Source organism: Megascapheus bottae, chromosome 4 (genome assembly GCF_031878675.1).
Source record: "Megascapheus bottae isolate mThoBot1 chromosome 4, mThoBot2.hap1, whole genome shotgun sequence".
Lineage (NCBI taxonomy): Eukaryota > Metazoa > Chordata > Mammalia > Rodentia > Geomyidae > Megascapheus > Megascapheus bottae.
The window spans coordinates 15,030,395-15,174,573 of record NC_143512.1 but is presented as its reverse complement, the minus strand read 5'-3'; the positions used below and the strand labels follow the sequence as shown (position 1 = coordinate 15,174,573).

General features: G+C 37.7%; 1 protein-coding gene and 1 non-coding gene across 10 annotated transcripts; both read left to right on the top strand.

Moving 5' to 3' along the window:
- The first annotated feature begins 26,211 nt into the window (after window positions 1–26,211).
- On the top strand, window positions 26,212–26,315 carry LOC150064088 (U6 spliceosomal RNA). Its single transcript, XR_016535360.1, has one exon. It is a non-coding gene; the product is annotated as a U6 spliceosomal RNA (small nuclear RNA).
- A 24,485-nt stretch (window positions 26,316–50,800) lies between these two features.
- Apc (APC regulator of Wnt signaling pathway) lies at window positions 50,801–142,675 on the top strand. 9 transcript variants are annotated; one of them, XM_090331488.1, is made up of 17 exons: window positions 51,106–51,181; window positions 84,249–84,401; window positions 90,053–90,137; window positions 91,085–91,286; window positions 91,928–92,036; window positions 96,221–96,334; window positions 101,471–101,554; window positions 108,186–108,290; window positions 112,439–112,537; window positions 116,497–116,875; window positions 119,456–119,551; window positions 120,998–121,051; window positions 125,451–125,590; window positions 126,711–126,788; window positions 127,895–128,011; window positions 131,980–132,194; window positions 135,282–142,675. In XM_090331488.1, exons 2-17 carry the CDS (start codon window positions 84,267–84,269, stop codon window positions 141,853–141,855), a joined length of 8,586 nt encoding a protein of 2,861 aa, XP_090187614.1. In that variant the 5' UTR covers window positions 51,106–51,181; window positions 84,249–84,266; the 3' UTR covers window positions 141,856–142,675. The 9 variants fall into 9 exon arrangements, with proteins under 9 accessions (XP_090187618.1, XP_090187612.1, XP_090187620.1 ...); XM_090331493.1 differs by lacking the exon at window positions 51,106–51,181 and adding an exon at window positions 67,655–67,689 and having other exon boundaries at window positions 116,800–116,875; XM_090331487.1 differs by lacking the exon at window positions 51,106–51,181 and adding an exon at window positions 67,655–67,689.
- The last annotated feature ends 1,504 nt before the right edge of the window (window positions 142,676–144,179 follow it).

Sequence of the window (144,179 nt, the reverse complement as noted above, 5' to 3'; positions counted from 1 at the left end):
ACAGGATGTTGAGTTCAAGATCCACAACTGGCCCCAAAAGATAAACAAAAATAAACATTACAGCAACCGCATTTTCCAGTTTTTCAAAACACTTTTTGTCACATCATTATTTTCTCAGACAGACAAGGCAAGCACAATTTGTTTTTTTGTTTTTGTTTTTCCTTTTTTTTTTTTGTGGGTCATGGGGCTTGAACTCTGGGATTGGGCATTGTCCCTGAGCTCTTCAGCTCAAGGCTGCTTCCTTACCCCTGGACCGGCCCCACTTCCCTGTTTTATTGTTTTTTTTTTTTTTTGACTTTTTTTTATTGTAATTAATAAAAGGGTTACATGATATTTGCCAGATAGAAGGTGCATTAATTCACATACATTGATACCCTTTCACATGTCTTGGTAAATTATTTCTTGAAAAATACACTGATTCATATGATAACAAACTTAAGCAGAAGAATGCAAATTGAAATTTAACCTTTAAACTTTATAAAAATTTCTATGTAGCATTTCCAGACATTAGCACAAATCTAGGTATTCATTCTTCCTTTCTTCCTTCCTTTCTTCCTTCCTTTCTTCCTTTCTTTCTTCCTTTCTTCCTTTCTTTCTTTCTTATTTTTGCTAGTCCTGGCCTTGGGCTCAGGGCCTGAGCTTTGTCCTTGAGTTTTCTCAAGGCTAGAGCTCTACCACTTGAGCCACAGCACCACTTCCAGCTTTTTTCTATGTATGGTACCGAGGAATCAAACCCAGGTCTTCGTGCATGCTAGGCAAGCACTCTACCACTAAGCCAAACTCTCGGCTCTCTTTCTCTTTTTAAAATATTCTTTCTCTTGTTGTGTTTCCCAGGATAATCTTAAACTTATGTATTTCAGCAGTTCTTCTACCTCAGCATCCTGTATGCTGGTACTATAGGTGTTCGCACCATATCACTTATTTATACCATTTAAAATGAATTCATAAACATTTCCTGTGTTTTGGGTTTCCTAACTATGTATTTAAAGATTTTTAAAAAGAACCTATATTGCGTGTATGTACGAAAATATCAAATGAAACCCTCTTTACAATTCAAATATGATAATAAAAATGCAAAAATAAAAGAAAGAAAGTAGCTGTAGAATTCTTTTACTGATTGTTTATTTAGCTGGTCTCTTAGTAACAGGTATTTAGGTCTCTTTCCCACTGTTCTTTTATGAACAATACTGAAATAGCTTTTTTAGTAAGTATTAGAAAAAGCTTACATGAATACCTCTGGTATTTTTATGTATATAAAGTCATTTAATCTTTACAAATATCGCACAAGGTAGAAACTACTATTATTTTACATCTATTTTACAGATGAGAAAATACACGGAGTTTAAGTAATTTGCCCGAGTTCACAGCCAGTATGTGACAGACCACAGTTATGAATTCAGTCTATACTTAGACCCAAGTTTTTCACAAACACACTACTGGTTCTTTGTGTTTTCTCTGGGTGGTTAGCCAAGGAGCACTTTGCAGCTAAAGATCTGGGACCACAGGCATTCATACCCATGATTATATATCTGGGTAGTGTGGCTGAGCACAACTGAAAACCAAGTCTCCTAATCCTCAGACCATGATTAGTCTGCTGGCCCTTGGGGATATGTCAGTGTTGCAGGATGTCTCTGAATTCCTAGGAAGTTCTTTGTATTTCAGGCATGAGAGTATACACGGAGAGCTGGTTTCGGGGAGTCTTTCAGAGACCTGGAACAATACATAAACTTATTTCTCAGGGTCTTTCAAACCTTCAGATCATGCTTTAGTAGGTAATGTTGTTAAAGCAGATGTTATCACAAAGTATCTTTAACATAAATACATACTTTTGAGATGCAAGTTTAGAGACAAATTGAACCAAATTGTATTCAGTGTTATTTAATTTTGTCAATTACCCCTAAAGAAAGATATGTCAGTCATGAGTTGGTCTCCCAATTCCTAACCATTTGTGATCTTCTAATCAGCTTAGCACTTGTAAGTTTCATTGGCTCATATGAGAGTAGGCACTGTCCTCATAGTTTGGTTGTTTGTTTTGTTTGTTTGATATTCTCTTCACCAAGGTAGAATAGAAATTCCATATGTTTGTTAAATTTCCCCTGTTCACTTCCTAGGAAACTGGAACTTTTCTACCATTGAATCAATTAGGCCTAAAGGAGAACCAAGCCTCCTGTCTTTCCTGTCAAAAAAGGACTTGAGGCAAATTCTGGGCTGTGTATTTAGGCTTGTAGATCTTTCTTTCAGTGGGTGTCTATTGTGTTCTGGGCATAATACCAGGCACTGGGTACATAGAAATGCACAGATAAACAGAGAATTATGGTCCGATGTGAATGATGGAAATATCATGGAACAGACAAAAATTATAATCAAGCATACTGAAGGTAACAGAGACTACCACAAGAGATGTAATTTAGGTTAGCAGATCAGAGATGGCATCTCTAAGGAAATAATATTTAACTTGAGATCTAAAGGATAGAAAGGATCCATCTGGAGTGGGGAAGAAGAAAAATGAGACTGAGGGAACGCATGTACACAGTCACCAAGACAAGAAAGTATTTAGAAACACTTCTGGTGTCCTTGTTACATCCCCACCCCTCCTCTGTGATTTCAATACGGCTCTGATGAATCGTTCCCTGAAAGTTCAAATATACCTGAGCACCTGAGCATTGTTCTACCTTTCATAATAATACCAACCCCAGCCTGAAAAGGTATGTAAATGTCTTCCAAGCAATCCTTAATTGTGGAAGACAAGCCAGATGCCAATGGCTTATGCCTGTAATCCTAGCCACTTCACAAGACTGAGATCTGAGGATTATGGTTTGAAGCCAGCCTGGACAAAAAAAAGTCCATGAGACTCTTATCTCCAATGAACCACCAAAAAGCCAGAAGTGGAGCAGTGGCTCAAGTGGTAGAGTGCTACCCTCGAGCACAAAAACTCAGAGACAACTCAGGTTCAAGACCCAAGATCGGGTGGGGCGAGCAGGGAAGAATTGTGGGAGACAAGGACTGAAAGATAAATGCCTCAGACTCCCATCCCTTAAATTACCATCTTGGAAGGACATTCTGTATATTTCTTCTGAGATCTCAGCAGAATAGAGCCTTCTCCAGAACAGCGACCTTAAAACTTCTCGAAAACATCTCATTCCTCCTGGCTCTCTCCCCAACTTGCACCTATAACATTCAAGAGATTTTATCTAAGATGCACGTAGAGCAAAGAAGAAAAGATCTGAAAGACAAGAGCATAAAGCAACTTGAAGTCGGAATTTCAGAATAGGGGCAGACCAATAGAGAGCGACAGAGCATAATGAGAATGTCATACTCTTTTCCTCCTAGGTGCAAACTGAGCTGGAATACACAGTAGGTGGGTGGCTCAATCTATCACTGGTCCAGGCAACATCGGATGGAGGCTCATACTATGAGGTTGGCAGAAATGTTTAAAAATAAATAGACAGACAGGTTGGGGTATATTCTAAAAGAACAAGTCTGCACTTGCTTATGGAATGTGTGAATTCCATGAATTTGTGAAACAGGGATTCAGGGTGATTTTGATTGGACAACTGATTGGAAGGTGGTAACATTTTAAGTGAGGGTAGATGGAGCAACATTAGGCATGAAAGTCAAGTGCAATTTTACCTTCATAAAATCTAAAATATCTAGATGATATCTAAACAGAAACATCAAGATCTACATGTGTGAGTAAACTCAAGGGAATGCCTACAACTGTAAATTTGGGAATCATCTGTGACTATTTGAGATTTAAATTAAAGGCTGCTAGATGAGTTTACTTGATGAGATCAGATAGCTAATGCAGAGGTGAGGTGAGGACTCGTGATGGAGATCTGAGGAATTCCAATATTTGGAAGTCAGGATTGAAGCAGAGGAATGAAATTACATTAAAAAGAAGACCCCTGGAAATATAGGAAAGACCAGACAATTTTGGAGGGAGGTGAGAAGGAAGAACATTTCCAGAAGGAAGGAGTACTTGAGTATTTTGGGGTTTTGTTTTTGTCAGTCCTGGAGCTTGAACTCCAGGCTTAGGCACTGTCCTTGTGCTTCTTTTGCTCAAGGGTAGCGCTCCACCACTTGAGCTACCACACTACTTCTGGCTTTTTCTGTTTATGTGGTACTGAGGAATTGAACCTAGGGATTTCCTAGCCGTGCTTGAGTATTTTGAACACTGTTCAGAAATAGGATAATCTGAGTTGTCATTTCTCATATTTTTATTTAGCATTTAAATAAAAAAGGCATTTATTTATCCTCTAGTCAGACATCCTGAATAAAACAAAACAACTCTTAAAACCATACAGATGACTGAGGCAGTCACTAAACACTGGTCTGGCTTTGGCAATCTCTTCCACAGAGATCCTTACATCTGTGTTCCTCCTCTGTGAGGGTCTTGCTCCCTATCTCTCTAATAAGTCCATGTTCTTCTTTCTATTTCACTGTACTTCTAGGTCTAGTCCAAGGCTTGAGCATTAGAAGTCTTGAGAAAGTATTTAAAGTGGAGAGAATACTTTTCCCCTCTCAGGCCATAGCCATACCACTATCGTAGTCTTACCTTTCCTGAATTTCCAGAGATTTCCAGAGACACTCAATTTCTTAATGCTTCATCTCAACTGCCTTTCTTTTCCTCAGTGCTTCTCCCATGTACCCTTTAGGTTTTCTTTGTTTCACTTTTGAGCCATGTAAGACTCAGCATGATCACAGTGGGCAAAAGTTGCCACACTGTTGGCCTCTGCACACTTGCAAGGCATAAGAAATACTCACGCTGGTCCCAGGAAAATTCATTACAAGATACAGGACCTTTCTTCATGGATATTGAGAAAGGTATCCATTGCAAAACATCCCATTGCCCTAAAGCTGTGAGAAGGTTGTTTTCTAGAAGCAATCATTCTTTCAGCAACATTACACTTTAGATTAGTCAGTGATAGCAAATACTCTTCAATTGCATCTAAGTAGTTGGGAAATTTTATGTATACACTCCTATCCTCTGGAAAGATAGGATTGTGTAACTGAGGAAACTTGAAAGGTTTCACATTTTATAGCCAGATTTTCAGGATAATAAAAAAACATTCCCCACTAAAAAAAAAAAAAAAAAACAGGCCAGAAGTTTGGCCTAGTGGTAGAGTGCTTGCCTAACATGCACAAAGACCTGGATTTGATTCCTCAGTGCCACATACATAGAAAAAAGCTGGAAGTGATGCTGTGGCTCAAGTGGTAGAGCTCTAGCTTGAGAAAGTCTAAGGACAGGGCTCAGGCCCTGAGTTCAAGCCCCACAACTGGCAAAAAAAACCCCACAACCAACCCTTAAATCTGTACAACTAACCAAAGCACCTTGAATCCTTTCATGTTGTGAACAGAACTTGATATTTTGTTCAAAACTTTTTTCATATATCTTCCTTGTTTTATCTAGTCTAGCTCTTTATCATTTTCCATAAACCTATCTTCCATGTCACCAGGTAAGTCCTCAACTGACCTTTTCCACACAGTCCAGGAAGCAGGCCTTACCTCTTTCCACAAGCCCAGTAGTTCCTATGGAGAATGCATTACTCACACCAGCCACATCCCTTCCTGGGACCTTGCTAGGCACCATCCTCTTGCCTTTACATTTTTCTCTCTCTTAAAAGTCCCTGGGTACCCATCTATAATTTAACCTTTGACCTTACTTTGAATTTTAATCCCACTCTGCATTAGTCTGAACTCTCAACTTAAATAATAAAATCCTTTGTAGTCTCACTGCCTTCCACCTACTAGAATGACTTTAATAGTACTTAATCTGTCTAATAAAGTCCCTTTCCTACTTAGAAACTCTATGAAAGCTTCCAGGCTGAAGTTCATCCACTAAACTAGCACAAGGGCACAAGTAGCTTCTCACAGTGCAGCCCACTGACCTTTCTGGTTTCATAATCCCACCTTTTCTCTCCCCATTATGTCCCACTCTTTCTCCTCCATCTGCCACTAAATACTTCTTCATATATATATATATATATATATATATATTACATATACAATTTTTTTGCCAGTTCTGGGGCTTGAATTCAGGGCCTGAGTTTGTCCTTGGGTTTTCCTCAATGTTAGTGCTCTACCACATGAGACACAGCACCACCTCTGCCTTTTTCTATGTGTGTATACCAAGGAATCGAACCCAGGTCTTCGTGCATCCTGAGCAAGCACTCTAACACTAGGCCAAACTCCCAGCCCCTATACTGTTTTATTTTTATTGTCATGTTTTGTTTGGCTGGCTGGTTGGTTAACTGGCTGGTTCCATTTGTATACTAGAGATGCACTCCAGGACCTAGGATATGCTAAACAAGTATTCTACTTTCTCCCGGCAGCGCCCTTTTTTTTTTTTTTTTTTTTTGTCAGTCCTGGGGGCTTGAACTCAGGGCCTGAGCACTGTCCTTGGGCTTTCTTAATGCTAGCACTCTACCACTTGAGCCACAGCACCACTTCTGGCCTTTTCTATTTATGTGGTACTGAGGAATCAAATCCGGGTCTCTATGAATGCTAGGCAAGCACTCTACCACTAGCCCAAACTCCCAGTCCTCAACCCCCAGCTTTGATTTCAATGTCACAAAGCTCTTTGTTCTCTTAACCTGACATGGTAGTTCAATCTTCTCATTGTCATTTAGGAATGTACTTCTGGGCTTTTTCTTTTTCTTTTTTTTTCTTTTCTTTTCTTTTCTTTTTTTCTTTTTTTTTCTTTTTTTTTTTTTTTTTGCCAGTCCTGGCTTGAGCTCAGGGCCTGAGCACTGTCCTTGGACTTTCTCAAGGCTAGAGCTCTACCACTTAAGCCTCAGCACCATTTCCAGCTTTTTTCTATGTATGTGGTACCGAGGAATCGTACCCTGGTCTTCGTGCATGCTAGGCAAGCACTTTAACCACTAGGCCAAACTCCCAGCCTGGGCTTTTTTTTTTTTTTAATCTAGCCAATTCCTATTCACTTTTTACACTTAAATAGGGTGAAACTTCTTCTAAGAAATTTTCCCTAGTTTGTGTTCAAAGCATTTTATTCTAACCTTTTCCTAGCCTGTTTGATAAGCATTTGTTTAGCTTCAGGTGTAGGGGTTATATCTATTTTGCAATGGCATTCCCAGAGCCCTACACTACTACTGGTACATAATAATAGCAAAATATTCCACAAATATCTTGTTAAGTGATTAGATGAATTAATGAATTACTTTTTGGTTTCCAACTTGCTGTCTCTCCTTCTAACTTGGTGTCATAGTAACCTTATTAGAACAGGTATCTATATCTATCCTGCTCAAAAGCCATTGATAGCTCCTTCTAGCCTTTTCAATTCAGAATGCAATATCCTTGGCAATCTGAACAAGATTTAGTGACTGACACTAGAACACTCAGCCTGAGGTTACTTGGCTTAGTTCCTACTCTCACTCCTGGGATGTACCCATTCCTCAAGTCTCAGCTCTGATCCTATCCGTTGTATAAATTTATGCTTGCCTGTGTCATAATGTCACACTCCTCTGCTTTTATAACATTTTAAAATTTCATTATAGATATTTGCTTTATATTAATAGAATGTGTATAAATGTGTGTATGTGGGAGAGAGAGAGAGAGAGAGAGAGAGAGAGAGAGAGAGAGAGAGAGAGAGAGAGAGAGAGAGAGACACGCTACCTTAGATTATGAGCACCTAGATGATAAGACTCCCAGCAGCACATTTGCTATATTTCATGTTTGATAAATGCATTAAACTGAGAACTTTTGTTAGATAAAGCTTTAAGTTCCAGATTGGCTTTTATGCCAGGCTTGTCTACTTATAACCTTGGTCAAGTCCCTTAACTTTTATTGGCCTCCCTGGCTCTTTAAAATAACATTACTCATATTAGGAATGCTTGAAAATAAATTATTTATTCTTTCGAAAGTACTTTAAGATCCTTAGAGAGCGGCATTTTTATTTTTGTGGCATCTTTCTTGCTAGAGTTTGCAGTTTAGAGTTTTTTGTTTGTTTTTAAAAGAAACTTGCAAAAGAAAGGCTCAGTTTGTTCAAAGAAAATTTCCTCTCAGAACCTGAAATAATTACATCCTGTATTTCAGACAAGGTCATCTTTTACCCTTTATAGCAAATGGTGGAGTCTTAAAGAAACCTAGTTTCCTTACTAGTGTGTTTAAGGTGATTACAGCATTTATGTTGAATTATAAAGATGAGCAAGAATTCTATCATGCACAGAGCAGGGATTTCCCTAAGGGAAAAAAACAAATGAAGAGTATGCTTGAAGCATATCTAAATATAAACGACCTTTTCAGAAGCACATCTCCTATTTGTAAGTCCTAGTCAAGGCTAATGGTGGAGATGTTGAAATGAGTGATGAATTCATTTCAAAACACCCAAGATACATCCAAAGTCAAGAGCAAAGGGAGCAATAATAACTGACAATAATAACTGATGTCTCATGCACATTAATTTACTCGGTCCTCACAGTCATCCCATGAGTAGTAAAGGCAGATATTACCAAACCTGTTTTATGGTTGAGGAAATTGCAATCCAGTATAGTTAAGCAATGTATTCAAGGCCATTCTGTAAGTAGTTCTGCCAGGATTCAAACTCATCTGACTCAAATCCAGGGTCCTTTATTCACCTTGCCACCTCTCAGCCCAAGTTCCCTGGGGTACTATGAGCAGGACATCAATGCTGACTGAGAAAGTTAGGAAGAGAGGACAAAGATGTCAGAACCTCCGAGAACTTTTATGCAGCTCTGCGTAGGGATCCCTGATACCTTGCTCTTCCCTGGCACTAAGACTCTCTCAGGTTCTAGGAGAGCACCTTCCCTATACCACCTCCTTCGCTCAAGGCTCCTATCCAGGGATAGAAGGCATGATAGTAACTTGAAGTACTGGGCAGGGTGAATGTTAATGGTATCAGAACTAAAACACAAACAAAAAACAACCTCTAAAGGCAATTTAAATCTATATCCAAAGCACCTTCCCTATCACTCTCTGAAGACTGAACATTTACAGATTTCAACTCCTATAGTCAGAGAAGATGCTCCTAAAATGATCAGTGTTCCAGATTTAAAAAAAAAAAAAAAAAGCTTTCCTCTGAATTTCCTCTGCCCAATTTCCTTCTCTCTCTCTCTGCTGGGTTCCCTAGAACCTTACCTTGGGTAAGGTTCCCAACGTCCCTTCCCTTGGGCCTTGTGTTATATGGACAGGTCAGATGATTCCTATCTCTGCTATTGGATCATGAACTTACTGAGGACAGGGGGACTGTTCACTGCGGTGGTAATAACAATAGGAAGCAGTTTTTATTGGCAGTTTTTAGGCACTTTAATCCTCACATTAGCCTTATAAGGCAGAGATCATGATGTTTACACAAATATCATAACTGAGGAAATGGAGAAGTAAAGAAATTATTTGTCCAAGTTTTCACATCTGCATCAAAGTTAGGGCAAGAATGAGATCTGTCCATTAATTTTCTCTGTAATCCTTGCCTGACCTAGGAGGGACAACATAATGCTCTATAACTTAATATGTAATAATACATATAATATAATAAATTAATATAGTAAGACTTGGAAGTGTATCTGGTGGGATGTCAAGAACACTTTGGTTTAAGTAAATGTTAGATACTTTAAGTTGGAAGGCAAATGTAATATTGATAGCTGCCATTTTTCTGCCATATCCTTTGCTAAATGTATTGTATATTCCTTACTCTCTTATTTATTCTCCCCCTCTTCCAGGAAAAAAAAATCTTCATTTCCCTTCTAATTTAGTCATTGAAGAAACTGGGCATTCTTCTTGTAGAATTTCCTTCCGTCTGGATTTTGTAGATAACACAATCTTCCTAACATCCCTGTAATTACTGTTACTACCTCCATTTCATAAGTTAGAACAATGTGACTCAGAATGGTAAGAATTTTGCTTAAGGTGATAAAGGAAGTGCCAAGTGAGGACACAAACACAGCTATTGATGGTGATGCTAAGGCCCATGTTCCTTTAACCATCAGAGCAGGTAGCTTCCAGGGACATAGCCAACACACATCTACTACATTACAGCCTTGCTGTAATTCATTTAATCATGTACCACATGGAGAGCAAGTTTTCTGAAGAGCATAACTAATTGGACCAAAGAAGTATAATATACATAGTTCTTGAAACTAAAGACTATTGCTAATAATAAACCCCTAATTATTTTCAAGTCAAGGGTCTCTATCATAAATATATATAACAAATATGCAACAACTTTTTCTTTATTGAACATTTGAAAAAAATCAGAATAAAAGGAAAATAAAAACCACCTACTGTACTTTTACCCTTAAATCCCACATCTTTTGAGATTGTATGTGAAAAACATTCAGTCTCTTCCATCATAAGTGACCACAGGGCTAAAGTTGGTTCTGTCAGTAGCAAAGATGGACGTAATGTAGAATCTCTAGAAAATTTTTCAGAAGTGGTAGAAAAGCCCACACACGTTGCAGAGGGTAGAATTTGAGATAAGAAACTGCATTTACTGGCAATTGTGTAATAGTCATAAAACCCAGATTTTACAGCTATGAAAGACGCATACACATATACATGCACACATACACACACATATAAATGCAGATTCTTTTTTTTAATAAATGCAGATTCTTGTAGGAAAGAATAAATCAAAGAGTAAAAGAAAGAATGAAAAAATAAAACAAAAGATAAAACAAGATTTTTTTATATTTTATATAAAATAGATGTGTTTATATTTGGGGGAGGTCTAGAAATTTTCACAATAAAATCACTTCAGGAAATCACATGCATTTTAATGATATAAGTTTGATGGATTGTTGTGACTTGAGTGTCCTCTCCAAAACTCACATTAAAACTAATTATAGTTGCGATGGTAACAATATATAAGAAGTGGGATCTTTAAGAGATTGTTAGTAACCGGAAGCTAGTAGTTTATTCCTGCAATTCTAGCTACTCAAGAAGCTAAGACTTGAGGATCACAGTTCCAAGCCTAGGCAGGAAAGTCCATGTGACTCTTATCTCCAATTAGTCACCAAAAGACAGGAAGTAGAGCGGTGGCTCAAATTGTAGTGTCAGCCTTGAATAAAAAATTGCTAAGGGACTGTGCCTAGGCCCTGATTTCAAGCTGTAGGAAGGAAGGAAAGAAGGAAAGAAAGAAAGAAGGAAGGAAGGGAGGGAAGGAAGTAAAAAGGTCATTAGATTCTGAAGGCATCACTCTTGTGAGAGTGGATTGTCACAAGAGTGGGCTCCCAATAACAGGATTAGTTCCGCCAATCCCGTGGGTCCCTTCTAACTTTATAAGGCTCTCCATGTTATGATGTGGCTGTACAGCAGTGCCCCACTCTTGATATTAACTTAGTGTCTTGAACATAACAATAATAGGTTAACTTTATATTCTACACAAACATAAGAAATCAATTTCTGTACATTAGAAATTATGCAATCTCATCAATCCTGTCAGATAACAGATTAAACACTCATGTTGTATGAGGTCAAAGCAAAGGATTCCAAACCTGCCAAGCCAAGGATGGCCAATGCCTGTGCACTGCACACTGAGCTTGCCATTACTGATGCAAGACATCCCCCTGCACCCGTCTCCACACTCATCTCATTACAGAGAATGCAGGGCCTTCTTCAAGGTCACCTCTGCTAAAGAGCTCTCTGTGTAGAGATCCACTGCCTTGGCCTGAAATGTACCACGAATCACCACTTTGCTTGCCAAACAAGGAAGAAGACCTTTCTGATCCGGCTGCTGAGACTGGCATAAATGATCAGCCTGCCATAGGGCAGATGGAAACAGTTTGACATTGCAATGCAACTGGCCCTATGCCAAGAACAATTCCTTCTGGAGATGCCATATATTTTAAAGTTAACCACAAGCACATATGAAATGTAACCTGTGGTGCTTATTATGTTATTTAATGAATGAAGCATAACCCATCATAAATTGTTTTATAGAGAGACCTAACATGCAGCCCTACTTATTTTTCCAGTTCTAGGACTGCAGCACAGCCTTCTTTGCTATTCTCCCTCAAACCACAAACCTGGGCAACTGAGGCAGGCAGATTATTCTTGGGAGCCAAAGAAAGTAGTAGGCTCAGTTTCTGAGATACCACCTTATGATTTTAAAATTAGAAAATGCCACCTTTCCATCTATAGTAAATTTATTTATTTTATTTTATTTATTGTCATTAATTTTTGCTCTGGAAAAATAATCAATCATTAGCTAATTTGGAAACTTTCTATCAAGAGAGAAAACATGTGGAATAGAGTAAACTGGAACAGGAAAAGGAGAGAAGCCCAGGAGAGCTTTTCAACCACTTACCAAAGCCTCATGCTTCAGCCAGAAGAAAAAATACTCCCTTTCTCTTCTTCAAAACTTAGTCCAATTTACTTTAAAAAAAATAAAAAGAACAAAACAAAAACAAAGCTCCAAAGGTCAGACAAAGGCAGCAGTGGTACTCACTAGACACTAGGTTGAAAATGAACAATACAGTGGGTGGGTGGGGCAGGAGAGAAACACTGGGAGACAGCAAGCAAAGGGGTGACACTGTTCTAAAGGTAATCTTCTCTTTGCCTGACTTATGTAACTGTGACCCCTCTGTACATCACCTTTATAATAACAATTCTTAAAAATTCACATAACAAATTTTCCAGGTTGTTATATTTATAGAAATTCACCCAGGCTTATTGTAGTGATGCTTCATTCTTCCTGAAATGCTTTGCATTTATGGTTGCAAAAAAATGTACCTAGAATGTTTAGCCCTCAATGATATTACTATGTACAATCATCAGTTCTCCTAATCTTTAGCCACATATGCACACTTTTTTTGCATGATTCTTATCACAGAGGATGTGAGATTTTATGTTCTGCTTTTTTTAATTTTGTTTTGTTTTTTGCCAGTCCTGGGCCTTGAACTCAGGGCCTGAGCACTGTCCTTGGGCTTTTCTCAAGGCTAGAGCTCTACCACTTGAGCCACAGCACCACTTCCAGCTTTTCTCTATGCATGTGGTACCGAGGAATTAAACCCAGGTCTTTGTGCCTGCTAGGCAAGCACTCTACCACTCGGCCAAACTCCCAGCCCCATGTTCTGCTCTTTTTGTTGTTTTGTGTTCTTTTTTTCTTTTGCCAGGCCCAGGTCTTGAACTCAGGGTCTTGGCCCTGTCTCAGAGATTTTTTTTCTTTCTCTCTCAGGACTAGCACTTGAGCCACAACTCCACTTCCTGCTTTTTAGCAGAATTTTAGATAAGAATCTCACAGACTTCCCTGCCCTGGTTGGCTTCAAACTGTAATCCTCAGATCTCAGCCCACTGAGTGGCTAGATTTACACTCATGAGCCAACCATGATAGGTTTACAGTCTACATTTTTTTTTTTTGCCAGTCCTGGGCTTGAGTGCAGGGCCTGAGCACTGTCCTTGGACTTTCTCAAGGCTAGAGCTCTACCACTTGAGTCACAGCACCATTTCTGGCTTTTATTTCGATGTATGTGGTGCCAGGTCTTCCTGCATGCTAGGCAAACACTCTACCACAAGGCCAAACTCCCAGTCCCTACAGTCTACATTTTAAACTGTGTTTCTACCAGGGAGGGAGGACGGGATCATCTAAGATGGAGAGGCTGTTGGAGGCAACATCAAAGTGTTGTTTTGTCTAGATTTGTTCATCTCCATCAAGTAAAAGCACTCTCACCTATGAGGGGGGAGGACATTTTCAATGAATTACTTCTTCAATATTGTCAAGAAATAAAATGCAAGAAGATTCTCCTCATTCCCAGTGACTAGTTATGACAGACAAGAGAATGGTGTAAAATCCAAAGGATAACATTTTCCGTATTCAAGATAAAGATTTAGTGGTGAGGGTGATCAGGCTGCACCATCTCTCACCTTATTGCTCACAAAGGCTGATTCTTCTGGCCTGGCTGGCTAAGCAGATGTCTCCTTCCTTTCACTGTGTGTGCATCCCTCCCACAGCTGCACTCTCCCACAGCTGCACTCTCCCACAGCTGCACTCTCCCACAGCTGCACTCTCCCACAGCTGCACTCTCAGTAGAAGAGGACCGTTTTCCTCTGCTACAATCTCCAAACAAGCTCCCAAGAGTTACTCTTAAAGTTCTCATTTAATATGGAAATTCAAATTACATAGTTTCTTTTAGATAAGAAATCAAAATATAATTTCAAATCATAGTTTCAGAGGTCAAACTCATTGTCATTTTGGTTTCCTTGCACCTGGGCCTGAGACAAAGATCATTCATAGCTGGAAGGCATGTTGGCAGACAGGAAGGAGGCCAGGAGGAAAGAGGAGGGAGCGTGAAGGAGGGAGAGACCTAACATCTCTGCAAGGATATATGCCCAATGACCTACTTCATCCAACTACAGTGCACCTACTGAAGATTGTACCAGCTTTCCAAAGCCACAAGCTGGTAGTGAAACTTAGCGCCTGGCCTTTGAGGGACATTTCCACTCCAGTGATACTAACGTGTGCTGGAAATGGATGTTGGAGGGGAAGAGATAATCCAGAGGAGTGAGTGATGACCCTCTGTAAGATGTAAAAGGCTCCAGGATTTCAGGCTGACAAGGGAAACAATTCAAAGGCCAGGGATGTGCCACTACTCTTGGCCTCTGACCATACCCCTCAACAGTCATCACTACCACACCTGCTTTTTGGGTTTTCAGTTGCAGCCAGCTTTTTTAGAGTAGACTGGAAAATGTGTTAATTCTCCTTCCCAGCAAGGTTTACCAGATGACTGACCAGGTCGATTAAGTGTCCAATTCTTCCACTTTTAGATATGGTGATTCCAAACCAATCATGTTTTTAGGCTGTTCCCCAGAGTTCTCTGGTGGGATCAAGCTCCCAGTGCCCACAAAGTTAGTCTACTGAGGGGGTGCCTTGTAGTTTAAGCCTATAATCTTAGCTCCTCTGGAGCCTGAGACCTATGGATCAGGGCTTAAAAACAGCTTGAACAGAAAAATTCAAGAAACTCTTATTTATCTCTAGCAAAAAAGGCCAGACTTGAGGTACAACTCCAAGTGATAGAGCACCAGGAGTGAGTGGGGAGATCCAAGTAAAATGCAAGGCCCTGAGTTCCAACTCCTGTGCTGCCACACTGGGGTACACAACAAGTAACTTACTCATTACAAACCCATAGCAGCTTTCTTTCCCTTCCTCACTTTTCTACCTCTTCACCACTTATAGCTGGACTTATCTCCCAAATAAACTCCTTCCATTCATGTTCATCTCTCCTCCTCACCCCCTCTATTATTCTTTGTTATTTCTCCTTCTCAATATGACATTTTCAGATATCCATACAATCACTTCAATCATAGTCCTCCATTTACCATGTCTCTCTCTCCCTCCCACCTCCTGCTAGTTCTTCTCCCAAATAGTTTCCCATTCGTGTTCAAATCCATTTTTTTAGAGGAGATCTTAAATATTTTTCTTCACAGAAAAGGTAGGTAGCTATGTGAAGTGATGCACATTTAATTTGCTTGATTATGGCAATTATTTCATATGTACACATGCGTCAAGTCATCACAAGGTATATTTTGAATACATACCATTCCGCCAATTATTCTTCAATAAAGCAGAAAAATAAACAAGCGAATAAAAAACACAAGACACAACTATGCCAAAAGGTAAATAAGTAATTTATTCTACATGCTGTGAGTATAGATAACTATGTTTTTTATTATGGTATTTTACTGGATAATTATTTTCTGTCTCACTTCTATCAAGTCATTAATGATTTTTTTTAATTGGCAGTACATATTTATTAATGAAAGACATTAAAAATAAACCATTTTACAGGATTATATGATGGAGAGGACAATACTGACAAACCCTTTCAGGAAAGTAAATTAAAATATAAATTAGAGGTCTTTGAAATCTCTATGCTTCTCACCAGTAATTCTGTGGAGGTAGCCTAAGGCATGTTTCAAAAAGCTCCATCTTGGCTCTGGAATCACCAGGGCCTCTCGAAAGATATCTGAATCAATATTTCAGGGTTAAGATGTAGGAATTGTGAATTAACAAGTTCTCCTGATAATTCTTTTGTACACTAAGGTTAAACTCTACAGCCTGGGGAAATTAGATGCAATCATTAATGTTTCTTCCCTAACAAGGGCCTCTTCCTACACTGAGGACACAGCCATAAACAACACCCAAAAAGATTTGGGAGTTATAAACCACTCTTTTTTTTATGTAAGTAAACTCATTATCATATCAACTGTGACAAAATGAAGCAGAATGGAAAATATCAATGATTTTTAAAAAATGACAGGGAAAATTACTACTTCTGTGTATTGTCAGATGAACATAACTAGGATCTTTTTCTTAAAAACATATGCACTGAGCCAGGCGTTGGTGGCTCACACCTGAAATCCTAGCTACTCAGGAGGCTGAGATCTGAGGATCGCAATTCAAAGCCAGCCCGGGCACTAAAGTCTGTGAGAGTCTTATCTCCATTTAACCACTAGAAAACCTAAAGTGGCGCTGTGGCTCAAGGGGTCTGGAAGCAGCCTTGAGCTGAAGAGCTCAGGGGCAGTGCCAGGCCCAGAGTTCAAGCCTTATAACAACAATAATAATAATATTAATACTACTACTACTAATAATAATGATATGTACTGGTTTAAAACAGCTAAAAGAAAATATGTACATATACAAAAGCATTAATTTTTGTTATCTCTACCAACTCTGAGTATAGATTGTTTCTGTTGGCATATTCTAAATTCCTGGAATAAATATGAATTGCTAATAGGAGAAAATACAATATTTTAAAAGGTTGATTTTACTCAGGTGATGGTGGTTTATACCTGTAATCCTCACTACCCAGGAGGCTAAAATCTGAGGATTGTGGTTTGAAGCCACAAGGCAGGAAAGTCCTTGAGATTATGAACACCAACAGACAACTCCAGAGGTAGAGCACTACCCTTGAGCAAAAGAAGCTCAGGGACAGCACACAGACACTGAGTTCAAGATTGGGGCAAGGGTGGGTGGGTGAGTTGATTTTAAACATCAGAGGAAATGAGAAAATTCCATTATATTTATACCTTGGAAAGTATGTTTTAGGGGCTGGGAGCATAGCCTAGTGCTCACCTAGCATGCACAAAATCTTGGTAAAGCATACTCAGAAAACGCTGGAAGTGGCACTGAAGCTCAAGTGACAGAGTGCTAGCCTTGAGCAAAAAGTGTCCAAGGACAGATCCCACACCCTGAATTCAAGCCCTAGAACTGGCTCAGAAATAAAAGTAACCATGTGCTAATATTGTCATTTTTTTGCCCTGATATTTAAAATCAACTTTTTTTTGGCATTTTCTGTAGCTTTATTATTTTTTTTATTTTCAGTCTGAAGGAAGAGAGATTTTATTGTTTGTTTGTTTGTTTAGGGTTAAAGCACCTGGTTTTTAGTTCCATGCTTTTTCTTTTAAAAATATTTTATTTATTCACTTAATTGTTATTATAGGAGAGGTGTACAGAGGGATTACAATTGTAAGAGTTAGGTAATAAGTACATTTCCTTTCGTGCAGTGTCTTTCCTCATACTCTCCCAGGCCCTTCCTCCCATCTTCACTAATGAGTTATATAGTTCACTTTCATCAGTGTCCAGTGAATTCCACTGCTGTATTTTTCCATCCTTTTTCTTTGAGTTCTGTACTCTCCCTCAGCCCCTTTGAAGATGTACTGTTGGATATACCATACATAAGCTATAGAAGACAGAATCATCAAAAACTAGAATGTTAGGGCCTGGAGTTTGGCCTAGAGGTAGAGTGCTTACCTAGCATGCATGAAGACCTGGGTTCAATTCCTCGGTACCACATACATAGAAAAAAGTCGGAAGTGGTGCTGAGGCTCAAGTGGTAGAGCTCTAGCCTTGAGAAAATCCAAGGACAGTGCTCAGGCCCTGAGCTTAAGCCCAGGACTGGTAAAAAAAAAAAAAAAAAGCCTAAAAACTTTTTTTAAAAAATGGGGGAGGAAGGAGAAGTATCTTGTTTCCATACCTTGGCATTCATTTCAGTATGTATATTATTTTATATAAATATAAAGAGGCACTTAGGCATTGCACCTTTGTGTTGCTTTCCTAAAAAAAGTATCCTCTTTTGGTCTCACTGTGTATATCTGGAATCCTATATAATTTATCATATCCCAGTACATTTTAGATCTAATTTCCACATATCAAAGAGAACATGTACCCTTTTCTCTGAGCTTTACTTATCTCACTTAACATGATCTGTTCTAGCTCCATCCACTTGAAGGAAGTGAGTTTTTAAGTCTTTTTGAAGAGAGTTCAAGAAGATTCCTTGTCATTATTGCTTTTTGTGGTTTTCAATCATAAAATATAATTGTCATACAGAAATATTAAAGAAATACAAACTACATAAAGAGAAAAGATACCATAATTCAGCTCCTCTCCTTCTTAAGAAAACCATGTCAAGGTATTTGATATGTGGGTACATAATTTTACTTGCTTTTATGTTTTATATGCTGTTGTGGAACTTGCTATTTCCTCTTACCATAAAAACCAGATCATCTTATACAGACCCACTGCATCTGTGCAGTGATTGTATATATTCCTTGATTTGTTTAAAGAATTTCTCTCATTCACATAACTATTGCTGATATGTAAGAAACTTACGATTTTTGGCCTGTTTGCAATTACTCCCAACTTCCCTACTCATGCCTCTTATTTGACATCACTCGTCTTTGTCATACATTTTCTAGGATAACAATCTTCTCATTTAGAGATAATGACAACTCTTACTCTTATCAGTATATCTCTTCCTGTTTCCTCAGGTTGACAGAAGCTTTGGCCTAAGACCTCCGGAAAAGCCAACCATGAATGTTACCAACCATGGCTATTTGTTATAGTTAAAATCTAAAAGTAATACTCCTGTGTTAAGTACTTGCCAGTGAATGGGCTTTTGAGAGGCAATTGAATCATGAAGTACCTATTTCATCAATGGATTAATCCCTTGGTGAATTCATAGTTGAATGAGCTATTCCCAAGTAGGAGCCAGTTGGAGGATGTAGGTCAGTAAGTTCTTTTTTTTTTTTTTTTTTTTTTTTGCCAGTCCTGGGCTTGAGCTCAGGGCCTGAGCACTGTCCTTGGACTTTCTCAAGGCTAGAGCTCTACCACTTAAGCCTCAGCACCACTTCTGGCTTTTTTCTATGTATGTGGTACCGAGGAATCGAACCCGGGTCTTCATGCATGCTAGGCAAGCACTTTAACCACTAGGCCAAACTCCCGGCCCCCAGTAAGTTCTTTTTAATGGTGTACTTCTGCTTCCTGGATCCCATGAAGAGAATAACTGTTCTACCATACCTTCCTACCATGGTGTATAATTTAGGTAAATGTTGATCTTTGGGGTTCTAGAAGGATTAAGAGAGCTGTTATCTAGTTAGTATGTGCCACCCTGGCCTGAGTAACTAGTCTTACAATATACTCCACAGGTGAAGTATATTCTATCACAAGCATAAGCCTATTCTGTCTCCAGTTTCCTGTTTCTGCCGCTTTCTATCAAAGGAAAAGAAAAAGAATTGAAAACTTTCAGTCTTCTAATTTCTGCTGTTTTTATGACTGTCCTATCTTCATGTAGTCCTGCTTCTGGACTGCTTCCCGGTAAACAGTGGTAACTGAAAAAGGAAGAGCCCACATTTTCCTGATATGAATCCAAAACTTGGGTTTAATGTGAAGCGTGCGTGTGAGCACACACACACACACACACACACACACACACACACACACACCTGGGTTTAATCTGAAACATACAGGGGGGAGGGAGAGGGAGAGAGAGAGAGAGAGAAAAATTAAACATCTTTTTAAAAAAGTTAATAGATTAAGTAGCAAAGGACTTATTGGATAGCTAATATCTCATCAGATTTTGATGACATAGATTATATTAAACAGAAGGAAACATAGGCCTTTAGTAGAGTTGGTCACCAGTGGCTCATGCCTGTCACCCTGGCTATTCAAGAAGGCTGAGACCTGAGGGTTGATGTTCAAAACCATCCTAGGCAGTAAAGTCCCTGAGGTACTTACCTCCAATTAACCAGCGAAAAAGCCAGAAGTGGAAGGGTGGCTCAGGTGGTACAGAGCCAGCTTTGAGTGAAAGAGCTAAGCGAGAGTAAGTGGTTCTGAGTTCAAGCTCCAGTACTGAAACACACACACACACACACACACACACACGCGCGCGCGCGCAACTTTGGTTGAGCTATTTATATTAGTATGCCAATCTAGAAGTCATTTTAAGTTGAGAAGATATTAACTTAGAAAGAAAGTTATTTCTACTTCATCTATAAAGAAAGAAAGTATTGGATTATTATTGGGGAGGAAAAAAGCAGCTACTTGAGATCAGCACAATATTGTCAATACCCAAGTTGGAAAAGTTGGAAAGTTATGCTGTTTTTACTTAGGCTCATCTTGTTCTTGATAATTGCTTCCTTTCAACCAAAACGTTGTTTAGTGTAGGAGAGATATTCCAAGGCTTCTCTTTATACTCACTGCTGCAAGATCCTGTTTTAGCATAATTACAGTCTTAGAGCTGAAGAGACAGGCTCACTCTGACTCTGCAGCTGGCTTTCGACAATAGGATGCTCAGTCCTAGGCTGTCAGCCAGGGTGAGGCCCTCAGGCTGAAATTTTGCCCTTGCTTTGTCTGTCTTTCCTGCTTGAAAATGGAGGAAATGGTTTAGAATTAAAAGAAAAACTAAAAAAAAAAAAAAAAAAAAAACAAACAACAACAAAAAAAACATGTTTGTATTCTCTTCAGGCTTTTTAAAGGGATTTGCTAAGCTCCAAATGCAGATTTCAGAATCTCAAATCAGAGATCACTATCTTTACCCCTCAAAATGATGTTACTAACCAAAAGCAACAAAAGAGAGAGGAGGAGGGGGAAGAATAAAGAAAGTTTATATTTCCTTGCTTGATTTATCTACAAGTGATTCCATGTTCAACCCGATGTCTTGCTATACAAATTCTTTTCATGATTTGAAATGACTCTTCAGCTCAGTCCCCAGTTATCTACTAAGAGACAAATGAAGCAGGGCTTGGGGGCTCAAGCCTGTAATCCTAGCTACTCAGGAGGCTGAGATCTGAGGATCGCAGTTCAAAGCCAGCCTGGGCACTAAAGTTCATGAGACTCTTATCTCCAATTAACCACTAGAAAACTGGAAGTGGCACTGAGGCTCAGGGAGTAGGGTGGTAGCCTTGAGCCTTCAGGTGAAGAGCTCAGGGACAAAACCCAGGCCCAAAGTCCAAGCTCCACAATCGACACAAAAAAAAAAGTCAAATGTGTATGTCCACACTGATTTCTCTGGTCCAGAGGTGCTGCTTCCTGCTCCAAGTTCTCTTTACTTTTCCTCCACACAAATCCATACATCTGTTCTCTTTCTATTCCATATATTATTATCTCAGCTTAGTTCTTTATATCTTTTTTTAGTGAATTAATGCAAAGGTCCATAAATGGTCTATGTACTTCTGTGATCTGCCCATCATGTACTTTTACAAGTTGCAGATCTCATAGTAGCATTTAAAATAAAGCCAACAAACAAACAAAATCCTCATGTGACAGGTGCCAAAACTGGCACTTACAGTACACTGGTGGAAGACACTTTTGTGAGTTGATTTTCTGCTCTGGTCAAATTCAAATCTTCCCAGAGACAGAACGCATGTGTCTGTGATTTTCAGATGGGATAGTAATGCTATTTTACCTGCCAGGAAACATTTTTCCAATTGAAGCCATCTATGCATTAAACACTAACTCCTCATTTCCCCTTCTCAGCATCTGGCAGTCTTCATCCTACTTTGTCACTATGAGTTTCACCATCTAGGAAGCTTATTATGAAAACCAGAGTATCTGCCTTTTCATTACCTACTTGTACCTCACGTTGCATGTCTTCAAGGTTCATTGATGTTGTCTATGTTAGAATCTCCTTTCTTTTAAGACAGTATATTCCATTGTATTAGTGTGTGTATGTGTATACATCTATGTCACATATTTTGAATCCATTCATCTGTTAATGGAAATTCAAGTTGATTTGACCTTCTGGCTATTGTGGAAATGCCACTATAAACATAATGTATAAATATCTGCTTTAATTCCTACTTTTACTTCTTCCTTTTTTTTCCTTTTTCTTTTTTGTAGTGCCAAGGATCAAACCCATGTACTTACTTCTTTGGGGTATATATCTAAAAGTGTAATTACTGAATCATATAGTAATTCTATTTTTAATTTTCAAGAAATCATGCTGTCATTTTCTGTAACAGCTGTACCACTTTATATTCCCACCAACAACATAGAAGGGTCTTGATTTTTCCACATCCTCATCAACATTTGTTATTTTCTGTTTTTAAAAATTATAACTATCTTAATGCGTATGAAATGGCTTTGATTTGCATTTCTCTAATGATTAACGATGCTGTAGATCTTTTGATGTGTTTTTTGGCCACTTACAAGTGGGTATACAAATCTTCAAAGAAGATATTCTTATGTTTCTTCTTTGAAGAAATATCTATCCTCTCTTTCTTGCCATTTTGGCTAAGATCAGTTGTAGAAAAATGTCTATTCAAGGACTGGGAGTGAGGCTTAGTGAGTGGATGCCTAGCATGCATGAAGCCCTGAGCTCGATTTCTCAGTGTCACATACACAGGAAAAGCCGGATGTGGCGCTGTGGCTCAAGGACTGTGGCTCAAGTGGTACAGAGCTAGCCTTGAGCTAAAGAAGATCAGGGACAGTGCCCAGGACCATTAGTTCAAGCCCCAGGACTGGCAAAAAAAAAATGTCTATTCAAGTATTTTGTCTATTTTTAGCCAGTTTTTTTGTTTTCTTTTCTTGTTCTTGACTTATAGAAGTTTCTTATATTATGTATATCAATCCCTTATCAGATATAAGATTTGCAAATATATTCTCTCATAATCTTTGTTTTTTTACTTGTTGACAATGTCCAATATTTACTTTTTTCAATTAATCCCTACCAATTTCAATGCCATAAAACAATCCTTTCTCCAGTACTTTCCTGTACAAGTTTTTGTTTGTTGGGTTTTTTTTTTGCCAGTCCAATCATTTGATAATATACAAGAGGGTTAATTTCTGAGCAATCTATTAATCTATACTATTCTTTGATATATATGTTGGCCTATAGTCCTTAGACCATGATCCTCTAGATCTGGGTTTTCTGAGTAGTAATGATTATAGACATAAGCCCCCATATTGTTTGCAATAAATACTATTCTTTTAAAAAGGATGTTAGTGGACTTGTGCACTAAAATCTATAAACATGTGAAAGAAACAACAAAGACACAATAAATGGAAAGATACCCAGTGTTCAAGGATCATAAGTCTCATTATTTTCCAACATTAATACTATATACTGTAAACATTGCATTTCAACCAATCATTTAACTTTATTTTCCCATGTGGAGGTGTGTGTGTGTGTGTGTGTGTGTGTGTGTGTGTGTGGCACACACTTATAGTTTTTAACATTACTACATTCTTTCGTGAACAAAATTTTGAACCTGGGGTTCTTTTTACTTATTATTTTATCCTACTCACTTTTTTCATGTTGTCACATAGTCACTTTAATGGACTTTAAATGTGCTTTTCCAATAATGTACCCTCTGTGAATGGAAAGGGCACCTTAGTCTACACTTTTGGTGGGGGAAAAGATGGAAATCTTTGCTCCTTTCCCTCCAAGAAATAAATACTTCCTAAGGAAAAAAGAAAACTAGAGATGTAAACACTACCCTTGGGAATCTGGGTGATTAAATGATAATACTCACAAGTCAAGAAAACATTGACTGGCAACTTATACCTTCCTTGAATCTTCTCTTATCAATTCTAACTGTAAAATGTAGCATTTAATGTTTGGAATCCATTTTGAAAGACAAAAATCCCAAAGCATCAAATACATTTATTTGCTATGTTTTTCACAGTGAATGCCCAAAATATTTATATCAAGCTATAACTTTCAGTTACTTAGTTTCCAATATTGGTTCAAAAATTCTGTGAGACTTGATCAAATAGAAATATTTTTATTAAAGAATTTATTAACATTGATTTTTACATCGTATTTCAAATGTCATGTTTAACAAACATGTATTCAAGAAGGGAATGTCTATATACAATCACTGGCACTTAGGTTTTAGACCATAATTAAAATTAAGCTGAGAGTTTATATGCCATAGATATATACTAATTTATATAATAAAACATTATGTCTATAGAGTATATAGCCCATCATAGATTTTTATGTTTATGTAGTTATGTTTATATCTCCAAGACCATTTCTATAACCTTGGATGCCCAAATATTGAGTCATCGCTTTTCTACTGTTTGGATCTAATATCCACATGTTAAGGATACCATGCACCTTTTGTTCCTTTGATCTTGACTTATCTCACTCAAATAGAAATATTTTTTAACATAAAGAATCATCTTTGTAATATTTGATTTTGTCACCTGTCTTGGAATGAAAAACAAATCTGATAGTGCTGGCTGTTAAACTGGGAGACATGAATTGGTAAAGACAGGACTGAGAAGCTTTGCCATGCTGACGTTTATAATCAGAAGAATGAATGTGCCTCTACAGTGGAAGCAGTCTGTCTTCTAGAATTATCTCTCCTCTGGTTGTTAAAAGGAGCTTGTACATACCTGCCTGCACCAACAGAAATCCACAGCTTCACCTTTTCTTTAGCTGTGTGCCATTTCTTGGATGAATTTGAGGATGGCAATAATGATTTTGGGTTCATTCTTTCTGCTTGTTGCTCACTGCCCTTCCCTTTTTTCTCCTTAACTTGAAGGCCATATTTTTCTAATCAGATAATTAAGATATTATGGACAAAATAAGTCCCAATAACTCTCCTCCCTCCTCCTTTTTTCTCTCCCTCCTTCCTTGTCACATCGACTTTAGAGCTTCTTCCAGTTTTAAAATGTTTATAAAATTGTCTAAATAAGCCATGTTTTCTTACTGTTATCCCTTTCCCGAGTGAGGTTCAGGTATTGAAGCTTTGGGTAAAGCACTCAGAATATTCCTTTTAATTAACTTTTATTTGCTTTCTCAGTCTGTTTAAAATTGAACAGTTTTAAACCAGAATATATTTGACAGAACTGATTAAAACTTTGAAAACATACCAGAATCCAGTCCTATAAAGATCTAAGGCCATACTCAGATCTTAGGAGTTAAGAGCACAAACACCAGCACTAAACAGCTACTGGAATACTCATTAATTTAATTTTTTAGGCTGGGTGCTTATGGTAGGCTGTTTCCATGGTGGGTAGGGCACCCACACAGATTTTTAGCTAAGTCACTTTCAACATGCTCCAGGGAAGTAGATAGATCCATTAGGCAATGTCAGAGAAGATAAATGCATCTAAATTACTTTCCAAAAATGCTTAGTGAGCATCAGAGAGATGCATTTTACTTTCCAAATTATTAAGCAGACTATTCAGAAGTACTTAAACATTGAAGATTGCTGACCAAAAGCCAGGGAACAGCTGTCTTCCTCAGATACCCTATGGTGATGCTCACAGGAACTTTCTTCAGTGTTCAAGCCACTAAGAGGCATGAGAGGATGTGCATCATTTAGCACATCCTGACATCTAGGAGTTGACTGAAGGATTTTTAATGCAAGAAACTCATGGATCCTAGAAAGGCACTTTAGATGCACTTTTCTCAATAATATCAACGTGTCTGGCTTTCTCTGAATAAATACACTGAAATAAATGACCACTATCTGTCTCTGTCTGTCTCTCTTCCTCCCTCTCTCCCTCCCTCTCTCTCCCCCTCTCTCTCCCTCCCTTCCTCTCTCTCTCTCTCTCTCTCTCTCTATATATATATATATATATATATATATGCAACTATATCATCATCATTACAGTGTATGCACCTTTCTAGAAAGCACGACCTAAATTTAAGTTGTGATGTATTTTAAATGTGCCATTTTGCTTGATATATATAAATGCTTTGGAGGAGTTAGACATCTCTAAGGGTTGTTTTTGAAAGTAAGGTCCTAGGATTATCTGCATCAGAATTATCTCACTTAAAAAACAAAAACACTTGGGGTTTCAGGATCTTCTCCCAGGCATGTTCTGGGAACCTATTTTCTAGCAAGCATCTCCAGGGACTGACCCCTTCTTAGACATCGTTAGTCTGAGAAAAACCTGTTGAAGAATTCCTTAGGGAAAATGAGTCTCCTCCTTGGTAGAAGGAAGAAAATGAGCATTACTTTGCTAAATTGTTTTAATGGAACTACTCAATTTAAAAAATGGAGGTGCTTTCTTCAGCAGCACATATACTAAAGTTGGAATTATACAAAGATTAGCAAGGCCCTTGTACAAGGCTGACATGGAAATTTGTGAAGTGTTCCATATTAAAGGAAAAAAAAAAAACTAAGGAAAGGATTTAGGTTGGAAGAAATGGTGGAAAATGATGAGAACAGTCACATCAATTGTGAAACACCATAAACAAGTTTATTGAATGGTAACTGCTTTGTATAACTTAAAGATAATGTATTTTTTTTGCCAGTCCTGGGCTTGGGCTCAGGGCCTGAGCACTGTCCTTCTCAAGGCTAGAGCTCTACCACTTGAGCCTCAGCACCACTTCTGGCCTTTTGCTATGTGTATGGTACTGAGGAATCGAACCTGGGTCTTCGTGCATGCTAGGCAGGCACTCTACCATTGGCCAAACTCCCGGCCGATAATGTATTTTAAAAAAAAAAAACAGGAGCAGTTAGTAGCATTGTTGAGTGATCTTCTTATCTCAGTTTTTCTTCAATTTCTCTCTACAATAAAATGAACCCTTGTGCTTTTCTGTGAGTGCTCATTTATCCTCATGGTGGTTTTTTGTTTTGTTTTGTTTTTGTTTTTGTATTTGGCCAAGGAGGGTACTGTTTGTGTCTGGTAGAACTGGAATTTGAACTCAAGGTCTCAAGCTTGCTTGGCTGGAGCTCTACCACTTGAGCCATACCTCCAGATCAGCTTTATTGCTAGTTATTCTAGAGAGGAAGCCTCATAGACACAACCTGGGCTGACTTCAAACTTGATTCTCAGTATCTTGGTACCCTGCGTAGCTATCATTATATCTTCATGGATATTCTTATACATTTTTACCCAGTTCATTAAGCAGGACTATTCACCACAGCCACTATATTTAGGGAGCGGTTATTCATGACTGAAAATTATTTCATTAGTAACTAATAGTGATTAGAATTCTAGCTAGAATTTTTTTTCACCTGACCAGTGGATTGCTTGTACTACTATAACAAAAATGCTATAGAATGAATGGCTTACACTGTAGAAATTTATTTTCACACAATTCTGGGGGCCAAAGTCAAAGTTTAAGTCACTGACCAATTCAGTTTCTGACAAAGTGCCTCTTCCTGGATTGTAGACAGCTGCTTCTTGCAATATGGTCACTTAGCTATTGCTTGGTGAGAAGTCAGAAAACTCTTCCTTTTTTTCATAAGAGCACCAGCTATATTATAACATTAGGGTTTCAGTATGTGAACTTATAAGATACACAATTTAGTCCATGACAGTCTCTTATTAGCTTCTACAAATAAGAAAACTAGGAGATGAATAGAATACTCTATATTGGCATAGTTAAAAAGGATAAACTACAGATATACAAAATGACATGAATGAATCTCAACTGTATTATTCTTAGTGATTAAAAAAATCAGGTTAAGTTGGGCACTGATTGTTGGCACCTGTAATCGTAGCTATTCAGGAGGCTGAGACCCAAGGATCATGGTTCAAAGCCAGCCCAGGCAGGAAAATCTGTGAGATCCTTATCTCCAACTAACCACCAAAAAGCCAGAAGTAGAGCTGTGGAACACATAAGTTCAGGGATAGTGCCCAGGCCCTGAGTTCAAACTTCGGTACTTACACACAAAAGGGTCAGGTTAAAAGAGCATGAAGCCTTTTCTAGTATGTTTCCTAGAAAAGGCAACCCTGTGAGAAGAGAATGTAGATCAGTGTTTTCTGGGGTCCAGAAAAGATAAAGAGATAGAGATAAAGAGAATCCAACAGAGGAATTTCATCGTATGATAGAGCTACTCAGTATCTTGATTATAATGCCTAAGTTACATTTGCATTTGCATTATTTTTCTTTCTCACCCACCCCCCCCCAGGTTTTAACTCAGAGCCTGGGCACTGTCCCTGAGATTTTTCCACTCAAAGCTAATGTTCTACCACTTTGAGCCACAGCTTTTTAAGTGGTTAATTGGAGATCAGAGTCTCATGGACTTTCCAGGCTGGCTTTGAGCCACAATCCTCAGATCTCAGCCTCACGAGTAGGTAGGATTACAGGAGTGTGGCACCAATGTCTCTATACATTTAATTTTAAAAGTTAAAAAAATTCTATTCTGGCTGGGAGTGGTGGCTCACATCTGTATTCCTAACTACTCAGGAGGCTGCGATCTGAGGATCAAGGTTCAAAGCCAGCCTCAACACAAAAGGACCTGAGAGTCTTATCTACATTCAACCTCTAGAAAATGGGAAGTGGGGCTTGGCCCAAGGGTAGGGCGGTAGCCTTGAGCTGAAGAGCTTAAGGACAGCACCCAGGCCAAGTTCAAGCCCCATGACCCACCAAAAAAAAAATTCTATTCTGTGTTCTATATCTTTATCAGTTAGTCACTGCATTTAATTTGTCTAGTAATGATGTCATACTTCTCTACTCAGGGTATTTTTTTTCTTTTTAAATTTACATCATCTTCCAGGAAAAGACAATAATAGAGCATTGAATCACAATGACAGTTGAGACAAATACTTTCTCCCCTTGAGTTGGGGTGTCCTTTATATAATCCTGTTACTGACTCCAAGGCCTCCAAGGCCACAAATCAATAGTGCTGCTAGCAAGGATAGAAATTTGTGGAAACACAACCTGACTGGTAGCCAGCTTTTTAAAAGCATGGACAGAGGCATCAAAAGGGCCCAGAGAACGTGAATCCAACCTGCTGTGCTGTATAGCAACACACCTGCTTAGGGAAGGAGAGCCAGGGTTTCCATTCTTCAAAGAATAGTCCCCTCTTTATCTGTTCTCTCCACTTTCCTGCCACCTGTCCAGGACTCACACAGCAATCAGATATCATTTCTACCAGTTTTGCCATCAAACAGAAGAAAAATAAACTGGTGAGCAAAGTCTTTCATTGTAATGACATCAGAAAAATAAGTTTAAACCCTAGTAAGCCTCATTTAACAGATAAAAGTCACAATCTCTAATGGAACCTCTCAGAGAAAACAAATAACATGGTATAAATAGACTAGCATGGAGAGATGTGGCATATGTGCAGGCAAATTTCCCACATACTATTCTCCACAGACTTTCTCCCTTGACTTGATAAGCAATGGACTCTTAAAATATTTTCAGTTCGATGATCCTAAAAAGTTCTGAGAGGTCCTAGCTTGTCCAGGATGAAAACAAAACAACTTTTTTTCCAAAATAAATGAATCCACCCATTGCTCACCACTTAGATCCCACCGCTTGCCCGTGAGAGTGTGTGCTGTGCAACAATGGGTGGAAATCTGTTCATCCAACATTGCCCATGCTGGGAACTTATTCTGAAAAATAGTTGGAGTGAGAGTAAACATATATAAAAATTAGCACATTTGCTGGAGATACTGAGGACCCATATTTTACCTGAGCCTTTACTGTGAGTCTGAGGACTCTATGTTGGAGTTGGCCTGCACTGAAAGCTAGGAGATTGTCAAGAATAACTCTGTAAGATGGCTGTGATTAAGAGTCAGCGGCTCAAGCTTATTTCTTCCTCTGAAGCTACAAGTGCTGCCTTGTCTTTGTCAGTTCTGGATTGTCCAAGGAAACCCTCAAAACCATACACTAGTCTTGCCCTCTCCTTCATTCATGTTCTATTTTTAGGAGTCCTTAGCAACAGAGCTGTCTGTTATTCCAAACTAATTTTTTACATTCCTGATTGCATTGCTACACTCACCAATCTATCCCACCCTCAAATGTATGCCATATCTTCATCTCTGTCCTCCAGGGACAGAAAAGCACATTCAGCAGGACCTGCCCTGTGCCTGATGCAGTAGAATCCCATTCCTAGCTTTTCCTCTCTGCTAGAGATGGGAGTAAATTAAGCAACATTCTTTTTATAATAAATTTTTATTTCCCTTTATTGAAAATAAGACTATATAATTTTTTAAATCAATTATCTGCTTTTGAAAAAGCCCCAGTTTTAGAAAGTTGCATCTACCCCATTATCATTCTGTAGTATAGAAGGTAAGGGGAGACTTTATATTTTCAGGCCCCAGACTTAGGGAATTTTACTTTTTCTGGGTAAATCACAAAAGCATTTGTGTTACTGTTGTACAATGCTGTAACATATGCAGGTGGGGGGAAATCTCTGCTTTTTTCAACTCAGAATCATTTTTAATCATTTGGTCTTGGCAGGTCTGCTTCTCACCCATTACTCTTCTCACTAACAGCTTATTCCTATTCTTAGCCTGGTGGGAATTTTTGACTCTGTGATGTATTTTGGGAACATCAACTAGCATTGAATGTACAAATCAAGACGTTCATTTTACATATATAAGTTAATTGAACATAATTATTCCTTAAAAGTCTGTTTTCCACAAAAAAGATAAGATCCAATTTTTAAAAGTATCATATTCAGTATGAACATTTTTTTCTGACAAAAAGGAAGTTCCATTTTTCTTTTACCAAAAGAACTTGATCAGAGCTAGTTCTGAGGAGATGTCAAAAAATATCTATGTAATTCCAAGTAGCTATACACTCCCTGACATGGGCACTCTGCTGTCTGTTTTCCTGTGCCAGCTGATATGCTCCATTGAAGAGTTTATCCTTAGAGGAGCCTGAAACAAGACATCTTTTGCCAACTATTTAAAGGCTTGGCTGTCCCGTGAGAAGTGCCTATCACTCTAGTACTTAATGGAACGCTAAGAAATGAATGTAATTTGCATTAGCATGCAGTCATGGGTAGAGACTGTTGTGAAATAGATTAAAATATAACCTAAATCTAATGTCTAAGATGCCTCTCAATAGATGTAAGAGGTTGGTTCTAGCAGTCCCCACTTATAACATATACACTTCTCATATATACTTTTTTTTTTGCCAGTCCTGGAGCTTGAACTCAGGGCCTGGACACTGTCCTTGGACACTTTTTGCTCAAGACTAGTGCTCTGCCACTTGAACCACAACACTACTACTGTCCTTTTCTGTTTATGTGGTACTGAAGAATCGAACCCAGGGCTTCACGCATGTGAGGTAAGTACTCTACCACACTAGGCTACAATCCTGGCCCTTCTCCGATATATTTTAAATCACCTCTAGATTACCAACAATACCAATAATACAAAGTCAGAGCTACATGGTTAGTTCTTATACTAACAGGAACTAACAGGTTAATAGAGTCAGTACATATTCGGTATAATTTTCCCAAATATTTTCAATTTGCAATTAGATATAGAGGGCTGGTTATTATCTTAATTTATCGCAGTTCAGCTATATAAGCCAAGAAAGAAAAGATTGTGGGATTCTGTGAAGGTTAAGGTCACTGATGCAAAGAACACTCTATCCAGTTGTAGAATAGATCACTCTTATGATAATTAACACTGAGGTTAAGGTATGCATAGATTTCACACTTGATTTGACAATTTAAGTACTATCATCTTTTAAATATTGTCATCTGATCTTAGAAAATGCTACCAGTAAATGTATCCTTGTACCCTTATCTGTTTATGATAAATAAAAATGGTAATTCCATTTATTTGTTTTGGGAGGAATATAATTCAGAACTACCATTTTTGTATTAGCCATGTGTGTTTGAATAAAATTACACTTAGGTAAAATTATTTAAAACATTTGCTTCAGTTTTCAGAACTGAGGAAATTATAGTCAAATACTGTTCTGAATGACTACCACTGTGGGTTTCTACATAAGTGATTCTCTGAGGATCTTAAGGAACCAAAGGTTCTTTAACTCCAGAATCTAAGATTTGGGACCAGGAGTGAAGAGTAGAACTAAGAGAGTAAACCACTCAACACTGTAGTCTTTTGTGTCTCCTCTCCACAAGCTTTTCAGTGCAGAACAGGAGTCCATCCAAGAACCAGCTTCTGTCTTTGTTTAAAAACAAAAACAAAGGCCAGGAGTGTAGTCTACTGGTAGAGTACTTGTCTAACATGCCTAAAGCCCTGTGTTCAATTCCATGATACCACATACACAGAAAAAGCTGGAAGTAGAGTGATAGCTCAAGTGGCAGAGTGCTAGCCTTGAGCAAAAAGTGTCCCAAGTACAGTGCCCAAGCCCTGAGTTCAAGCCCCAGGACCGGCAAAAGAAATCCCCTCCCCCCCAAACCAAGAACAAGCAATTCTATACTCTGTGTGGTTGTAGTTCCTAAATTCCTATTATCCAAATTTTTCTGTTTCTTCATCCCCTTCAGTTGTCTTTTCTGCTTCCTGCCATCAGGAGCAAATGTTGGGTACCACTTGTCTCCAGTGACAACCATAAACATATCAAATTCTGCCATCTCAAAAGGTCATTCTGTTCTCTTAAAAGCAAACCCAGCATTGCCTTTGTTTAGCACCTGAAGACAGATCTATAATCAGGATTGTTGGTGTTTTATTTTATTGTCAAAGTGATGTACAGAGGGGTTACGGTTACATTCAGTACATTCTTTCTTGAACATTGATACCTCTTCCCATGTTTTTCTCCTATTCTTCCCTCCCCACCCCCTCCCAAGCTGTAAAGTTCCTTTCCGACATACTGTCTTGTGAATATCACTGTTCCATTGTTTCACCCTTTGTCCCTTGTCCCATCATCTTGTTTTTCCCCTTTTCCTTCCCTAATTCAAATAAACAAATGTATATACAATACACCAGGTACCAGAGTCAGATACAGCAACAACAGGGGATAAACTGTAAGGGTAAAAAAAAAACACAAAAAAGTTAAGAAATAACTTCACCTCGTACATTACAAACAACACCCACAAAGACAAACCCCTTGTTTCCATTACCTGGAGTTCATTTCACTTAGCCTCATCTTGTGTGGTCATGCACTAGCTTCTAACTTATTATGATCTTCTGCAAGGAAAATCCTAGATGTGTACTAATTATTACAAATGAGGGAACCATGGAGCCTGTGTTTCTTTGGTCTGGCTTACTTCACTTAATATTATTTTTTCTGAGTTTTCCCATTTCCTTACGAATGGGGCGATGTCATTCTTTCTGATGGCAGCACAGAATCCCATTGGGTATATATACCACATTTTGATCCATTCATCTCCTGAGGGGCATCTGGGTTGGTTCCATATCTTAGCCATGGGGAAAAAAAAGGGTGCCATGAACATGTTGTGCTTGTAGGTTTAGTACGGCTTTGTTCATGGACATTTGGGTAAATGCTCTATAATCAAGATTCTAGCTAATTTGTGTAATAAAAATTTGGCACTAATCACAGTTTTATATGTCAATAAGAAGAAATTTGTAATAGTATGCAGATTGCTTTGAAACCACTATTCTGTATTCCTTTTACTATTCGTTTTAATAACAGTTTTTAAAATATCGTATTTTGAAGAGAGCTTTTTCTTGTTTCTTTCTCCCATCTGCTGCATTTTGTAATAAAGCCATAATCTAATATTAGGACATTAGTTACTGTGGAAATTAAGGCTTTGCAGTCTATGCTTTACTTAGCATGGGTCGGTAAAGAAATTTAAACATGAGTAGTAAGCTACAGTAAACAATCTGAGAAAGCAAAATTCTTGGAACTATAATCAATTTTAGAATGAATACATGTTTATCTTTAAATTTGCATATTGCTTAGTTGCTGGCTTGTTTAACAAATTAAAACAAAGCATATTCTATTGAAAACACCTATTATTTATAAAATGAAATTGTCAATTAATGGTTTGGACAATGGTATTTTAAAGTTACCCAGTACTGAATTTCCAGTATAAAATATTTTTATGAAGAAAATTAATGTGTCTTCTTTCTTATGACATTAGACTAGTAGCACAAGTTGTGAGTGTGTGTGTGTGTGTGTGTGTGTGTGTGTGTGTGTGTGTGTGTATGCATTGGGTTCAGGGAAGCAATATAAAAGAAAGACAACCCCCTGAAATAGGACACTCCTCAATCCTAAATAGTAATTTTCTTAAAACCTGCTATTTCTGCCATCTCCCTGACTTCCCCATCCCTCGGCCTCCCCAGATCCCACTGGCATGTCAGCATCACCCTGTTACACCAGCAGACCCACCGTCTCTAGTCATGACCACAGTGCTTTCACCCAGTGGTACTTTCCCACAGATCAAATGAGAAAGTGTTGGATCAGAAAAGGAGACTTCTCACTGGCCATAATATGACCTTTGGCTAAAAATAAAGAAGGAAATTGGACTGAGTGGGAAAGCCTTAAACAACAAGCCTTCCCTAGCCAATAAGCTATGTTGGAACATCTTTTCTATCATTCATATTATGCCATTCCTGCTTTGATATCTCCAACCTCATTCATTGCTTTATTCTTGCTCCAGACATTTGCATACTACCTCCTCACTTCCCTTTGTCATTTTGCCCTTTCAGTCATCAAAGGAGAAGGAAATGCAGCCTATTATTTGAGAGATTTGACCTGGATTGTAGCAAATGATTTTCTTCAGAGGTATTTATCAGTCTAGTGTCTTATCTCCTTCTCTCCCTCAGCAAGCTCCTTGAAGTTAGCTTCTGACGTATTATTTACAGGCTAGCACTTAGCCTACCATACTTGCTTAATAAATGTTTTTTTGGTCATATAAAGATAATTAATGGCATGTGTAATGTGACAGCTTCTGAAAAACCTGTATCATCTGGGAGAGCTACTGTCAGCTGGGAGAAGTTGAAAAGTGCTGCTGTCTCTGAGCCAGATGCTCAAGCCTGAGGAAATCTGCCCAGGGTTCTAGGTGTGGGCCCCAGACCTCCCCCCAAACACTGCTGATGCTGCAGCATGAAGCTCACTCCCATCTGAGTCATGCTGTGTCCACATCATGCAAACAATGTAATACCACAAAGGGAACATCAGGTAACATAATCTAAACAATTACAACCTGCAACTGAAGAAGGAAGGGGAGTATATTAGTTTATTTCGCTATAATAAATTTCAATTTAACTCTGAAGTTCCCATTTTCATTAAGAAGAAATCTCAATCTTGTCATCCTCAAGGTATCCATGTCTTTGCAATTTTCAAAGTCTCTTAAATATTTGACCAAATTAAAGATTTAATGTCAGCTGGAGTTCAGATTCAATACAAGAGCTTATTTCCATTCTTTTTTAAAAATATTTTTATTGTAATTAATGAAAGGGTTACATGATATTTGCCAGATAGAAAGTGCATTAATTCACATACATTGATACCCTTTCACATGTCTTGGTCCCCATTACTCTCCCCCCCACCTCCCATCTTGTTTTCCCCCCTTCCCTATCCAATTTCAAATAACCAAATACAAATATATCCAATATATCAGATAACAAACTGAGATACTGTAACAATATGAGATAACCAAGGGACAGCAAAAGAGATGAGAGATAACATAGTACATTAAGGACAACAATCACTCATTATATGGCTTTTGTTTCTATATCCTAGAGGTCCTTTCAATTAGCGTCATACTATATGGCCTTATGTATCAAGGTTTTGCTCTATTGCAAATCTCTGCTAGGAGAGCCCAAGGTTTCTACTGATTATGACAAATGAGGGAAACCATTGAGCCTAAGTTCCTTTGAGTCTGGCTTACTTCACTTAATATGATTTTTTCTAAGTCTTTCCATTTCCTAACAAATGGGGTGATGTTGTTCTTTCTGACAGCAGCATAGAATTCCATTGTGTACAAATACCACATCTTGCTGATCCGTTCATCAACTGAGGGACATCTAGGTTGGTTCCATATCTTTGCTATGGTAAATAGTGCTGCAATGAACATTATTGTGCTAGTGGATTTAGTGTGTCCTTGTTTCTGGATGATTGGGTAAATGCCAAGTAGTGGAATTGCTGGGTCATAGGGGAGCTCTATGTTTAGCCTTTTGAGGCACTGCCATACTGCTTTCCATAGTGGTTGAACCTTATTTCCATTCTTAAGCATTCTCGTCTTCCTCCTCGGCATGTATATGGGCATAAATGAAGAACAGAATGGGTACATCTGATCATGCCTCCAAATGTCTTTGTCTTCCCTACAGCTGAATGTTGGACAGTGGCATAACTTATCTCCTGTTATCTCAGCCTTTATTGTTCAACACCTTCACCCTCATTCAGCCCTTCCCGGATCAAACAAAGTTTGGAGACATCCTCAGATGGTTCCTTCCCAGTGCATACCTGAAGCCTGGGTTACAGTCACTGTGCCCCAAGACAAAACTGTTCTTGTCACACACAGTACTGGACCTGTTGAAAAACTGGGTGCCCTTCCTCCACATTCAGGGTAAGAGCACATCTGCAGACTTCTCTCTATTTTTCTATTCAGTGATGATGAAGAACAATCTAAATTTGGCTTATTCCAAAACAAAGGTCTTTCCAAGCTGAGCTAGGAGAATCTGTTGCTACAGAGAAAAGGGAGAATTTAGCTGGGCACTGGTGGCTCATGCCTGTAATCCTAGCTACTCAGGAGGCTGATATCTGAAGATTGTGGTTCAAAGCCAGCCTGGGCACTAAAGTCTGTAATTATCTCCAATTAACCACCAGAAAGCTGGGAAGTGATGCTGTAGCTCAAGGGGTAGGGTGGTAGCCTTGAGCTAAAGAGCTCAGGGACAGTGACCAGTTCAAATCCCAAGAGGGACAGAAAAAAGAAAGAAAGAAAGAAAGAAAGAAAGAAAGAAAGAAAGAAAGAAAGAAAGAAAGAAAGAAAGAAAAGGGAGAATTTGATGCTGCACTGGAAGATGTGACAGAGAGCAACGTAATTATATTCAGCAAAACTTTTGCTTTTCTTGTTCTCTTGCAGGCTTCTTCTCTCTTTCCATTTCTGCTCTTATCTCCTGTTTAGGATTTGGAGGGATTTTTAAAAATACATTAGTACTCTATTTCAAAACCAAGTAATTTTGCAACTTCCTCTTCAATATACATAACTGATAAGATTTAGAGGACTCATGGGAAGAAAATAAACATGTAAGTGTGGTCAGGTGCCTTATTTTAAAAGTGTTCTCCTCAGAAATAATTGCTGAATCCTAGATTTTAACATTATCCCTAGCAAAATTTGTTATTTCACAGTTGAATTTATAGATTACTTTGAAACTTCAAAGTTTTTTGTGTTTTTTTTTTAATCAGCATCTAACAATTTGTGCAGTTCTTTCCCTGCTGGCTTTCTTTCTTTCCTAGGCACAAAGAAGCAGCACCATTATTTCAACATTTGCTATGCAAATGACTACATGTTCTCTGTCTCTTGATTGGACTCAGATTAATACATATGTCCAAACACAAACATTCATACCGGTGCTCCTAATCTCTTTCAATGCATAGATGATCACACACACAATTTTGCACAGGACAGAAAAGATAGAATAGGGCAGAGAAGATTGTAGGACCTGTGTTGACTCAACTTTACTGCAAAATCCCAGTAAGACCACAATAAATACATAAAATAAATGAAAGGAACGGGTTTGGGTAATTGTTAGTTTTGTTTTGAATATAATTTATTGCAATATAATTTTATAGCATTAGAATTTTATTATGGCTGTGTTTAATAGCCAGCTCATAAAAATCTCTGAAATTTCTTTGAGCTGGCCCACTAATGATCTCGGTGCACATCTACAGACACCTCCCTTATACTATTCTAGTGTGGCTGTGCAGCATAAAGTGAGATAGGCACAAACATAGGTGGTTACTTTAGAACTCTACTCCCAGTGAGCTGCTGGTGCTACTTTGGTCTTGTGGTCACCCTGAGAAGTATCCAGACTGAGTGTAAGGGCTGAATTACTGATGTTCTAAGTCAAGCCATAAACCACAGGAGGAAATGCATGTAAATTTCAGTGAAATTATTAGTTGTGTTTTTTATTAAAATATTCTGTTAAAAATACTTATATAGGGGCTGGGAGTTTGGCCTAGTGGTAGAGTGCTTGCCTAGCAATGCACAAATACCCAGGTTCGATTCCTCCGTACCACATACATAGGGAAAAAAAAAAGCCAGAAGTGGTGCTGAGGCTCAAGTGGTAGAGCTCTAGCCTTGTGAAAGTCCAAGGACAGTGCTCAGGCTCTGAGCTCAAGCCCAGGACTAGTAAGAAAAAAAAAAGAAGAAAAAAAATACTTACGTATTTGAAACTTGCTATTCTGAAATTTTTCTAAAGTAAATCTGGACAAATATTTATCAAAATGTGAACCATCATCATAGGTAGTTTTTTTTTCATTCTTCTGGATGGTTTTCTAGTTTCCAGTTTTTTTAAAAAATGTTAAACTGTGGCAACAAATAAAAATTGAGACAAATCTCTAGTTAATTGATACTCAAACTTCATTGGTTTTATCCCTTTAAAGACTGTGAGGATAAGTCACATTTTCATTAAAAGAAAGCCAAGAAAATAAGCATTACTATGCTGTTTCATTTAAAAGCCAGATATCTAGGAATTGGATATGCCTAATTATCAATTTCTATCCAGATGGAGTGTTTTCCTTTTCTCCTGTCATTAGATGGAAAATCATGGCATCTCTACCTGCTTTAATACATGCAGTTGCTTTAGTTGGAAAAGATTCAGACATTAGTGGAGGTTAGAAGAGTGATTTATCTGTAATGAATGTGAAGGTGGTACAGCAGCTGGGGGTGTACCTCAATAACAGAGCACAAACTTAACATACACCAGGCCCTGAGTTCAGTCTTGAGCACTCTATCTTCCATCCTACCACTGTCAAAATAAAGATGGGAAAGGAAGGAAGGAAAAGAAAGAAAGAAATAGAGAGAGAGAAAGGAAGGAAGGAAGGAAAAGAGAGAAGGAAAGGAAGGAAGGAGACCAGTTGATAAAGATAGGAAAAAAAAACAAAGAAAAAAAGGGAAATACAAAATTATTTAATGTAAATGTAATAAAGAATAAACATGTTTTATTTTGAAAAAAAAGAGAAATGTGCAGTTGATTTCACAGTGAAAGATTATGTTGGAAATGAAATTCATACCGCTCTCATGTCAACCTTTGCTCAAGCTATTGCTGATTAACCAATGATACCATTTTAGGCTAGCCAATTGTTAAGACAGGTACAGATCATACTCTGGATTGGAGTGTTTCCACTGCCTTTACCTTTGTTCTTCCATCTACCTTATCAAAATCTCTCCATCCAGGAACTGGAGTTTGGCCTAGTAGTAGAATGCTTGCCTAGTACACATGAAGACCCAGGTTCAATTCCTTGGTACCACATACATAGAAAAAAAAAGCCAGAAGTGGTGCTGTGGCTCAAGTGGTAGAGCGCTAGCCTTAAGAAAGCCCAAGGACAGTTTTCAAGCAATGAGTTCAAGCCCCTGAACTGGCAAAAAAAAAATCTCTCATCCACTACTGGGACACTCCCCTTCTCAGTAGTCATGGATTTATGGCTTTGAAGCACATTTATTAGTTAAGTAGATCCAATTTTTATCACAAATGACTTTTTTTGTCAAATGCTCTTTGATGTGATGCAATGACATTTTTTCTTCAGACTGTTGATACATAGATTGTAATGTAAATTACACAGAAAGTTGAACCAGCCATGTTTAGGCCATGTTGGCTAGAATACTAGTTGGCCATATTATATAAATTTTTGTCAGTTGTGGGGCTTGAACTCTGGGCCTGGGTGCTGTCCCTGAGCTCTTCAGCTCAAGGCTAGAGCTGTACCACTGAGACACAGCGCCACTTCTGGTTTTCTGGTGGTTAACTGGAGATGAGTCTCACTGTCTTGTGTACCCAGGCTGGCTTTGAACCAAGATCCTCAGATCTCAGCCTCTTGAGTATCTAGGATTACAGGGGTGAGCCACCAGTACCCAGCCATACTGTATAATTTTCCAATATATTGTTGGATCTGACTCACTAACATTTGTTGAGAATTCCTATAACTAAGTTTATAGGAGCTATTGGTCTGTGCTTTGCTTTGGCTGTACTTGTACAGGCAATACTGGCCTCAGAATGTAAGTCAGGAAATATTCCTTCTTTTTCTGCTCTCTGGAAGAGATTGTACCAAGCTGCTGCTACTTCTTCTCTAAATGTTTGGTGGAATTATTCAGTTGAAACCATACAGTTCTGGAGTTCTTTTTTTTTCCCCCAGAGCATTTACTGACAAGTTTGATTGCTTTAATGGGCATAATACCATTCTGTCTCATCTTCTTTGGACCTCAGCAGTGTGTGGTTTTCAAGAATGGTACATGTCTTCTAAGTTGTTGAATTTACAAATATAAATGTGTGCCTGTAGTGTTCTCTGATTATTCATTTCATGGCTGTAAGAACTGTACTGACAGTCTGTTTCATGACTGAAATCTTTTTTATTGTGCTTCAAGCATTTTGTTTCATTTTCAATTTTGCTGGTTTCTGTTTTTATTACTATTGCTCCTGCTTTGTTTTAGAGTTTTTTTCTGGATCTGTAAGATAGAAACATAGATCATTAGTGTAATCATTTACTCTTCTCCAATGTATTACTAGTGCTCTAAATTTCCTATATAAATTATAGGAAATTTTTTGAAAAACTTCTTTTTGAGATTTTACTTTGACAAAGTATGTTGTTAAAATGTTAGTGTATTGTTTAGAAGTATGTTGTATTTCCCAGTGTTAGATATGTTCTTGTTGCCTTTCTTTCACTGGATACTAATTCAATTTCTTTATGGTCACAGAACACATTCTACATGGTTTGTTATCTGGTACAGAATAGGATCTATCATGGGTGCTAGGGAAAAAAGTTAAATTATAATGTTTGGAATGTTCTATCAATACCAATTAGACCTTTTTGATTGATTTCGCTTTTCAAGCTTTCCATAGCTTTACTGCTTTTCTGAATACTATCTCCATCAATTGTTGAGAGGAGAATGCTGATGTCCTCAATTGTAATTATAGAGATCTCTGTTTGGGGGACATTAAATTTGAGGCTTCTGTTTTGAAAACAATACAAAATTTTGAATACAAAATATAGGTTAAAAAGTAACTATTTCACTAGTCGCCAGTAGCTCACACCTGTAATCCTAGCTACTGAGGAGGCTGAGATCTGAGGATCATGGTTCAAAGGTCAGTCTAGGCAGGAAAGTCCATGAGACTCTCAGTGCCTAGGCTCTGAGTTCAAGCCCTGTGACAAAAAGAAAGAAAAAAAAAAGAATATTTCCTTACAATGAGAAAATAAATCCATCAACAAATATCACAAAACCTAGAAAAATAATAATTATATACTCTATTTAAATTATATGCTCCTATATTTTTGCCATAGACCCCTACACCTCCTCCCTCCTTCTCTTTCTTTCTTTCTTCCTTCCTTCCTTCCTTCCTTCCTTTTTTACAGTACTGAGTGTTTGAAATCAGGACTATTATTGGGAGCCACACATCTCAGCCTCCTCCTCTCCTCCTCCTTCTCTTCTTTTACTTTGGTTATTTTTCAGATGTATCTTGAATTTTTGTTCAGGACTACGCACTGACTTTCATTTTCTGACTTCTACATAGAGGAGATCACAAGTATGAACCACTACTCCCAGCTTGTTGGTTGAGAGGAAAGAGTCTTACTAACTTTTTTATCTTCTGGCTTTGAGCCACAATTCTCCCAATCTCTGCCCCCTGAGTGTGGGCGTCCTTCTGGGACATCTACGAGGGAGATAAGAGGGGGATAAAATGGCGATGGAGCCCACAAGTAATTCCAGAAACACAGACTCCAGAGAGCAGACTCTTGGTGTTGATCTACCTTTATTTTACAAAACGTGCTCACTAAATACAGATCTAGCGGTCACAGACATGTCATCAAATAGGGACAACCGTCAGCCAATGGTGTCCTGAGACACGCCCCACTTGCTCCAAGCGGGTGGGGCCAGGGGCCCTCTGGCTCCTGACTGCTCGTGTCACTGAGTGTGTATGTGCTGAAGCATAGATAGCAAGCAGCAGGCTATCCCCACACCTGAGTAGTTGGGATTATAGGTGTGAGTCACCAAGCCCATCCCTGTCCTACTTAAAAAAAAAAAATTATATATATATATATATATATATATACTCTTCAACTAGCTCTTCAAGTGCCTGTGATTTAATCATTTTTAATAAATTAAACAGAAAGATAACTCAGTCTTTTAATATTGTTAAAATTTATTATTTATATTTTAGACTTTTATTCAGCCTGACAACTTGCTATTGATTGCAGCTTGTGATTCCCTTCCTTCCTCTTTCTTTCTTGACACAGGACTCACTACATACCCCAGGCTGCACTAAAACTTGTGATCTTAGTATCTGGAATATCATGGTAGACACAAAGAAAGATGAATAAGTTATGATTTGTGCAGCCTTCATATATCTTGTGAAGAACACAAGGAATGGCCTCTCCAAAACAAAAATCTTATTACCCAAAGGAGAACTATACAATGAAAGGAAACCTGATTCTGGCCAGCAATGTTCAGCAATGGCTTCAAGGAAGAAAAGAACAGCTAAAGAAAAAGTACTTTTCTTTTGTCACCAGTCATGGGGCTTGAACTCAGGGCCTAAGCACCATAGTTAAGCTTTTCTTAAAGCTAGAGCTCTACCACTTGAGCCACAGCACCACTTCCAGCTTTTACTATGTATCTGGTAGGAAGAAATCGAACCCAGGTCTTCGTGAAAGCTAGGAAAACACTCTACCACTAGGCTAAACTCCCGTCCCCTTCTTGGACACTTTTTACTCAAGGATAGCACTCTGCCACTTGAGCCAAAGCGCCACTTCTGGCTTTTTCTGAGTATGTAGTATGGAAGAATCAAACCTAGGGCTTCGTGCATACTAGGCAAGCACTCTACCACTATTTTTTTTTGCCAGTCCTGGGACTTGAGCTCAGGGCCTGGGCACTATCCCTGAGCTTCTTTTGCTCAAGGATAGCAATCTACCACTTGAGTCATAGCACCACTTCTGGATTTTTCTATGCATCTGGTACCAGGGCTTTGCATATGCTAAGCAAGCACTTTACCACTAGGCCAAACTCCCAGCCCCCAAAGTACATTTTTTTTTTTTTGGTAGGTCATGCGGTTTGAACAAGACCTGGGTGCTGTCCCTGAGCTCTTCAGCTCAAGGCTACCGCCCTATCCTTGAGCCAAGCCCCACTTCCCAGGTTAATTGGAGATAAGAATCACAGGTCCTTTTGTGCCCAGGCTGGTTTTGAACCTTGACCCTCAGATCTCAGCCTCCTGAATAGCTAGGATTTCAGGCATGAGCCACTGTGCCCAGCCCAAAGTACATTTTTTTTATTAAAGAATTTATTAACATTGATTTTTACATCATATTTTAAATGACAAGTTTAACATACAAGTGTTCAAGGAGGGAATCTCTATTTACAATCACTGGGACTTAGTATTTAGAACTTAATCACAATTAGACTAAGGGTTTGTATGTCATAGAAACATATTAATTTATCAAATAAAACATTATGTCTATAGAGTCATTGGTTTTTATGTCTATATAGTTATGTTTATATTTCCATTACCATGTCCATAGCGTTGGGTATGCAGTTATTGAGTCCTTGCTCTTGTACCAAAGTACATTTTTTAAATTTGTCCAAATAGAGGCAGAATATAGGTCTTTGAAATAAATATTTTCAGGGTTTTTACTTTCTTAGCTTTAGGAAAATAGTCCAGCAGCCTTGTTTATATAGACTTTTTACCAGATACTCAAGTAGGTTCAGAGCTAAGTAACATTTTTTAAGCACTTGCAAGGTTAATTTTATATATCAACTTGATTGGACTGGGGGATACCCAGATAGCTAGTAAAAGATTATTCTGACTGTGTGTGTGAGGGTGTCTTCAGGCATGATTCGTATTAACTTGTTAGGCTGAGTAAAGATCATCCTCACGGGTATAGATGGGAATCTTCTCTTGCCCATCTCCTGCTTCTGTAGAATTTCAGACTCAGACCAGAACTTATACCAACAGTCCCTCAATTCCCAAGGTTTTGGCCTCAGTCTAAATTATACCACTGACTTTCCTGGTTTTCTTTGTAGTTTGTAGAAAGCAGATCACAGGGCTTCTCCTATAATAAATGTACAACACATTTTTTGGTTTTGTTTCTCTGTAGATCTTGAATATTATACCCAGATGCTAGGCATTTGCACCGGTCAACAAGCCTGAGATGGATATAAAGTATTCTTCAATTCATTATCAACATCCACGTGGTTCTTTTCTTAAATTTTCAAAGTACATTTTTAGGTTGCAAACTTTCAGTGACTTTTTACTCATTACAAGATGATGAAAATTCTTGGCCTAGACATGATCTTATATCTAAAGGACCTCAGACAAAATTCCCAAGGTCCAAGAGCTAATCAACAACTTCAGAAAAGCAGCAGTATACAAAAGCAATCCACAAAAATTGCTAGCCTTTTTATATACCAACAATGTCTAAGTAGACAGAAACCAAGAAAACAGTTTTATTATAATAGCCTTGAAAAACTACTTAGGAATAAACCTAACCAAGGAAGAAAAAGACCTCTATAGCAACAACTATAAACAATCTGAAGAAATAAATCAAAGATGAAAACAAAAAATGGAAAGACATCTCATCTTCATGGATAGGTAGAGTTAATATTGCATAAATGGCCATACTGCCAAAGTTAATCACAAATTTAACACAATCCCCATCAAAATTGCAATGATGTTCTTCATCAAGACAGAGAAAATAATCCAAACATTCGTATGGTACAACAAAAGACTTCAAACAGCCAAAGCAATTCGAGGCAAAAAACAAACAAACAAACAAACAAAAAACAATGCTGGCATTGCTATCCCAGAACTCAAGCTTTACTATAAAAGTATTGTAACAAAAACAGTTTGGGACTGACATAAAAATAGGCTCCAAAATTAGTAGAACAGTCTAAAAGAGCCTGGAATAATGCCATATGCATTTATCTGATATTAGTATGGTAGAAAAGATTGCATCTTCAATAATTGGTGTTGGGAAAACTGGACATCCACATGTAGAATACTAAAATCGGTTCCCTATTTGTCACCATGCAACAATATCAATTCAAAGTAGATCAAAGACCTCAATATCAGATTTGAAACTTTGAAACTACTGTAAGATGGAGTAGGAGAAACATTAGAACTTATAGGCATAGGTAGAAATTTTAAGAGTCCTAAGGGCAGAGCAAATAGAACATAGATTTAACAAATGATATCAAAATAAAAACTTTCTACACAGCAAAGGACGTAGTTATTAAACTAGAAAAGCCAGCCAATAGACTGGGAGAAAATATTTGCCAGCTACACATCAGACAAATGCCTAATATCCAAAATATACAAACAGCTAAAGAAATTAACACCCAAAGGAGCTTAGGAGAGACTTCTTGAAAGATTTAAGCATGGCAAAGAGACATTTAAGGAAATACTTAACATCCCTGACCATGAATACAACACTGAGATTCCATTTCACCCCAGTTAGATTAGCTAGCATCGAGAATTCAACCAACAGGTAAGTTGGCTGAAAAAAAAAATTCAATCTGACAGGGATGTAGGGAAAAAGGAACCTATTGTACTGTTGCGGGAACAAAAACAAATGCTGGCAGGGATGTGGAAAAAGGAACGCTACTATACTGTTGGTGAGAATGTACAACCACTCTGGAAGGTGGTTTGTAGGTTCCTCAAAAAAACTAAATATAAACTTCCCTATGACCCAGCCATAACCATCTACCCAGATCATTACAATTCAGGACATGGTAAAGACACTTGTACACTCAAGTTCATTGCTTCACTAGTTACAAAAGCCAAGCTTTAGAAACAGCCCAGATGCCCTACAACAGATGAGTAAATTAATAAAAAGTGGTATATATACACAGTGGAATATTACTTGTCTATTAGAATAGGATTATGTCATTTGCAAGGAACTAGACAGATCTAGAATAAATCATACTAAGTGAGGTAAGCCAAGCTCAGAGAGAAAAATGACACATTTTATCTCATATGTGGAAGCTAGATCTAAAATATAATTAGACATGATAATATATATAGGACGCTAGGCATTCACACACAGACTGAAAGAGGACACTCACAGAGGAGGAACGTTAAGGTATATTGCTTTAAATATTTAAAATACTATTTATCAAAACAAAGTCTAGAAAATGGAAACATGGTTTTTTGTTGTTGTTGCTGGTGGTGGTAGTGCTATTTGGTTTTACTTTGTTTTTTTTTTCTTTTCTTTTCTTTAGGGGTTGCCAAAGGGGGCACAAAAAGGGAGGGAAGAAGGGTGAATAAATAACATCATGCTATTCAGTATACACTACGTGGAAAATGAACTATGTAACTTGTGAGCAGGAATGGGAGTTAGAAACTGAGGTAAAGTGAAAGAAGAGGTGATACTGTCTGTATTTATTATCTGACTTATAAAATAGTAACACCTCTGTACAACACTCAATAATAACAATAAATTACATAAAAGCCTTGGTCTACCATTTTCTCTTCTTTATAGTCCAGTCTTGCTTTAACTTTATCTCCCATTTATAAGACTACATGTGAACCCTTGCCCTCTTTATGAAGCAGAACCTACCTCTCACTATGGAAACTAAAAGTCTATGTATTGTACTCATTTTTGGGGTGGGGGGGGCGGTTTGGTCTTGGGGCCTGAATCCTGGGCCTGAGCATTGTCCTTGAGCTCTTCCACTCAAGGCTACCACCCTACCCCTTGAGCCACAACATCACTTCTGGTTTTCTGGAGGTAAGAGTCTCACAGACCTTATTCCCCCAGCTGGCTCTGGACCTCAATCTCCAGAACTCAGCCTCCCGAGTAGCTAGGATTACAGGTGTGAGCCACCTCACCCTGCACGTACTCATTTTCTAAACATGACTATTAATTACAGCTGGGGTGCTAAATATGCTACCGAGCCCTTGAAGTATGGATAATGTCCATACTAAAATGGCAATATTTTGGATATACTTAGTTACATAAAATACCAGAATTAATTTCACCGTATAAACCTTTGCTAACACAGCTACTAGAAAAATTTAAGTTACACAAGTAGTGTGCATTATATTTCCATTGAAGAGCTTACAGCTAGATTGTTAGACTACTGTGTCGATCATTAATCCTCATGCCAGGCTTGCTACTATGTGAAGATCAAATGACTGTCCATTCTGTTGACAGAAGTGACAGCAATGGTAATTATACCTATTTTCCAGGAGCAGCAGTAACATCATCCAGAATCTAGGTTATCTGAATTGGCCTTTTTAGTTTTGGTATATGAATCCAGCTCTGGATATAGTGGTGACTTCTTGGGACCATTTGTGGGTTCTAATGTTCAGCATTTTTTCTGAAAAAACCTGTGTGTATCTAAGATCATGCTAACACCTTTTCTGTGATGACCCTTAATGAAGTCTCCCTCTCCATCAGTCTACAAGGTCCCTTCTTGTTTCACATGGAAAGTGAATAAGACACAGACTGGTAATGTGGCTTAGTGATAGAGTACTTGCCTAGCATACATGAAGCCCTGGGCTTGATTACTCAGTACCCCATATAAAGAAAAGGCCAGAAGTGATGCTGTAGCTCAAGTGGTAGAATACTAGCTTTGAGCAAAAGAAGTTCAAAGGACAATGCCTAGGCCCTGGGTTCAAGCCCGAGGACTGGAAAAAAAAAAAAAAGACAGATCCCAACCACAAACTTGATCGTATCATAGGAAAATGCCTATCTTCTCAGCCAGACTGCAGAATTCCCTGAGGCAGGAACCCTGTCTTTTGCATAATTGTTTCTTAGTATCTGTCAGATACTAAGTGGTCATAGCATCACTGGACAAATACTTGTTAGTTATCATTGTAGATCTCTGAGGTAGGCAGGGCAACTATCATTATGCTTGTTTGTACAGATGAGACAGGTGTTGCTCAGTTACTAGTCTTAGGTTTTATAGCTGGCTTGCTGCCAAATTGGGGCAATTGTCTAGGTATCCTCACTGTCTGTTCTATATCCTTTTTCTGTTCCAAGCCCTGCGTGTGTGTGTGTGTGTGTGTGTGTGTGTACCATCACATATATTAAAATAAAATATTACCATATATACATAGGCTCATACATATATGTGTATATAAGTATGGTATATTAATGTACTGGCCCTAGTATAATAAAGTACCACTGTTTGGTTGCACTAAAACAATAGAAATTTATTGAATCACAGTCCTAAAGGATGTAAATCCAAAATTGGTGTCATCAAATGTTTCCTCTGCAACTTGTGGTAAAATCCTTGGTTGCCTTTTCTTAAAAGCAAGCAAGGAAAAATAGTTTGTTGAAACATTGGTGTTCTTTGGCTTGCAGCTGCATGACTCCAGTCTGTACCTTTCTGCTCATTTGAATTTTCTGTCTGTCTCCACACAATCATCTTCTATGGACAATAGCCCTATTGAGTTACCTTCTCCATTGTGTTGTGACCTAGTTTTAACTTAATTATATCTGTAATGAACCTATTTCTGACTATGGTCACATTCTTTGGTACATAGTGGTTAGGACTATATTTTTTTTGGAAAGTAATGCAATTGAACTGTAACTGATGGTAAACCTAAGAGAACACAACAGAAACTAAAGACGTTGTGTTTTTAAGGATTTCGTCCAAGGATATTTTTTTCTACAGTGAGTATGCAGTAGTGAGTTGTATCAAGTAAATAGTCCCACCCTATTGATTGGGTTTGACTGATGAACATGTATCATCTTTTTTTTTGGCGGGGGTGGGGGGAAAATCAGTCATGGGGCTTGAACTCAGGGCTGAGGCATTGTCCACTTCTGGTTTTTTGGTGGTTAATTAGAGATAAGAGTCTCACAGATTTTCATGCCTGGGCTGTCTTCAAACAGAGCTCCTCAGATCTCAGCCTCCTGAGTAGCTAGAATTACAGGCGAGAGAAAGAAGTACCTGGCTCATCATGGGTTTAATATTGCTCTTACTTCCTTTAATAACTGGATGGACCCTGAAACAAGGCAGCAGCCCCATCCTTTTTTATTAGGTCTTCTCAACCATCTTGAGGCTGCAAACCTATACAAAGGGAAAAAGATATATAATTTGGGAAAAGTCAATAGAATAATATGTAGAAGAAACATAGATGGAGGAAGTTAGTGAAGCATATTTTACATACATTCTTTTCCTATACTCAATTCATATGTAATAAAAAGAAATATAGCATTTTGGAAAAGAAAAATGGTCTTAAAAGGAGTTCTAAAGGAATGACAGTGATTTCCAATTAGGCTTTTGTGACACAACAACAGCAATTGGGCTGGAATTTTTAAGTGCAGTAGCTGAAATCTCTAATGGAAGCTTGTTAGTGACACAGAATTGAATCACCAAATAAGCCTGTCATCAAATTAAACTTCTCTAAATGGGAAGGGGCATTGGCTCCAGGGCCAGCACTATCTCTCCATGTATCCTTTGGGCAAGTGACTCAATCTCTGTACTTGCCTATATATAAAATAAGGATAACTAGCAGAGGTGTGGTGAAAATTAGGTTTCTAGCACAGTATACATCACACAAGATTTGATGTTCCATAAACACTCATAAATGAGTGAGGCAAGTAAGAGGAATAGAAAGAGCAGGCTGCAGAGACAATGCCAGGTGTGGTGAAGTCAAATCAAGGAGGTCCTTGAAGCCAAGTAAGCAACTGGATTTTATTCCAAGTGGCCCCTCTGATTTGGCACTGTTCTCTATGATTCATATTCAACTACTTTTAGTTCTTGAGGCCTTATTGCTTTGTACACATGATTTGACTACCTATAAGACCTTCCTTTGGTTATTTATATGTAAAACAGCTTGCTACCCTTCAGGTTTCATTTAAATGTCACCTCAAAAAGGCCATCCTAAGTAAAACTCCTTGCTGTAGTCCATCATTCTCCATCACCGTATCCCAGCATTTCTTCGACAGCACTCAATATGTTTCTGAACATTAGAGAGAATGTGTGTGTGTGTGTGTGTGTTTTAAGATAGGGCTTGCAATGTACCCCAACCTGGCCTAGAATTTGCAATCATCCCACCTTAGCCTCCCAAATGCTGAGATGACAAGCATGTATCACCACCTTGGGCCCCTCAATGTGCTTTTAAGTTATGTCTTTATTATTTTTAAAAAAATTATCTCTCCACTAAACAATGAATTCCATAAGAAGGAGATGATTCATCAGTAACTACACAATGCTTAGAACTGTGCCTGGCATGGATGGTAAATGTTGACATTCAGTAAACATTGTTGGAATTAATGAAGATAAGAGGCTGTCCTTATCTAACTAGTAAGTATGTACTATTGTTTGGTCTATTTGTTTTTTTTTTTTAAATTAAATGTAATTTCCTATTTATCTAGCTTCCTAATTCTAATATTAACCTTAGACAAAAAGAGAAACTAGGATGAAGGCTAAGACAGTAAACAGAAATTACATTGCATATTATTTTAGAGTTAGGAGAAAAGGAAACCTTTAAGGGAGCTGGAAGAGTAGCCTCAAAACAAGAAAGTTATTCATCACTGTCTTTTCCACTATATCAGGGATTCCTTAAATGTTGGCTAGCTTTTATTCATTTTCTATTGTCAGCACATAGCTTGGGACCTGGGACACACAAACGTTTGCAAAAAGTACCTGCAGTGTGCGCGAAATGGTTTATTAATCTGACTGCAGGACAGCCCAGGGAAGGCCAGTCAAACAGCAGCTGCTATCCAGGAGAGCTGGAAGCATCCAGACACCGCTGACGGAGCGCGGCGGAAGACGCGCATGCGCACCTGCGACTGTCAAAGGCAGGCAGCGGAATGCCCCGCGCTCTCGTGCGCGCCTGCGCGTTGTGCTCTTCCCGCCTCCGACAAGATGGCGGAGGCCAAGTAGCGAAGGGGCGGAGTGTGACCGCCGGAAACCCAGCCGCTGCTTGAGGAGGGGGGAGCTTCGGGCCAAGGCCCGGGAGCAACGGGCCGTGGCTGGCAGGATGCTGTTCCCGGGGAGCGTCGTTGGCTACCGGTGAGGAAGGTGAAGCGCGGAGTTGCCTTTCACGGGCTCCCGGCGACCCCTTATGTGCGCCTCTCTGCGCTCGGGGCCGGTGGCCGCTTTACCTGCTTCGGTTCCATCCTCGACTCCCGGGTCCTGGAACTCCGGCGGCGGCGGCGGCGGCGGCGGCGGCGGCCGGGGCTGTGTTCGGACGGAGGGGAAACGTCGCGGCGGCGCCCGGGCTTCGGGCTACGGAGCGCGCATCTGGCAGGTGAGTGAGGCCGCGAGCTTCGACGTCTCCCGCCCGGGCCGAGCTCCCTGGGCTTGGCCGGGGCCGCCGCACGCGACCCCGAGGCGCCGCGCCCGTCCCACCCCCCTCCCCGGCCCGCGCCCCCCTTCCCTGGCCTCCACTCATCCCGTCGTCTCGCCCCCCACCCCCATTTTCCCCGGGCAGGTAGGGGTCGTGACGCCTCCGCGCCTCCCCGCCGGCTTCCCAGGAAGCTTCACCTTTGCAAACCATTCTCCATTCTCCTTGGGTGGGTGGGTCGTCCGCCTCTTCATGTTTTGTTTTGCGTTTTAGTCGCTACTTTCCTGGTTTCTTGCAAAACAAGAAAAAAATATATTTTTGTACATCTTGAAAGTTTTTCGGCTAGTTTTTCCTAGCTGGGGAGATTACCCTACAGCCCAGCATGTGGAAGTTATCCGGGAGTCCGTGGATTCTGTTCACCTGGAGGAAAGAGTCAACTCCTCAGGAGTTTGGGATGGAGAATCTAATGTGATTCTTTGACTCTGAGAACTCCTGCAGAGCGGACAAACCAGGGCTTGCTGGTCGTGGCAAGTGATTGCTCACTTAAATCTTTCTGAGCTTTTTGAGGCGGAGATGTAAGCGTTATAGGTTCAGTGAGAGAATTGAGAAGTGTTATTACGTTCCTTCAAAAAAAAAGACTACAGACATGTAACATAATCACGTAATGACACAAGAAAACACAAGTGGTTTATTCTTTTATTGAAGGTTAGCATAAATTGCACACTGAGGCTTTAAAATTCCCTATTGTACAGCCCTTTTGTTTAGAAAGGATAAAAGTGAAGAAAAGCTTTTTAAGCTTAAGACTTCTCAGATTTCTTGTATTCTCAAATGTGGCAGTGCTTAACAATTTTTTTTTTTATTTTGCCAGTCCTGGGGCTTGAACTCAGGGCCTGAGTGCTGTCCTTGGGCTTTCTCAAGGCTAGAGCTCTACCACTTGAGCCACAGAACCATTTTTGGCTTTTTTTTATGTATGTGGTACTGGGGAATTGAACTCGGGTCTTCCTGCATGGTAGGCAAGCATTCTACCACTAGACCAAACTCCCAGCCCCAACAATTCTTATATATGGTATTTGGTGCTTTTATTTGTTTTTATTTTATTTTATAAGCTGTAGGATTGTACCTGTCTCAGCTCTCTTTCCTTCACTATAATCACAGTTATTGATACAAAAAGTGCGATAAAGTAATACCTTGCCAAAAGTTTCTAAGTATTAACTGCAGAATCAAAGAGGGCTGGGGATGTAACTTCATTGGTAGAGCACTTGCTTACATGTGCAAGACCTGGAGTTGGATCCCCAGCAAAAACCAGCAACAACAAAAACATACAATTTTTTGAGGAAGTTGCCTTGGTTTATTTATTTATTTTTTCCAGTCCTGGGCTTGAGCTCAGGGCCTGAGCACTGTCCTTGGACTTTCTCAAGGCTAGAGCTCTACCACTTGAGCCTCAGCACCACTTCTGGCTTTTTTCTATATGTGGTACCGAGGAATCGAACCTGGGTCTTCATGCATGCTAGGCAAGCACTTTAACCACTAGGCCAAACTCCCGGCCCCTTGCCTTGGTTTATTGTCACTGTTTAGTTCGATTATGTGTCAAGAGTGCCAAAATTATACAAATGGATCCAAAAACATAGATGGCACAGTTTGCTCTTTAAGACTGCAAATATGTGGGCCCTTCACCTTTTTTTTTTTTTTTTTTTTTTTTTGCCAGTCCTGGGCTTGAGCTCAGGGCCTGAGCACTGTCCTTGGATTTTCTCAAGGCCCACTTGAGCCTCAGCACCACTTCTGGCTTTTTTCTATGTATGTGGTACCGAGGAATTGAACCTGGGTCTTCATGCATGCTAGGCAAGCACTCTACCACTAGGCCAAACTCCTTGCCCTGGCCCTTCACCTTTTTAGAGACAGCATTGTTTGGTTTAAAAGAAGAAATGTTGTCATTTTATTTTTGTACTTTAGTAGCCCTCACTTTTCTACAACCAAAGCTACATAGTTTTAGCTCTTGTGGTGTCTGTCAGTTCCCTGATTTCAGTTTGAAGAGACAGTAGGAGAAAATCAGCATCTGAAGTACTCCATCCAGCTCCCAGTTTCCTTCTCTGTATTATCTCCAATTTACTCATCTCTGAGGAAATAAGGTCTTTGCTTCTTTTCAGAAGCAATTCCTCCAGATGTACCCATGATCATCTTCCTCTCTCCCCTTTTAAAGCTTCATTCTTTTATCCCAGGTACCTGGTATAGCAGAAAAAATTATCACTTTGAGCCAACTAGAGTTTCCAGATTTGTTTTTCAAGTCTGTTAAAACCACTTACTAATTATGTGACTGTGATCATGTTACTATTGAGGCTATCCTGTATCTATAAACTAAGATGTAATTCTTACCTCACAAAGTGGATATTGAAGAAGTTAATATATGTTAAATGTCCTCTTATGTGTTTTGGTACATTGTGGTTCATTTTGTTTTGTACCAGTTCTGTGGCACTGTACCTGAGCTTTTTTTTTTTTTTTCTTTTTTCTTTCTTTCTTTTTTTTTTTTTTTGACAGTCATGGGTTTGAACTCAGGACATGGGCCCAGTCCTTCAGCTTTTTGCACTCAAGGCTAGTGCTTTACCACTTTGAGTCACAGTGCCACTTCCTTTTTCTGGTGATTGATTAGAGTGTCATAGAGTCCTGCCCCGCTTTGAACCCCAATCCTCAGATCTCAGCCTCCTGAAATGGGAGGATTACAGGCGTGAACCACCAGCGTTTGATGTTCTTGAACATTTTTGCTCAAAGATAGCACTCTATCAGATGAGCCCAAACCCAGGACTGGCCAAAAAAAAAAAGTCACCTGTGGCCAGGAAATTCCAAAAGACTCTTACCTCCAATTACAAAGGTGGCGGAAGTGGAGCTGTATGTCAAGTGGTAGAGGGCTAGCTATGAGCAAAAAAGCTCAGACAGTAACCAGGCCCGGAGTTCAAGCTCTAGGACCAGTACACACAAAAAAAATTACCCTGTGATTCCTCATCACTAAATCCAATGGCTTTTTCTGTGTTATCTTTAGTTTCCTCAAATTATTTGTGAATACACTTTATTGTATAGAAATAAAATTACTGTTTTCTTGGTTCTTCATTTTACTTCCTGATTCCCTATGTTTCCAAATGCTTTCTTCACATTTTTTGCAATCTTAAATTTTATTCTTCCCTATAAACATAGTTTCCGATATCAGCTAGGATCCAAACAATTTGTAAAAACTAGTAGTGTACTAGTTCGTGTACTTAGCAAGGACATAGAGAGGTCTGGAATCATGGTTTGTTCAAAGATCATGTCATTAGGGCTGAGGTCCTGCTATTTTCTTAACATTGTCCTATTTGGTCTTCATGCTTAGCCTGGCTTCCCTCCTAATAAAAGGAAGCTACCCGCAATGTTCATGTTATAGATGCCTTCCTCTACTTTCAAAGGGAGAGAGAAGACTTCTTTCTTAGTACATCTCAAAATCCTTAACTCTCCTTTCATTGAACATAGAAAATCTTGCTACCAGTTTTGTAGCAGTGTCTTTTTCCAGAGGTATAGGGTTTTAAACTGGCCTTGCCTGTGGAGCAAATCTAAAACACTACAGCACAGTGTTGATAGTGGGAAGGTAACTGGTGTCCTCAAGGTCCTGTGTGCTTTTCATTCTGTTTTCTTAGTGGTCATACTCTTTTTCTTTATGAAATACTTCATTTCTATGTGGATGTTTCTAATTTCTATAATTCTACTTCATACTTCCATTGCTTGTTTTATGTCTTTATTCATTGTTAATGCCTTAGTTTTAACTCATGCTAGACTAAATCAGTTTGATCTGCATCACCTGAGCATCCTTTGTTTATATACACATTTATATATTTGATTCTTCTTCCTGATTTCTCTTTTATAAATACCTTTCTTCCAGCTATTCAGTCTTGAAACCTTACACTAATCCTAGTTTTTTTCCACTGTCAACTATCATATCTTAAATATACATTAGGCTTCAAGTTACACAATACTGAACTGATGTAACCAGTTCTCACATAAAAATATGTTCGAAGGCCGGGAGTTTGGCCTAAATGGTGTTATGGCTTAAGTGGTAGAGCTCTAGCCTTGAGAAAGTCCAAGGACAGTCCTCAGACCCTGAGTTCAAACCCCAAGACTGGCAATATATATATATATATATATATATATATATATATATGTATATATATGCGCTCAAAATTAGAGGATTTCAGGAATAGTCAATTTAGATGCACAATGAGATTTTCAAGAATTCAGGTGCTTTCCATCTTCAAGCTTCACTTCAAGCTTCACTCTCGTTAGTGTGCTGATTTTAAAGACTTGTCACATCAGGAGTGCAGCTTTCTGCCTGGGGCATCACATTCTCAGAAAGCTACCAAAGACAAGGAGAAGTTTGCCTTTTCATCTTTTGATCAGCCAAATAAACCTTCCAGAGAAGGTACAGATGTACATCCTATCACACCCATGCCCTATTGGCAAGGAGGCAGGAAAACTAATATGCAGCTTTTAAATAAAGAAAGCAGGTTGGCAGATGACTAAGGAAAAGGTATCAAAACATTTTCTGTGAAGTAATTCTATAGTAGTATATGGAGAAGAACGTTTAAATAAATAAGAATTTTCTACAGTAGTAGTAATCTTAAGGCACTGTTTATGTAGGAATTGATGTAAGGATTTATTTACTTATTTATTAGTACTGGGATCTCAGGACTTTGTGATTGCTTGGAAGGCACTCTGACCCTTAAGCCATACCGCTGGCCCTTTTTGCCCTAGTTTATTTTTTAGGTAGCATTTTGCTTTTTGCGTGGTCCAGCCCAGACCTTGACCTTTTTATTTATGCTTTGCACAGCTAAGATTAACACAAATTCTCATACCTACGTTTTCTGTTGAGATGGTATGTTTCAAACACTGCTACACCTGCCTGTCCTGGAACTGCATCTTTCTGAACTTAGTTTTCATAGCTGGGATGACAAGAGCACCTCATCATGCAGAGTGATTGATTGAAATGGGGTTTCATGGACTTTTTCTCTCAATTTCCATTTTCCAAATAGCTAATATTACAGACAAGAACCTCTGATACCTGGCTTAAGACTGATATTAAAAACCTTCGAGTATACTTGGTGGAGCCACAGTGAGAAACACATGTATAACAACTATTAGGAAATAGATTTGTGGCTCCCTTATGAGTAAGACATTTAGAAATACCTGGGGACTTTTTGGTGTCACAGTAACTGTCAGATTCCACTAACAGTGAGTAGAAGTCAGATTTGCTGTTTAAAATAGTCTTACAGAGCAAAGAATTATTCCTTCATAAGTCCAGCTACATATCTGTACATTGCAGTCAGTGGATATTTTGCCTTTTGGAGATTGATCTTCCTTTCTTCTTTGCCAGTCCCAGAGCTTGCACTCAGGGCCTGAGCAGTGGATTTTCTCAAGACTAGAGCTCTACCACTTGAGCTACAGCACCATTTCTGGCTTTTTCTATGTATGTGATAACAACAAATGGAACCCAGGTCTTCATGAATACTAGGCAAGCACTCCACCACTAGGCCAAACTCCCAGCCACAACTGCATTATTCTTATCCTATTGGTGTGCGCTGGTCCTGGGATTTGAAGTTAGGGCCTGGACTCTGTCCCTGAGCTTTTGTGCTTAGCTAGCACTGCACCATGGGAGCTGAGGCTACAGCTCCAATTCTGGATTTTTTGTGGTCAGTTGGAGATGAGGTTCTCATACATTTTCTTGTTGGGGCTGGATTCAAATTGCTATCCTCGATCTCAGCCTCCTGAGTATCTGGAATTACAGATGTGAGCTGCTGGTACCAGCTGTACTCTTATAAGTGACAGAAGATTAAGTCCAATATAACTTCACACAAAAAAAGGAATAATTAGATCTTGTAGTTAAACGTTAGCTAAGGTATCATCCAGTAGCTGATAGGAAACCATCAAGAACTTGCTGAATTTCTCTGAGATGTATTCTGTTCTGTCATTCCCCATGTTTTGGTTTCATTCTTGTACTAATCTGTTTCATGGTAGCAAATTCCTGTAGCACTTTCAGACTTTCATTAACACTTTCACTTTCAAAGTAAATCTCTTTTACTTGATTTTGTTAGTATTTGTTGAGTGCAAATAATGCAGAAACTTTCCCTAAACACTATTCCTAAAATAACTGATAAGCTCTTCTATCATGCTACAATTTTGCAATCTGTGCCTTTGTTGTATATCAGACTGTATGGATATTGTCTTTGTCTCATTCATTGCTGTAACTTGTCTTAATTACCTTTTTGCTCTTAAAGTCTATTGTCTAGAATATTCTCTGTATTAGTGTTGTTGCCACTTAAGGAATAATTTTCTGCATAGAGCAGAAAGGAAGGTTGTAGAAGAGCAAAGAAACAACATTCTTCAGAAGTTGTTATTGAACTCTGAATTATGTATATGGTACCCCTAAGCAATGTGATATTTTTATGGTTAATAGAGTATGAATTTACTTGACACCTTTTCTGAATTCTAGTAGTTGTTTTGTCATTAGTCATCTTGGGATATCTAGAGGGATTTTTTTCCTGGACTTTTCTGTGGTGCTTAATTCTTACATTAAAGTGATATAGAATTTGAAGACAACCTATGTACATCATCCCCTATTTTAAATCATCTCTAGCTTACTTATAGCATACTTGTTAAGCATCTCTGATTTGAATATCTAAGATCACATGCTCTAAAATTTGAAACTTTTTTTTTTTCATATCAGTATGACTCCAGCAGTGGAATTCCACATCTGACCTCATGTGTCACAAGCAAAATGAGGTTGCACTAAAATAACTGTATGTTGTATAAAATAACGTTTGAGCCAGGCACAGTGGCTCACGCCTGTAATCCCAGCTACTCAGGAGGCTGAGATCTGTGGATCAAGATTCAAAGCCAACCTGGGCATTAAAATGTCAGTGACACTCTATGTCCAACCATCAGAAAACGGAAAGTGATGCTGTAGCTCAAGGGGAAGGGCGGTAGCCTTGAGCTGAAAAGCTCAGGGACAACACCCAGACTCAGAGTTCAAGTTCTACTACAACATAAATTAATTAAATAAATAAATATAAATAAATAGATAAATAGTCGGGCGTGGTGGCTCACGCTTGTAATCCTAGCTACTCAGGAGGCTGATATATGAGGATCAAGGTTCAAAGCCAGCCCAGGCACAAAAGGACCCTGAGACTATCTCCCATTAACCTCAAAAATAGGGAAGTGGGGCTTAGCTCAAGGGTAGGGCTGTAGCCTTGAGCTGAAGTGCTCAGGGACAATTCCCAGGCCCAGGGGTCCAGGGGTAGGGTGGTAGCCTTGAGTTGAAGAGCTTGGGGACAGTGCCCAGGTTGAGTTCAAGCCCCATGACCCACAAAAAAAACAAAAACAGCCCCCCCCCAACTTTGGCTTGTTTACTTGTTTGTAATAAGGTATCTTAGCTAGCACATAAATGAGTTTCATGTTTAGACTTGGATCCCATTCCCTAAGATGTCTCATGCATGTACATATACTCAAAAATCTGAAATCTGAAGCACTTCAAAGCATTTTGGATAAGGAATACTCCACCTGTACCTAATACGATGTAAAAAGTTATTAAGCTATATTATTTAGGTAATATTGGTAAGAAAAAAAGCTGTAGATGTTCTGTATAGATGCAATTTTTCCCCCAAATATTTTAAATGTTTGTTAAACCAAGGATATAAGCCTTGTTTGTATATATAGAGAGAACAAACTATTTTCTCAAATTTACACAATTAAATGCAAATGCTCTTCACATAACAGATATTTTAAAAGATTGAAGGTGTAGCTCACACGCAAGACCATGGATTCCATTGTTACTGAATCCCATCCTGAATTACCACAAAAAAACCCTTATGCATATATAAGGGTTGTTTTCTTAATTCACCTAAAATGTTTTTGATGAAAATCTGTTCTTTCAATGATTAAGTTAGGGCTCTGTGCTATGTAGATGTTACAGTTTTTTATTTTTTTTAAATCTTACATGTATATTAAATCTTAATATGTATCATAAATGTGTATTTATGATTTGCTTTCTGAATTAGGTCAACTAAATTTGGTGATTAAACATACAGACAATTCTAGACAAACTAAGCTATGATTGTCTTTACCTTGATGCACATTCTCCTGTGTTTGGGCAGTGGTATTGGTAAAAGTATTAGGAGTATAAGAAGCCAGGCACCAGTAGCAAATGCCTGTAATCCTAGCTATACAGGAGGCTGAGTTTGATGATTGTGATTCAGGCAGGAAAGTCTGTGAAATACTTACCTTAATCAGCCAGGCATAAAGCTGTGACTCAAGTGGTAGAGCACTAGCCTTGAGCAAAAAAAAAATGGTTAGGGATAGCTCCCAGGCCCTGAGTTCAAGCCCAGGACCAGTGCACACATGCACGTACACACACTGAATTTTTTTTTTTTTTGGTGGGTCACGGGGCTTGAACTCAGCCTGGGTGCTGTCCCTGAGCTCTTCAGCTCAAGACTACCACCCTACCATTGAGCCAAGCCCCCACTTCCCGTTTTCTAGAGATTAATTGGAGATAAGAGTCTCAGGTTCTTTTGTGCCTGGGCTGGCTTTGAACCTTGATCCTCATGTGAGCCTTCTGAATAGCTACTATTACAGGTGTGAGCCACCACGTCTGACCACACTGAATTTTTTTTAAAGGCTGTTGCTAGTGGCTCATGCCTCTAATCCTAGCTACTCCAGAGGCTGAGTCCTAGAGGATCTTGGTTTGAGCCAGTGAGGACAGAAAGTTCCCAAGACTCTCCAATTAAAAGTCAGGCTAGAGGTATGGCTCAAGTGGTAAGGTGCCAGCCATGAACTAGCTGGCTGAGTGAGAATGCAAGACCCTGAGTTTAAGCCCTGTTATCACCAAGCCCTCCTCCCCCCAGTCCCCTTCTCCACAGTGAATTAGAGGGATCTGAGCATGATGGTACACACCTGTAATCTGAGTGTTTAAAAGACTGAGACAGGAAGATACAAGTTCAAGGACACAGGCTACATAGTGAGTCCCTGTCTCAAAACAAGAAGAAAAAAATGAATTAGAGATGAGAAACTGAAGAGGAGAAATGGAAGCCACTTGACCAAGAAATTGTGTTGTGAAATTGAGCCTGGAAAGACGAGTGATACTAAGGCATAATTGTTTATGCCAGTAATCCAGTAGAGAAAAAAAAGATAGGAGAGGAAGTAATGAAAGTTGACTTTTTAAAATATTATCTTTAAGTTCTTGTACAAAGGAAGTGTCATTTAACAAATCGGTATATAAATACAATGCATCTTGATCTTTTTTACCCCCTTCAAACTCACCCCCTTCTACCCATCCTTTCCTTATAATTCTTAAGGAAATTGACTTCTTGAGAAAAAAAAAATGGTTGGAATTCATTGTACAGGCATAGGCACTGAACTTTGATAGGAACATGAGAACTTTAGGGAATGAGGTGTATAGAGGAAATATAAGATCTCCCCAGTAAATTTTTTTTTTTTTTTTTTTGCCAGTCCTGGGGCTTGAGCTCAGGGCCTGGCCACTGTCCTTGGGCTTTCTCAAAGCTAGCATTCTACCACTTGAGCCACAGCACCACTTTGGCTTTTTCTGTGTATGGGGTACCAAGGAATCAAACCCAAGACTTCATACTTACTAGGTAAGCACTCTACCACGGGGCTACACTCCAGCCTCCCCAGTAATTTTTGTGTTCTCAGGAAAGTAGATCTTTAACTGAGTGTGTCATCAGTAGTGAAAACATATCTGTTGTGGATTTGAGGAGATAAAAAAGGATATGAAAAAAACAGAATGTATGAAGGCAAATGTGCTACAAATTAGAGTATTTCTGCTGTCAATATTGAATATCTTTTCGTGATTATAGTCTTGAATTCAGGTCCTTACACTCTACCTCAGCTTGCTTGCTCATGGCTGTTACTCTGTATGTTGACCACACCTCCACCTCTGCTTTTTACTGTCAACTGAAGAAAGAGTGTCCTGGGCTTTTCTACCTGATCTGGCTTCAAGCTATGATCCTCCAAGTCTTGCCTTTTGATTCGTTAGGATTACAAGTATGAACTACTGCTTGGCTTTTGTTATCTGATTTTTTTTTTTAACCACTTTGTTTTGTGATTTAGTTGCTCTGGTGCTAGGCAAGAATTACGCCATTAAGGGCCAGGAGGTTAGCCTAGTGGTAGAGTGCTTGTCTACCCTGCACGAAGACCAGGATTCAATTCCTCGGTAACACATACATAGAAAGCCAGGAAATGGTGCTGTGGCTCAAGTGGTAGAACTCTAGCCTTGAGAAAGCCCCAAGGACAGTGCCCAGGCCCTGAGTTAAAGGCCCAGGATTAGCCAAAAAAAAATTAAAAAAAAAATTCTGCCATTGAGCAGACTGGCAAAAAAAAATTAGAATTTTTCTGTCTGAGAAGTAATACTTTAAAATATTATACTTCCAGAAATTGGAGCTTTACCATATTAAGACATATATATATGTATATATATTGTTTGCTGCAAGCATATTTTTCAGTTGAAAATACTTGGCATATTATGTTTAGCTATAAATTGGTAATGACAAGAATACAATTTCTGATTATTGCTATTTTTGCATGGAAACTAGATTCTGGTCCTGTGAATTTTTTTTTTTTTTTTGCCAGTCCTGGGCTTAAGCTCAGGGCCTGAGCACTGTCCTTGGATTTTTCTCAACGCTAGAGCTCTACCACTTGAACTTTAGCACCACTTCCGGCTTTTTCTAAGTATGTGATACCGAGGAATCGAACCTGGGTCTTCGTGCATGAGAGGCAAGCACTCTACCACTAGGCCAAACTCCCAGCCCCCTGTGAATTTTTTTGTATCTTGTTCTCATCATGTATTCTTTCTCATATGAAATACTTTTTTTTTCATTACTCATGAAGTGAAGTTTAAATTTTTTCTACCTAGCAGACAAAATTGAAATTTCTACTCTAAGAAACCTGAGCATCCTATAAATAACTATTTTCTCTCTGAAGTTGTTTTTTTTCTTACATAACTAGAAATTATTTACTTGCTGATTCTTTAATAGTACATTGCCTTGTATTAAAACTTTTGTTTTTTTAGTTGCCTATTCATTTATAAGTTGATGCTGTACTCATCACTATATCATCTGTGTTCATACATGGAACGGGAACAAAACACCAATTATGGTCGAGAAACAGCAGTGCAGGAGAATCCAAATTTCTGTCTTCATGGGATTTATTTTCTTGTTTGGGAAACAGTGATGAGGGAAAAGACAAAGAGATACGTAGATGCATAGAAATTTTTTAGGCTCAAATGTTTTAAATAAACACAATAATGTGATAGAAAATTTGAAGGTATCAGTCTTTGTAAAACGATCATAGAGGGTCTTTTTGGAAATAGGGTATCTATGCCATGTCCTGAAGGATATGAAGTAGTAGTCATAGGAAGATTTGGGAGTAAAGATTTTGAGGTTGAAGGCTATAGATACATCAGGAAAGAGGCAGAAATCTGAAGATGAAAACAGTAGAAGCAAACTCCTGTCCCCTGTTTATATTGCCCTCCAATAACTGACTGGCTTGATACAGAGGTTAAGTGAGAAATAAATGTTATTCTCTCTCCTCAAAATATTGTAATTTCATGTCCATCTTAAAGGTATTTAACTTTTGGGGGAAAAACGGCATTATTTATATGAGTTGGTTGTAGGAATTTTATGAATTACAGGAAAAACTAGATTGTAATTATATACTGGGTAAAAACGCTTGATATTTCAGTTATCTCTGCCTGGTCTCCTCTAGAAAATAAATTGTTTGAAAACAAAATCAAACTGGAAGAGAGCAAGGAAAGGGGTGACATTGTCCAAAAAGAAATGTACTCACTACCTGGCTTATGCAACTATAATTTCTCTGTCCATCACTTTTATAATAAAAATAATAAATTGAAAGTTAAAAAAAATCGAGGATAGGTAAGGCTGAATGGAAGAGCTTAAAAAGTTACCATACATAAAATCCTTTTTATTATCATATGAGTTATATAATTTTGTCAAATGCTTCTACAACATTTTAATCTTCTAAGTGTATACTAAAGTACATTAACTAAGCTCTTTTTTTTTTTTTGTCCTGAGGCTTGAGTTCAGAGCCTGAGCACCGCCCTTGGGCTTTTCTCAAGTCAGAGCTCTACCACTTGAGCCATAGCACCACTTCCAACTCTTTCTGTGTATGTGATACTGAGGAATTGAACGCCGGTCTTTGTGCATGCTAGGCAAGCACTCTACCACTAGGCCTAACGCCCAGCCCAACAAGGCTCTTATTAATAATTATGAAATTCAAATGTTTCAATAGTGTAATGCTGAATATCTTTGAGTTAGAAGTTTTAGTTCATGTATGTAATTATGCATTGGTTAATTTCTTGTAACTGGTCTTAATGTAAGCATTTAAAAATCTTGGGAAGGTAGATAATGCCTAATTTCATTCATATACATTCAGTGACCCTACAGTATTATTTTTAAATAGGTTTGTTTAAAAATAAAAATAAAGGGGTATCAGTGTGTGAGAAGTAATGCACCTACTACCTGGCGAATATAACTAACCTCTCTATACATTACAATAAAAAAATAAAAATAATACTTATTTTTATTTCTTTGGTTTCTTAATACAATAAAACATTTGTGTGTGGGGGTGGGGGAGTACTGTGAATTGAACTCAGGGCCTTGTACTTGCAAGACAAACACACTTGCTAGACAGGCCAGACCTCTGGTCCTTTGTATTGGTTCTTTTCTTCTCTCCCTCCTCCCCTCTCTTTGGCCAGTCCTGGTGCTTGAACTCAGGGCCTGAGCACTGTCCTTGGACTTTCTCAAGGCTAGTGCTCTGCCACTTGAGCCACAACACCATTTCCTGGCCTTTTTTGTGTATGTGAAACCGAGGAATGAAACCCAGGGCCTTGTGCATGCTAGGCAAGCACTCTACCACTAGGCCATGCTCCCAGCTTGCATTGGTTATTTTCAAGGTAGCATCTTAATTTTGGCCTGGGCTGGCCTGACTATAATCCTCCTACTTAGACTTACCTGCTAGTCTTATTTATGCTTCTCCTTTGTTACTGGGGATAACAGGCATTCACTACTGCAACCTGCCATTGTTTGAGATAAAGAGTCTCTTGAATTTTCCTGCCTCAGCTGCCTGCAAGCTGTAATCCACCAATCTCCACCTCCTGAGTCTACAATTTATTTATTCTCATGTTAATTGCTCATATTTTCACATGGTGCCTAGAAAGCTTTTTGAGACAAGAAAGCAAGTTTGTTTTTCCTCTTGTAAGCAGGGCTTAAGGTTGTGTAGCACTTTAAATTAAAGGTATTTCAGAGTGAGTTTCTTAGGTTAGTGCGGCAGGGGACTTTGAAAGCATAGTCTAGAGCAGTGCTTGGTACTTCTCATCCTGGTACATACCAATAACCAAGCCTTGAACTCAGTGATCACACCTTAATTGTGCTTTAAAGTCTCAAGCTACTAATGGGATTCTGTAAAATACTATTTTAGAATTTAACAATCTCTTAAACCAGTACCACCATTTTTCTTTATCATTTGAATCTAATTTCTAAATTATATGTAGTAAAAATTTAGACAAAGTCTTCTTAACTCTTTGACTAAATATTAGCTCGAATTACAATCTTGATTCATGATATCCCCTAAGTCAAGAGTAATAGACTTAATTCTTAGGTTACTCAGAAATTATTTGGGGTAACTTGTTCTTTATTTTGAATGATGGATTATCATAAATTGTAGGCCTTATGAGAAATCCTGCATTTATCATAAATGATGACTGTATAACAAATCCTGTGCACTGAATCATGCATTGTGGTTAACAGGATTTTGAAAGCCTTTTGTAAAACTAAATCATTTTGTTAGAATTATTTCAGATGGAGTAAAATGATTCATGTTCCCTTTTTCAGATATAAAAGGAACACAGACACTATGGCCATTATTCTTAAAATGTAATTCTAGTTATTTGGGAAGCTGAGACTGAGGATTGCAGTTTGAGGCTAGCCCAAGCAAAAAATTCAAAAGACCCTGTCCTCAGCCAGTAGCTAGCACAGTGGTGTGCACCTGATTAAATTTAAAAGATTGCAGTGCTAGCCCAGCCCAGGCTAATAAATTTGTGAAACTATTGCAGTGAAAGAAGCTGGGCACCATGCTGTGACAGGAAGGTAAAATAGAATTATCTAGGTGTGAACCTGGGTAAAAAATGAGAGCCTATCTCATATTGACCAGTGTAGAGGTTGGGGATTTAGCTCAGTGGGAGAGCAGTTGCCTAGCAAGTGCTAGGCCTTGAGTTTGGTCCTCAGCTCTTTAATTTAAAAAAAAAAAGGGGGGGGGACCAGTATAAAAAAAAGGGGGGAGGGGGGAGGCTAGGTACCTATGGCTTATGCCTATAAACGTAGCTGCTCAGTAGGCTGAGATCTGAGGATCTCAGTTCAAAGCCAGCTAGGAAAGGAAAGTCCATAAGACTCATGTCCAGTTAAGCACGAAAGAAAAACAGAAGTAGAGCTGTGGATCAGGTGGTAGAGTGTTAGCTTTGAGCATAAAAGCTCAGGAACAGAGACCAGGCCCTGAGTTCAACGCCAGGACTGGCAGCAGAAAACAAAACAAATCAGGGCTGGGCTGGAGGCAGAGGTCATTGGTAGAGCACATGCCTAGTAAGCTCAAGGCTCTTGAATTCAAATCCCAGACCCATTTTCATCCCCCCCAAAAATGAAAGGAAAGTTTATTTTCTGAATATAATTTTAAGCACTTAAGTCTAATTATAGTGGTGTGACTGAGAATCATGGATTTGTTCATTCATCAGATATATTAGGGAGGGAATGTGTTTGTGTATGCATATATTAGAGATTTATAAAGAAGAAAAAAATCCAGAGTACAAAGAAAAGTAGATAACACTCCATAATCATACTTTCCAAAAGAGAACCTCTGAATTATTTTGACATGTCTTTTATTTTTCATGTACCTATTTTTTGTTTGATGACAAAGTTTGGCTATCTAGCTTAAGCCCTTCTAGAACTAACTATATAGGCCAAAATAATCTTGAACTTGTGATCCTCCTGCCTCATTCTCCCAAATTCTGGTATTATAGGTATGTACCACAATGCCTGGCTTAATATATGTAATGTTTAATAAAATTGAACTACCTCTTAACATACTATTCATATTATGCTTCTTGTTATACTGTTAGTTTGAAAAATATCAGAAGATTTTAATAAGTATATTTTATTTACATGCTGATCTTTAGTATTCTTAGATTATAAATAATGGAAATTGCTCGTCCCCATTTTTATTTTTTTTATTTTTTTATTTTTCTTTTTTGCCAGTCCTGGGCTTGAGCTCAGGGCCTGAGCACTGTCCTTGGACTTTCTCAAGGCTAGAGCTCTACCACTTGAGCCTCAGCACCACTTCCAGCTTTTTTCTATGTATGTGGTACCAAGGAATCGAACCCGGGTCTTCATGCATGCGAGACAAGAACTTTAACCAGTAGGCCAAACTCCCAGCCTCGTCCCCATTTTTAAACAATTAAGATCAAACTGTATATTCTTGTGAGTTTAGATCTTGTCCTAATTCATAAAATTAATCATTTAAACTTCATGTAGTTAGATTTAAATGAAATATAGTTTGCACTAAAGTAGTAAATTTAATAGAACAATTAAACCAGATGAAATTATTTTAAGAAGGGAGAGTGGATGTGGAGCAAGTAAAGATCAGAATACATTATATGTATGAAAAAGTCACCTTAAGCAACTAATGTATGCTAATAAATTAAGCCTCAAATTTATATATCAAGAGCTGCTCTAAATATTGTACATTTATATTAATTCCTTTACTTTGTACTTCTATTTTCATTTTATAAAGGGTAACATTGAAGTAGGATTAGGTTAAGTGACTAAAGCTAAGCAGCTAGAGTGGCAAGATTCTGGTCTTGATCACTGTACTGTGCTGCTATCATGTCTTTTAAATTCACACATAATTGGAGTGGATACACTTAATAGAATTGTGATTTTCTTTGTCACAAACATGCAGATCAGAACTGGATGAGATTTAATTTATTGTTGTTCTGCTTGCCTCCGACATCTGATGGTAGTTGACCCCCGGACCTCACTCACCTCACTCTATTGTGCAGGCCAGTGACTATCGGATTCCTGGGCTTGTCCTGGGTAGGCTCATAGCCAGACGAGGTCCTAGGTTGACAGTTGGGCCCGACAGGTCTCTTGTGTCCTGCTGTGACGGGTGTATGTGTGTGTGGTGGGGAGGGGAGATGGGGTCGAGAAGCTGAGCTTGAAGCAGCTGTGTAATACACTGGATGTGGACCGAGGCACTCCCCATTCTGGTAAGCAAGCCCACAGATTGGCTAGACGTGGGCACACGTGACCGACATGTGGTTGTATTGGCGCAGCCCGCTGGGGTGTCACTGGAGACGGAATGGAGGTGCTGCGGGGCTCGGAAATGGGGTAAGTGCCGGAGCAGTGATAACCAGGCTTGCTTCAAGAGGAGGGAGGAGGCAATTTTCCATGGATTGTCTTAAGCTAGTGGCCTTTGCTTGGCACGGGGACCACTACCACTTGCCAAGCCAAAGAGGCAGGGGCGTAGTCCCTCTCCTGTCCCCCACCCCCACTGCAGCACAGGAGATAGATTTCCTGTGCTTCAGATTCAGGGTTTTTGACAGAAGAGGAAGAAAGGGGGAGGGGTAGAAGTGTTAGAGGGAAGCCATAAGCTGGCTCTAAAGCTAGCAGGGGTTTTGTTTTTATAATGCCTGTTGACAGTGAAGTAGAATAACAGTATCTAAGGAAACCAGTAGAGGACAACAAAGAATGGAGGATATTCATGGCGAGGAGCAAAAGCTCTAGCCCATTCAAAGGCTGCTTTTCCTCCCTGACCACCAGGACACATGCCTTGGTAGCCAAAAGGGGGAATACAAAGCAGCTCTTCTAATGGCTAAAAGGCTACTGGGGTAGGAGGGAAAGGAGGCAGGTACTACAGAGCTTGAGTGATGTTTTGGTTGATTGGTGAAATACCGGTCACTAGTAATGTGCCTGCTTTTGTAAAACATCTAAGAAAACTCCCGGCGAAATAGGGTGTGGAAAGGATACGGATGTCTTTGTTAGTTACAAACCGCAGTGGTAGTGGCTTCTTGCAGATAACTGCAGCAGTGCTTTTCTCTCTGTGCCAGGCTGAAAGGACATCTGCAGAGGAATAAGAAACCTTGAAGTAAATGCTAGGGGTACAAGTCCATTTATGAGAAGCCTCAAGTTTATAATTGTAGTCTGAAAGGAGAAAAAATGTTTTTTTCTAGTAGGAAAAATAGGCTATGGATATTTAGACCGTGGAATGCATCAGACACTTTGATTTTTTTTTTTATTACGAAAGAGATGCTCATGCTTGAGTTCTTTGATTTAACACAAATCCTATAGGAAATCTTAATAAATTATGTATGAAACTGTGAGTCTTTTCCTGTGTAGCTTTTATTGCCATTAGATCGTTCATGAGCAAATCACTTCATAATATAAATTACTCTAATTTTTTGTGAAAATTTTTGTGATAAATTTTTCATAGACCTGATGTTTAAGATTATATTTGTTAACTAAGTATATTTGATATGAAGTGTTTGTCATTGCACTTATTTGGGCCTTTACTTGAACATTTAAAAATGTGTGTTTTCAGGCTGAACATAATTTTAATGTCTTGTTTTATGCATATTTATGGTAGCCTATCTACCACACCTCCCTCCCTCCCTGACCTATAATGACAGTGGCTTCGTTGTAAAGCCCTCCAGGATCAGTGACAAGCATCTTAAATAGTGTTTGTGTAATAGTGCAAAGAGAACTTATCATTTGATTTCAATAATTTTTTAAGATAAGAAATTGGATATGAAAAAAATTTAATTATTTCTACTTAAAAATGACTTAGTTGTAGATTAAGTAGACAGCTGTCAATTATGTCTTTAAAATCTGGTAGAAATGTGCTATTATTAAAGATATATTGAAATTTGTACTATAATAGCTGGCATTCAGTCCTTTGAATCCTAATTTTTGGCATTTATAAAATTCTTTTACATTAAATTAAGTTAGTGTATCATTATTTTCATTTGACATCTTAGAGTTCTCTTCAGTATTCTGTGACTTTATCCAAGGTCACATATTACAAAAGGATGTGAAGAGCTTAAATCTTGTTTTAATTTTATAAAACTTTTATAATGCCTTTTAGTATATAGCATATAAAATATATGCAACAAAAATCATTTGAAAAAAAGTTGCTGACATCATTCAAATGAATACGAAGTTGATAATTATGGGTTTTTAACTACAATATAAAAATGCTTTATAAAATACTTGGTAGCTAAGCAAATGAGGCAGCAGTTTTCACAATGACATTCATGAATACATTTTTAAAGATTTATTAATCCTGTAATGTTAGATCTAAATTTTTTTCCAAAGTAAAGAAGAACCAAATCTTTAAAAAGTTTAATTTTTCCGTAGAATAAAATATATGTGACAGAGTTGGTGGCTTTATTGGTCTTTGAAATTCTTTATTTTTTGCCATTTTGTTCCTTTTTTTTCTTTTCCTTTTTTTTTTTTTTTTTTTGTTCCTTTTTTCTTTTGGAAGTACTGGGTTAGAATTCCAGACTTTGTGCTTGCTATCTAATGCTCTACTATTTGAGCCATATTCCCAGTCCTTTTGCTACTTGAGCCATATTCTTAGTCCTTTGGCATTTAGGCATTTTGTTTGTTTTTTTCAGATATAATCTTGTACTAAATGTTTTGTTTGACTTTTCAGATATAATCTTGTACTTTTGCCAAAGAGGGTCTGGGCCAAGATACTCCTACTTCCACTCCCAAATAGCTGGATGTATCTGTGGGGTTTGTCTTACCATACCAAACTTATTTTTGAGATAGGGCTTGCTCAGGTTGGCCTTGAACCACAGTTCTCCTGCCTTTGCCTCTTGAATAATTGGAATTACAAGAATGTACCTTCCCCATCCTTAATTTCATGTAATTTACATTTTTATGTGCTTAATTTTTTTCTTCAATTTTGGTCCTTCTCACCACCATTTTAAAAATTAGAATCCAAGTAAAACCATCTGAACCAGTAGTAAGATGGGGTAGAACATTATAATTTAGAAAAGGTGAATACTTAGAAAATTGCATTCACTACTTATTTTCTGAACTACCTATCAAATGCCAAATCTGTGAAAGTTGATGAAGAATAAAAGTGATATATGATATCTGAGAAACTCAGGTAGAACCATGTAAAAAAAATTTTTTTTTTTTTTTTTTTTTTTTTTGGCCAGTTCTAGGGCTTGAACTCAGGGCCTGGGCATTGTCCCTGAGCCTCTTTGTGTTCAAGACTAGTGCTCTATCACTTGAGCCACAGTGCTACTTCTGGCTTTTTCTGAGTAGTTTATTGAAGATAAGAATCTCATAGACTTTCCTGCTCAGTCCAGCTTTGAACCAAAATTCTCAGATCTTAGCCTCCTGAGTAGCTAGAATTACAGCCATGAGCCACTGGCACCCAGCTACATCTTTTAAGTCTAATAGTTACTTAAAAATGTGGTGTTTCATCTATATATTATTAACTATTATAAGGGTAGGTCTACTAATTCTTGCTTTGATAAAGATAACATTTTATGTTTATTATTTCTTATTTATTTTCAAAAGTTGTTTTTTGTAAATTATACAGAAATCCTCTCCTTTATTCTTATATCCTTCTCACCTTGTAGGCATTCATTCAGATGTGGATTTTGCTTATTAGCTTATTGTTGGATTTAATTTAATTGGATTCTCTTTAGCAATTCTGGAGATTGAACCCAGATCCTTGTACACACTACATAATAAGTCTCTGCCACTGATCCACAACCCACTGCCCTAGAATGTTTTTTTTTTTTTGTAAATGTGTGGTACTAGGGTTTGAAGTCAAGGCTTTGTGCTTGATAAGCAGGCTCTCTACCACTTACTTCCTTTTGTTATTTCCCGAATAGGCTCTCACCTTTTGCTTAGGCTGATGTGGACTATGATCTCCCTATTTATGTTTCTCATGTAGTTGGGATAACAGGCTTGAACCACTAAGCATAGCTTTAATTGGTTGAGATGGTGTTTTGTGAACTTTGTTCCAGCTTGGACTAGCGAGTCTGATCTCAGGTTTCTGAGAAAGATTGCAGGCATGAAAATTTTTTTGTCAGATATTTACCTCATTTTTTGTTGTTGTGGGGCTTGAACTCAAGGCCTGAGCACTGTCCTTGGGCTTTCTCAAGGCTAGAGCTCTACCATTGGAGCCATAGCACCATTTCTAGCTTTTTCTGTGTATGTGGTACTGAGGAATCGAACCCAGGGCTTCATGCATACTGGGCAATTACTCTACTACTAGGCCATGCTCCCAGCCCCACTTACATCACTTTTGTATTTTCTTTTAAAAATATTTTATTGTGATAAAATATAAAAGTCACCACCATAACTATATGTAACTAACTGTACATTTATATTATGCAGCTATAATCACCATCCATCTCCAGGGCTTTTTTATGTCCCACAGTTTGAATGACAAGAACACTAACTCCTAGTTTCCCCCTTTCCTTATGGGAGGCAGCCACACTTTCGATCTCTATGAATTTGGCAGTTCTAGGAAGTTCAAATAAGATTCATATAATGTTGGTCCTTTTATGCTGGCATATTTGACAGCATCGCATCTTCAAGGTTCATTCGTTTTGTAGTGTATATGAATTTCCTTTTCAAGGCTGACTAATATTCTGTTACTTGTGTATAACATTTTATGTTTTCATTCCTCTACTAATGTATGTACTTGGGATGCTTCCACCTTTTGTCTTTCATAACTAATGCTGCTATAAACACAGGTGTATATGAACTGTTCCTTTTTTACTTTTTTTGTGAATATATCTAAGTCTGTTTTTAACTTGGAGTTTATAGTGTTAATACAGCTATGAAGTATGCTATTACAATAAACATTATTTCAGAGTTCCTTTGAGGCAGGAATTTAGGAGTATCTTAGTTGAGTTGTCTAACTCATGATCTCCCACGAAGTTGCAGTCAAGATGTGAGCCAGGGCTGCAGTCATCTGAAATATTGATTAGACGAGAGGATCTGTTTCCATGATGGCTCATTGACAGCGTCAGGGTTTCTTCCTTGCTTACAACAAGAGGCTTTAGTTCCCTACTATTTGGGCCTCTGGTTTTCTCAGTAGGGCCACATGAATGTTTTCCTGACATGCTTGGCAGCCTTCTTCTCCTATGCAACACAACAAGAACTAGAAAGAAACCATTTATGAACTTGTCTGTCATTTCTACCATATTATCTTCATTTGGAGTTACCAGATCTGGGCCAAAAAAGAGATGAAGAATGTTCCACCTCTTACAGGAATAGAATGAAAAACTTTGTAGATAAAATTGTAAGATTACCTTATAGACCAATAAGATGCCCCTGGAATTTAGTCGTAACACAGGGATCCTTGTGTTGGCATTGCATTTTCTTTTTTTTTTTTTTTTTTTTTGCCAGTCCTGGGCTTGAGCTCAGGCCTGAGCACTGTCCTTGGACTTTCTCAAGGCTAGAGCTCTACCACTTGAGCCTGAGCACCACTTCCGGCTTTTTTCTATGTATGTGGTACCGAGGAATCGAACCCGGGTCTTTGTGCATGCTAGCCAAGCACTTTAACCACTAGGCCAAACTCCCGGCCCTGCATTTTCTTTCAATGTTACAACAAGTGACCACAAATTTTATGATTTAAATAAAAACGAATGCACTGTCTTCATTCCTGGAGGTAAGAAGTTCAAAATGGTTTTCACTAAACCAAAATTCAGTTATCAGTAACCTTTCCCATAAAGATTACAGAAATAATCTACATTTTTCTTTTTCTAGCTTCTAGAATCCTTCTGGGTTTCTTCATCTTCAGTGCCAGCAGCATACAAAAATCTCTCCTAAAGCTGGCACTAGTGACTCATGCCTGTAATTCTAGTAGTTACTCTAGAGACTGAGATCTGAGGGTTTCAGTTCGAAGCTAGCCTGGCCAGAAATATCTATGAGACTCTTTAACCACAAAAGAAGCTGGAAGTGGAGCTGTGGTTCAAGTATTAGATAGAGCAGTAGCCTTGAGCAAAAGAAGCTCAGGGACAGGCCCCAGGCTCTGAGTTCAAGCCCAAGGACACAAAAATCTCCTACTGTGACCCTCTGCATCTGTTATCACATTACCTTTTCCAGCTGGCCCATTGGCCTCCTTGTAAAAACAAGAGGTCCTTTACATTGGTGTCACCTACACAGTCCAGGAAAATCTGCTTAGAGATCTTTGCTTAATCACATCTGCAAAGTCTCTGTAGCCTAATCAGGCAACACATTTATAAGCTTAGGGGAGAATGGACATTCTTGCAAGGCTATACCAACACAATTCTTTATCTTTTTTAAGCTTAAGCATTTTAAAGTTACTTTTTAAAATAATGCTTTTGTGAAAGATTTTCATTTACCAGATTTGTTCAAAGTATAATATATGCCATGTCTCTTTAAGGTGATAGGCAGATTTCCACTGAATAGTGCTATAATTTATTTTTACTAGCTATATTTAGATTATTGGTTTTATTTTCACATCACTTAGGTAAAGTGCATTAGCTACTTCTTACTTAGTCTATAATAATTGTTGAGAGATGTCAAAGCATTTACACAGTTTCCCTTAGTACTTTTTGGGCCTGTTATAACAGTGCATCTGTGGATACTCTATTCAAATCATAGCCTCCTTACACTGTTTAGTCATCTAGCCATATTGTTTCAATTCATACTTACAATTTTACCTACCTGGTTACCCTGATTACTCTGTATTATATTTCACCTAAAATTATATTTCCCCACAACATCTGAATTTTGATGTGTGTCCTTTTTTTGGACTACTGTTTGATTTGTACTCACTCTCAAGTTGCTGTACAGCTAGCTGCATTATAACTGGATGTGGTAATACTTATAATTCTAGCACTTGAGAGATTGAGTCCGGAGGATCTCAAGTTATACACTAGCCTATTGAGATCCTGTGTCAAATATCAAGTATTCAGCCAGGCACCAATGGCTCACATCTATAATCCTAGCTACTCAGGAGGCTGAGATCTGAGGATCTTAGTTCCAAGTTAACCCAGGCAGAAAAGTCCATGAGTCTCTTATCTCCAGTTAACTACCAAAAAGCTGGAAAGTAGAAGTGGCTCTGTGACTGAAGGAGTAGTGTGGCAGCTTTGGGCTGAAGAGCTCAGAGACAATGCCCAGGCTCAGAGTTCAAGTCCTACAACCGACAAAAAAAAAAAGCTGGAAGTAGAGTGCTGGCAATGCTAGGCCTTGAGTTCAAGCCCCAGAACTGGCACCAAAAATTAATAATAACCTCTTCTCCACCCATAGCTGGATGTGCTGGCACAGACCTGTCTTTCTAGCTACATAGAGGCTGAGATTGATAGGACTAAGGTCTCAGAAAAGGCCAAAGATAAAAGTCAAAGCAGGGCTGGGAGTTTGCCTAGTGGCAGAGTGCTTGCCTAGCATGCACGAAGACCCAGTTTTGATTCCTAGGGACCACATATATAGAAAAGCCGGAAGTGGTGCTGTGGCTCAAGTGGTAGGGCTCTAGCCTTGAAAAAGCCTAAGGACAGTGCTCAGATCCTGAGTTCAGTCCCCAGGACTGGCAAAAAAAATAAGATAAAATAAAAGTCAAAGCAATTAACCACAGTGGAAAACCAAGAAAGGAAAAAGAGAGTTATTAAAGAGAAAAAAATAAGTAAAATGACTGAGGTATAAAGGTACTTGGAATTAAGACCATTTTTAATTGGCATAGTTGTTTGGAATCTGATAAAGTTCAGCTTTTGTGTTTGTTAAAGATTTTTTATATATATTTTTATTGTAATTAATAGAAGGGTTACATTATATTCACCAGAAAGATTTTTGTTTTGTTCCTTTTCTAATCAGTTATTTGCATTTTTAAATCTTGTCTGTGTTTTCTAGAAGTGCTAGGGTTGTAGTAAATCAAAACGGTGATAATTGAACTGGGACTGTGGCTTAGTGGTAGAGTGCTTGCCTAGCATGCAAGAGGCTGTGCATTCAATTCCATGGCACCACATAATAAAAATTTTAAAAGTTGTGATACTTTAAAGAGGATATCTCTGTTCTTCATTTTAAAGAGAATGTTTCTGACATTTTAATATTAATAATTTGCCAGGCGTGGTGGCTCATGCCTGTAATCCTAGCTACTCAGGAGGCTGAGATCTGAGGATCAAGGTTCAAAGCCAGCCTGGGTACAAAAGGACCTGAGACTCTTATCTCCAATTAACTTCTAGAAAACTGAAAATGGAGCTGGGAGTTTAGCTTAGTGGTAGAGTGCTTGCCTAGCATGCATGAAGACCCAGGTTCGATTCCTCGGTACCACATACATAGAAAACTGGAAGTGGAGCTTGACTCAAGGGTAGGGTGGTAGTCTTGAGCTGAAGAGCTCAGGGACAGCATCCAGGTCGAGTTCAAGCCCATGACCTACAAAAAAATAAATAAAAATAATATTTATTGTAAGTTTAAATACCTTTTTTGGTAGTTCTGTCTTACTTTATAAACAGTATTCTTGTTCTTTACCTGTAGCTTTTTTCTTTAATGTAGTGATGATACTGACATTAAGCTATGTTCACGTTATAAGAATGACTCACCTTATTTCTGTGTATTTTCTTTATTATATATTTGTTTACTGATTTTTTGTTCATATATAATAATAACCTATAATGGTTTTTTCATGTAACTTTTGGCTTTTATATCACAATTATATTGACAGTATTAAATGCACTGTAGACTATTTCTGGTTTCCTCTAAGAAGATTTTATAAGGTTGGAATTATTTTTTCCTTAAAAAATTTGGTAGAGAACTAGGCACTGGTGGCTCATGGCCTATAATCCTTGCTACTCAGGAGGCTGATATCTGAGGATTGCAGTCTGAAGCCAGACTGCAGGCAGGAAAGTCTGTGAGACTCTTATCTCCAATTAACCACCAAAAACCCAGAACTAGAACTGTGGCTCAGAGTGGTAGAATAGTCTTGAGCACAAAAGCTCAAGGACATACCCAGGCCCTGAGTTCAAGCCCCATGACTGACCTCCCCCACCCCCCAAAAAAGGGGAAAAGTGTCTATGACACTATTTCACCCATGTTTTGGGAATTGGGAGGATGGGGGGAAATGTCTAGCCACTACTTCATCTTTTAACTATATAGAATTGGAAAGATGTTTAAAATCTCTTCTGGGGTCAGTTTCTCTTCCTTAAAATTTCATTTATTTTGTATCTTTTGACTGCCTTCTCTACTTAACAAAACTTTTTGGTTTGATCTTCAAACTCTACAAAAGGTTGACAATAAAAAGGAAGATTTCCTTATCAAACCTCAGACCATCTTTCTAGAAGCAGTTTCTATTTATGTATAGCTTTTTTCTTTGAATTTTTAATCTTCATCAGTCCTTTTATCTTTATTAAAGATGGATGTCATACATAAGACTTTAATAGTTGTCACCCTGCAATGTCATACATAAGACTTTAATAGTTGTCACCCTGCACTTTAAAAAAAAAAATCTGTATTTAAAATATGCTTGTGGGGCGGAGCCCAACCGAGTGGTGGCCGGAGCGAGCGGGGCCAGGAGCGAGCGGGGCCAGGAGCGAGCGGGGCCGGAGCGAGCGGGGCCAGAAAGAGAAGGGGGCCAAAAAAAAAAATAAATAAATAAAATATGCTTGTGGGGGCCGGGAGTTTGGCCTAGTGGTAGAGTGCTTACCTAGCATGCACGAAGCCCTAGGTTTGATTCCTCCATACTACATTCTCAGAAAAAGCCAGAAGTGGCACTTTGGCTCAAGTAGTAGAGCTCTAGCCTTGAGAAAGCCTAAGAACAGTCCTCAGACCCTGAGTTCAAGCCCCAGGACTGGTCAAAAAAAAAGGGGAAAATGCTGGAAATTGAATCTAAGGTCTTGCACATGTTAAGTAAGCAAGTGCTTTTGCCACAGAGCTTCATCTCCATTCTCATCATCTTGTGGTGGTGGTGGTGGTGGTGGTTGTCATTATCATTGTTTGACCCATACCCTCTCCCCCTACCCCTCTTTGCTTTAGTTTTTTTTGTTTTGTTTTGTTTTGTTTTTAGATAGGATCTTCCATTGATTCCTGGACCAGCCCATTCTGTTACTCTATTATATTTTATTTATTCTTACGTTATTTGGCAGTACTGGGGTTTGAACCTCAGACCTTTGTGCTCGCCAGGTGGGCATGCCTCCAGTCGTGAATTTTTTCCTTTTACTTCCAAAATAGCTAGGATGATAGGTACATACCACCACATTTAGCTTTTACTTTTTCATAGGAAATTTTCTGAATTTTTCTGTCTAGACTGGCTTAGATCTTTACCTCCTAATTAATGAGGATTAAAAGAATGAGCCACTTGACTGGTTGAACCTCATTATTTTTCAAATGTTTTTTGTACCTTATAGCAACCTTCCCATTTGAAGGACCCTAACAACTCATTCTGTTCTAATGTAATCAGAGACATCCTCAATTTGGAGAAATCTAGGTGGGCCATATAGCCAGTTAACAAAATAATTAGAATAATGTTCCACACCACTAGAAGAAGGTGTATACCATTCAAATGTCTTTTTAAAAAGATCCCTGTCGGGGCCGGGAGTTTGGCCTAGTGGTTAAAGTGCTTGCCTAGCATGCACGAAGACCCGGGTTCGATTCCTTGGTACCACATACATAGACAAAAGCCGGATATGGTGCTGAGGCTCAAGTGGTAGAGTGCTAGCCTTGAGAAAGTCCAAGGACAGGGCTCAGGCCCTGAGCTCAAGCCCAGGACTGGCAAAAAAAAAAAAAAAAAAAAAGATCCCTGGCATGGTATGGGAAATATAAACACAACTACATAGACATAAAAACTTATGACTCTATAGACGTAAGGTTTTATTACATTGATTAATACGTATCTATAATATACAAACCCTTAGCCTAATTTTGATTATGTTCTAAAAACTAAGTGCCTGTGATTATATAGAGAGATTCCTTTCTTGAATACTTGTTTGTTAAACACGTCATTTGAAATATGATGTAAAAATCAATGTTAATAAATTCTTAAAAAAAAAAAAAAAACCCTGTGGCTGGAAGTTGGCCTAGTGGTAGAGTGCTTGCCTAGCATGCACGAGGACCCAGGTTCCGTTCCTCTGTACCACATACCTAGAAGAAAAAAAAGAAACCTGTTACCACAATTAAAATGTAATGAATGTTTTTATCTATCTTTTTTTTTTTTTGTCTGTTGTGGGGCTTGAATTTGGGGTCTGGGCACTGTCTCTAAGCTCTTGCTCTACGCTAGTGTTCTACCACTTTGAGCAACAGCACCACTTTTGGTTTTCGAGTAGTAGTTAATGGGAGATAAGAGTCTCAGGAGATGTATTTACCTACTTCAAATTAAAATCTGTTGGTGGTCCAAAAAAAAGTTTCAGGAAGACTTTCTGCCCAGACTGACTTTGAACCACAATTTTCAGATCTCAGCCGTCTGAGTAGTTATGATTATAGGTGTGAACCATTGGCATCCAGCTGTTATGAAATAGTTTTAAACATTTAGAGATGTAGATCAGTGGTAGAACATGTACACAAGTTAAGGCTCAGTCCTTTCTCTTTCTTATTGTACACTATGAGTAATAGATGCTTTTATTTTTTTTCTTTTTCCTCATGGCATCTGTTTCAGCACCACTCATTTAAACTCCATCTTTTCATAGGTATTTGAGATTGTTATCTTTATCATATACTAAATTTACATTAATTATGGATTTGTAATGTTTCTGGTAGTTACTATATTAATATTGCAGCATTTGAGCTAACATTGGACTTACAAAAGATAGAAAAAATAGTATGAAGTGTTCATGCTTTTCCTGGTATTGACACCTTAAATATCTCAATTACAGTTTACAGAATGAAGATCTTAACCCATTCGTTACACTATGATTAACTATATACTATTTTAATTTGTAGAAGGCATACTATGATACGTCTTTTTCCTCTTTTTTTTTTTTTGAGTTTTAACTCAGAGCCTTGTGCTTACTAGGCAGGTACTCTTAACACTTGTAATACTCCCACCCCTTTTTGATTGGGCTAGCCCTGGCTTGCCTGAACCTCAAACCTCCTATTTACACACTTGTCATGTATACTCAGCATGTAGAGACCCATGTAGAGATGGGTTTCATTAACTTTTTGTCCTGGCAGTCCTCAAACTCAATCTTTCTGATCGATGCCGAGGGTGACTTTTTATCCTATTTTTGTTAATCTGTTTGGATTTTGTTTTCTTCAAATGTCTACCTACAAAAAAAAAGCTTTACATAATATATATATATATATATATATATATATTTTTTTTTTTTTTTTTTGCCAGTCCTGGGCTTGAGCACAGGACCTGAGCACTGTCCTTGGACTTTCTCAAGGCTAGAGCTCTACCAGTTGAGCCTCAGCACCACTTCCGGCTTTTTTCTATGTATGTGGTACCGAGGAATCGAACCCAGGTCTTCATGCATGCTAGGCAAGCACTTTAACCACTAGGCCAAACTCCCGGCCCTACATAATATTTTTATTGATTCTGTAAAACTTAGTTTTACAGAAATAAAACCTGCCAATTTAGAGAGAAATGAAATTTTTATGATGCTAAATCTTGTACAGATGAAGTTTATTTGTTGAAGTCAATTGTGTGTGTGTGTGTGTGTTTGCGTGTGTGTGTGTACTTTTTGTTTATGGATTACTTACACATGGGAATTTTTCATCTATCTATGCCTATAAATATATATCTATAAATCTATATCTATTACTATCCTATCTATGTCTCTAAATATAAAGGAAATATTTCTTTTTTATTTAAAGAATTTATTAGCATTGATTTTTACATCATATTTCAAATGACTTGTTTAACAAACAGGTATTTGAGAAGGGAATCTCTATATACAATCACTGGGAAAATATTTCTTTTTATTGTTTCTTCTTGTTTCCTCCTCCTCCCCCCTCCCCCTCCTCCTCCCCCTCCTCCTCCTCCTCTTCCTTTTCCTCTTCCTCTTTCTTTTCTTTCTTCTCCTCCTCCTCCTTTTTAGTGCCTGTCCTGAGGCTTGTACTCAATCAGGGCTTGAGCACTGTCTCTGAGATCATTTTGCTCAAGGCTAGCTCCCTATCAGTTCTGGCTTTTTGGTAGTTAATTGGAGATGATTATCATGGAGTTTCCTGGGCTGGCTTTGAACCATGGCTCACAGATCTCAGCCTCCTGAGTGTCCTGAGCAGCTGCAGTTACAGGCATGAGCCACCAGTGCCCAGATAGAGGAAATACCTCTGTTTGCTTTGTACTATAATGGTTTTGAAAAACACTTGTAAAGTAAACAATATTTAATTGATTTTTTAATATATTCAAAGCATGTAGTTAGTTCATCTGTCAATAATATCCACTGCTATTTGCCCTTTAGAGTAAGTCATAGATTTACCCTAAATTTGGGTCTTTCCTTAATTTGGACAGTATACAGTGTTTTTTTGTGTAAAGTACAATGCTGGTTTTAGGACTAATCTATGTCATGTTAAATGTGTTCAAGACTGTTTTCATGATTTTTATTTGTTTTTTGGTTGGTTAGTGCTGGGCACTTTTGTACATACTAAGTGTCTTTTCTACCACAACTATGCTCTTAGCCCCAAAATACTCCTTTTTATTTCGTATTTACAACAAAAATGGGTATTGAACTTGTAAAATGTCTTTTTATCATTTCAAGCATGATATTTTTTCTATATAGATATTTTAATATGTCAAGTAATACTAATCAATTTTCTAGTAGTACAACTTTTTTCTCTGTAAAACTTGTTAGAACTCTTTTATTTCTTTATGGGGTCAATTTTGGCTAAGTCATTAATTATCTTATACTGTATTAATTACCTTAAATTGTATTATCTTCATGATTTATGCTCAGATAAATTGTTGTACCCAAATTCCAAGAACCCCGAAAAGACCACCAGAGGCCACAGTCAAAGCTAAAAAGCAAGGGTCATTTATGAGTCTAGACCTGGACCTCCGCGTACCCGTAGCCGGCAACGTTAAGAGGTCCTGAACAAGGATTTTACACAGCTTTTATAGGGGAATTCCATAGTTACAATCACCTGATTGGCTATTAGGTAACTCAAACCACTGGTCGAATCAGAACTCAGGTGTCTAACCACTGAGCATCAAGCTGTTGCCACCTGGGGTTCAAGTACATGGGCCCTGAGCAAGGGGAGAGAGGGTCATCCCCAGAACATGGGACAATCTTGGCACAACAGAATGATTTATGATTTATCTTTATGAATTATCTTCAGCTCAAGGCTATCTCCCTACCTTCAAGCCAAGCCCCACTTCCATTTTTTTTCCAGAGGTTAATTGGAGCTAAGAGTCTCAGATCCTTTTGTGTCAGGGCAGGCTTTGAACCTTGATACTCAGATCTCAGCCTCCTGAGTAGATAGGATTACAGGCATGAGCCACTGTGCCCAGCTCTATTAATATTTTCTTTCGTTCTTTTTTTCTTTTTTCTTTCTTTTTTTGGTTGGTCATGGGGCTTGAACTCTGCCTATAGGCTGTCCCTGAGCTCTTCAGCTCAAGGCTACCACCCTAACCGTGGATCTACAGTGCCACTTCCTCTATTTATAGTTTCTTATTTTAGGACAGTCTGAAAGTGCTGACATATCTATCTTTTTTTTTTTTTTACCAAAACTATAAAAACAGTTCTATTAAAAGAAGAATATTCTAGGCCTGCATTGGTGGTTCACACCTATAATCTTAGCTACTCAGAAATTTGAGATCTGAAGATCACAGTTTAAAGCTAGGCCAGGGAAGAAAGCTCATAAAACCCTTAACTCCCATTAACCACCAAAAAAGCTGAAAGTAGAGATGTAGCTCTAGGAGTAGAGCACACTAACCTTAAGCAAGCAAAGCCCTTTTTTTTTTTTTTTTTTTTTTTTTTTTTTTTTTTTTAAATCACTCGTGGAGTTTGAACTCTGGGCTTGGACATTGTCCCTGAGCTCTTCTGCTCAAAGCTACCACCCTACCCCTGGAGCCACAGCGCCACTTCCAGTTTTCTAGTAGTTAATTGGAGATAAGTCTCAGGTCTTTTTGTGCCTGGGCTGGCTTTGAACCTTGGTCCTCATATCTCAGCCTCCTGAGTAGCTAGGATTATTGGCTTGAGCCACCGTGCCCAGCTGCAAACAAAGCTTTGAGACAGCACCAAGGCCCTAAGTTCAAGCCCTACGACCCACAAAACAAAACGAATAATAAAGAATATATATCAATAGAAAGCCTGGAAAGCAGATGAATCAAGAGACCACTTAACTCTATACAAACAAATCTGAAGATAATTCGTAAAGATAAATTCCCCAAAGTTAGTAATAATGGACCTTATACATTTAATCCTAATTATCTTTTCCTGTGTGAAGTATTTCTGCCTCCTTGAGTTATTATTACAATTTTGTGATAATTACAAGTTTGTTTTTCAGTAAGCATTTGGATAAAAGTCTAATGAACAGTTGTTTGCTTTCTTTTTTCCTACTCCATACTTACATAATGAGGAATATCCTTAGTAGAAAACTACAGAAAATAAATTGATGTTTTTATACTTCTGGTATATTTAAAGTCAGGTTTTCCCCATTTCATAAGACATGATAACCATAATGTGATCACACAAGTTTCATTCATTCGTTTATTCCCTAAATTATTTGTGGTACTAGGGATTGAATTCAGGCCTTTGTGCTTGTAGGCAAATTATTCTGCCACTTAAGCAACATTTCCGATCCTCAAGATCTTTGAATATTATCTGTATAAAAATGACATGATACTTTTAACTTTAAAATAATTAAGAGTTATTCTTATCCAGATGTGGTGATGTGCCCCTTATAAACACATCAGTTAGAAATAAAGCAGGAGGATCATAGATTCAAAGACAGCGTAGACTACATAGCAGATGAATTTCTTAAAGCAGCTAGGCACTTTTTGCTTACACCTGTAACTGTCTACTCAGGAGGCTGAGATCTGAAGATCACAGTTTGAAATCAGCCCAGGCAATAAAGTCTGCAAGACTCCACCTCCAATTAGCCAGCAAAATGCTGGGCAGGAGGCATGACTCAAGTACCAACTGAGTGAAAAAGCTGCCTGAGACCTGGAGCCCTGAGTTCAAGTCCTGTTCTGGCATACACTCTGAAATGAATTCTAAATTTTTAATTTTATTCATTATAAAATATGTTTGACAGTAAACCAAAGTGAATCTGAATCTCCTGAATCTTTCTTGGCAAATCCTAAAACATCTCCTAATTCTTCATGGCCAGGACCTCTTGTTATATGACTATCTTCTCTGTCTCCTCTCTTTCTTCAAGGTCATATAAATAACTTCCAAGCTTGGCTTCACTTCTCTTTACCAGTCTACTCCAGAGATCCTGTTTTAATTTTATCTTTTCATCCTGAGTTTGAATATAATTGATCCTTAGACTACATATTCAATAGTCTGTTATCTGCATCCTACCAAACATACTGTCTTTATCTGATATTTTGCTTTGTGACCACTTTGTAAAGTCTTCAGAATTACTTGACCATGGTGTTTAAGACTAGCTTTCATTAAATGGAAGGTATGATGAGCTATCTAATCTCTTCTATATATTCTGGTCCTAAAAATCTGTCAACCCAAATCCAAAAATAAACATTCTTAACATGACTACATCCTTGTCGGTGATTACTTTCCTTAAATTTTGTCTGTAAGACCTGCTTAAATCTCTTTAAATATCTTAAATATCTCTATTAAAATCCTCTCTTCTGTTTCAATCTTACTTATCTTCAACTAAGATCCAGTATTTCATTCTCTTAGAAAGATGCTGCCTGAATTATATTGCTTTGAAACCAAATGAGCACATTAACACATTTTCTTGTTTCAGATGTCTTGAGTATTGTTTCCTTTATTCCTTTCTTTGAAATAGGCAGCCACTATATATTTTAGTAGTGAATTTCAAAATCCTTTTTAACCTTATAGGTCCAAGGGTAGCCAAGGATGGCTGCAGCTTCATATGATCAGTTGTTAAAGCAAGTTGAGGCACTGAAGATGGAGAACTCAAATCTTCGACAAGAGCTAGAAGATAATTCCAGTCATCTTACAAAACTGGAAACTGAGGCATCTAATATGAAGGTATCAAGACTGACTTTCAATCATAGTTTATCCATTTTCAGATCCTCTTGTAAATGGGATAGGTAAGACAATTTATGGTAAAGAATATATGAAAGAGCTTTCTTGAAAATTTAAGATGTGTTGAGTTCTTTTAGTGGCTCATATAAGCAAGATAAATGTGAAACCTGAGTTACTTTTTAATCTTAAAAGTAAGTTTCAGCCAGGTGCCAGTGATTCACAACTGTAATCCTGGCTAATCAAGAGGCTGAGATCTGAGGATCAAGATTCAAAGCCAGCCCAGTTATCTCTAATGAACCACCAAAATGGCCAGAAGTAGAGCTGTGGTTCAAGTGGTAGAGCATTAGCCTTGAGCAAAAAAGGATAGGACCCAGAGTTTCAAACCCCAAGACTGACATGAAAGAGATAAACACGAGAGGAAGAAACAGAGATGACCATCTTTATTGTCACTCTACTGAGGCAAGGTTTTCTGTGTCATTCATAGAAACCAGCCTCACATTTCAGAATATATCTCAAATAGTAAATATCACTCTCCTTTTCCACTTCTTTATATCTTATCAACTCTGAAGTGCTGTGATAAATGATACAGGAACTTAAGTCTTATTCCTAACTTTGCCACAATTGGAGGTATATGATCCCTGATTACTTGTGAGGATTTAAATTGTAAATTTGGAAAATACAGGTATCGCACACCATGCTTTCCTCCTTCCCTCCTTCTCTCCTTCTCTCCCTCTCTTCCTCTCTTCACCCCCCTCTCTCTTTTTCTTTCATTGTAGGGCTTGAACTCAGGGTCTGAGTGCTGTCCCCTGAACATTTTGCTCAAAACTAGTGCTCTCTCATTTTTAGCCATAGCTCCACCTGCAGTTTTCTGGTAGTTAATTGGTGACAAAAGTTTCACAGGGACTTTTCTGCTTGAGCAGATCTCAGCCTCTTTGGTGACTAGGATTACAGACAAGAGCCACCAGTGCCTAGATATCCAAGATGATTTCTATGCCACCTTCAGGCCCTGACAGATTTACCAAATAGCACTGAAAAGATGTGATAACATTCAAGAAAAGTTATATTCAGTCTGCATTGGGGAAAACATATTCTCTGCATAAAATAATCAACATTAAAACTTAGTCATATTTGCCTCTTGTAGAATTTAATACTTTTATAGAATTGGAGATTATCAGAAAAAAAAACGTGAACCCCTGTCTGCTTCCTACTTTTTAGTGTTTCTCAGCTTGCCTACTTTTTAACATCTTAATTCCTGACTGTTCTTTCTGTTAGGTTTCTACTCTTACTCTTTATTCATTTCCTAGTTCATCTAGTTATTCTCCATGCTTTTGTGTATCTAGAAATAACTCTTGTTCTTTTTACTCTTTGTATTTAATATCATACTACTAACCTTTTTCTCTTACATAAGATTATTCCTGTCTTCATCTTTTTATTGATTCTTCACTATTCTAATATTCTATTTCTTTACTAAAACTCCCCAGTAGTAACATAGGTAGATTACAAATGTTTTTTCCATACCACAAACTATGTAATCTATTGCCTTAAAAACACTAGAGTCAGCAGGAAGCAGGTGGCTCATGCCTATAATCCTAGCTACTCAGAAGGCTGAGATCTAAGGATTGTGGTTTGAAACCAGCATGGGTAAACAAGTTCATGAGACTCTTATCTCCAGTGAATCACACACACACATACACACAAACACACACGAAGTTATGTATAGCATGTTTAAAGAAGCACAAAAAAATACTCTTGTATCTCCTTCAGTATGGTATATTTTTTTCAGAGAATCCAGAGCTAGCCTGAATACGCTATATATATATATATATATTTATATTTGTATGTATATCCACATACATGAATATTTAGGTTATATATATGAATATCTATGATTTATAGTGTAGAGCTCTTAAAGATTTTAACTACTTGGACAAATTTAAAACTCACACCTGCAATCATAGCTATTCAAGAGGCTGATTTTGAGAATTACCATTCTAAGCCAGTCAGCCAGGAAAGTTTGAGAATCTTACCTCCAATTAATCACTAAAAAGCTAGAAGTAGAAATATGGCTTAAAGTGATAGAATGATAACCTTGAGCAAAAAAGCTCAGATATAGGGGCTAGAAGTTTGGCCTACTGGTAGAGTGCTTGCCTAGCATGCACAAAGAACCGGGTTCGATTCCTCAGTACCACATACATAGAAAAAAGCTGGAAGTGGTGCTGAGGCTCAAGTGGTAGAGCTCTAGCCTTGAGAAAGTCCAAGGACAGTGCTTAGGCCCTGAGCTCAAGCACAGGACTGGCAAAAAAAAAAAAAAAAAAAAAGCTCAGATATAGCGCACCTGGGCCTTATGTTCAAGCCCCAAGACTGGCACAAATGTATGTGTGTGGGGAGAGAGAGAGATTTTTACCTTATTCTAAGATCTATCTGCATGCCAGAGTAGAGTATATGCCAAATCACACAAGTCTCTGCAGTGAAATACAAGTTGATCACACATCAGAAATATAGAAACTTCAGATATGTCTGAATTTAATCATGAATTGGCCTGTCTTCTGCATTTAAAAAAATCCATATGTGTATATGCATGTATGTACATATATACACAAATGTATATATATAATTCAAAATTGACATCTGGTTTCATAGCAATTATAGCTATATGTGAAATTGTTACTGTGTCGATTTCTTAAAAGATTGTATGCTGTTAAGGGACAGGAACCACATCTATATATTTTTGTATTAGAATGTTAATTTGTAAAAACGTATTTTTGGAACAACTATTGCCTCATAAATTGAATTAAAGTTAATGTTAATGCAATACAATGGCTCTTCTCACAAAAAAAACACTTAATAGACTTTGGAATGTATTAAATAGCATGGGATCATGTTTCTTATTTGTCAGCAACCATTTTATTTAAACTAAAGAAGTCTGAAATGTATGCAATATTACCATCTAGTGGCAAAAGAGGAAACTACCTTGCTGCCGATTAATTACATTATAAAAATATTTTGGCAGATGAGAATGTATATAATAGCAATATAAACAGATGGTATATTTGAGGATATTAAGGAAGTATTTTACTTTTTAGACATAATGACACCAGTGTGATTGTATTTAGAAAGGTTCCCTACTGAAATACAATTATTGAAATATTTGTAAAAGAAATGATGTTTGAGATTTGTGTTCAGATATATCTAGAGTCAAGATGTGAAAATAGAGGAAGTTGCTGTGGGTGTACTGATAAAACAGTATTGACTAAGAATTATTGAAATGAGGCTTAATGTTACATGGAAATTCATTATAATGAATTATAATTATACTAATGTATGATTTTGAAATTTTCTGTGATACAAATGTAAAATAGACTGTAACGGGATTAAAATGAACTGGAGCCAAATAAATACAAAATTGTAGCTAGACTAATATGTCCATATTGTATTATACACACAAGTATGTAATGTGTATTGAAATGGCTGGGACTATAGGTATAACCTAACCCATCCTGTGTATTATATATTTTTTTCCCTTCAGGGCTAGATTTCAACTTAATTGACCTAAAAGTCCTGAACATAACAACAAGGTAATATGGACCTGTAAAGCATTTATATTGAGATGGTAGTAGAGAAAGAATTGTTTGTAGGCAGTTTTTTATCCCCATTTCTGGGGTTTGATTTTAGGGCGTCATATCCTCAAGAGCCTTTATGTCCGTGTCTGGTGCTCTACCAGTTGAACCACACCTCTGCTTACTGGTAGTTTGGAGATAAAATTCTCTTGGATTTGTTTGCTCAGGCTAATTTCAAACCTGGCTTCTCAGCTCTCAGCCTCCTGACTAGTACCTGGCTATAAAAAAAAATTAAGCATTTATATCTCAGCTAGAATGCAGAATCTCTATATTGCTCTATATACTACAAAACCATATGTATGTAAAGTATTTTTTCAAAGTATAAAGACCAGAAAACTATAAAAGCAGATTGGCACAGTTAGTAATTTACTTTAAAGATATAGTTATTGGAAGGGTACTAAATTTTTTAATCTTAAAAATAAGAAACCCAGCTGAGCACGGTGGCTCAGGCCTGTAGTCCTAGCTACTCAGGAGGCTGAAATCGGAGGATCAAGGTTCAAAGCCAGCCCAGGCACAGAAGGACGTGAGACTCTTAGCTCCAATTAACCTCCAGAAAAAAAACGGGAAGTGGGGCTTGGCTCAAGGGTAGGGCAGTAGCCTTGAGCTGAAGAGCTCAGGAACAAAGCCCAGGCCCAGAGATCAAGCCCCATGACCCAGAAAAGAAAATAAATAAGAAACCCAGGGGCTGGAAATGTGACCTAATGGTAGAGTACTTGCCTAGCATGCCTGAGGCCCTGGGTTCAGTTCCTCAATACCATATAACAAAAAGAGTCAGAGAAAGACCCAGATAGGCACCAATAATTCACAATTGTAATCCTAGCTACTTAGGAGGCTGAGATCTGAGGGTCAAGATTTGAAGCCAACCTAGGTAAGAAGTCCATGTGACTCTTCTTTAATTAACCCCCAGAAAATGAGAAGTGGCACTGTCGTTCAAAAGTGGTAGAATACTATCCTTGACCTGAAGAGCTCAGGGACAGCTCCCAGACCCAGAGTTCAAGTCCCATGACAGACCAAAAAGAAAAAGAAAAGAAACAAATGAATTTACAGTATTCTCTGAGAAAAGTTTATCAAAAAAATTTCTATAAGGGGACGACAATGGTATCTAAAGTCAGGAAGCAGAGAGCATTGCAGTTCTTTGAATATCCTGTCAGTGTTTATCACATTCTAGTAGATTATACTTAAATGTGGTACATATAAGCTTGAATATTAAGTTATTAAACAGATTACTATATGTTCATTTATGTGGTATTTTCCTTGGTCAAGTTGATACAAGTTTAAGGGACATGAATTATGGATTCTAAACATATAACCAATTGTTGAGACTAAAAAGTTTCTTAGTCTCAGTTCATTTACTTGAAAAATAAAAATAACAGACCTTGTTAATAGTTAAGATACAATGAATAGCCAGGCACTGGTGGTTCGTGCCTATAATCCTAGCTGCTCAGGAGGCTGAGATATGTGGATCACACTTCAAAACCATCCCAGGCAAAAAAAAACCTCTGTGAGTCTCTTTCCTCCAGATAACCACCAAAAAGTCAGAAATGAAGTGGTAGAATTCTAACTAGTCTTGAGCAATAAAGTCCAGGGCCAGAGTTTAAGCCCCAGGAGCGAAACAAAATAAGATACAGTTGATATCTTTTTAGTTAGATTAATTGTACAAAATGATGTTTCACCATGATGTTTTTATATACGTGTATAAAGTACTTTCATCATATTTATGCTCCCATTACCTTTTATGTATACCATATAAGTATCTTGAACAGAAACTCCTCATAGTCACCATTATCAGAAGCTATCACTATTGTAATACTATAATCAGATATATGATACATAATGAATAATAGGTAAGTATATACTCACATTTGTACATATATTTGCATATATCCCAATTATGTAAGTGCTTATAGCATATTTCAGAGTGATCTAAAATAACTCTTCTTCTCCCGCCCAGCATACCTACATGCCAAGAAACATAGAATCATATATTCAGATTTTCTGGGGTTTTTTCATGTCAATATGCTGCATTTTTTTTAACAGGAAGTACTTAAACAACTACAAGGAAGTATTGAAGATGAAGCTATGGCTTCTTCTGGACAGATTGACTTATTAGAGCGTCTAAAAGGTAGCTCTTTAAAAGTATTTTAATATAACTTAAGGTTCAAATTTATAATTTTTAAGTATATAGATACATGTACAACTTATCTTGATTTGGCTCTTGGTGTCAGTTGTTATTGTTTTTGATATATCAGTATTACCTATTAGGCTGTAATTGTTAAAGTACAAATACAGAAAAGTGATTTGTTGTCGTTTTTGACTGGTTTTAATTAACCCATTTCAGATTTCTTTTAAAAATTCATTCCTATTCTGCTGATCAATAAATAGGACTTGAGTATACTGCAGACCAGAGACTAGATAGCAGCAGATGTATTTTTTTCTTTTTGGCCAGTCTTGGGGCTTGAACTCAGGGCCTGGACACTGTCCTTGGATTTTCTCAAGGATAGAGCTCTACCACTTGAGCCATAGCACACCATTTCTGGCTTTTTCCCATGTATGTGGTACTGAGGAATCGAACCCAGGTCTTCGTGCATGCTAGGTAAGCACTCTACCAGTAGGCTAAACTCCCAGCCCCCAGCAGACATATTTTAAAAATTGCCTTTCATCTGGAATGGAAATGCTTTGTCCTTTTACATATAGACTGATTATATATAGGCTGATTAATAAGCCATTTTAGTGGAATTTTAAAAGAATGACTTTTTTTTTGCCTTAAGATGTCAATGTCAAACAGTGAAAGTGCTTAGTAATAATTGAAACTAGGCAGGGAAATTATCTGAGGGAATTTAAGGGAGGTATTTGTCTAATTTTCACATACTCCGTATTTTCTAACTCAAGCTGACATTGCAGGAAGAGTATCCACACTGATCCTAAGTAATTGGTTTTTTTTTTAAAGTAATGTGTGTTGGTAGATAAAATATAAACCTAGGATTTCACTTTTCATATAACATAGCTTTAGAAATATTTTACATGACAGAAAGCAGTTGCTACATAAAATTATGTTATTACATTATTTAGAACTTAACTTAGACAGCAGCAATTTCCCTGGAGTAAAACTACGATCAAAAATGTCCCTCCGTTCTTATGGAAGCCGAGAAGGATCTGTATCAAGTCGTTCAGGAGAGTGTAGTCCTGTTCCTATGGGGTCGTTTCCAAGAAGAGGGTTTGTAAATGGAAGCAGAGAAAGTACTGGATATTTAGAAGAACTTGAAAAAGAGAGGTAACTTCTGTTCATTTTATAGTAAATATTGACTTGTACAAGTTAGTTGATTTTTTTTTTTTTTTTTTTTCCGGTCGTAGGGCTTGAACTTTGAGCCTGAGCTGTCCCTAAGCTCTTCAACTCAAGGTTAATGCTCTACCACTTGACCCACAGTGCCACTTTCCAGTTTTCTGGTGGTTAATTGGAGATAAGAGTCTCATGGACTTTCGTGCTCAGGCTGGCTTTGAACCGCAGTCCTCAGACTCAGCCTCCTGAGTGGCTTGGGTTACAGACGTGAGCCACCATTGCCCAGCTTGTTGATATTGCTTTGTAATAGATAATGAATTTATGGTTGGTAATAGCTAACACTTCAAGAATCCATTGTGTCTTTGAACACAAACATAATGTATAACTGATTATACTTAAATCTAAAAATAAATACTCTATTCCAGGTATTCTAAAGACATCTACTTTATCACTTATCAAATATTTTGCATATTGACTAATACATATAATATTTACATCTGGTTATCATCTGCAAATGCTTTGTTCATTCATTACTATTATTTTTGTTTAAATAGAAAATGTTGATGGCAATTAAAGATTGCTCTTATTCAGTCTGTATTAATGTTGTATAAACTTAACTTTCTTTTAAAAAATAGATCATTACTCCTTGCTGATCTTGACAAAGAAGAAAAGGAAAAAGACTGGTATTATGCTCAACTTCAGAATCTTACTAAAAGAATAGATAGTCTTCCTTTAACTGAAAACGTAAGTAACTTGGCATGGAAGGGATTAGAACTGCTCTGACTTAAAATGATGACACAGTTTAGAGTTATTAACCTTGAATACTATTCTCATTCAGAGATGTCTTATGCAGTTTTTTGTAGACACATAGGACATGAAAAAATCTATATAGTTGCTTCTCAGACTTTTGGCAAAGATCTAGTGAAAAAAATGTATACTATTTCCTCATTTCCTTATGGCATTATTCCTTTCGTAAAACTCTTATTAGTGTAATTTTTATTTTATTTTTTTTGTCAGTCCTGGGGTTTGAACTCAAGGCCTAGGCACTGTCCTTGAGCTTTCTCAAGGCAAGTAGTCTACCACTTGAACCACAGCACCACTTCCAACTTTTTCTGTGTATGTGATAACCAAAGAATTGAACTCAGGGCTTCATGCATGATAGACAAGCACTCTACTGCTAGGCCAAACTCCCGGCCCTGTTACTATAATTTTATCTAGTCATATTTTACCTTTTCCTCTTCATCCTTTATACTCTTCACATACAGTGTCTGAAATTTTAAGTAAAGAGTAATTTAAACACTATGATGAAGAACTTTTTCTTTTTAATTTTTCTTGACTTTGAGGTTTTTACCAAAGGTTGTATTAATTTTTGTCCAGTTTATTTATGGCTTTATTACGCATTAGGGTTTTCTTAGCTTTACAAATGAAAAAGTTCTCTTTGTTTAGTGTATGTATGTATATATGTATGTATGTGTGCATATGTGTGCACATATATATGGTAATCCTTACCTTAAAATATAAACTTAAAGGTAATGTACCTATTTCTTGTTTCTTCCATACTGCTTATATTAACATGCAAGTTTTAATAATTAAAAATATTACCTCTCTAGAAAATTAATTCCTCCTTAGAAAAAATTATAAGGAAACTGAAGCTAGCCTCACCCTAACTAAATGAAGTACATATTTTAATAGTCAGATTTAAAGAGGAGGGGGTTTGGGAGGGGAAGAAAACAAGGGAAGAGTGACAATGTCCAAAAAGAAATATGCTTGTTATCTGACATATATAACTGTAAACCCTCTGTATATCACATTTACAATAAAAGTAAATAAAAAAAATTAAAATGATTTCTGACTTTGGGATACCTATAGTCATTTTTTATTAACATTGATTTTTACATCATATGATTTTACATCATATTTCAAATGTCATGTCTAACAAGTATTCAGAAAAGAGATCTATATACAGTCACTGGCACATAGATTTTAGAACATAATTAAAATTAAGCTGAGCGTTTGCATGTCATAGATATATATTAATATATGTAATAAAACATGTCTATAGAGTATATAACCAGTTATAGATTTTTATGTCTATGTAGTTACGTTTATATCTCCAAGGCCATGTCCATAAGCTTGGGTCCCCAAATATTGAGTCATCGCAGTTGTACTGTTTGGATCTAATATCCATATATTAAGGATATGATGTGCCGTTTGTTCCTTTGGTCTTGACATATCTCACTCAACATAATTTGCTCTAATTTCATTCACTTCCCCACAAATGCTATTATTTTATCTTGTCTGGTGGCTGTGTAGAATTCTATTATGTATAAATATATATATAAATATATACATGTAAATATATATTATGTATATATTATATATATTTATACATACAAATGTCTTTATATGTATATATATTTATATACATATATATTTATACACACATTTTTTGTATCCATTCATCTGCAGTATAGCGTCTGGGTTGTTTCCATCACTTCGCTATTGTGAATAGTGCAGAAATGAACGTAGCTGAGCAGGTGTCCTTATCATATCCTGGGTTATGATGCTCAGGATAGATGCCCCGGAATGGTATGGCAGGATCATAGGGAAGGACTATTTTCAGTTCTTTAAGAAACCTCCAGAGTGCTTTCCAGGGTGGCTGAAGTTGTTTATATTCCCACCAGGAGTGCAGTAGGGTTACTGTTTCTCTACAATCCTGCCAGCATCCATCATTGTCTGAATTCAGAATATTGGCCATTCTGATTGGGGTAAGGTGGTATGTTAGGGTTGTTTTTAATCTGCATTTCCTTTATGACCATGGAAGATGAGCATTTTCTCATATGTTTTTCTGCCATTTTAACTCTTCTTTGGAGAAGTCTCTCTTTAGTTCCCTTGTCCATTTAGTGATTGGTTTGTTGTGTTTCTTGAGTTCCCTGTAGATACTGGATATTAAGCATTTGTCTGATGTATTATTGGTAACTATCTTTTCCCAGTTGGTTAGCTGTCTTTCTACTTTAATAGCTATGCTTTTATCTGTGCAGAAACTTTTTATTTTTAGGTAGTCCCATTTGTCAAGTCTCTGTCCAATCTGTTGTGACCCTGGGACTCTGTTCAGGAAGTTTTTGCCTGTGCCTATGAGTTCCAGTGTCTCTCCTACTCTATCATGTAACAGTTTCAAGGTTTCAGGTCTGATATTAAGGTCTTTGATCCATTTTGAGTTAATGCTGGTGCATGGCGAAAGGCTGGGATCAATTTTTAGTTTTCTGCATGTGGTTGCCCAGTTTTGCCAGCATCAATAATTGAATAGGCTGTGTTTGTTCCACTGTATATCTTTGGCTCCTTTGTCAAATATAAGTTGACTATAGGTATGTGGTTTTATTTCTGGATCCTTTATTCTGTTCCATTGATCTTCTGGTCTATTTTTGTTTTTGTTATTATGGCTCTATAGTAGAATTTGAAGGCTAATATTTTAACACCACCTGCATTGCTCTTTTTGCCTAGAATTGTTTTGGTTATTCTAGGTCTTTTCTTGTTCCATATGAACTTTTGGATTATACCTTCTATTTCAGTAAAGAATGTCTTTGGGATTTTGATGGAGATTGCATTGAATTTGTATATCAGTTTTGGCAGTATGGCCACTTTCACTATATTGGTTCTCTCTACCCATGAGCATGGGATGTCTTTCCATTTCCTGGTATCCTCTTTATTTTCTTTCATTAGGCTTTTATAGTTTTCATTAAATAATTTCTTTACATCTTTGGTTAATTCCTAAGTATTTTATTCTTTTGGGGGCTATTGCAAATAGGATCATTTTCCTGGTTTGGCCTTCTGTTTGTGTGTTATTGGCGTACGGAAAGGCTACTGACATTTATTTGCAGGTTGATTTCATATCTTGCTGCTTTGCTAAAGTGATTTATAGTTCTAGGAGTTCAGGAGTGGAGTTTATTGGGTCATTCACATATAGGATCATGTCATCTGCGAATAGGGATAGTTTAATTTCTTCTTTCCCCATGTGGATCCCTTTAATGTCCTTCTCTTGCCTTATTGCTCTGGCTAAGGGTTCCAGCACTATATTGAAGAGAAGTAGAGAGAGTAGGCATCCCTATCTAGTTTCTGATTTTAAGGTAAATGGTTCTAGTTTTTCTCCATTTAGTATGATATTGGCTGTAGGTTCATCATATATGGCTTTAATTATTTTAAGGAATGTGCCTCTTATTCCTATTTTGTCTAGTGCTTTCAACATGAATGGATGTTGTATTTTGTCAAATGCCTTCTCTGAGTACAGAGAAATTATCATATGATTCTTATCCTTAGCTCTATTGATATGATGTATTACATTAATTGATTTACGAATGTTAAACCAGCCTTACATTAATTGATTTACAAATGTTAAACCAGCCTTACATCTGTGGGATGAAGCCTACTTGATCGTAGTATGTAATTTTTTAAATTTGTTTCTGGATTCTGTTGGCTAGTATTTTATTGAGAGAGTTTTGCGTCTGTGTTCATTAGAGACATCTGTTGTTCTCTTTTTTTGTTGGGTCTTTCCCTGGTTTGGGGATGAGTGTGACATTAGCTTCATAAAATGAGTTTGGTAGGGCTCCTCTGCTTCTATTTCTCGGAAGAGTTTCAAGAGTATAGGTATTATTTCATCTTTTAAAAGTCTTGTAGAAGTCCGCAGTGAAACTGTCTGGACCTGGGCACTTTTTGGTTGGCATTTCCCTGATTGCTTCTCCTATCTCATTGTATGAAATTAGTTTGTTCATATGGTCAATTTTTTAAGATTCCTTGGAATAAAAGTAATTTTCTCATGTACAAGGCTAACCCAGTTGCTTATTCATTTTCTTTCTTTGCATTTACATGGTTTTTTGCTTTAGCAGAATAAGCACAATGAAAAACTAATATTTTTATATTATTTGTGGCTTTAGTTTTCCTTACAAACAGATATGACCAGAAGGCAATTGGAATATGAAGCAAGACAAATCAGAGTCGCTATGGAAGAACAACTAGGTACTTGCCAAGATATGGAAAAACGAGCTCAGGTAACTTATTTCTAAACTATAAAAATGACATCTCTGTTAACATTATATTTTGTTATTGAAGGTATTTATGGTACTGGAAATAGAGCTCATTAGTAGCATATTTGCTTCATGTGTGCAGATCTCCTCAGTTCAGTCCTCATCACTATTTCAAGATAATTTTTCATGGATGCTGGCAATATAATCAATATTTACATAACATTGTCTCTACCATACTTGATTTCCCTTGATTCTATTCTGTTCTGCTTTATAGTCATAAGGGGAAGATGTTGCTTCAGCTCGCCTTTTTAGTTCTTATAATCTTAAGTATCTAGAATGATATTGAAACTACATTGCCGATTTTTCAAGTTTTGCACCAAAATTAAAAAGAATGGAGACAAAACAAAAGGGGATGAAATAAGTTGGGTGGAGAACATTTGCAAATTTCTACACTGGTCTATTATCAAGAGGAAACATTAACTTTGCTATCAAGAATTTTTAGAGCTGGGTGCGGTGGCTCACGCCTGTAATCCTAGCTACTTAGAAGGCTGAGATCTGAAGATCAAGGTTCAAAGCCAGCCCAGGCATAAAAGGACCTGAGACTCTTATCTCCAGTTAACCTCTAGAAAATGGGAAGTGGGGCTTGGCTCAAGGGTAAGGGGGTAGCTTTGAGCTGAAGAGCTCAGGAACAACACCCAGGCCCAGGGGTAGAATGGTAGCCTTGAGCCAAAGGGACAGCGTCCAGACCAAGTACAAGCCCCATGACCAACCAAAAAAAAAAAAAGAATTTTTGGGCTGGGAGTTTAGCCTAGTGATAGAGTGCTTGCCTCGTGTGCATGAAGACCCAGATTTAATTCCTCGGTACCACATATATAGAAAAAGCCAGAAATGGTGCTGTGGCTCAAGTGTTAGAGCTCTAGCCTTGAGAAAGTCCAAGGACAGTGTCCAGGCCCTGAGGCCCTGAGTTCAAGTCCCAGCACTGGCAAGAAAACAAAAATAGAATTTTGGGAGCCAGGAATTTGGCCTAGTGGTAGAGTGCTTGCCTAGCATGCATGAAGATCTGGGTTTAATTCCTCTGTACCACATACATAGAAAAAGCCAAAAGTGGTGCTGTGGCTCAAGTGGTAGAGCTCAGCCTTAAGAAATCTCAAGAGCAGTGCTCAGGCCCTGAGTTTAAGCCCCAGGACTGGGGGGAAAAAAAAAAGAATGTTTTATATTATTGAATTTAACCCTTCTCTGAGCACAGAAGTATACTAATTTTCTTAAGTCTTGTAGAGCTTGGATGGTTAACTTGTCTGTTCCAAAATAAGTATGAGTCTTGCTTTGATTTTTTGTTTTTTCTACTTTTAGCACATATTGGGAAGACAACATTGAGAGTTTTTTTGAAGTAAATAGTAAATAGACATACTTGATGTATAAATACATATATGTGTTTGTAAAGTTTATTTCGTAATTTAAAATTTTGTAGTTTAAAAAGACATTTTATATTCTCCAAAGCATGGACTTTATATTGGTGTGTGTGTGTGTGTGTGTGTGTGTGTATGTATTTAACCGGTCGTGGGACTTGAATTCTGGGCCTGGGCACTGTTCCTGAGCTCTTTAACTCAAAGGTAGTGCTCTACCAGTTGAGCCACAGTGCCACTTCTGGTTTTCTGGTGGTTAATTGGAGGTAAGATTTTCATGGACTTTTGTGCCCAGGCTGACTTTGAACTGAAAACCTCAGATCTCAGCCTCCTGAGTAACGAGGATTACAGTTATGAGCCATCAGCACCAGGCTTGGACTTTATCTTTTGTGTGATAGCTTTCTAAATACAAGGCATAGTCTGTTGAAATATGATTGTAGATGAAGGTTATACTCAACACCCATGCTGCACTATATTTCATAGTCTGTACTTGTTCCACAACTGTCTGGGGTATAATTAGAGTAGATGTGCCCATGTACTTGCATTTAGGTATACACATATTACCATATTACAATATATGTACATAGTATTGTTTTCTTTCCCATTCAGATAGATTGATGACTTGACCTTTGAAACCAAACCTTTTGGTTGAAAACATGTGAATGTTTCTAATTGAATAAGAAAGAATTTCTTCAACAAAACTTAAAAGAGTAATTATAAATAAATGACTGATTTTTTTTTTTTTTTTTTTTGCAGAGAGGGGAGGGGAGTTCACTTCTCAGGCTTGAACTCAGGGCCTGGGCACTGTTCTGAGGTTCTTTTTTTCAATAATAAAATTAAGAATTTATCTTCATTTTCCTTGCACCTTATAGAACGTGAAAAGTGGTTAGTTATTTACTGTCATCTAGCTAAGCATTGAAATCAATGTTAGGTGTGAAGATTTTTTTTTTTTTTTTTTTTTTTTGCCAGTCCTGGGCTTGAGCTCAGGGCCTGAGCACTGTCCTTGGACTTTCTCAAGGCTAGAGCTCTACCTCTTGAGCCTCAGCACCACTTCTGGCTTTTTTAATCTATGTATGTGGTACCGAGGAATCGAACCCGGGTCTTCATGCATGGTAGGCAAGCACTTTAACCACTAGGCCAAACTCCTGGCCTCCAGGTGTGAAGATTTTTTTATGTGACACAAAATAAGCAGGTGTGTTACCAAAATTTTAATCAATAACCAGAAGAAAGATTAACAGATTCCTTGGGATATTTTTTTCACATATGTGCTGATACGCTTTTATTTAATTTTAGAATGAAGTATTTTGTAATATGAAATTTTACTTCATATTTTGAAAAACAGTCAAGCATTATATTTTGAAAATAACCATATGAATCCTAGGGTTAATGACATATCATAAGATGAACACACAAATGATAGAAATTTTGGTGACATATTATAGAATTCGTATCCAATACATGGAATGGGTTTCAGATTAATTGTAAACAAAACCAGATAGCAAAAAAGTCAGATGTAAATCAGACGTGGTAAGATACACATGTAATCATAGCAGTCAGGATTATGAAACCAAAGGTTTGAGTTCAAGGACAGTCTCAAAATATTATGTGTCATGACCCTGTCTTGTAAATAAATATGAGTAATCTCAACACAAAATTAGTTGTTGGTTAATAAATGTGAAAAGATGTTTAAACATTAGTAATCAAGGGAAAGGTAATATAAAATACTGCCTTTCTGGCCTATCAGTCTAGCAAAGTCAGTGTCATTTAAAAACACTTAGTATTGATGGAAGGTGTCATGGCAAGAAGCAGTATCTATATTGGAGGACAGTTTTGCTATTTACCAAAATTAAAATGCTTATATTGCTGACCCTGTAATACTGTAGTACTTCTAGGAATATGTCCTTCAGAAATACTTGCCTCGGGGTACAATAATGGAGACATTACATATTTTATGATACTCATTATAACACTCTATAAGATGTTAGAGGAAGCCAACTTAAATAATCTAAAGTTTAGGTAAAAGAAGTTGAAAACAGGGTATTAGAGGAATTGGATCAAACAGATAAAAGACATTGAAATAAAAAGACTTCTCAGAATCATCCATCAAAAAGATCAGTCATGGGTACAGACAAGGGAAAACCACAACTAAAAGTATGGTGAACCTATTCAGTAAAATATTGGCAGAAAGCATCCCCAAACACAAGAAAAAGAGGTCATTTGTATGATTGAGGCTTACAGAGCTCCAAACTGGCCCAAAAAGACTATGAAGCCAGGTCTGATGGCTCAGACCTGTAATCCTAGCTACTTGGGAGGTTGATATCTGAGGATTATGGTTCATAGCCAGCCCAGGAAGAAAAGTCCTCATGAAACCCATGTCTAATTAAACACTAGAAAACTGCAGGTTGAGCTGTGGCTTAAAGTGATAGAGTGCTAGTTTTGAGTAAAAGAGCTTATGGACAGCACCCAGGCCCTGAGCTCAAGCCCACACTGACCCAAAAAAAAAAAAAAGTATATATTTTGAGCCCAGGTATCCTGGCTCACTCTTAATTTTTCCTATCCTGGGGCCTGGGTACTGCCCCCTGAGTGTTTTTTGTTTGTTTTGTGGGTCACGGGGCTTCAGCTCCACCTGGGCACTGTCTCTGAGCTCTTCAGCTTAAGGCTACCACCTTACCCCTGGGCCTGGCCGTTGTCCCTGAGCTCTTCAGCTCAAGGCTACCGCACTACCCTTGAGCCAAGCCCCACTTCCTGTTTATGGAGGTCAGGTGGAGATAAGAGTCTCAGGTCCTTTTGTGCCTGAGCTGTGTGGTTGTGTGGTCAGTCGGTCAGTTGCCTTTCTTTTTCTTTCTTTGCTCAAGGCTAGTGCTCTACAGCTTGACTTTTTTCTGGTTAGTTGTAGATAAAGAGTCTCATGGACTTTCCTGCATAGGCTGGCTTTGAACCTAGATTACAGATTTCTAAGTAGCTGGGATTTTAGGCATGATCCACTGGCAGCTAGCATGCTCAGAAGACCTCTCTCTCGCTCTCGCTCACTCTCTCGCTCTCTAGGCTAGCACTCTACCACTTTAGTTTTTTAACTGACTGTGAGTCTCATAGACCTAATACTATTTTACTTCATTGTCACTTCATTATTATGATTTCAAGTGTAAGATTATTGTAGGAAATGGTCCAACCATGTTAGTCCTTTTTTTAAAATCTGTATGATTTTAATTTAAAAAAACATTATTTTACATTATTTTAAGTAATTAGGTTTTTTCTTTTTTCATATATTTTTATTGTAATTAATAGAAGGGTTAAGTAATTAGGTTTTTTCTACTTTTACTAGTATTAATAAAAATGAAAACAAAGTGCTGCTTTAGTAAAAGAAGCATTTTTACCACATTATTTCACTTCCATGTGGTTAGATCTGTAGTTACTTATTTGTGATACCATATGATCGCTCTCCTTACAATAAGAAAGCAAAAGCTACATAATCCTTGTGATCTTTGTATTGAAGATTAAAAAGTAATGTTTAGTTGAAGTAGGAACTTGGAAAATCTGAAAAATACTACTAACCTGTAACAGGAGTTACTTTGGGTGAGTTGCTACTACTTCTTAAACCTACTTTTATCGAGACAAATGTATGTACACATATTTAATTGCTTATGTAAGAAAGGCTTTAGCATAAAGCCTGAGCTGATAAGTGGTATCCATAGTAGGATTGTTTACACTTAATGTGTTTAATAAAAACATTCTAATTTGGTGTCTTACTTTATTTTAGCGAAGAATAGCCAGAATTCAACAAATAGAAAAGGACATACTTCGTATACGGCAGCTTTTACAGTCCCAGGCAACTGAAGCAGAGGTTAGTAAATTGCCTTTATTTGTTTGTGTATAAATATAGGTAGTTGTTCTAAAGGAAAAAAATTAATTGAAATACAGATATTCTAAAAAATTTAGGTTTGGGGTTTTGTTATTATTGGCGTTTGTGTTTGTTTGTTGTGCCAGTCATGGGGCTTGTACGTAGCGTCCCTGTTCTGTCCCCTAGTTATTTTGCTCAAAGCTACTACTCTATCACTTGAACAACAGCTCAAGCCAACCTTCTGGCTTCTTTTTGTTTCCTTTTTGGTTCTTTAGAGATAAAAAGGCTCATGGAGTTTCCTGCCTATGCTGGCTTCAAACCATCATCCTCAGATCTCAGCTCTTGAGTAGCTAGGATTATAGGCATGAACCAGCAGCGCCTATCTGAATTAAGATACTTTTAAAAGTTTTTTATGAATTTAAACTCTCAGAAACCTTGACCATCTTGATTTGTTCATAGTATCTATGCCAGTATATATAACCATTAGCTTGATTTAGCTATCATCACTTAGTGAGTCAGCCTTTTCCTTGTATGTAATCCATAGTAAGAAATGATTGTACATTTTTACTTGTGCTTACTCCACAAACCCCATTAAAATGATAGTTTACAGTGTAAAGACCAAGAGGCGAGTTATAAAAATGCTGGAGGGGATGTGGCCAGGAGGGATCACTACTACACTGTTGGTGGGAGTGCAGACTTACTCAACCACTATGGAAAGCAGTGTGGCAGTTCCTCAAAAGACTAAACATAGAGCTCCCCTATGACCCAGCAATTCTACTACTTGGCATTTACCCAACCGTCCAGAAACAAGGGCATACTAAATCCACTAGCACAATGATGTTCATAGCAGCACTATTTACCATAGCAAAGATATGGAACCAACCCAGATGTCCCTCAGTTGAAGAGTGGATCAACAAGATGTGGTATTTATACACAATGGAATTCTATGCTGCTGTCAGAAAGAATGACACTGATGCACTTTTTTGTTTTTGTTGGTCATGGGGCTTGAACTCTGGGCCTGGATGTTGTCCCTGACCTCTTCAGCTCAAGGCTACCCCTTGAGCCACAGCACCACTTCCAGCTGACCCACTTTTAAATTTAGTGGGCGCTAATGATTTACTATACATTTTAAGAAAAATTCTATTAAGGAATATTATGTAAGTAGGTAATTTCTTCCTTCAAGAGAAGACTAAACAAAACTAACATTTAAGTGTTCGATAGGAAAAGAAACAAAACGATGATATGCAAGTAAAGTGCTTAGAGAATTAAAAAAAAAAAGTTCAGCCAGGTACCAATGGCAGGCCTAGCTACTCAAGAGGCTGAGAGCTGAGGATCCTTTTTCAAAACCAAGCTGGGCAGAAAAGCCTGTGAGACTCTATATCTCCAAAAACTACTCAAAAAGAAACAGAAGTAGAACTCAAGTGGTTGAACACTATCCTTGAGTACAAGGCTCAGGGATAGTGCAAGGCCCTGAGTTTGAGCCTCAGGATCAGCATAAATAAATACGAGTTTGTGGGAGTTAAAAGTTTGATAGCAGAAATGAAAAACTAGAGGAAGTTAAAAGGTAAATTTCTCCAAAAAAAAAAAAAAAGATAATGAAATAGGAAACAGGAAAGATAAAAGCATTCTAGGAGATTTCAATATACACATAAAAGGAGTTCTAGAAATGGAATGAAGCAACTAGAGAGGAAAAATCTTACATACACAGGGCAAAAAAAAAAAAACAAAACGGAAGTGGTGCTATGGCTCAGGGGGCAGAGCTCTAGCCTTGAGAAAGCCTAGTATAGTACCTAGGCCCTGAGTTCAAGCCCCAGTCTTGGCAAAAAAAAAAAAAAAAAGAAGAAGGAGGAGGAGGAGGAGGAAAGAAAGAAAAGAAAGAAAAAAAGACAGAAAGAAAGAAAAGAAAACGTTAAAATTTCTCGAACCAAGAGATAGTTTTTCAAATAAAATGTGTCTGTACAACATCTTGACACCACAGGTGGAAATAATTCCATAGGAAGGCACACTGAGATGAAATGTCAGGCCAGTAGAAATAAAAATCTTAAAAACTTAGAGAAGGAATACTTTACACAAAGAAACGAGAATAGTGGTAGAGTGCTTGCCTAGCATGAAAGCCCTGGGTTTGATTCCTTGGTACTACATACACAGTAAAAGCTGGACGTGGTACTGTGGCTCGTGGTAAAGCGCTAGCCTTGAGAAAGCCCAAGGACAGTGCTCATCTCGAGTCCAAGCTCCAGGATTGGCAAAAAAAAAAAAAAAATATATATATATATATATTTCTATAGGTATAAATAAAGGTGTATGTGTGTATGTACATTTGGATTATAAACAACCAACACTGAAAGCTGTGAAGAAGGGTTGCAATTGCTTAAAACTTTAGAAAGCTATTTTTATCTCCTTTGACACTAATTCTTTACAATTACTCTGTGTCATATAATTCTGTTCAGTTAGGATCCCAACTACCTGGAGTTAGTATTAGCCTGTAAGTAAAAGACATTTATCAGACTATTCTCATTTCGTTCATCTGTCCAGTTTTTGAATGTCCCGAAACCACCCACAGTTCTCCCTGCCTGACTGTAAACTCCACCAAAGTGGATGTACTGCATGGATTCCATTCTGACATTGCCTCAAGTTAGCATGAATCCTACAGGTTATAGACAGAGTTCTATAATTGCCACCACTTCATGTGCTAGCCAATAATTTTGGATGACCCCCAGCTTTCCACCCTTGTTTCAAGCAGTTTACAAACTTAGCACAGTCCCCTCTGTTTAGATTTTTACTGGAGTGACTCACTGACAGTTTTCTACTTAGGAGTGTAGTTTTACTATAAGGGTACAAATCTGGGAAGAAAGGATAGAGGGACATGCAGATCTGATTATCCATGTCTCCTTGAAGTGTCCTTGTAGTATCTCCTTTTGCACATTGTTACAAGTTTGTTTTGGGCTGGGACTTGTAAGTTTTTGTGTTTGTTTTTTAATTCAGGAATACAAAAATGATGCTAACTTCTGAAAATGTTTGGCAGCTCCTCAAAATATTAATTACCATGAATCCAGTAGTTCCACTCCTAGGTATTTAAGAGAAATGTTCCTAGTAGCCTTATTCATTGTAGCCCAAAATAGAACAGTGCAAATTATATTTTTAAAAAAATACCTTTACAGAAGACACTCTTCTGCAATAAAAAATACTTGTTCATCAGACACTGATATATAGCTTAATATGGATATCTTAAAAATCTGCTAAATAAGATGGTCTACACACCTAAATTCATTTATGTAAAATGCCTGGAAAATGATATTTATAATGACAAAAAGTAGATTAGTGGTTGTCTAAGTCTGTGAATAGGAGTATTGTGAGGATTAACTGAAAACAGGCAGGAGACATCTTATTGGAATGATGAAAATATTGTAATACTAGGTTATGGTGATGCTTGGTAAGTTTGCTGAAAAACATTTAACACTTTAACTTTAGCTTTTTTTCTTTGAGCTGGTTGTGGGGTTTGGACTCTGGGCCTGGGCACTCTTCAGCTCAGGGCCGCTGCTCTACCGCTTGAACCACAGCACCACTTCCAGTCTTCTAGTGGTAAATTGGAGATGGGAGTCTTGTGGTCTTTAGTGCCCAAGCTGGCTTTGAACCTTGATCCTCAGATCTCAACCTCCTGAGTAGCTAGGATTACATGCTGCTTTTCTGGCATGCAGATTCCTCAACAGAATTATTGAAGCTTTTTTTGCCCTAGTCCTATCATCTAGTATAGAAAACCTTGGAGAAGTTTCAAATGTGGAAGTAAGGAATATTCTTATTACTTTGTTTTAGGATCTAACAGCACTTTTTGTGTCTCCACTGTTAGCTGTAATTTCAGACAGTAATTTAAGGTGCAAGTGAGGCTGTAGCCTAGCTAAGGTCAGTGGAAATAAAGGAACATAAGAAAGGAAAGAAAATTGAAGTGGCTAGTGATAGGGTGGGCTCTTGAGTCAAACTGCCAAAGTTGTAGTTCTAGCTTTTCCATGTAGTAAGTATGCAACTAAAATCATGTAACTAAAACAACTTAGGTTCTCTGTGCCTTCATTTTCTTTATAAAATGGGAGTCATAGTGTTAGGGTTCGTAAGAGCATTAAGTGAATCAAATAAGTAGTATACTCTTCACCTGTACCTATTTAACTATTACTCCTATGTACATCAACTTTATAATAACAAATTACAAAAACAACAAATGATTAGTATCTAGTAAATAATAATTTAGTCATATTCATTATCAGTACCATGTCATTTTTTTTTTTACTTTTGCCTTCTTCTTGGGCCTCTATAGACTTATTCTTCTGTCTGGACATCAAGTATAGTTATGCTTTTGACTCATTTTTTTTTCTTAGTATCTTCTCTCCTTCTGCCAGTATCACTAATGCTTAGGGCTTTAGTTACCATCTGTATGCTATTGATTCTTATTTTCTAGATGTAAGCTCCAGATGCCTAAATCTATGTTCCCATTGTACATTTCCACTTAAATGTTGAAGCCAGACATAATTATCTCCTCCTTAGTACTCTCTACTATCTATCTCCATCCCCTCCCCCCAAAAAAGAAACCATATCCTCCTTTAGTTGTCATGGCTGCAGCTGATACGCTCATTATTGAATTGTGAGCAAAGAAACACGGGAGTAATACTTTACACCAGACCTCTTCCTCTACTTCCCATAATCAATCTAGCACCAAACTCTTATTAAATTTACTTATGTGGCTGTACTTTTATGTGTATCACTGCTATGAAAGCATTTATATTGATAGCCTCTTAACTACTTTTTCCTGACTACTCATACCATATAAAATTTGACTTAAAAGTCAATATGATCCAGGTGCTGGTGACTGATGCTATAACCCTAGCTACTCAGGAAGCTGAGATCTGAGGGTTGTGATTGACAGCCAGCCAGAACTACTCAGAAAAAGGTGGCTCTGTGGGTCACATGGTAGAATACTACTCTTGAACAAAACAGTTCAGGGACAGCTCCCAGACCCTGACTTCAAGCCCAGAGGGGGAAAAAGTCAGTTTGTGTGTTTATTAGAAAAGATAATTACTAGAAAAGGTAAGAATGCCTTTTGAGTACATAAAAATCCAACTAAATAAGATCTCTTTTTTTCTGTTTTCCCTCTTAGTTTTAGTATTCCAGTCATACTATGATTCTGTGCATGATAAGCCACATTTTTCCACCACAGGCCCTTTGCATTATTATATTTTGTTTGCCTTTACTTTTTTTCTAATTACTGTTTGAATCTCTTTTATTCAAACAACTCTTCCCTGGCCCCAAGCCTATATGTCACATCCCAGCGTTACATACTGGGAAGGCCTTAGGACTCCCTTTTACTGCACTTGTCAGTTTTAACTTTATTTTTTCATTATTTCTGTGTCCATTTAGACTGTAAGCCTCAAGCAATCATAGCTTTGTATTCTCTAATATCTAGAACAGGAAGTGTTAATAATTACATTTTTCTGGAAATATATCAACATTATATTATTGGATCTTTGTGGTCTTAGTGGTCTTTCATTTATTTCATCTGTACGTTGTTATTATATATATTTTTGTTCTTGTTGATATTGTTGAATTTTAGAGTGTGATTTTTTTTTTTTTTTTGACCAATTCTGGGGCTTGAACTCAAGGACATGAGCACTGTCCTTGGGCTATCTCAAGGCTAGAGCTCTACCAGTTGAGCCACCACTTCCAGCTTAGGGTATGATTTTTTAAGATAGTATTGTTTTTCTTCTGTTTCTGAATTACTGTGTACTGCCTCATTTTTGCTTATTACATGTAACTTTTTAATTGATGAAAATGTTGCATGTAAATTAGTATGTCCTATTTTTAAATGGACTAGGAAGGCTTCAAATTTAAGGAAACTCCAGTGGAAACCATTTTGTAATATAGTTATTAACTCTTGTATCCAATTACTAAAGCATAATTTTTATTTTAAAATACTGTCAAGAGCAAGCACACTAGTGTTTCTGTAATGATAAAATTATTTTCTTTGGCTGTGTAGTTTTGTTTTTACAGTGGTTCTTTTCATGATCTGTTTTCAAAATGATGCTTTTATTGGGTATAATCTGTCATTTTTATTTAATATAACAGATGGTGGTTGCATTAGAAAGAGTTTTGGTTTTATTCATTATCAGAACCTAGGAGCTTGTCATTTTGTTTCACATGACTTTTCTTGGCAGAAAATGTATTTATATTCTATGTATAGATATGCCTACACAAAGGTGTTTGTAAGCTTAGGTGATAGTTCAGCTGTTACATTTGCAGCTCCATTAAATACTAGAGTCATGTGACCTTGCAGAAAAGACGGATATTTGTTCTAGTTGAGTTATCTTCTGATAGTGATGTGAGCCCAGCTGGTGGAGGATGGTGTTTCTGTGAGTCTCAGAAAATCCTTTGTCTTATGCAGCTCCAATCCTCCAGGGACACAGTTCACTTTCTTCTTGCTGAGAATAGTCAGCTGCTGGTTATGCTTGAGGTTGTGAAGTATAACATGCAATTTCATGCCTTTGTCAGCCTGTATCATTGATAATTCAGAGCTTTAAAAACAAAAAAGAAAAGCTGTGGGCTAAGAGAACCTACTCCATTTTTATATGTAATGATGCTAATTCCATGTTAACAGAGGTCATCTCAGAGTAAGCATGAAGCTAGCTCACATGAAGCTGAGAGGCAAAATGAAGGTCAAGGAGTGGCAGAACTCAACATGGGAACTTCTAGTAGTGGTCAGGTAAATATATTATGTTTCTAAATTAACTTTTAATATTCAAAAAGAAAGTGGAATGATTCACAAGATGATTTGTAAATCTTACTATTTTCTTAGAATGGATGGGTATCTATCATCCTTTATTATACTTAATAATGATGCCTCTTAAATTTCTAAGTATATCTTAATAGCTCTAGATCATGTTTCTGTTTTACTTAAATGATTAGTGCGCATAAAAAAATTAGTTATGATATGATGTAAACATAAGCCATATAATGAATGATTGTTGTCCTTAAGGTACTATGTTATCTCATCACTTTTGCTGTCCCTTGGTTATCTCATATTGTTACACTATCTCACTTTGTTACCTGATATATCGGATATACTTGTATTTGGTTATCTGAAATTGGATAGGGAACGGGGGAAAACAAGATGGGGGGGTGGGGAGAAGGGAAATGGGGACCAAGGCATGTGAAAGGGTATCAATGTATGTGAATTAATGCACCATCTATCTGGCAAATATCATGTAACCCTTCTATTAATTACAATAAAAAATATATGGAAAAAATTAGTTATGGTTACATGTGTGTTTGACCTAATTATTGCTTCCATTGAATAGGTTAGCTCTTTTTCTAAGGCATTCTGAACAGACATTTTCCTGTTTTTATTATTATTATTGTAACAAGGACCATTTCATTGTTGTAATTTTCTGTTGTACTTCAAGATCACACAAACGTAGGAAGCTTCATTTTACTGAAAAAAGGATTCTAATGTTCATAAGTAGTAGCTTAATATGGTTTAACTATTGCCACATTATTTTTAGCATCAATAGAAATTATCATCAACTTTCATTTTGAAGTTTTATTGAAATGCAGCCTAATGTGACAGAAGTTTTCATTGGTGTGTTTTTTGTAGTCTCCACAAATTTTCTTGAGCAAATACATTTATGTTTTAGCTGAGTGATTTTTTTTTTTTTTTCCAGTCCTGGGCTTGAGCTCAGGGCCTGAGCACTGTCCTTGGATTTTCTCAAGGCTAGAGCTCTACCACTTGAGCCTCAGCACCATTTCCAGCTTTTTTCTATATATGTGGTACCAAGGAATCGAACCCTGGTCTTCGTGCATGCTAGGCAAGCACTTTAACCACCAGGCCAAACTCCTGGCCCCAGCTGAGTGATTTTTTTAATGGAATTTCACTAAATTGGCTGTAAGATTATTTTCTACTGCCAACATAAAATAATTATTTGGTCTTCCTGTGTTTATTTTGATAATACTGTTGATTTTTTTAAATATACTTCTAATAGCTCATTAACATTTAATGCTTAAAATATCCTGTACTTACATATTTAAATTTATTTTACTTAACTAGCACAAAGGAAATGCTTTCCTAAACATTACTACTTAGCAGAATACATAAAAATTCTTAAGTAGTAAATTAGGACAAAAGCAATTAAATTTAAATTACATTTGAGATGTTCTCTGTCTATTGTTTAGGAAATTCTTTGGGAAGTATACATATTTTTACATATATGTAGAAAGAAGAAAAGTTCAGTCATTTGACAGAAAAATATTTGCTTAGTGTTTCAGGTCATATTCCAATTATTTACTTTGAAACCTTTATATGCCCTTAATAATTCATATATATATATACATCATACTTGCTATATCAAAATATATTTTAAGTAGGTGATTATGTTTAGTATAAAAAATGAAGCTACTAAAAATAAAGATTAGAAGTCTATGTGGGCAGAATTTTTATAATGGTAGAGAAGGTGGGAACATCATAAAGGAAGACTTTACATACCAGTGTGAAACTTCAGCATGCCAGGAAGTCGTAACAATACTATAAAAGAGGCTGTGAGTTTTGCCTAGTGGTAGAGTGCTTACCTAGCATGCACAAAGACCCGGATTCAATTCCTTGGTACCACATACATAGAAAAGCTGAAAGTGGTAACTATGGCTCAAGTGGCAGAGCACCAGCCTTGAAGGAAAAGCACAAGGACAGTGCTCAGTCCCTGAGTTCAAGCCCCAGGACTGCCCCCCCCAAAAAAAAAATTAGGAAAGTCAAAGTTATATTATTTGCAAAGAAGACAAGCAAAATGTTGAAATTCTGACCACGTAGAATATTTAAAAACTACAAAAAGTCTTTAAAGGTGAGCCATGGACATGAATAAGAAATTAAAACAGTAAATATGTAGAAAGATGATAACTTTACTAGTAATGATCTTAAGTATAAATTACAGCTAAAAGGAATTAGGAATTTTGGATTATGAAAAATCAGTGACAGCACTGATAGGGATAAGTACACAAACACTTTCAAAATGCTGTGTGTACTAGTCCTGGGACACACATAGGGCCCTCCCAGAACCTGAATGATGTCCTTGAGCTTTTTTGTTCAATACTAGCACTTATCACTTGAGCCACAGCTCCACTTTGGCCTTCTTGGTGGTTAGAGGTAAGAGTCTCTTCCTTCCTGGGCAGCATCCAGTGATGATCCTTGGGTCTTATGCTCCTGAGTAGTTAAGATTATAGGTATAAGCCACTGGGACCTGCTCATACTGCTTTTAGTTGTATGAATGAAATGAAACAACCTTTCTGGACAGCAATTTTGTAAAATGTAATAAAGATTTGTTGCAAATGTAAGGTTTTATGCTAAGAAGTAATCAGTCAGGAGTAGTCGAGTGTGTTTGAAGTCAAGCATTACTTACATAGTAGCAGATAATTAGAAGTAACCATATGATATTAACCAGTATGTAATAGGTTAAATTACCATTCCATGATAAGTAGTTAAGTAGCTTTGTGTCATGAAATCTGAAAATTCCACTACTCATTTATGAGTTGAAGTGTTCTTCCTTAGCAAGTAATACCTCCTTCATAAAACAGTTGTGAGAATAAATGCAATATGTACTTAATGCAATTTGTGGTATACAGTGGATGTTCACCATATGCTTTCCATTATTATATCTTTGCACAGGCTCTTGCATCAGTTCTCTGCTTCAAAACTCAGGTCCTGTCTTACTCATTACTTACTTAAAGCAGTACAGCATTTCATAGCCCCTATGGTTCATTGCTTTTCCTATTTCCCAGCTTTCTTTTAACATTCTTATGCATTGATGTAGAATATGTCATAATGTGATTACTTACATTTTTGTGTCTTTCTCCAATAAAAGTTTCAATGGGCCTTCTCAACTGAGGTCTTGGAAAACTTGGTCTGTCCCAAATACCACATATAGTATTTTGACAGTTAGGAACATTTTAGAATTCCAGTCAATCAGCTACATTTAACTAAACATGATTTCTTTCTTTTATTTTTTTTTTCTTTGATTTGTTTTGGAAGTCCTGGGGATTGAACTCAGGGTCTTATGCTTACTAGGAAGATATTCTTCCACTAGATGCTACGTTTATTTCAATCTATGAAAATACATTGCTCTACAATTTCTTCAGTATTTTTGGTTTACTTCCATACTCGTGTAAGTTGAGCTCTTCTACAAGATCTCCTTTCTTTAGGTTTTTCTCTAAAATATATTTAATACATGTATAGGTGGTAGAGCACCAATATCAGATAGCAAATTCCAGTCTCAGACCAAAAAAAAAAAAAGAAAAGAGAGAAGAAGAAGTAAAGTTACAGGTACAAGTACTCATTTGGGAATGATATGCAGTTTGGAGTTAGAGTACATGTATAGCATGAACAAGCTGCTGGGTTCAATCCCAACATCAAGTAGGTAGGTAGGTGGGTAGGTGGGTGATAGATAGATAGCTATAGAGCTGGAATATGGATATTAATATCTCTACTAAGATACATATGTAACTTTCATTTAGAGCAATCACAGTGGTTACACTTTTTAAAATGATTATGTAAGCCAGGCGTGGTGGCTCATGCCTGTAATCCTAACTACTCAAGAAGCTGAAATCTGAGGATCAAGGTTCTTATCTCCAATTAACCACCAGAAAAATCAGAAGTGGCACTGTGGCTCAAAGGGTGGGTAGGGCAGTAGCCTTGAGCTGAAGAGCTCAGGGACAATGCCCAGGCCCAGAGTTCAAGCCCCATGACCCACCAAAAAAAAAAAAAAAGATTATGTAGTTGTTTACCCTAAAAGATGGGTCACTTGGAATACCTTTATTTGGAGTTACCTATATTTATAATCTAAATTACACTGTAATTTGCTTAATTTTTAGGGTTCGACTACACGAATGGATCATGAAACAGCCAGTGTTTTGAGTTCTGGTAGCACCCATTCTGCTCCTCGAAGGCTGACAAGTCACTTAGGAACCAAGGTAACAGAAGATGACAAACCTTGCTTGGTACTGCTAAGAGATCCTTCAGTTTTCTCAAGAATTTTTTTTTTGATCCCTTGAAGAAATGAATTTACTCCTTTTAATAAAAACTATAAGCAAAAGGAAGATAATGATAAAAATCGCCAAATTTGGTACATAGTAACTTCTTTTTCAGCCTTATTATTCCTGGCTCTGCAAGTATCCTAAACACCAGGGAAATTGACTTTTTTTCTAAATACTCTTTGTATCTGTGCCTTGTCTCCAGTGGCAAACACTATTTTTTACCTTACCACAAAATAACTATCACAATCCTAAACAGTCTTTTTTTTTTTATTTTCCTGTATTTTTTTTTTGTATTTAATAAAAGGGTAACATGATATTTGCCAGATAGAAGGTGCATTAATTCACATACATTGATACCCTTCCACATGTCTTGGTCCCATTACCCTTCCCCCCACGCCCCTCTTGGTTTTCCCCCCCTTCCCTGTCCAATTTCAAGTAACCAAATACAAATGTATCCAATATATCAGATAACAAAGTGAGATATTGTGTCAATATGAGACTAAACAGTCTTCTTAGTCTTTGTTTCTTCAAAACATTCCTTGTAATTCCAAGGTTCTTAATCCTTTCCATGCAATCCATTTACCATCTCCTTTGAATCATTTAGCAATTTACATGAAGCTCTTTTAGAAAACAGACTGGTTTTTTTTTCTATATCTTTTTCAGCAACAAAGATAGTTTGCCTGCACATAAAGAATGTTTAATATTTATTGAAATAGAAAAGTTATTTAAGTTGATTGCTAGCCAGTAGTTATAAATAAGCTTTCTTGGGTATCTTAGATGTTAGCAAATACTGTAGGATTGAAAGAGATTTGTAAAGAAAATAATTATTTTGTTACTGTTTTATAACAAGAGGTTTTACATCTTATTATAAATATATTTAATTTTAATACAATATTGTGAAATATATTAGCTAAAATGAAATTCTAATGCGACTAAATGGTATATTTTTTAGTTAAATCTAAAGAATTCTACTGCCAGGCACAGTGGCTCATGCCTATAATCCTAGCTACTCAGGAGGTTGAGATTTGAGGTTCAAGGTTCAAAGCCAGCCGGGGCACAAAAAGACCTGAGCTCTTATTTCCAGTTAACCTCTAGAAAAAGGGAAATGGGGCTTGGCTCAAGGATAGAGCAGTAGCCTCGAGCTGTAGAGCGCAGAGACAATGCCCAGGCCCAGAGGTAGGGTGGTAGCCTTGAGCTGAAGAGCTCAGAGACAGCACCCAGGCCCAGTTGAAGCCCCATGACCAAGAGAGAGGGGTGGGGGGAGAGGGAGAGGGAGAAAGAGAAATGAATTTTAAGCCTGGTGCTGGTGGCTCACACCTGTACTCCTAACTACTCAGGAGACTGAGATCTGAGGATGGAGATTTGAGGCCAGCCTGGCAGAAAAGTCTCCATGAGACTCTTAGCTCCAGTTAACCACTCAAAAACTGGAAATGGTACTGTGGCTCAAAGTGGTAGAGGACAGTGCCTATGTCCTCAGTTCAAGCCTCAGGACTGGCAAAAAAAAAAAAAACAAGCAAAGAAAGAAAATCTGTTAAGTAAATTTTTTAAAATTTTTTTCAACAGAGGAAACTAAAACTCACAGAAATTGTATAAGGTAGCATCATAGTTGCTTGTAAGCAGTTAAGCCAAAATTTGAACCAATATCTGATGAAATCTAAAGGCTTTATATTGCCTTTTTCATACTTTCATATGTAAGAAGACATGTCTGTTTTCCATGAGCAATATTTCTCAATGTCAGCACTAGTACCTAGGTAATTCTTTGTTGCATTAAAGATGTTAAAGAGCATCCCTGGTCTCTACCTGCTGGGTGTCCATGATACCTCCACTGAATGTTGTTAGAACCATTATATCTTGTAGACATAGTCAAATGTGTCCAGATGGGATACATTTGCCCCTGATTGAGAACCAACCACTTTTTACATAACATGTTTTTGTTACAGCCTCTAGCTTTGAAATGAAGCTGATGACAATCCAAGATAAGTGGGTGTTGCTTTCCTGTGTCTGATCTACTTTTAAGTAAACCATTGAACTTACTGTGATGATGTAATTTTCCTTTTTCAGAAGTTGTGGGGGAAATGGTGGGGTTTGGACTCAGCCTTGTGAGCAAGTGCTCTACCCATTGAGTCACATGACTAGGCCATTTTACTTCAGTTGTTTTTCAGCTAGGGTATCATGCTTTTTCTTAGGTGCAATCTCAGATCACATTCCCTCTACCTATGTCTCATATAGCTATGATTATAGGCATATATTAACACATGAGTTTTGATTGTAGAAATGGATCTCACCAGTTTTTTGTCTTGGATGTCTTTGAACTATCACTTTCCTATTCTCTGCCTGTTGAACAGCTGGGATTACAGAAATGCCCAGCTGGGTTTTTTTATTTTGGTTTGATTTGGTTTTGTCATTACCAGGACTTAAACTCAAGGCTTTGCCCTCATTTAGGTTGCTTGCTCACAGCTGGCATACTACCACTTGAGCTATTCCTCCAACTCAGCTTTGTTTGCTGATAAATTGGAGGTAGCATCGTGGTGAGTTTTTCTGCCCAAGCTATTATCAAACATTAATCCTCCTGGTTTTAGGTTTCTGAGTAGCTGTGATTATAGACATGATACATATGAGCCACTGGCACCTACCTGTGCATTTTCCTTTTTTTTTTTTTTTTTTGGTCATGGGGCTTGAACTTGACCTGGACACTGTCACTGAACTCTTCAGCTCAAGGCTATTGCCCTACCCCTCAAGCCACAGTGCCACATGCATTTTCCTTTTTTATTTTATCTTTTTTTTTTTTTTTTTTAATTTCCTTGTTAGTCATGGGGCTTGAACTCTGAGCCTGGCAATGTCCCTGAGCTCTTCAGCTCAAGGCCTACCACCCTACCCCTGGAGCTACAGTGCCACTTTCAGTTTTCTAGTGGTTAATTGGAGATAAGTCTCCTTGTCTTTAGTACCTGGGCTAGCTTTGAACCATGATCCTCAGATCTCAGCCTCCTGAGTAGTTGGGATTACCAATGTGAGCCACTGCGCCCAGCGGCATTTCCCTTTTTAATGACCAAATAGGTTTACATAATGGGGAAATGGATCATTTTTTACATTGATTTCTATTGTTGCTGTTACTGGTGGTGGTGATGGTCATGAAGCTTGAACTCAGGGCCTGGGTGCTGTCCCTGAGCTCTTTTGCTCAGGGATAGTACTCTGCTACTTGAGTCACAGCGCCACTTCCAGTTTTCTGGTAGTTAATTGGAGAAAAGTGTCTCACAGACTTTCCTGCCCACCCTGACTTTTGAACTGCAATTCTCAGATCTTAGCCTCCTGAGTAGCTAGGATTAGCTAGGATTACAAGTGTGAGTCACCAGTGCCCAGTTTACATTGATTTTTTAATGAATAATATAGTCACATTTTAACTGCTTAAAAGCACAAAACTATACATAATGGAAAATTAAGCCCAAAGAAATGAATAATTTTAACAATCTAAAGCTTAACGATTGTTGAGAATATTTAGTAAATTAACCTGTTGCAAAAGTTTTATATTGATTTTAGTTCTAGATTAAAAGGAGTAAAAAAAAAGTTAAATTGTGTAAGTTAAAGCACATTCCTCTATGTGTTAGAAAGATAATTTTTAAATAAACTTTTTATTTTTAAAATAAAATGAACTTGTCTACCCAAATAGCAATTTAAACATGGCATAATCTACTTTCTCTTTGAACACTATATAATACCATTACTATTTTTATTTATTCACATAAATTGTTGATGTTATTTTAAAATAACACTCATCATTTCATCCTGTAAAGGTGTTTGTTACTAATAAGTTACAATAAATTTCCCATTCATCACTTCATTACTTTTGGCTTTTGGATACTAAAGTCATAATTTTGTTTCTAAACTCATTTGGCCCACAGGTGGAAATGGTGTATTCATTATTGTCAATGCTTGGTACTCATGATAAGGATGATATGTCGCGAACTTTGCTAGCTATGTCTAGCTCCCAAGACAGCTGTATATCCATGCGACAGTCTGGATGTCTTCCTCTCCTCATCCAGCTCTTACATGGCAATGACAAAGACTCTGTATTGTTGGGAAATTCCCGGGGCAGTAAAGAGGCTCGGGCCAGGGCCAGTGCAGCACTCCACAACATCATTCACTCACAGCCTGATGACAAGAGAGGCAGGCGTGAAATCCGAGTCCTTCATCTTTTGGAACAGATACGAGCTTACTGTGAAACCTGTTGGGAATGGCAGGAAGCCCACGAACAAGGCATGGACCAGGACAAAAATCCAAGTATGTTCTCTGTAGTATATATCACATTGCATGTTTCAAAACAAAGTTTTACATATAAATCTCAGTTAATATATTGTTTTTTTGTGGCTATGGATGAAATTGATATTATCTATATAGGCTGCTAATATTTGGAAGCTTAATAAAATAACCAAAATAAAACAGCTTAATAAAACAACCAAAATAACACAGCAAATTAAAAGAAATGTATGGAGTCAAAACTTTCAGCTACAGGGCCAGGAGCATGGCCTAGTGGTAGAATGATTGCTTAGCATACTTGAAACCCTGGGTTCTATTCCTCGGTACCACATACACAGAAAAAGCTGGAAGTGGTGCTGTGACTCAAGGGGTAAAGCACTAGCCCTGAGAAAGTCCAAGGACAGTGCTCAAGCCCTGAGTTCAAGCCCCAGGACTGGCAAAAAGTGTATATTTTTTATTTCTTTCTGCTACAAAGAAATATGAACAACTAGATTGCTCTTTTATTCTATAGATGAACCTTGGAAAAATAATTTCTCGTAAGTCAACCCATATATGTCAGTATTCAGTGGACAGCTTGATCTCCACAGCCTTGTGAAATAGAAAGGGAGGTTTTATTGTCTCCATTTTATAAATGAACCTGAGGCCCTGATGTTTGTGGCCTTACAATAATAAGTAAGAGCCAAGCACAGACACCAAATCTGCTCATTTTAACTCAATGCTATCCTGTACCAGACAGTGGGGCCTTGGTTACTGAGGTTATGATTCACTCTGCTTTTCACTTAGGAAGAAATGCCTGACCACTAGCCCTTTTCCCTTAGTAGTAGGGAACATAGGAATTGCGTCTCTTAGGGAACTAACTTCATTCCAGTAGCCAAGAACCAACAGTAATAAGGATATAAGGTAATACTTTTAGTCAGTAAGAATTTAAAGAGAACAAGTAGATGATTCTGTTGAATTAATGTATTGATTTGGGGAACAGGAAAACAAATGATAGTGAAACGTGATTTAGGAAGCTATAACTTTTTCTAAGCTTAAGTATAAAAATTATTTAAAAATTGAAAATATATGCCTGTAATCATACCTACTCAGGAGGCTGAGATCTGAGGATCAAGGTTCAAAGACAGCCCTGGCACAAAAGGACCTGAGACTCTTATCTTCAGTTAACCTCTAGAGAATGGGAAGTGGAGCTTGGCTCAAGGGTAGGGCAGTAGCCTTGGGCTACAGAACCCAGACAAAGCTCAAGCCCCATGACTCACTAAATTAATTAATTAATTAACATAAAATATATTTAGGAAGAAGAAAAAAGCAGAAATGATGTTTTGTATCTAGCAGTTATAATATGAAAAAAAGATGCTTTATTGGAAGACCATTGTCTTTCTGGATGGTTTTATTTGGCTGTCCACATTATGAAATGACTTATTATTACTTCAGAAAAAGAAATATTTTATGTCAAAAATGATTTTTTTTTTTTTTTTTTTTGCCAGTCCTGGGCTTGAGCTCAGGGCCTGAGCACTGTCCTTGGACTTTCTCAAGGCTAGAGCTGTACCACTTGAGCCTCAGCACCACTTCTGGCTTTTTTTCTATGTATGTGGTACCAAGGAATCGAACCCAGGTCTTCGTGCATGCTAGGCAAGCACTTTAACCACTAGGCCAAACTCCCGGCCGTCAAAATTGATTTTTGCAAGAGCGAGGACTCCATAACTGCACACCTAAAGCTATGGACATGGTAATGGAAATATAAACATAACTATATAGACATAAAAACCTATGACTCTATAGACATAATGTCTTATTTCATAAATTCATATGTTTCTATGACATACAAACCCTTAGCCTAATTGTGATTAAGTTCTAAATACTAAGTCCCAATGATTGTAAATAGATTCCCTCCTTGAACACTTGTATGTTAAACTTGTCATTTAAAATATGATGTAAAAAATCAACGTTAATAAATTCTTTAAAAAATGATTTTTGCAACCTTGCTCATAGCATTAAATATGTAGTTCAGTTTGGTAAACTTTACTAGGCATTACATTTGTATACACCATATGCTTTCAACCCACATTCATAACAGTAATCAAAGTAGGTATACTAAAATGCCTTTATTCTGTTATCTAATGAGCATCATTTAAAATTAGTAGATATGTGAGTTACAGCATAAACTCAAGAAGGATTTAATAGACTAGATCTTCACATATGAGTAGTAAACATTTTTATACAGAATCAAGAAAAGCCCTTTAGGGACCGGGAGTTTGGCCTAGTAGTAGAGTGCTTGCCTAGCATGCACAAAGACCTGGGTTCAACTTCTCAGTACCACATACTTAGAAAAAGCCGGAAGTGGTGCTGAGGCTTAAGTGGTAAAGCTCTAGCCTTGAGAAAAATCCAAGGACAATGCTCAGGCCCTAAGCTTAAGCCCAGGACTGGCAAAAAAAAAAGCCCTTTATTCATATTCATTTGTAGTGTTTGTTCACCCATTCTGCAAATATTTATTAATCCACTAAATTTCTGTACATTAGGGATATGTTAATGATTTCTGCATACTTTCAAAGTATAAAACAGTTGAAGAAATAAAATAATATGGTACATGGTACTTCTATTTCTTAGTGCCAGCTCCAGTTGAACATCAGATCTGTCCTGCTGTGTGTGTTCTAATGAAACTTTCATTTGATGAAGAACATAGACATGCAATGAATGAGCTTGGTAAGACAAAAGTGTTTCTTAATGCCATAGACAAATACTGGTTTATTTTTAAATCATAGTTGAAATTAATTGTAGTAAATAGAGATACTTAATTAATGAATTGAGGGCCAGGAGTCTGGCCTAGTGGTAGAGTGCTTGCCTAGCATGCACGAATACCTGAGTTCGATTCCTCAGTACCACATACATAGAAAAAAGCTGGAAGTGGTGCTGAGGCTCAAGTAGTAGAGCTCTAGCCTTGAGAAAGTCCAAGGACAGTGCTCAGGCCCTGAGCCCACGCCCAAGACTGGCAAAAAAAAAAAAAAAAAAAAGGTAATGAATTGAGAAGTAAGATCACTAACTGTTGAGCTGCTGTTTCTTTATAACAAAATACTGTTTCCTGGTTCCTATGGGAGAAAGGATCCTGAATCATAAAAAATTGCTACCCTGTTATATAAACTAACTTCAATTTTCAGTCCCTAAGATGTTAAGACTTAAAAAAATACCATGCCTTGTCCCTGTTGCCAGGGCAGATACTGTGTGACAATGGAGAGTGTAATTTGAATTACTTTTTAAAATGTAAAGCTATTTCATTTACCTTGGTATCTGTAAGTCACTTTTGATGAATACCAAGGAGAATTAGTATTATTATTTTTTTACTTTCATTTGTCTTCATGGTTATCAGTATTTTAGTGGATTTTTTACAAGGTATATTTGAAACGGGTTAATATAGAAAAATTACATTTTTGGAGCAATTATTCTTTAGAGTATGTGTTATCACACATTAGACCTGATATAACCTTCATTGTAATACACCACATTTTCCATGAAATGTTTTTTCTTTGATTTCTAGGTTCATTTTTGTGGTATTTACAAATTTCACCATGCTGAGCCATCTCATGTGAATTGAATTTCTATAGTCATGCCACAAACAAGAACCATACACTGAGTTTCCATCTTAGTGTAGCTATACCTTGCTTTTTTTTTTTTACAGCTTGTGTTACATTCCAGCATCCACTTTGTATTCCTGCCACCCTCATCATTGTCATTCATCACTAATCTTAAAAATGATAAACTCACAAGACTCTTAAACACAGAGACCTTGCACACCCAAACATGAATATTGCCCCCTTCAGAGTCATCACTTGGGGAGGCTCTGTACTTTGAATTTCAGGCCTACCCATGCTTTTCTTTCCACATGATTCTTTCCTCCCTCAGGACTTGTGAAATCTCAGTTAATCTTATGAGATCGCCCTTCCTTAGTATATTATTAGCATTCATAAAATTTTTAAATTTTTTAATGCTAATAATTTTGAGAAATGGAAAAAACTAATAAACAGAAAAATTCAATTTTAGTATATTACAAAGGTTTTCTGTAAATGTTCCAATGGACTACTAGGACTGACACATTAATCATCTGAATTTCAAAATCAAACCTAGACTCAGTATTTGTTCCTCTTCCTTCTTCAGGTAGGAAGGCTACCCGGGGCATTTCATCACAGGAGCTAGGGCAGGGGCTTTCAGGTGAGGAGCAGGATGGGGCCTCTGGGGGTGTGACTGCTGGGGATATAGCCACAGATTGTTACCTTCCTCTCATTTCTAGCCTCCATTTTTGCGCTGGGGCAAAAACAGGGTTAAGGTTTGTGAATTCAGGCTGGAGATAATAAAGACAGCACAGGTATCTGGCAGCACTAGGGATAGAGAATAAATAAATCCCATTAGGTGAACAGAAATTCTTAAGCTCAATATTCTGCAAGTTTTAGATTGTAACATCAATGATTTTTATTTCTTAATTCCCAAGTTACTAGAATTTTGTGATGACTATAGTAGGATCTTGACTTTCAAGGATCTCATGATTATTTGCATTACTATTTTACAAAATTTCCAGAAGGGCCAGGAGTTTGGCCTAGTGGTAGAGTGCTTGCCTAGCATGCACAGAGGCCCAGGTTCGATTCCTTGGTACCACATACATAGAAAAAAGCTGGAAGTGGTGCTGTGGCTCAAGTGGTAGAGCTCTAGCCTTGAGAAAGTCCAAGGACAGTGCTCAGGCCCTGAGCCAAAGCCCAGGACTGGCAAAAATAAAAAAAATAAATTTCCAGATTGTAATAATCACCTGAGGCATTTGTCAAACCATATAGATTCTCTGGGGGCGCATGTGATATTTACCCTCAAGAAAAGCTGAAACACTGATCTATATAATTTACAGTGGGCCCCCACTGTAAAATATCCTATTCTAGAATAGGATATTTTGTGCATATGGTGGCTATGTAAACCAAATAAAACAGAAGTGGTGCACTTTAATTAAATTTATCTCTGTTATAAGACACTTAGTCTTCATTAAGAATGTAAGGATTCTGCCGGGTGTGGTGGTTTACGCTTGTAATCCTAGCTACTCAGGAGGCTGAGATCTGAAGATCAAGGTTCAAAGCCAGCCCCAGCACAAAAGGATCTGAGACTCTTATCTCCAGTTAACCTCTAGAAAATGGGAAGTAAGGTTTGGCTCCTGGGTAGGATGGTACCCTTGAGCTGAAGAGCTTAGGGACACCATCCAGGCCCAGGGGTAGGGTGGTAGCCTTGGGCTGAAAAGCTCAAGGACAGCACCTACCCAGGCTGAGTTCAAGCCACATGACCCATTTAAAAAAAAAAAAGTCATACCGGTAATGCTAGCTATTCAGAAGGCTGAGATCTGAGAGGTTCACAGTTTGAAGCCAACCTGTGCAGGAAAGTCCATGACATTCTTATCTCCAGTAAATCACACACACACACACACACACACACACACGCACGCACGCACGCACGCACCTGCGGCTCAAGTAGTATAGAGTGCTATCCTTGGGTAAAAAACTCACATAGTACTCAGCCCCACAATTGGCACCAGAAAAAAAAAAAATCTAAGAATCTTCTTTAATGTCATTTAATGTCATTTAATGGTCCTCCATTATCTGTAAGGTTCCAAAATGAGAAATAATAATTAAGTTTCTAACATAGGCACCAAAGAAAATGGAGGACATGTTCATCATCTTTGTATTGAAATACCCTAATTATATTGGGCAACCTGTCTTTTATTCTGTCATCCATGAATTTGTATCAAAACCTCAATAAATCCATTTATAGTTTTAACCTGTGAATTATATTCTCTGACTTAGAATTTATTAATTTTTTTCTTTTTATTTTTATTCCTTTAAGTCATAGGGGCTTCCCTCTGTATTCCAAATTTTATCAGGTTTTTTTTCCCCATTAGCCATGTTTTTCATGATTTTGTTGATAGAATATCCTCCATATATATCCTTCTTGAATCTTGGTTTTCAGAATCAAGTTCTAAAACTTAGTTTTTTCATATAAGAGTCCTTATCAACTCCTTGACAATTTAATGCTTTCTTGGGACCGTCCTTAAATGCATTTTGCTTTTCTTGAGAAAATATTCTGGATATTGCTGTTTCATGAAGGACTCTAAAACAGTTTATCTATAATTTTTGGATTATCAATATCCTGAGCCTCAGTGACTCCCATATCAAAATTCTGAGCAAAATCTTTAGTTCTATTACTGGTTCGTTCTTTACTCAAAGATAGAACAATGGCATTCCTTGAATGACTTCAGCTGTCTTTCTCTAAACCTGTGAAATATTATCTACTCCCAAGGTTTCAGTTACTATGTTAGAGTTAGTGTTGTTAGTATTTTTCATATTTGTATTTCAGTACAAGATCTCTCCTAATCTTAGACACATCTTAACTCAGCTGTCACTAACTTAATTTGTTACCCCCACATCTCCTAATCAAACTGAAATTTTAAGAAATCATCCATGGCATCATCATTATTCCCTATATCTTGTAACTTTAACCCTGCTTCTTAGTTACATCTCAAATCATTGTTCTATTCATCCTGAGTGCAAGACCCCATTGTCTTGTTCTGTAGTACTTTGTCGTACTTTTCTCCCTATGTCTGATCATAATGATTTCTGCATTTTATATTGTAATCTATTGTGGGTGTGCATCTAATTAGTCTTTCTTCTTTCTAACCTTCTTAATGTGGCACAGAAAGCCTTAATGTGATCTGGTGGCTGTCCATCTTTGCAGCCTCATCTAGGGGCCCTTTTCTTGTTGATTTATATTTCAAGCTTAAGGGCCCTTACATACACTGTGTTGTTTTCCCAGAATATTTCTTTCTTATTCTTGCTACACTTTCATAGATACTCACTTCTCAAGTCTTACCTTAAATATTATTTCCTCAGCCTTTCTCTTGGCACTATGATTAACTGAGATCTAAATTTGGTCTACCTGTTACCTTAACCAGGAGCTTCACATAATCCATCACCCTTTGTTGTTCAGTGACTTTGTTCTCCTTTATAAGCTCTATAAAGACATAAAGATTGGGGCCTGGAGTTTGGTCTAGTGGTAGAGTGTTTGCCTAGTATGCACGAAGACCCAGATTTGATTTCTTGGTACCACATACATAGAGAAAAGCCGGAAGTGGTGCTGAGGCCCAAGTGGTAGAGCTCTAGCCTCGAGAAAGTCCAAGGACAGTGCTCACTCAGGCCCTGAGGCTCAAGCCCAGAACTGGCAAAAAATAAAAGACATAAAGATTGGTTAGTTCATTGTTTACTATACACTTTTCCATTATCACAGTGGATGGAGTAAAATGTTCCAAAATATGATTTGGATATTCTTTAGACAAGTTAATTTTCATTTATCTGCATTCAGAATCATCTTCTAGCCATGTATTTTCTTATAATTTAATACTTTGGACTAGAATTCTTGATGGAACTTCTGAAAACTTGCAAATTTTTCTATATGCTGATCCTGCTAGATCATTTCTGAAAGTATTGGTCCTCTTCCAGATTAATGAGCTGACAAGACTTACAGTGTCCAAGACTTACCTGTTTTTCTGTCAAAACCACTTCTCTATCACCACAAACAAACAAAAAACCCTAAGTCTTGTGATGATCAGTGTTCAATGATGAATGATATTTTAATAGCTCCATGTGCATTTTTTTCTTCTGTTCACCCCCTTGTCACTTTACATCACTTTTTTTTAAAATCCTTTCTTTTATTGTCTTTCCCTTTTCTTTGCCTTTGTTTTCTTTTCTTGACTTAGTAGTGCCAATCACTGTGGGCATTACTGAACAAATCTGGTGGTAAGAATCAGGGAGAATAAAAATACTGTATCTTGGAGCCAGGAGTTTGGCCTAGTGGTAAAATGCTTGCCTAGCATGCACGAAGACCCGGGTTCGACTCCTCGGAGAAAAAAGCTAGAAGTGGTGCTGAGACTCAAGTGGTAGAGTTCTAGCCTTGAGAAAATCCAAGGACAGTGCTCAAGCCCTGAGCTTAAGCCCAGGACTGGCCAAAAAAAAAAAAATACTGTGTCCTGAGATAGTTGCTATTTGAATATTATTAAAGAAAAGTTAAAAAACCCAAACTATTCAGAAGTCAGTAATATTATGAACAGATAATTCTTTTTCATGAAAAAGTAAGCTTTATTTTCTATAGTTTTGTTTAAAAGTTTCATTATTCCCAAAGGCATTATTTGGCAATTTTTTTAATGTTAAATGATTTAGGCCACAGTACGTGACAGTGGAGAGTGTTTGTAAAGTTACACTAATAAGTTGCATTTTCCTATTTATGTTTAGGAAGACCTGGAATTTAAAAATGGCCTTCTTCATTGTTGGCAATAAATAGAAAAAAAACTTTCATTTCAGTAAAGCAAAGCCTGGAGGGTCTAGAAACGCAGTGATGGAATAGTTGTCTGGTATACTTTATAAATACACTACATAAAAGTCCTTTGTAATTTTTTGCCTATAATTTTAAAGGCAAATTATATTCTCATTCTTTGAGATTCATTTTCCTAATACTTAAGTTATCAAATAGACACCAATTAGTTTAATTTTAGATTATTACTATCTTTTTCCTCTTGCCCTTTTTAAATTAGGGGGACTACAGGCCATTGCAGAATTATTGCAAGTGGACTGTGAGATGTATGGGCTTACTAATGACCACTACAGTATTACTTTAAGACGATATGCTGGAATGGCTTTGACAAACTTGACTTTTGGAGATGTAGCCAACAAGGTATGTTTTTTGGGTTTTTTTTCCATAAGATCTGTTTCTTGGGATTGGAGACATAGCTCAGGTGGTAGAATGCCAGCCAATGACAAAAGTAAATCTGTTTCTTAAGATACTCAGGTATGCTGGGTGCTATGGCTCATGCCTATAATCCTAACTACTCAGAGTGGCTGAGATCTAAAGATCAAGGTTCAAAATGGCCTGGGAAGGAAAATCTGTGAGACTCATATCTCCAATTCAGAATCAAAAAAGCCAGAAGTGGAGCTGTAGCTCAAGTGGTGGAGTCTAGCCTTAAGCAAAAAAAAATTCAGAGACAACACCCAGGACCTGAGTTCAGGCCATGACTGGCTCATACACACACAGAAACTCAGATTTCAGTCTCTTTCATACTTTTTAAAACAAATGAGACAAAAAAAAATACCGCTTTTTATTTTTGTCACCCCTTTCTGACTAAACAATGACTAATAAAAACCTGTACTTTACATCCACTGCTTATCTTTACTAATTTGGTTATCTTGTGCCTTATCAAAGGCAAAAGCACACCTATGGGTGTGATATGATAAGAGACTTATTTATTTACTTACTGCCAGTCCTGGGCTTGAACTCATGGCCTAGGCACTATCCTTGGACTTTCTCAAGGCTAGCACTCTATCACTTGAGCCACAGCACCACTCCCAGCTTTTTCTGTGTATATGATACTGAGAGATCAAACCCAGGGCTCCGTGCATGCCAGGAAAGCACTCTACCAGTAGGCCAAACTCCCAGGGACTGTGTTGTATGTGCTCCAATGAGGCATTTATTTATGATAAACACTTCTTAGAAATGAAAGGAAAACCCTAAAAATACTGATAAGTAAATGTTACATATGAACTGATTCCAAGCACATAAAAGACTTTAAAACCTTTTGCTTAACATTTCTTTTTGTTTTATTTTCTAGTTTGGCAAGGAAAGAAAGTAGCAGTTAGGAGACTTTTGTCTTTCATTTAGATATAATTCTGTTCTGGATCTTTTATAGGTAAAATATCAGTTATGTTTGAAATTAAAACTATATTTAAGGTTTAGTAGCCAAAACTGAAACATGACTTTAGATTGCCCTATTGGTGACACTGTTCTCTTAATTTTACAGGCTACCCTCTGCTCTATGAAAGGCTGCATGAGAGCACTTGTGGCCCAACTGAAATCTGAAAGTGAAGATTTACAGCAGGTACTGCCTAGGATTTCATGGGTTTTCTTGGATATTAACCCGTTAATGTATGGATTTATTGTTAATCTATGGTTTGGGTAAATGTTTATAGTTGTCTTAACAATAAAGAGAAATCTGTATATTAGAAGAATTCCATTTGGCACAGTAGTAGCTCTTAGGAGAAATTTCTTCAGAAACAGACAGAACTCTACTTTAGGATTGTAATTATCCAATCATGTTCATTGTACAAATAATGAGTTTCCCGTGACATTTCCATGCATGCATATATGCTTTGATATAGATGCGTCATTCCTTAACCAAAATCCAAAATACTCTAACATCTTGATTTTTTTTCCTTTTTTGAAAAGCTATTACATTATTATTAAAAAGCTGTATAAAGAGAAATTACATACATCAAGTAATGAGTACTTTTTGGACAGTGTTACCCTTTATGCTCTAGGTTTTTCCCTGCTGTCCCTACATAGAAGTTAATATCTGAAATATTTTGAGTGCCAATATGATGTCACAACTGAAGATTTCAGTACCATGAAACTGGATTTCATGCACATTATTAGAAACATATATAAAGTTACTTTCAGGTTTTGTATGTAGAGTATATATGAAGCTAGTTAATTACGCATTTTTTGGGGGGTCGGGTCATTGGCTTGAATTCAACCTGGGCATTGGTCCTGAGCTCTTCAGCTCCAAGGCTACTGCCTCACCCCTGAGCCTGGGTGCTGTCCCTGAGCTCTTCAGCTCAAAGTTACCGCCGTACCCTTGAGCCAAGCCCCACTTCCCATTTTCTCGAGCTTAGTTGGAGATAGGAATCTCAGGTCCTTTTTGTCCTGCCACAACAGATCTCAGCCTCCTGAGTAGCTAGGGTTACAGGCATGAGCCACCTTGTGCCCAGCTGAATTATGTATTTTTTTCAATTATGTATTTTGACTCTCATCTCATGCAAGATTGTGTGTGTGTATAATATTTCAAAAGCAAAATATGTAAAACAGCATGTTGGCTATGGTTTATTTAACCTGTAATGCACTTTTTTTAACCCCTGCATTAGAAACCAAATGACACTGATATGATCATTTTATATTCAGACTATTTTAAAATTAATTTATTTTCAGGTTGTTGCAAGTGTTTTGAGAAATTTGTCTTGGCGAGCAGATGTAAATAGTAAGAAGACATTGCGAGAAGTTGGAAGTGTAAAAGCACTAATGGAATGTGCTTTGGAAGTTAAAAAGGTACCTTTGAAAACATTTACTGTTATAATATAAATTTGCATTTAGTTACTTTATTTCCTTTTTTCACTCAATAGAGTCCTTAATCTCTGACCTTATCTCATCTGTGCATTGTTTGAGTCCAGATTCACAAGGTAGCAATCAGGAAAGATTTTAAGAGAATTTCTCACCCTCAGCATTGGAAATGTTTTGTGCCACAAAAAGCCTTGCTTTAGGCTGACCTGAGTCTTAGAAGCCTTCCTAATCTTTGTCCTTTAACTGCTAGTGCATATGCACTAAATTGCAACTCAATCAGAAATGTTTCCAATATGTTTATTTGAAACAGGAAAGGGAAGGAGGGAAAACAAGATGATTGGGAGGAGGTGGGGGGAGGAAAGTGAGGACAAAAACATAAGAAGGGGTATCAATGTGTGAGAAGTAATGCATCCACTATCTGGCGAATGTACCTGTAACCCTTCTATATATTACCTCGATAATAAAAAATAAAGTGAAAAAAAAATGTTTCCAGATATTGCCATATGTCCCCCCAGGAGGGAGAAGGAATTTTAAAAAACTCCTGATTGAGAAATCACTGGTATGTGTTATGTATTTTCCAATTCTCAAGCTCCTAAAGTTCTTTAAGTTTCTTAATCATATCTAGAGTTGTTGGAACCAAGAAATGAGGAAACCACCCCCCAAAAAAACAATGTTTATAGAAGGTTGGTTATCTGTTACATAAATTAGGCTATTTTTCTTTCAGGTAAATTTAAAAGCCACTCAGAAGTGGCTCATGCCTATAATCCTAGCTACTCAAGAGGCCCAGATCTGCCAGCCTAGACAGACAAGTTCTCAAGACTCTTACTTTTAATAAATCAGAAAAGGCCAGAATTAAAGTTCAAGTGGTAATGTTGTGCTGCATATTAACCATTGAACCATCTTTTGCTTTATTTATTTATTTATTTATTTATTTTTGTAGGTTATGGGACTTGAACTGGGCCTGGGCATTGTCCTTGTGCTCTTCAGCCCAAGGCTACCACCCCACCTTTGAGCCAAGCCCCATTTCCTGTTTTTTAGATGTTAATTGAAGATAAGAGTCTCAGGTCCCCGGCTGGCTTTGAACCTCGGTCCTCAGATCTCAGCCTGCTGAGTAGCTAGGATTACAGGCATGAGCCACCATGCTTGCCTGAACCATCATAACATAACCCATTCTGTTCTTTATTTCATTTAAGATTTAGGGATTGGGGGGAGGGGGTTCTCTTAGGTGGGAGGAGCTTTTTGGTTCATAACTGGTGCTCTAAAAACCTTGATACAAAATTCCATATAGTATGATGCTAAATGAAAGGATCTCTAGGATATAGAAACATAAGCCATATAATGAATGATTGTTGTCCTTAAGGTACTATGTTATCTCTCATCTCTTTTGCTGTCCCTTGGTTATCTCATATTGTTACAGTATCTCACTTTGTTACCTGTTATATCGGATATATTTGTATTTGGTTATTTGAAATTGGGTAGGGAAGGGGGGAAAACAAGATGAGGGGTGGGGGTAGGGGGGAGGGAAATGGGGACCAAGACAGGTGGAAGGGTATCAGTGTATGTGAATTAATGCACCTTCTGTCTGGCAAATATCATGTAACCCTTCTATTAAGTACGATAAAAAATATATGAAAAAAAATAATAACTGGTGCTCTACCACTCTAGTCACACCTCCAGTTGTTTTTTGGGTTTTTTTGCTAGCTAGTTGAAAAAGGAGTTTTTCTGCCTGGGCTGACTATGAACTATAATCCTCAAATCTCAGCTTCCTAGTAACTAGGATTATAGGTGTTAGCCACTGGCACCAGGCTCAGACAGAACTTTTGAAATAATAGAAACGACACCTGTGACTGATACCTATAATCCTAGCTGCTCTGAAGTAAGATCTAAGAATCAAGGTTCAAAGCTACCCCATGTATATAAACCTGATAGACCCTTATCTCCAATTAACCACTAGAAATAACCAAAATTGAAAGTGTAGGAGCATCATTTTTGAGAAAAAAAGCCAAGCAAAAGCCAGAGGCTCTGAGTTCAAGCCCTCATACTAGCACAAAACAAGTAAAATAAAAATGTCAGAGTTGCTCTGCCAATTGCAGTTTAGTTCATTTTATTCTCTGAATGCTTGACTGTCCCACCTTCATTACAGCCACATGTAATTAAAACTGAGTTCTTATGCTTCTTACATCTTAATTGTTGAAAGTACTTCCTTTCTACCTCTTTTACATGTCTGACAGTTTCTACATTTCTCTGTCCTTTTTTTGGCAGTACTGGATTTGAACTCAGGGCTTTGCACTTGTTTGGCTAGCACTCTGCCACTTGAGTCACAACTCCAAACCAGATTTTTTGCTGGTCATTTTGAATATATAGTCTTCAAGAATTTTCTACTTTTGCTGGTTTAAACAGCAGTCCTCTGGATCACAGCCTTGCAAGTAGCTATTATTATAGTCCTGAGCCAATAATACCCTAGCTAATTTCATTCTTAGTAAGACCAATAAAGTATTGAGCTATTTGTTTGAGTTAGGTCCAAAACATTTGTTGTAGCATTCAAAGACTATTTTTGACATCTCTGAACTATTGTTTTGCTGTTGCCTAGCATGGTCTTCCATCTCCTTTTGTGTCTTATTTTTCCATCAGTCCTCCCTTGCTGATCCCCACTCCCAAGTCTTGTCTTCTTCTGCTTCCTCTGTCAGGAGCCGCTATGTCTTCTCTTATTTCTAAGTGTACAGGTCTTATCCTTCCATGAAATGTTTAATTTAATAATTCAGGCTGTAGTAATCTTTACATGCTAGGCAGACATTCTACCACTGAGACAGACATACCCCCAGCCCTGCAATAATAATAATAATCTTTGTCTTAGATTACTTTGTCATTTTATCTGGAGGAGTGCCTCTACTTATGATTAAGACCAGTGTACCTTTTGGATTTTTGTTGCTTTGTTTTGTTGTTGTGCTACTGGGAATTAAACTCAAGGCCTTACCTTGGTAGTGCTTTACCACTTGAATTATATTCCCAGCCCTTTTTGCTTTCATTATTCTTCAGTTAGGGCATCATGGTTTTTTTTGTTGTTGTTGTCCAGACCAGCCTGGATCATGATTTCCTACTTAACATCTCCTACATAGCTGGGCTGACAGGCATGCCTATCTTTTCTGTTGAGGCAGGTCTTTATAACTTCTTTGCCTAGAATGGCCTGGAACCTCAATCCTCTTGGTAGCTGCCTTCAGGTAGATGAGATTACAGATATAATCCATAACACCAAGCACATAAAGTAGATTTCTAATGAATATTTCTTAATTATGTAGTAAAAACACTGACACACCATGGCAAGTTGAAACCAAATATCTTTAATTGTTTATCAGAATATTTCTGTGGTAGTTACTGTATTATATATTAAGAGAGTGTGGCTTTCTGTACTTTTTCTTTGAAATTTTTAAGAAGTTGTACTTTCCTCAGTATCCTTTCTTCTTTTCAGAAGTTGCTTTTTAATTAACCAAATATATATATGTACATTTTTAATTAAAGGTAATATTGTATTTTGTTCTTATCACTTAACAGTACTTCTTAGATCTATCTTTCCATATCTACATATGGTATATGAAAGTTTTTTAAGTTGAGTATTCAATTATCCTGAGGTGATCTTTTCATAATGTGTATTGATTCTGTTTAGTAATCTTTTTAGAAAGAATTAAGAGTTCACAAGTATCACCTCAACACTTAAGATGAAGATGATAGTTTAATATATTGTACTTGTTTTATAGAGATATAACTGACTTAAATTCCATTCAGCATTTTATGAAAGTTTTTCTAAATCGGAGATTCTAACTTACCAATGAGGAATCAGTAATAAAGGAAATAAAAGGGAAAATAATTCATCTAATAAAAGTGAATGTAGTAGGTAGAAGTTACAAGCAATAAATTCTAACTCTTAGGTAGAATTTGACACTTACTCTGTTTCTTAATAGGAATCCACCCTCAAAAGTGTATTGAGTGCCTTATGGAATTTGTCAGCACATTGCACTGAAAATAAAGCTGATATATGTGCTGTAGATGGTGCACTTGCATTTTTGGTTGGCACTCTCACTTACCGGAGCCAGACAAATACTTTAGCCATTATTGAAAGTGGAGGTGGGATATTACGGAATGTGTCCAGCCTGATAGCTACAAATGAAGACCACAGGTATATACAGAGTTTTGTATTACTTTTCAATAAACTAGTATAGAATTCATTTCCTTCAAAAGACCTCATTACAAATAGTATTTTGTGTAATTATGGAAATTCTAAGCCAAAATATTAATACAGTGAAAAAATAGTAACTCCTACTTCTTAATTCATTAGTTTGTTCCTTCTAATACAGTTTATAGTATCTTAAATCAATCTGAAAATAAATGATAATTGAAAGGATTGACCCATAATAGAGGAAAAATAAAAATTACAAATATTAGAAATAATCCTTATATATTTTGTTAATATAATATAAAAGAATATGGGTCTTATTTTAAAAAGGCCAAAACTATAAGCATGATTCAGTAAATAAAGATTCAGATGTTTCCTAATGGTATCTTTTTTTGTAGGGGGAAGGGGGTACCTGTCCTGGAACTTTCTAGTGCACAGCTCCACTTCTAGCTTTCTTTTAGGTAGTAATTAGGATTACAGGTGTGAGCCACCAGCACTCACCTTCTAATGGTATCTTAATTTGATTGTATTACTCAACTACCAGCCATTTATTAAGCTACTAGATCTGTGAAACCTAAGAGATTACTAGAGATTCAGGGCACAAAAAAAAAAAAAAAAAACAGGGATCTTTCACAGCTTAATTTTTATTTAACTTATCCAGTATTACTCCTCCTATGTTATTATCTTTTTTGTCAGTCCTGGGGCTTGAACTCAGGGCTTAGACAATGTCCTTGAACTTTCTCAAAGCTAGCACTCTTCCACTTGAGCCACAGCAGCACTTCCAGCTTTTTCTATGTATGTGGTTCCAAGGAGTCAAACCCAGGGCTTTGTGCATGCTAGGCAAGCACTCTACCACTAAGCCAAACTCCTAACCCCTAAACATTTTTTCTTTATGCTTTTGATGCATAAAATATAGCTTGATATCCCTTTCAAAGAAGACTCCTTGAACTTTAAAAATCCTCCTTCAATTGACTACTAGACTACGGAGAGAAAACTGCTGCATTAAAGCTTACTGTTTACTCTTTAACTATTTCATAGCTCACTAGTGCAGTGCTGCCATTGTCAGTTTCACATTACAACACTATAGCTATTTCAAGCACCAGAGTCCATTTTATTGATTTCTAGCCTTTGTACTTATGCTTTAAATACCTTTCAGTTATATATTTTCAATTAATAACTACACATACAATCTCCCAGAGAACCCTTTTAAGAAAGATAGCAATTATCACAAAATCAGTCCAGAAATACAGAGACCACTCTAGAAAGTAAGTTTGTTCATCTAAGAGCATACATTGTGCTCTGACTACATAAAGATCAATCAGTTTTACAGTTCTATCTGCCTCTTCTAAAATAGCTTATTTGTCAATATTGTGGCCTATATCTATAGATTAAATTACCATAACATCCCTATTCAGTTTTAAGATTTCTTTTCTTTTCTTTTTTGGTCAGTTGTAGGGCTTGAACTCTGAATCTGGGCACTTTTTTCCTGAGCGATTCAGCTCAAGGTTACTGCTGCCCTACACCTTGAGCCACTGCGCCACTTCCAGTGTTCTGGTGATTAGTTGGAGGTGTGAGTCTCATGGGACTTTAGTGCCAGGGCTGGCTTTAAACCACGATCCTTAAATTTCAGCCTCCTGAGTAGCTAGTAACAGCAGTGAACCACCTCACCCAGTTTTCATAATTTTTTTTATTTTTTTTTTATTTTGAGTTGGCCATGGGGCTTGAACTCTGGGCCTGGGCACTGTCCCTGAGTATTTCAGCTCAAGGCTCATGCTCTACCACTTAAGCCACGGTGCCATTTCTGGTTTTCTGGTGGTCAATTGAAGATCAGGGTCTCCCTGACATTTTAGTGCCCAGGCTGGCTTTGAACCTCAGTCTTCAGATCTCAGTCTCCTGAGTAGCTAGGATTAGACGCATGAGTCACTGTTGCCCAACTTCATAATGTTTTTAAATTAGACAAACATCACTGTGTGAGTAGAGTACATGTATCTGCTCCAAAAAAAGCTTAACTTGGCCAGGCACGGTGGCTCATGCCTCTAATCTTAGCTATTCTCAGGAGGCTGAGATCTGAGGATTAAGTTTCAAAGCCAGCCCAGGCACAAAAGGAACTGAGTCTCTTATCTACAATTAACCTCTAGAAAACAGTACGTAGGGATTGGCTCAAGAGTATGGTGGTAGCCTTACTCAGGGACAGAGTAGGGTGGTAGCCTTGAGCTGAAGAACTCAGGAACAGCGCCCAGGCCCAGAGTTCAAGCCCCAAGCCTCCCCCCCCCCCCAAAAAAAAGACTGTGCACTACAAATCCAAGAGCCTCATTTCCAATTAATCTCTAGAAAATGGGAAGTGGGGCTGTGTCTCAAGGGTAGGGTGGTAGCCTTGAGCTGAAGAACTCAGGGACCAACACCCAGGCCCAGGGATAGTGTAGTAACCAGGAGTTGAAAAGTTCAGGATAGTGCCCAGGCCCAGAGTTCAAGCCCTATGACCCCCTCCCCCCCGCAAAAAAGTTGAAGCTGTCGAATCTGAGTAGGACATACAGATTTTAAAAAAATAACATTTCTACTTCTTTTGATGTAACAAATACTTCAAATATTAAATTTACGAAAAAAACAAAAGAAGTTGTGGAATACTTGGAACTTAGAAGTGGTGCAGTCATGTTATTCCTATTTTTTATTGAAGAATTTATTAACTTTTTTTTTTTTTTTTTTTTTTGCCAGTCCTGGGCTTGAGCTCAGGGCCTGAGCACTGTCCTTGGACTTTCTCAAGGCTAGAGCTCTACCACTTGAGCCTCAGCACCACTTCTGGCTTTTATCTATGTATGTGGTACCAAGGAATCGAACCCGGGTCTTCATGCATGCTAGGCAAGCACTTTAACCACTAGGCCAAACTACCGGCCCCATTTATTAACATTTTTATATCATATTTCAAATGATATGTTTAACAAATAAGTGTTCAAGAAAGGAATCTCTGTATACAATCACTAGCTGTTGTTCCTATTACTTTTGTAATTATCTTCAGATCTATAATATTTTTGTCCTTTTGTCACCTTACATATTTTTTAACCTTAATTCTGGGATTTCTTGTTTTTATTTCAGGCAAATCCTAAGAGAGAACAATTGCTTACAAACCTTGTTGCAGCACTTAAAATCTCACAGCTTGACAATAGTCAGTAATGCATGTGGAACTTTGTGGAATCTCTCTGCAAGAAATCCTAAAGACCAGGAAGCATTGTGGGATATGGGAGCAGTTAGCATGCTCAAGAATCTCATTCATTCAAAGCACAAAATGATTGCTATGGGAAGTGCTGCAGCTTTGAGGAATCTCATGGCAAACAGGCCTGCAAAGTATAAGGATGCCAATATTATGTCTCCTGGTTCAAGCTTGCCATCTCTTCATGTTAGGAAACAAAAAGCCCTAGAAGCAGAATTAGATGCTCAGCATTTATCTGAAACTTTTGATAATATTGACAATTTAAGTCCCAAGGCATCTCATCGTAGTAAGCAGAGACACAAGCAAAGTCTTTATGGTGACTATGTTTTTGATGCCAATCGACATGATGACACTAGATCAGACAGTTTTAATACTGGAAACATGACTGTTCTTTCACCATATTTGAATACTACAGTATTGCCTAGCTCCTCTTCTTCTAGGGGAAGTTTAGATAGTTCTCGTTCTGAAAAAGATAGAAGTTTGGAGAGAGAACGAGGAATTGGCCTAACCAGCTATCATCCAGCAACAGAAAATCCAGGAACCTCTTCAAAGCGAAGTTTGCAGATATCTACCACTGCAGCCCAGATTGCCAAAGTCATGGAAGAAGTATCAGCCATTCATAGCTCCCAGGAAGACAGAAGTTCTGGTTCCACTACAGAATTACATTGTGTGACAGATGAAAGGAATGCAATAAGAAGAAGCTCTGCTGCCCACACACATTCAAATGCATACAATTTTGCTAAGTCAGAAAATTCAAATAGGACATGCTCCATGCCTTATGCCAAACTAGAATGTAAGAGATCTTCAAATGATAGTTTAAATAGTGTCAGTAGTAGTGATGGTTATGGAAAGAGAGGTCAAATGAAACCTTCAATTGAATCTTATTCTGAAGATGATGAAAGTAAATTTTGCAGTTATGGTCAATATCCAGCTGACCTAGCCCATAAAATACATAGTGCAAATCATATGGATGATAATGATGGAGAACTAGATACGCCAATAAATTATAGTCTTAAATATTCAGATGAGCAGTTGAACTCTGGAAGGCAAAGTCCTTCACAGAATGAAAGATGGGCAAGACCCAAACACATAATAGAAGATGAAATAAAACAAAGTGAGCAAAGACAATCAAGAAGTCAAAATACCAATTACCCTGTATATCCTGAGAGCAATGATGAGAAACACCTAAAGTTCCAACCACATTTTGGACAGCAGGAGTGTGTTTCTCCGTATAGGTCAAGGGCAACAAATGGTTCAGAAACAAATCGAGTTGGTTCTACTCATGGAATTAACCAAAATGTTAACCAGTCTTTGTGTCAGGAAGATGACTATGAAGATGATAAGCCTACCAACTATAGTGAACGTTACTCTGAAGAAGAACAGCATGAAGAAGAGGAGAGACCAACAAATTATAGTATAAAATACAATGAGGAAAAACATCATGTGGATCAACCTATTGATTATAGTTTAAAATATGCTACAGACATATCTTCCTCACAGAAGCAATCATTTTCATTTTCAAAGAGTTCAACTGCACAAAGCACTAAATCTGAACACATCTCTTCAAGCACGGAGAATACACCATCCACACCTTCATCTAATGCCAAGAGGCAAAATCAGCTGCATCCAAGTTCAGCACAAAGTAGAAATGGTCAGACTCAAAAAGCTACCACTTGCAAAGTTCCTTCTATCAACCAAGAAACAATACAGACTTACTGTGTAGAAGACACCCCAATATGTTTTTCAAGGTGTAGCTCATTATCATCTTTGTCATCAGCTGAAGATGAAATAGGATGTGGCCAGACAACACAGGAAGGAGATTCTGCTAGTAAGCTGCAAATAGCAGAAATAAAAGAGAACAGTGTGACTAGATCCACTGAAGATCCTGTAAGTGAAGTCCCAACAGTGTCACAGCATGTTAGAAGCAAATCTAGCAGACTTCAAGCTTCTGGTTTGTCCACAGAATCAGCCAGGCACAAAGCTGTCGAATTGTCTTCAGGATCCAAATCTCCCTCTAAAAGTGGTGCTCAGACACCCAAAAGCCCACCAGAGCACTATGTTCAGGAGACTCCACTCATGTTCAGCAGATGTACTTCTGTTAGCTCACTTGATAGTTTTGAGAGTCGTTCCATTGCCAGCTCTGTTCAAAGTGAGCCATGTAGTGGAATGGTAAGTGGTATCATAAGCCCCAGTGACCTTCCAGATAGTCCTGGACAAACTATGCCACCAAGCAGAAGCAAAACTCCACCACCACCTCCTCAGACAGCTCAAACCCAACGAGAAGTACCAAAAAATAAAGTACCCTCTGCTGAAAAGAGAGAGAGTGGACCTAAACAAGCCACTGTAAATGCAGCAGTTCAGAGAGTCCAGGTTCTTCCAGATGCTGATACTTTACTACATTTTGCCACAGAAAGCACCCCAGATGCATTTTCTTGTTCATCTAGCCTAAGTGCTCTGAGCCTCGATGAGCCCTTTATACAGAAAGACGTGGAGTTAAGAATAATGCCTCCAGTAGAGGAAAATGATAATGGGAATGAAACAGAACCAGAACAGCCTGAAGAATCAAATGAAGACCAAGAAAAAGAGAAAGAAGAAAAGCCTACAGATTCTGAAAAAGATCTGTTGGATGAATCAGATGATGACGATATTGAAATATTAGAAGAATGTATTATCTCTGCCATGCCAACAAAGTCATCACGTAAAGCCAAAAAGCTAGCCCAGACTGCTTCAAAATTACCTCCACCTGTAGCAAGAAAACCAAGTCAGCTGCCTGTGTACAAGCTTCTGCCATCACAGAACAGGTTACAGGCACAAAAGCATGTTAGTTTCACACCAGGAGATGATATACCACGGGTATATTGTGTAGAAGGGACACCTATTAACTTTTCTACCACTACGTCTCTAAGTGATCTAACAATAGAATCACCTCCAAATGAGCTAGCTGCTGCAGAGGGAGTTCGAGCAGGAGGCCAGTCAAGTGAATTTGAAAAACGAGATACCATTCCTACGGAAGGCAGAAGTACAGATGAGATCCAAAGAGGAAAAGCCTCATCCATAACTGTGCCTAACTTGGATGACAATAAAACAGAGGAAGGTGATATTCTTGCAGAATGCATTAATTCTGCAATGCCCAAAGGAAAAAGTCACAAGCCTTTCCGAGTGAAAAAGATAATGGACCAGGTCCAACAAGCATCTATGTCTTCATCTGGAACTAATAAAAACCAAATGGATAGTAAGAAAAAGAAGCCTACTTCACCGGTAAAACCCATGCCACAAAATACTGAATGTAGAACACATGTAAGAAAGAGTACAGACTCACAAAATAACTTAAATGCTGAACGACCTTTCACAGACAACAAAGATTCAAAAAAACAGAACTTGAAAAATAATCCCAAGGACTTCAATGATAAGCTACCAAATAATGAAGATCGAGTTAGAGGAAGTTTTACTTTTGATTCACCACACCATTACACCCCTATTGAAGGAACTCCTTACTGCTTTTCAAGAAATGATTCTTTAAGTTCCCTGGACTTCGATGATGACGATGTTGATCTTTCTAGGGAAAAGGCTGAGTTAAGAAAAGGAAAAGAAAGTAAGGATTCGGATGCTAAAGTTACTAGCCATCCAGAACTTACCTCAAATCAGCAGTCAGCTAATAAGTCACAAGCTGTTACAAAACATACAGTAAATCGAGGTCAGTCTAAACCTGTACTGCAGAAGCAACCCACCTTTCCTCAATCATCCAAAGACATACCAGATAGAGGAGCAGCAACCGATGAAAAATTACAAAATTTTGCCATCGAAAATACTCCTGTTTGCTTTTCTCGTAATTCATCTCTAAGTTCTCTCAGTGACATTGACCAAGAAAACAACAACAACAAAGAAAATGAACCTATCAAACAAACTGAGTCTCCTGACTCACAAGGAGAACCACGTAAACCCCAGGCATCAGGTTATGCTCCTAAATCATTTCATGTAGAAGACACCCCCGTTTGTTTCTCAAGAAATAGTTCTCTCAGCTCTCTTAGTATTGATTCTGAAGATGATTTGTTGCAAGAATGTATAAGTTCTGCAATGCCAAAAAAGAAAAGACCTTCAAGACTCAAGGGTGATAATGAGAAACACAGTCCCAGAAATATGGGTGGCATATTAGCTGAAGATTTGACCCTTGATTTGAAAGATATACAGAGACCTGACTCAGAACATGGTTTATCCCCTGATTCAGAAAATTTTGATTGGAAAGCTATTCAGGAAGGTGCAAATTCCATAGTGAGTAGTTTGCACCAAGCTGCTGCTGCTGCATGTTTATCTAGGCAAGCATCATCTGATTCTGATTCCATTCTTTCTCTAAAATCAGGAATTTCTTTGGGATCACCTTTTCATCTTACACCTGATCAAGAAGAAAAGCCCTTTACAAGTAATAAGGGTCCACGAATTCTCAAACCTGGGGAGAAAAGCACATTGGAAACTAAAAAGATGGAATCTGAAAATAAAGGAATCAAAGGAGGAAAAAAAGTTTATAAAAGTTTGATTACTGGAAAAATTCGTTCAAATTCAGAAATTTCAAGCCAAGTAAAACAACCCCTTCCAACAAACATGCCTTCAATCTCTAGAGGTAGAACAATGATTCATATTCCAGGAGTTCGAAATAGCTCTTCAAGTACAAGTCCTGTTTCTAAAAAAGGCCCACCCCTTAAAACTCCAGCTTCCAAAAGTCCCAGTGAAGGTCAAACAGTTACCACATCTCCAAGAGGAGCCAAGCCATCGGTGAAAACAGAATTGAGCCCTATTACCAGGCAGACTTCTCAAATTGGTGGGTCAAATAAAGGACCTTCTAGATCAGGATCTAGAGATTCTACTCCTTCAAGACCTACCCAGCAACCATTGAGTAGACCTTTGCAGTCTCCAGGGCGAAATTCAATTTCCCCAGGTAGAAATGGAATAAGTCCTCCTAACAAATTGTCTCAGCTTCCAAGGACATCATCCCCTAGTACCTCATCAACTAAGTCCTCGGGTTCTGGTAAAATGTCATATACATCCCCAGGCAGGCAGATGAGCCAACAAAACCTTACCAAACAAACAGGATTATCCAAGAATGCTAGTAGTATCCCAAGAAGTGAGTCTGCTTCTAAAGGACTAAATCAAATGAATACTAGCAATGGATCTAATAAAAAAGTAGAACTTTCCAGAATGTCTTCAACTAAGTCAAGTGGAAGTGAATCTGACAGATCAGAAAGACCTGCATTGGTACGCCAGTCTACTTTCATTAAAGAAGCTCCAAGCCCAACCCTAAGAAGAAAATTGGAGGAATCTGCCTCATTTGAATCTCTTTCACCATCTTCCAGACCAGATTCTCCTACTAGGTCCCAGGCACAAACACCAGTTTTAAGTCCTTCTCTTCCTGATATGTCTCTAGCCACACATTCCCCTGTTCAGTCTGGTGGATGGCGAAAACTCCCACCGAATCTCAGTCCCACTATAGAGTATAATGATGGTCGGCCAGCAAAGAGACATGATATAGCACGGTCTCATTCTGAAAGTCCTTCCAGACTTCCAATCAATAGATCAGGAACCTGGAAGCGGGAGCACAGCAAACATTCATCATCCCTTCCTCGAGTAAGTACCTGGAGAAGAACTGGAAGTTCATCTTCTATTCTTTCTGCTTCATCAGAGTCCAGTGAGAAAGCCAAAAGTGAAGATGAAAAGCATGTAAACTCTGTTTTAGGAACCAAACAAACTAAAGAAAACCAAGTATCCACAAAAGGAACATGGAGAAAAATTAAAGAAAGTGAAATTTCTCCCACAAGTACTTCTCAGACCACTTCCTCAGGTGCTACAAATGGTGCTGAATCAAAAACTCTAATTTATCAAATGGCACCTGCTGTTTCTAAAACAGAAGATGTTTGGGTAAGGATTGAGGACTGTCCCATTAACAACCCTAGATCTGGAAGATCTCCCACTAGCAATACTCCTCCAGTGATTGACAGTGTTTCAGAAAAGGGAAATGTTAAAGATTCTAAAGATAATCAGGGAAAACAAAATGTGAATATTGGCAGTGTTCCTGTGCACACCATGGGCTTGGAAAGCCGCCTGAACTCTTTTATTCAGGTAGATGCTCCAGACCAAAAAGGAACAGAGACAAAACCTGGACAAAACAATCCTGTCCCAGCAGCAGAGACGAGTGAAAGTTCTATAGCAGAACGCACTCCATTCAGTTCAAGTAGCTCCAGCAAACATAGTTCACCTAGTGGAACTGTAGCTGCCAGAGTGACACCTTTTAATTACAACCCAAGCCCTAGGAAAAGCAGTGCAGATAGCACTTCAGCCCGGCCATCTCAAATTCCAACACCAGTGAATAGTAACACAAAGAAGCGAGATTCAAAAACTGACAGCACAGAATCCAATGGAACTCAAAGTCCTAAGCGCCATTCTGGATCATACCTTGTGACATCTGTTTAAAAGACCTGGAAGGACAAAAGTGTAAACATTAGGTGTTAATCACAGCTGCATATAGAAATTTTGTTTCAAATGAAACTTCAAAAGATTGAAAAGTTTTGTAAATAGATTTGATTCTTGTTAGAGGGGTTTTGTTCTGGAAGCCATATTTGATAGTACATTTTGTCTTCACTGGTCATATTTTGGAAGGCACTCTTGATAGTTAGGGGAAAAATGGTAAAGCCAAGTATATTTGTACAGTATGTTTTACATGTATTTAAAGTAGCATCCATCCCATTATCCTTTAATTGTCTTAATGAACACTACAGATAGAAGATATGATATATTGTTGTTATCAATCATTTCTAGTTTATAAAATAAATTTACATCAGGGAGAAATTGGTATTTATGCAAAAATAAATATTTAGTCCTTGTGATTCCATCTAACATAATTAATCATGTGACTGTGAAATTCACAGTAATATGGTTCCCGATGAATAAGTTTACCCAGCCTGCTTTGCTTTGCTGCATGAGTGAAACCGGTGGTTCAATTTCAGAAGTAATGATTAACAGTTCTGTGGTCACATGACGTGCATAGAGATAGCTACAGTGTAATAATTCACACTATTTTGTGCTCAAAACTGTGTAACTGTAAAACATTGAATGAAACTTATTTTACATGGACTAGATTTTATCTGAAAGTAGGTAGAATTTTTGCTATGCTGTAACTGTCGTATATTCTGGTGTTTGAGGCGAGATGGCTGCTCTTTTATTAATGAGACATGGATTGTGTCTCAACAGAAACTAAGTGAACATTTCAGAATAAATTATTGCTGTATGTAAACTGTTACTGAAATTGGTATTTGTTTGAAGGGTTTTATTTCATGTTTGTATTATTAGTAAAAGGGCCTATTTTAAAAGCTTATATAATTTTTTCCTTTAGATTCTATGCATTAAGAATAAAATTCCTAGCCAGGTACCAATGGGTCATTCAATCCTAACTACTCAGGCTGCTGAGATTGCAGTTTGAAGCCAGCCTGATCAGGAATGTCCATGAGACTCTTATTTCCAATTAGCTACCTAGAAAGTCAGAAGTAGACCTGTTGCCCAAGTGGTAGAGCACTAGCCTTGAGCATGAAAGCTCAGGAATAACCCCCAGGACGTGATACAAGCCCCAGAGATAGCACCAAAAAATAAATAATAATGGCAACATTTCTCTTACTGTAATAAAAACAAATTGAAGAAGACAGTTGGCACTTAACATTCCTGAAAATGTATTTGATGTAATTAGCAATTATTGATAACCCTGTATTTTTCCACATTTTTAGAAACACTACTGGAGTTCAGTCAAATGCATATAATAGCAATGTAGACTGCCTAGCACAGGAGTAGGTTTTGAACATAATAGGCTCACATATCATTTTCCTTAATAATATTCTGTACTTGAAAATTAGATTATTACAGGCATGCACGGTCTGTTCCTAACTTTACTGTCTTATTTCTTCATCTTCCTGTGCTGTTGAACCTGAAATGAATAAATGTTAAGGTAAATTTTCTGCACCCAGCTATTACCACTTTGCCATATTCCTAATATAAATCACAGGCAACTTCAGAAGTAGGTTTAACACCATTAAGATATCTGAAAGAATACTTTAAAATCCCTACCTGTTAAGGAAAGCATCATTTTTGATAGCTACAGCACTAGGATGCCCTGTTCAATGCCCACTTCCTCATGCAGCAGGAAGGAAACCTTCCTGAAGGAAATAAGCTTGTTAACAAAAGAATATATATATATATATATGTAACATATATATATATATGTAATGTATCTTTCTTGGATTTGTTCTGAACGATCAAAGGGTGCTGTGGTAGTAAATATATATTTGCTTTCTTTTTTTTCTTTTTTCTTTTTTTTTTTTTTTTGCTGGTCCTGGGCTTGAGCTAAGGGTCTGAGCACTGTCCTTGGGCTTTCTCAAGGCTAGAGCTCTACCACTTGAGCCTCAGCACCACTTCCAGCTTTTTTTTTTCTGTGTATGTTGTACCGAAGAATCGAACCCAGGTCTTTGTGCATGCTAGGCAAGCACTCTATCTACCCCTAGGCCAAACTCCCAGCCTATTTGCTTTATTTTTAACCATAAAGTCTTGCACTATATATTTGGAGAAGAAAAGGATTTTTAGACATGATGGAGTACTGGAAAAAGAGCACACCTATTTTGTGCCCTGGAAGTCACACCATGTAGTTAATTTTATCTGCTTCTTAACCTTTGATTGTCTTTATAGGTGATAGGATTGTAGTTGAGAGGTGATTTGAAGCTGGAACATCAGAACTAAAGTAGTTTACTCCAATG

What these genes read in the sequence shown, in the direction of transcription:
- Apc (XM_090331486.1), top strand. Translation starts at nt 50,996, where the DNA reads ATGTGCGCCTCTCTGCGCTCGGGGCCGGTGGCCGCTTTACCTGCTTCG. An exon ending in CTTATTAGAGCGTCTAAAAG is followed by an intron (nt 90,138 to 91,084) that starts GTAGCTCTTTAA and finishes TACATTATTTAG; the next exon opens with AACTTAACTTAGACAGCAGC. An exon ending in TTGGAGATGTAGCCAACAAG is followed by an intron (nt 125,591 to 126,710) that starts GTATGTTTTTTG and finishes TTAATTTTACAG; the next exon opens with GCTACCCTCTGCTCTATGAA.